Source organism: Epargyreus clarus, unplaced genomic scaffold (genome assembly GCF_041222505.1).
Source record: "Epargyreus clarus isolate Ecla_fem2 unplaced genomic scaffold, WU_Ecla_fem_2.2 ptg000026l, whole genome shotgun sequence".
Lineage (NCBI taxonomy): Eukaryota > Metazoa > Arthropoda > Insecta > Lepidoptera > Hesperiidae > Epargyreus > Epargyreus clarus.
Window position 1 is genome coordinate 10,314,381 of NW_027332233.1, and position 144,179 is coordinate 10,458,559.

The 144,179-nt window shown below is 37.5% G+C and overlaps 2 protein-coding genes across 5 annotated transcripts; one reads left to right on the top strand and one right to left on the bottom strand.

Moving 5' to 3' along the window:
- The first annotated feature begins 928 nt into the window (after nucleotides 1-928).
- On the top strand, nucleotides 929-79,344 carry Ser-4 (serotonin receptor 4). Its single transcript, XM_073088176.1, has 5 exons — nucleotides 929-1,296; nucleotides 74,015-74,116; nucleotides 76,601-76,860; nucleotides 77,705-77,948; nucleotides 78,308-79,344. The coding sequence occupies exons 3-5, from the start codon at nucleotides 76,629-76,631 to the stop codon at nucleotides 79,170-79,172; spliced, it is 1,341 nt and encodes a 446-aa protein (XP_072944277.1). The 5' UTR covers nucleotides 929-1,296; nucleotides 74,015-74,116; nucleotides 76,601-76,628; the 3' UTR covers nucleotides 79,173-79,344.
- Nucleotides 79,345-118,715: 39,371 nt separating this feature from the next.
- Nucleotides 118,716-124,867, bottom strand: LOC140753405 (uncharacterized). 4 transcript variants are annotated; one of them, XM_073087979.1, is made up of 3 exons: nucleotides 123,822-124,867; nucleotides 122,763-122,825; nucleotides 118,716-119,181 (listed from the first exon to the last, which is right to left on the bottom strand). In XM_073087979.1, exons 1-3 carry the CDS (start codon nucleotides 124,171-124,173, stop codon nucleotides 119,153-119,155), a joined length of 444 nt encoding a protein of 147 aa, XP_072944080.1. In that variant the 5' UTR covers nucleotides 124,174-124,867; the 3' UTR covers nucleotides 118,716-119,152. The 4 variants fall into 4 exon arrangements, 2 of the variants coding, with proteins under 2 accessions (XP_072944080.1, XP_072944081.1); XM_073087980.1 differs by lacking the exon at nucleotides 118,716-119,181 and adding an exon at nucleotides 119,468-119,592; XR_012103563.1 differs by lacking the exon at nucleotides 122,763-122,825.
- Between the last annotated feature and the right edge of the window lie 19,312 nt (nucleotides 124,868-144,179).

Genomic DNA, 144,179 nt, shown 5'->3' on the forward strand with positions numbered 1-144,179 from the left:
AGCCACATTATACTGGTACATATGAGTGGAAGTAGCATTTTCGATGATAGTGGTAACACGACTTGGTACAGATCGTCGCTCTCAGACTACAAACTCTCAAGTGGATTAAATGTCTGACAAAAGCAGTTTATTGCGCATAGTGACTCGGCGGCGCCGTCACGGACACTCTCCTTTTAAATTCTCAGTTGCTATTGTTTGTCCCCAACATACTTTTGAAATCCTAAGTGCCCTTCTACGTATTTTTAGACCCTGCTCACAGTCATTCTTTATTGCTTAACTACATTGAGATTAAACGTTTTTGTCGGGACAAACAAGCTTAAATTGGATCATGTCGCTCACTTTGTCTACAAAGATTCATTTAAAATAACAGAAAAACAGCTCAGAAGGAAATAAAGTAACAAGTATGTCAGCTATGTAGGCTCTACATTTTCATAGTAGGCGGCGGCTAAATTTATTTATATAGTTTGTCTTATTTTTTTAAAATACTTTTAAGTATAATGTGACTACAATATACCTATTACATTGTAATTTGACCCAAACTTAATTTCCTTTTCTCGGCTAGATTTTTTTATAATATTTAAATAACTTTAATGTAATCTAAGTATATTATTGGTATATAGAAATTTATTTCTTATACTTTTCATTATCTATAATTATTCCTTTATTTCTAAGTAAAGCTTATTATTTCAATACACTTTTTAAAATAATCAACATTATCCACATTTTAAAAATCGAGAATGCAATATGAACGTGACAAAGAAGATAGGAAAATATCACATGTCATGCGACAGAGCTTGAGAGGACCAACTGGAGTCGATGCAATACAATAATCACCCGTGAGAATTTTAGGAGGTTTTCAGCGGTGACGTCAGAATCAGAAGAGCGGCGAGGGTCGCGGGGGGCGGCGTGCTAGCAGCGCGCGCCGGCGGCACCCCGGCATGCCCGGCCGCGCGACTCGCCCGCTCCGCCCGCGCCGAGTACCCGACGTCGTATCTGTTGATCTGTTGCGCGCCGAGCGCGGTGGTCGCGACTCGCGCCACGACGCGCCGCCCGCCCTCGCGCACTGTTCGTAAACAAAACACTACGCATCCGGCCTTTGGCCACCTTCCGCGATCGTGTGCAATGCCTGCTCGCACCCGCTGCGGTATTATCAGTGAAACCAGCTGTTAACCGGTGCAGACGTACACGCAGCCGTCGGGGTAAACGGCCCGTCAGCCGCCCACGGTCCGTAGTAACTATCGCCGTAGTAAATTCCACAGCCAGAGTGGTCCACCGATGCACTGGATTTTTTCATAGGTATGGACTATGTGTTTATTTAACATATTATAAGTTCGGTTACATATTTTTTTCTATTAGGTTCGTCATTTATTACTGCTTTATTTATTGTGCCTAATGTGAGCCATACAACGTTGTTAGACGTACAAAGCGGATAAAAAACATGCGTAAAATAATAAGCGATTTATAGATTTTATAATTTCTCCATGGTTAGGAATAAAATCCTTTCTTTAAGTATTTTAAAGAAACAATGTGCATTATAAATGCTTTTATAAGAATTCAGACCGAAGCATAAAAAATATTTACGAAATAATTGTTTAACGAACAGGTGAAGATTTATACGGTTAACACAGTACTAATACAATTTCTCGATCGAAAACCTGCACAGCCTAAGGAGTGCCTGCCTAGGTGTAGCTTAGGATTTGAAGGACTTAATTACAGAGTTAAATGCTCTATTTGACTTACATTATCAACGCGTAAATTTGACACTTCATATCTTAAAGCATATATTTAGAAGAATAGAAATCCTTTTTAGATAAATAGGCGCTAGATGTAATGTATAAACCTTTTGTTAAATTCAATTTTCAATTCTAAAGAGTGTAAAATCGGACGCAAAACCTAAATGGTTCGTCTGAAAATATGGTCGTTTATTATTACGCTCGAAAAAAGTAAGGATAAGGTGGCCTTAAAGAATATTGAAAGATCAGCTGACCTTTATATAAAAGAGCTTTATAGCTTTTTTAATCTATATTAAGTACATAAAGTACAGTATTGTGAAGGTTACGGATGATCCTAATAGCTCCAGAAAGCAGATTATTTTCTCTTTTCATCACGTTTTTATTAGCTTAACTTTTAACTAGCGGTTGTGCCTAATCACATCTTGATTATTAACCCTACCTCTATTTTTTGTATTAAAATGAAATTTTGTATGCATATGTTGTGTGGATGACAACTCTAATTGGGATCTCGGAGCTGTTTTGTAATTGAGCTAGGAATAAGATAATGGACATTTTCAATGGCTACTAATAAACCCCGATTAAGGGCTCATATGATTGTTTTGACGTTTTGACGAGTCCAATAGACACGGCGTGTTGTTACGTTTGAACTACCTATTTATTGTATTCCTATTTCTCAAATACTTGACAAAGTGCACAAATAGACAACCTGGAGAATTCAGTTTCAACAAAGACTAACACGTCTTTGAATCAGATATTAAGGGAGCTTACCGTGCACTTGGCCGAGGCGTGCACTGCGGATTGCATAGTCCGCATCTGTGGTCAGCATACGACGCGGGAAATGGCCAATGAATCGAACCACAAGTCGCCGCGTGTTCTTGTTGTACACAATGAAGGAGTGTAAAATGATTTGTCTACACAAACGTGCCTTGTTATGAGTGTGAGATTACGTAACAGTAATAAAAATATGCATAATTTACATAAAATATGCTTGTTTGTCTGCAACTCTAGGTCTATAGCCACCCTCTGAATATATTTGTTCGTAATATAGCTATTTGTTTAAGAAGCAAATAAATTTAGACATCTTAAAACGGAGTGTTAGAACTTATTTGTTTTAGGTTATACACAAACGTGAGTTTTATGGTTTCAAAATTGAAATTTTAAAATGAAACTTATGAAACATATTCCACGGGGGTCCTAGACTGAACACATATCTACTTATTAATATAAAATAAAAATTCAGCATTTTATATTCCATTTTCTGTGTGATTTTTGTAGTCTGTGTTATTCTTTATATCTCTTATGTACAACATGTACAAGTCATCCTTTTATCTACATCATTTTTCTCATAACTCATATCATAAGTCATGCATGATACCAAATACTGGTAACAATATGTCTACCCTAAAATAAACATACGAGTATGAAATGGGCGTTAACGTTAAGTGAAACTCCATCAATAACTCGAGAAATACATCGTAACATGAATTTTTACTTACCTCCTGCGTTAAGATTCCATTTTATCTAGAACGTTAAGGTGGGTAGAACGTTAATGGTGACATCAAACACCCTAATATTCTACGAAAAAAGGGTGGTTTAATAAACTTGGTTATTTTTGAAGAATTTCGTTTAAAATATTAACTCTTGATGTTTGCTATTCATATATTTATTCAGAAATGGAAACACGATAAAATATAACAGTTATCAATATAGTTCCAATGAAATAGTCGTTATTGAGGGACAGAAAAATGATCATAACAATTTAATTGGTATCAAAATGATCCTACCTATTCAAAACAAAAATTTAAGTAACATTTTTATTTAAAAATACGTAAGAATATTTACAAAGATGTTAGTTGCGAATTCATTAAGTGACGCAGCCGCTATCAGCACGTATTCAGGAAATATTTTCACTTGTGTCAGGAGATACATTTATTTCCCACTACTTTTAGTATTTTAGGCACCCCTTGAGTATATTGACTGTCTTGGTATTATTACATGGATCTCACAACGTTTTACGGTAGAAGAACTGAGTTCTCTCTCTATGAGGCTCGGATTTTTTACAAGTTTTGTTTTTGATGGCATACATTTACTTCCCACTTCTTTTAATATTTTAGGTATGTACTCCAACTATTCGCGTTATTTTTAAGGAATTTAAAACAAATGTTATATGTTCAGATGAAGTATTTCAGGCTCTGATATAGCCAAGCCGGAGCCTGTTATAGCCAAGTGGTATGTAATTTTGGCTTTTCAATCTTTAATTAAAACTAAATGGTAATGCATTGCTGTGTTAGGACATAATATACATAATAATTAAGAAACTTTAGACCCCCACTCGATCGTGGGGTCCGAGATTCAAATCTCAGACACGCACCTCTGATTTTTCAAATTATGTGCGTATTAGAAATTAATTATCACTTGCTTAAACGGTGAAGGACAACATAGTGAGGAAACCTGCATACCTAAGAGATTTAAATAAAAAAATCTCAATGGTATGTGAAGTCTACCAATACGCACTAATCCTTTTCATTCTGAGAGGAGACCCAGCAGTGGGACAACAATGGGTTGATGATGATACATAATAATTAATAAAATATTTCTATGGCGTAGAACCAAGAGATTAAGTTTAATATACTAATACTTTATTTAGTTACTAGTACTTTAATATACTATCTATAGAGCTACAGCGGGGGTATTGTCAAGATTTTTCATTCCGTTGCCAGGTGCCACATCCGATTGATTCAGTTGAAATGATTATAATACAGATCAACTTACTACCAATTGGTAATAACTCGTTGCCACTTTCTCGTCTCATTTATGATTAATTAGTACTTTATATTTATACTTGAATAGCTTTGGTTACAACCGACAAGCTAGCAACAGTGTTGGTATTAAAGTTTGAGGATGATTCTAAATTACAGAATGGGTATTGACTGCTGTTTGGCTTTTGGGTTCGTACACAAAACTGCGATGCGACGTCGCATCGCAAAAATCTGCGAGCTCCCTCGACGCATCGCAAGAACTTGCGAATTGATTCGCATCGCACAGTGGTTGTTGTTGTTGGTCACCCTGAGAGACGCTACGCCGCACGATATCGCATCGCAGCAATTCGCATCGCAATTTTCTGCGTTGCGAATTCGCATCGCGTCGCATCGCAGTTTTGTGTTCGAGCCCTTTGACATGGCGGCTGCAATATCTAGTTAATGGTAAGAGACATGTGACCTGCATTGACCTACAAACTTTAATAATAAATAACGATATGTAGGTAGATAACAAGCTAATCTCGTAAACCATTAGTTAGATATTGATTATAAGTTGGATCAATTTAATAGGTATAACATCGTACTTCTAGTAATAATTTTTTTGTTTATAATAGAAAAGAATCAAGCACTTACCAAATTAAAAATGATAAAACGATAAATTAAAAATTGCAAGTTTACACATTTTATTCGCAAACGCAAAAGATGACAACATCGCGCGACATTTGTTTTTTCTTGCGTTCTTTATTCAAATAAATTTATTTTTTTCTTTTACTAAATACTAGTAGTAATAAAAGCGACAGTATTAAATAATAATAAAAAAGTAAAAAATATATAATTATATATAATATTTTAATTAGTGTGTAATGTAATATTAACTGTTATGCTTAAAATAATTGCCAATTATTGCACTCGTAAATAAGTATGAAATAAAATAATAATTGTAAATAATAAATTGCGTCGCCTGCGCGGAGGAACGTAATATTTTTTATTTACTTTTGCAAAAATTAAATATACTGCTATGCATCTAATTATAATTAATACTTAATCATTTAAATTAACGATATTTTAAGATTATCAGAGCTAAATTTCCACTCACATTATATTTATGACCGGTATGCCTTTATAAAGCCAGTAGATCTGTATTACGTTTTTAAAATTAAAAATAGCCCCTACGCCAGGGCGACAATCGATAGGTTTTTTTTCATTTGCCACACATACAAAATAAAGCGGCTTGTTGTACCTACAAAAATTCAATCATCAATTCTTTAATTTTACCATTTATATTACAAAGTTCTTTCAAATCATTTATTTTATTTCGGTAATCTTCACAGGAAAAATATAATAAAATAAATAATACAGAAAAATAACATAAAGGTAATATAGTGTAAATAATCTTCTGTCGACAATTCACTTCGATCTTGGAATTTTTTTAATCATAAGCTTTTTAAATTCGACAAAATATCAAAAAAAATCCAATACGAATGAAGTCTAAATCTCGCGTTTGACCTTATTTCTTATTATTACTGGCCAGCAACTTTTAGCCGTTGTTTTATTCTATCACAGAGAGAATTGAACGTTTATCGATGCAAATCTCAAAGTATTCGCATGGAAAAGGCTGTCGACTATGGTTTTCGAAATGGTTAATTCATGATTGCATACATTTCGGAGCGACTTTCAGCTTTAGAACACTTTGACCTAATTTTACGTTAGACTTTATCTGGAAGTAGGACTTCTACCGCAGAGCCTGTTATAGCCAAGTGGTATGAAATTTGGTTTTTCAATCTTAGAGTCCAAGGTTCAAATCTCAGATTTGCGAAATTATGTGTGTATTAGAAATAAATTATCACCTGCTTAACTGTGACAAAAAATACCGTGAGGAAACTTACACACCTAAGAGGTCTTACAAAAAATGTTCTCGCTTACATACAAATCCACATGGGGACACCACGTGGATAAGCGAGAACATTTTTTTATGACACCCTTGTCTATGGTACACCTCTATCACTCTGAGAGGAGGCTCGTGCAGCAGAACGACTGCGATCGGGATAGGGATCTGATATCGATTAATTGGAGAATCGTTCTTTTTACCAAAACAATCGATTATTTTAATCACATCACATCACATCACATCATCAACCCATTACTGTCCCACTGCTGGGCACGGGTCTCCTCAGAATGAGAAGGATTAGGCCATTGTCCACCGCGCTGGCCAAGTGCGTATTGGTAGACTTCACATACCTTTTACCCAGAGATTTTTTTTTCTATATCTCTTAGGTATGCAGGTTTCCTCACGATGTTTTCCTTCACCGTTTAGCAAGTGATAATTAATTTCGAATACGCACACAACTTTGAAATAATCAGACGTGCGTGCCTGGGATTTGAACCTCGGACGCCTCGATCGAGAGGCCGCGTTTCTTAACCACTAGGCTATCACTGCTTTTTATTTTAATCGACCTCCAGTAATCGATCGATTCGGTGAATCGATCTTTCAACCAGAAAATCGAAATTAGATTTTTTCGTAGTTCATTCAGCATAAACAATTAAAGGTATAAAAAAAATTACTGACGTATTTTAGTGGTCATTTGGTCTAAGTTTTCGGTATCGAAGATTGATTATTTGTACCTCAATTTTTTTGTGGATCGATTTATCACACTTCGATTCGCATCGATTCAACAATCGATCTTTTTCGGAAAGAATCGCCATCCCTGAGAAGGAATAATGGGGTAAGGATTGCGGGTACTAGGGAACGAAGCTAGTACGACCAGTTATGTTTGAATGTGGATATAAATTAGTTATCAGACGTTATCGGGTACTTTATCTATTTGTTTTAGGCTTCATATTCAGATACTTAGTATCTCAAAATGGAACCCATCTTTAGTAATTTATTGATTCAGGTTATGGCATTGTTGTATTTGGTGTTATTTTATTGAAGTTTCACTATATTTTCAATTTCACAGCGATAAATGATATAATTACAAGCTTATCTACATTTATATAAACAGGCTTAATAACAGTAAGACAAAAGGGTTAAAAACATATTTCTCTTTCGTTTTACAAGCAGTTTTCTTTGTTATTAATTAAATATCATCAAGCTTTTTTAAAAGTTAGAAAGATAGTTACATAAAATTCAAGTAGCGTAAGTAGCGTCAGTTAAAATCATCCGCAGCATCCGCTTCGAAGGGCTACGGACTTCCGTTGTGTGTGGTAAGGGAGACAGGCAGGAGTTTTCGAGGTATTCCAGCTTAGTACTCAGCGGCGCATCAATTGACTTTGGGTAGGAATCTAATCTTATCTAGGGTCGATTACGGATATTCATGTGCGGCCACTTACTATTCGGTGGACTACATCCTCATCTGCTTCTATATAAAAAAGCTCTATCTGTATATCTATATATCTGCTATATAAAAAAGGTTTTGCAATAAACCCGCTGCATGCGAACGCGTCGTGTGCCCGCCGCACGTCGTGCGTGCAAAATCCCGTCGCATAAAAAATAATATTAAATATATGAAGGTGGTAGAAACCTTTGTGGTTCGACTCCGGCGGCACCACCGCCACACCTATTTCTGACACATAATCCAGCGTTCCAGCTCCCAGCCAGCGGAAAAGTCTGTCTCCCTTACCACACCCTTCACACCCGAACACAGCAGCGCCTAACACTGCTGTTATTAGGTAGAAATAGGTGTGGCGGTGGTGCAGCCGGAATCGAACCACAAAGGGTTCTACCACCTTTATAATATATGTATTACTAGCTGACCCGGCAAACGTTGTGTTGCCATATAAATAAAAAAAATGTTAAGGGTGAACAACCCTTAATAGTTACGGGTTTGAAAAATAGATAGAATATTTGAAACTGCGATGGTAGCAAAGTCTGTCGAATCCAATGTGAAACATTCCAAAATCAACAACTACTTACGAATTAAAAAAAAAACCTTTTCCCACGGACTAAATTGTGAATCTAAACCATTCTCAAGTCCCCTTGAACACACACAACAAATTTCATCAAAATCAGTCCAGTCGTTTAGGAGGAGTTCAGTGACATACACAGGCACATAAGAAATATATATATATATATATATAGATATATATATATATATATATATAAAGATAAAGATATACGGACATAGTATAAAACAACGAGTATAATCAGAACTCCGTGGTGGCGGAAAGCTCGGTAACAGAAAACATTGTTCAAAACATGCACACTCACATAATTTATTAACTTGCAGCGTGAACTGGAGCGGGTAATAAGAATTTTCCTCATTTTCGTGCTAAGGAAGTTTATGTATATGAAAGATCAATTAAGCGGCTAATTCTTTGTTCCGAGGAAGTTATCTATTAACTACCTACCCACCTAAATAATCTTTAATGAATGAAATAATCAGTTAATTAAAAACGGTCGATTAGTTATAGCGACAAGTGAATAAACACTGTTGGAATCTAACAGCAAGATTTGTTTTTAAATTTTGCCAATGTGGAAGCTATTATTAACATTGGAAACATGTTTGCATAATGCGAAGTTGATGAAAAGTGTAACTAACAGCCGCTGATATTTTTAAAAGGCAAAACATTAATATGTAGACGAAAAAAGTGAAGAAACATCGTAATGTTTCTTGAGGGCTCCCCTCCCATTAATATTAGATTTACGGTTATCTCTCACGGAATAACGGAAGGAGATGCGATGGAGAACATATTATTATGTTATGTCCCAATATTTCAACCGATTGATGCTTATGTGCAGAGAAAACATTTTTTCTTGTGCCATATAAATGAAGTGTGGGTGCTAAATAAAAAATCTGTATGTACCTATCAAGCATGGAAATTATTATACCACATAGGTATAATGTTTATGTTTTTAATTTAAAGAAATAATAAGTACTTGTTTAATATATATTTTTTTAATGTAGACCGTTAAACAAAAAGCTTAACATCTTATAATCAACAAATATAAATATACCTATTACCTATAAACAAAGAGTAACAATAACATAACAATACATTTTTCTCCAAACAAAACTAAGTGTAGTTTGCAAAGAACGAATAAACTTCTACCGATACTTGTCCCATTTATGTTGAAGATTAAAAGCCTCTGATATTTATATTCTGTGATAGATGTAGATAGTTTTCTTAGTGATATCACTTCGTGGGCGCTTCGCATTAATATTGGATTAAGAGTGATTCTGTTCACGGTAATACCTTTTATCACTACTTCCCTCATTTGTGTCTGGAGATAAAAGGGAAGTGAGGATAAAGTGATTGGAGCGAAGTGTAGCAAGATCGCTCCTTTTTAAGTTGACCTTTAAGATTAACAGACTATTCACATGTACCACAATCACACTGCACCAAAACAAATGCGTAGTCAGCCGCAAATTTGTATGAGGATGCCTCAAACAAACTCCTCACACGGAATGTGGTACTGTCCAAATCAACAATGTGAACGATACTGATCACAGCTAACTATAACGCAACCAAAAGCGACGCGGCACATAATATTGCAAATTATTATATAAATCGCAAATCATCGTTTTTGTTGTTACTAACGCTAGAAAAAAGCGATACTTTTCACTGTTTGCCGACATTTTGTCGCTGCCGTATGATATGCAGTTATGGTAACTACGTGTGAATGCACACTAAGAGAATCTCTAAAGATTCACGAGTATCTTCATATAAATAACTCAAACAAATACACTCATATGCCAGCTATTCAGACAGTAGGAGTACCTACATGCGTTGTCATAAAGATTTACTATCAAATAAATGTCTCAAACAATTAATGCACTCATGCCAGCAGTCCATCACTCGGTGTGTCGTAGTGCCATAAATACCACCATACCTACAAATAAACTCATAAATGATCACGCTCAAAAAGTATACTGAACCTGAACAGCAGTGTTAAGCGCTGCGGTGTTCTGGTTTCAATATTGTGGTAAGGGATACATGTTTTTTCGCGGCTTTCCAGCATAGTCCTCAGGCTATCCCTAGGGCCGACTGTAGCCTACCTCAGGTAGGAATATCTTATCTGGGATTTATTACAGAAGTCCATGGGCGGTAGTAGCCGCTTCCCTTAGAACCTCGAAAGGTTCTATGACCAAAACCCTCAACGTTTATTGGAAAATACTTACTTATGTATTTGTATTTCATATCAATTAATTATATTCCACAGATAATACATCCTTCCATTAGTGATATCATCTTAAGGGCTCTACTAATTAATACCGGATTAAGAAAGGAGCAATCGACTTAGTCCACTATCCGCTGATTTCCTCATCCGCTGCAGATAAATAATTAGTTACAGTTACATTAATAATGTTTACATATTAGTATATTTAAAATTAATATTTGTAAGACAAATAAACCTCATCACTTGAACATAGACTACTTTAAACTACTAAGAATACTTACTATTTTTAACGTTTTCAAAGTTTTTTTACCTTTTTTTTTTTTTTTTTTTTTTTTGTTTACGAGGGGGGAAACCTTCAAAAAGGTACCCGGTGCCGTGGGAGCGACACAGGGTTATGTGGGATTTTTACCGCACTAAAACCCCCCCGGTGGCCTTCCTCTACGTTGCCAAGAGGACTCCGGGATCTCCTACGGAACGCAACCGGAGTCCTCTGAACGCGTCGCCCCTTCGGGCTCCACCCAGGTAAGCTCCAGGACTCGCCACACCGTCTGGTGTTTACGACGGTATGCGACCACACACACCGCCGTCCTTCCCGGAGTTGCTTACCGGGCGGCTCGACCTCCCAATCTTGCCACCCGCAACCCCGGAAGCCCCCTTTTAGTCGCCTCTTACGACAGGCAGGGGATACCGTAGCCCTATTCTAGTCCCGGGACTACAGGGACACCGCGCCGGGAGGCGCTATCTGCGCCTTCGGCGCCTCCTTCTCCGCGCGGGATCGGCGCGCTCCCTGGCCCGTTCGGCGTCCTCCTTGGTGAGCATAACGCGCTCGCAGAATGCAACCACGCTATCCCACGCCTCGCCAGAACGGACCATTGCCGCGACGACAGCCTCCGGGGAGAGGTCTGGTCCTATCCGTTGCACCAGGATCCGCCGCTCGGACTGCCACGCTGGACAGTGCTCGAGCGTGTGCTGCGCGGAATCCTGGGCATGCCCGCAGTGGTGGCACTGCGCTGTCGCTTCCCTGCCTATTCTATGCAGATACTCACCGAAGCAGCCATGTCCGGTGAGCATCTGTGTCAGCCGGTAGGTGACGCATTTCCTCCTTTTGAGCCATGCTCGGAAGTTGGGCAGTACTGCACGGACTACACGTTGGCGTGCGCCCCGTGGCTCCTGTAGCCGCTCACGCCAGCGTCTTAACGCGCGCCAGCTGGCTCTCGTCCGAAGCATTTTAACCGTCTGAGGATCAGCCCTCTGGCGGAGACCGCGGATCTTAAAGAAGATCTCTGCGGTCATATCCGCCAGAATGTCCAGGGGCGGGAACCGCCCCAGGAGTGTAGCCGCCTCGTACGATATTGTACGGTACCCACGCGCGACTCTGATCGCGATCAAACGCTGCGCGGCATTCAATTTGGCCGCGCGGCGCCGGCAGCCCGACAGTCTTTGCGACCATACGGGTGCACCGTAGAGCGCGACAGAGTGCACGACACCTGCGTAGAGGCGACGGACTTCCTCCTTCGGTCCCCCGAGATTAGGCAGCAGTCTATGCAACGCACCCGCTACCTTATGAATCCGGGGGACGAGACGGCTAAAATGCTCGTCGAAATTCCAGCGGCTATCCAACACTAGCCCGAGATACTTTAAGTATCTGCCCACTTCAATGACTGCGTCACCTACCCGCACTGACATGCAGGGTGGTCTCACATTCGGCCTTAGGCCGTGGAACCATAGCGCCTCGGTCTTGCTCGATGCTATGCGAAGACCCAAGGCGTTTATTTGGTCAACAACGCGTGCCACTCCCAGTTCGGCTAACCTCGCCGTCCTTTCATAGGACTCTCCCTCCGCCAGGACCAAGGTGTCGTCTGCGTAGCAAACGATGGTGACTCCTACAGGAAGCGCTGTGCGCAGCACTATATCGTATGCGAGGTTCCAAAGCAGTGGCCCTAATACTGACCCCTGCGGAACTCCGCACACGACGCCCCTTTCATGGACTCTTCCGTATCGGCCCGGATAGATGACGTTCCTGTCCGACAGATAGGCCGCCAAAACGTTTCGCAAATAGGGAGGCACCTGATGATGTACGAGGGCCTCCCTTATCGCTTTCCAGGGCAGAGAGTTAAAGGCATTAACTATGTCAAGACTTATTGCCAAGACTACTCTGCCTCTGGAAAAAGCCCTCTCCGTGAGCGCTCGGACGCGAAGAACGGCGTCTATTGTCGAGCGCCCAACGCGGAAACCGAACTGATTGTCGGACAGGTCCGGGCCAATGCACGATAGATGTCTGCTGACGCGAACGGCAATTATCCGCTCGAAGATCTTTCCTGCCTCATTCAGCAGACATATCGGCCTGTAGGACGCTGGTGAGTCCATGGGGCGACCCGCCTTGTGTAGGAGCACCATCTTCGCTACCCTCCATTGCGCAGGGAACTTCCCAAAACGAAGGCAGTTGGTAAAGAGGCGCCGCAATCTTTCCCCCAACACGGGCAACGCAACTACCCAAGCCTGACCTGGGATTCCGTCTGGGCCTGGGGCAGTGTTTTTCGCGGCCAGCCGTTTTACCGCCCACTCCAGCTCAGCCTCGGTAACATTGTGCGTCTCTGACCACACAGACGGGACCAATACTCCGTTCACGGCATCAGGGCCATCCGAAGGGCAAGGAAACAGGTTTTCCATGACTTCTGCGACAAAGTCGGGATCGAGGGTCTCTGTCAACGGCGGAACCCGTGGGCGCAGCTTGCCTAACACCATTCTATACGGGCGTCCCCACGGGTCCCTGTCCAGACCATCCAATAGTCCCGACCAACTTCGAGACTTGCTGTCCGAGATAGCAGCCTGAAGTGCCACAGTCGAGTCACGGTACTCCCTGTACCTTTGCTCCTTCTCTTCGGCACTAGTGGTCCGACGCCTGCGGGCGCGGGTATACCTGCGTCTGGCTCGCAGGCAAGCCGTACGCAGCTGCACAATATGTTCGGACCACCAGTATACCGGCGCCCTTTTGCCGGATCGAATCCGCGGCATGGCAGCGTCGCAAATCGAGGCCATGTCCGCCTGGAGTCGGGCAGCTTGTTGCTCGAGGTCTGCATCTTCGACGGCAGTTCCGGACCAGTCCACGACGTGGGCAGCGGCGACGAGCATGTCTCGGTCCAGCCGCTTTAAAGCCCATCGTCGCGGGAGTCCTTCGCCCTGACGGCCAGTGTGAACCGGGAGCCTTAAAGTCACGTCGAACAGGATGTGGCGGTGGTCTGACAGTGTTACTATTTCCTCCGCCACTCTCCAGCCCGCTGCCAAGCGCTCGGCAGAGGCAGTCGCCCACGAAAGGTCCACGATCGACTCCCCCTGCCAACGCACGCACGTGCTGACCGAGCCCCGGTTCAATAGGCGTAGGTCCAGTCCCGCCGCCCAATTTAGTACAGCCTCACCTCTAGCGTTATCGCTGCCACAACCCCAAGCCCTGGAGTGGGCGTTAAAATCTCCCAAGAGAAACACGGGTCGCGGCAAGCAGCCACGAACACACCTCTCCACTCGACCCAGGTACGACTCGTACTCTGTCAAGCTACAGTTGGGAGATATGTAACACCCCAGTACGGACAAGGGACCCCACTCCACTGCGACCAGACCCCGCTCTGCGTGGACTTTGGAGCATGGAGGGTCTCCTTCGCCGCCTGCCCAGTATATCGCAACAGAGTGCGAGTCGTCCCGGAACCACCGAGGATGATCAGGAACGTTATAGGGCTCCGCCACCACTGCCAAAGAAACTGAACACTCCACAAGGCATTGCTGGAACAAGTCCTGCGCCCTGCGGCAGTGGTTCAGGTTCCCCTGCAGTATTTTAAGTGACGGAGACCTATACATTATGTGTCCATCACTTCCTCTGGTGGGCAATGGGACGAAGCGCTGGCATGCGCAGGCCCATCTGCCCGTGTCGAAGTGGCAATCGTGGCCACTTTCTGGTTTCCGCCGCTGCCCCGTGTTCTCCTTTTCGGAGGCTTGCAGTTCCTGCTGCCGAGACGATGGTCCGATGGACGACCCAGGTCAGCACACAATGCGCACTTTGGCGCCCGTGCCCCGCATTGGCTCGCCTTGTGATTAGGCTCACCACATGCGTAGCACAGAGCGCTCCTGTCCGTAGCGCTAGTGCACTGGTGCCTGGCGTGTCCCATCTCGAAGCAGCGGTAACACTGCAGCTGCCTGAGAGGCAGCACCTCCACTCTGGCCGAGACCCAGCCTACAAGAATCCGCTTCGCAGTGGCCAGCTTGCGGACGGCCGTAAGTGGGCAACGCACCCATGCCGTCCCCAAAGCCGTAGGCCTCCTGCGGATTTCGCCGACTTTGATGTCGCTAGCGAGGCAACCGCACATTGCAGCGATGGCGTTAGCGACATCTTGTTGGGTGACGGAATCGTCTAGATCCATCACCCTGGCCTCGCCTTGCTTGCTGGGTCTCGCCACTTTGGCGCCCATTTCTGAAACGGCCTCCTGCAGCCTGCTTGCAAGGGCATCGGCTTTTTCAGCGCATCTTTCCCCAGCCACTTCCAAGAGTAAGCCACCGTTTAAGGCTCTCTTCTGTCTGATTTCGGCAATTCCCAAATCAGGCAGGTTTATCCGGCTCTTCGCCGTCGACATCACCTGTGCATAAGTGATGACTGAGCCCTCGGGAACTGTTACCGTGACTGCCGCTGATTTTGGCAGTCTCGGGAGCCTCTGCTTTTTAGCTGCTTTCTTTTTCGTCCCTGTCCGAGCTGGTTCGGGCGTCTTAACGGCCAACACTGCAGGTTGCCGGTGAGCGGCACGTTTGGTACGCTCCTGGCTTGGCGATTGCCTCCGCACTGTCTCAATCTGAGGAGAGATGCGTGCCTTAGATCTGGCCTTCCGCCCCACAACTTTGGACCAGGCAGGCTCAGTCGAGGTCGACGCGGCCGGCGGCGGCATCGAAATTGTGGCCGACTCTATACGCCTTGTTGCATCGGGCGTGGCTTTCTTCCCTAGGGGAGGCCTAATGGCTCTGTCTGGGAAAAGTTCATCCCTAAAGGACGCTAGTTTTTTGTCAATCATGGACCCAATCTTATCCATGAGAGCATCCTCTCCGATCCCAGCCCTCCTCGCATCAACTCGGGGCGGCGCCTGGTTTTTGCGTAGCTGGTTCAGCTCTGCCGTAAGGGCCTCCACCCTACCATTTAGGCCAGCTAGCTGAGAGCGCAGCGTGGCATTCTCTTTCTCAAGGTGTGCAGTGGCAGCCCGCTGCACAACCTCGGTTGACGCCGCCTGAATTTTGCGCACAGCGACACGGATGGCGCGCACCATGTCCCCTTTTAGGTTGCGGGACTTATCCGCGACCTTTTCTATGATCTCTAGGTTCTCTATTATTCGAGAACCTAGGACGTCGGTGTGCTGTTCTACCATTTCCCGGCTCAGTTCCTCAGTACTAGGGAGAGAGGCTTTCGACCTAGTTTTCGCCACTGGAACCAGGGGATCCAAGAAGTCGTCATCTTTGCCTGAACGGGGCTTTACAGACTTCTTCTTGGGCCGCTCGCCTTCGCTATTACTTGTCGGCAGCGCCCTCTTCCGTGCGGTGCTCACCGACGTAGCTTCTGACTGTCCCGACACAGTCGACATTATTGAGCAGTCTGACAGCTCATCAGCGTCACATGATAAAGCTGATTTAGGTGGGGCTACTGCCTTCCTCCTAACCGGCCGAGCCTTCCTCGCCGCCGTTTCTACAGCGGGCCTTTTGTCCATTTCACTTAGCGTCTCGGTGTCCGTTAAACGTTTGCTGTGGTCGAGTTCACGAAGATCGACGGATTGCCGACCTACGAGGCAATTGCTGCCCCCCCCAGAGTACGAGGGGCTGCCCTCCGCCGTGGCAGAGGGGTGGGATTCTCCCTTGCGGGTACCCACCTGGGGACTACATTGACAATTGACCTTATCCATATTGCGTCTTTTTTAAGGGGTGAGCTCCCCTGGGTCGCTCTTAGTCTGGTCCTTCACCCTTTGCCTTCCGGTATGAGTAACTCTACCGTATAGCCTCAGGGATCATAAGGACACGCAAGCCCCCCCACCACGACAAGGTGGCAACCCATTGGGGGGGAAAGTTTTTTTACCTTAGGCTTGCGTTTGGCTGCAACCTTATGTTAAGTAAACCAGCTTAAAAAAAACACGCTTGCCAAGTAGCCTATTCACCCTTGGCTTGAACAATCTTAAACGTAACGTTAAGAAGGCGCTTTTCTTGTCGCGCGGACGCAAGGTCACATGCACACTTAGGAATAGGTACCTATACAGGTAGGTATAGGATATATCCTATGCATGTCTGCTGGAGAGACACGCGTGCAAGAGAACACACGCACAGCTGGAAAGGCGCCCAAATGTTATTATCGAGTTTTATGTTTGATAATAAGCTTTTATAATCAGGATAATAAGAATTAATTATATTTTATCCCACAAAAAATATAAAGTTTGCTATATTGGTATAACTTACAACTAAAGTACACCTCAAAATTAATATTATTGAAAACACTAACAAAAGCTCGAGAGTTGTTGAAAATTTTGAAAAGAACTTTTCAAGGTTTATCTGATAATCCGCAACTAATTAAACTTTGTCGATAGTTAATCGACACAATTGCAATTGAGCGAAGTAATTAAGATTCTATGGGCTAAACGATAGAGTAACTTTTTCGAGGATCTAATCGCTCAGGCACTTAATGAGAGTTAAGTGTCTTATCTATATTATTGTAAAGCTTATGTTTGTTAAACCATGTTATGTAACTAAACTTATAGCGGCTAAAAATATAAACAAAATTTTATACAATTTAACATAATAACAATGTGTACTAGTTAGACTTTAAAATAACTGAAATGTGGATTCCTTATATTGTATGATTAATAGTTGAATGAGAATGATTAGAAATCACACAATTAATTAATAATAGAGCAAGAAAGAAATTATATCTCATATACTGAAGATATATTAAGACTAATAATATTATTCGTATCATATCTAATTTAAAACGCAACAGAACCGCAAAAGTATAAAAATGTGAAACGAAATCTTTACGTCTAAAACTTAACGTCGTTCGCCGAAATCTTAACGATCAATACTACTGACATCTTGTAACCTTAATTTTCTATATGCCCTAACGTCCTTGCAGACGGTATCTGTAATATTCTTTTTCTTTTTTTTTAAATATGAGAGTAGCAGACGAGCATGCATTCCACGTGATGGTAAGTGACAGCTGCCGCCCCAGATAATATTAGATATTTCTACCTGAGGTCGACCACAGATGCGACGCTACTCCTGAGGACTAAGCTGGAGCTCCTCGGAAAAGTATGTCTCCCTTACCACACTGCTTAACATTGCTGTTGTTCGGCAGAAATAGGTGTGGCAGTGCCCGCCGGAGTCGCACCACAAACGGTTCTACCACCTTTAAATCTTTTTATGAATTTAAGGAAAAACCATTAAAGTTCGAGTTTTCATAGATAAAATCTGTAGCTAATTAAACTTTCCATATACTAAATAAGACGATTGCAGCTGAACGAACTAATTAAGAAGGTTCTACGGGATAAACGATGCAATAAGATTATTTTGGGTTCCCGACGGCTTAGAAGCTTAGCATTAAACAGGTTTTCAAAACACTCTATCCCTACCCTCCATAAAAGACCTAAGTTTTCTGAAAACTCATTCAAATTAAGCACCTAATGTATTACAAGTAATCTGATTGAAATAATGGAAGAACTTCACCGAAAGCCACCACCAAAAGTACCCACCTAAAGTATATTATGTAACGCAATACCTGTAGATTGGATGAGTGACTCCTGTGATAAACGTTTTCCTGCGTATCAGAAAGCATGTAAGGATTCATTGAGTGTTTACGACGGTCCGAGGTTCAAAGTCCAGCAATAATCAAAGTAATGTGTGTTTTGTTAATAGATGCTCATTTTCTTTAACGGCAAAGGAAAACCAAAGTCTGAAGGTGGTAGAACCCTTTGATTTTATTAGGTAGAAATAAGAGTGGCGGTGGTTCGACTCCGGCGGCACCACCGCCACTCTAATTTCTACCTAATAACAGCAGTGTTAGGCGCTGCTGTGTTCGGGTTTGAAGGGTGTGGTAAGGGGGACAGACTTTTCCGAGGCGTTCCAGCTTAGTCCTCAGGGGTAGCGGCGCATCTGTGGCCGACCTCAGGTAGGATTATCTAATCCTACCTGGGATTGATTACAGATGTCCATGGGCGGCAGTAGCCACTTACCATTAAGTGGACTGCATGCTCGTCTGCTAATCCTATATTTAAAAAAATATGAGGAAACCGCACAAAAATAATCTCAGACCAGTGCCCAGCATTGGGTTGATGATGATGGTATACAACTCGGTGGCTATATTCTCTATTTCCTGTCCATTGTGTATCCACATATAAAAGAGAATTTATACCTGATTGAAAATAAAGCTTAAAATATTTTTCAATAGCGTGCCGAAATTGAATCGAGTGCGATATGTCCAAATTGAGTTAAATCCAAATGAAACTTCATTCATTTGTTCGTTGTAATCTGTTAATAGCTTTAAATAAGAGCGTTTTAAAAATATCCGTTGTTGTGATCAGCATCAATAACAGCTTATTAATATTTCCCACTATTTATGAGTATTGTTTACTCACAACATAATGGTCATTTCAATTCATATTTCGTATACACGCTTTCATTCCGTTCTGTATTTTTTCTTTTTGCTTTATTATTTTCTCTTCGTCTCTGTTTGCTTGCTTTTTATTACGCCTCTTTACCCTTTAATTTTGGGGTCTTATACCTTTTTGCTACAACTTGGCTTGTTTCTCAGGAAGTACCTACATTGTATTGTAATCTAGTTTTATAATAAGGCATTTGTTTAAGCAAATGCTTTTTGTAATTGTAAGATAATAAAACGTTTTCATAGACTTTTAAGAACCTGATTGAGAATCACTTTTGCTGTCCCGAAGATCCAGGAATAAGCTTAAGACCGTACGGATCAAAGTTTTCCAGCTGCACTTTGTTTAAGCAGATTGTAGTAGAACGGATGCTTAAAGAACTTTAGAATTACTTTCTTGTGCTATTGACACACTTGTAGATCTGTGACTTAAGTTTTTTGATGCATGATGCCCAATGGATAAATAGCATTAGGAAGGATTATTTTTATTTATTTTAAATATTGCAAATAACGTATTTAAGTTCAGAATTAATGTTCTTTTCGGGCTTAATACAAATGAACGTCCATACCTCTGAGGGAATTTCATGCCAAAAGAAAAAGGCAAGTCATACTTTAGTAATATTACTTTTACTTTCTCATAACCGTGTTAATTAATCCAACGAGTAACCAATTCTAATAATGTCGTCTACGGAGGCGAGAGTGATTTATGATTGGGCTTGTTTGTTTCGGTTGGCGAGGATGTCATCAAATTATAACATCGAGTCTAAAGATTTAAGTTGTATCTTAGTGCAGCTTTGCTATGGTACAATTTTATCAATAAAATTGGCTTACTATCTCTCGTAAGCCATTACTGTCCCACTGCTGGGCATGAGTCTGCTTTCAGAATGCGGAGGGATCGGGGTAGTCCACTTGCGACATTGAACGCGCTCATGGATCGTTATCCGAACTGTGATGTGCCTGCTGATGACTGGAGGCTGATCATGTCTGTATGCTTGTAGTTCTGTGAGTTGTCTGTATGTTAGATCTGTCTAGTTAGTGTAAGGGGCCTCGGCCGTTCTACTTAGATCAATAAAATAAATAAACACACTCATGAAGTGCGGATTGGTAGACTTGACACTTCTTTAAGAACTATTATTTGGAGAACTCGCAGGCAGGTAGATTTCCTGACGATGTTTTGTTTTACCATTAAAGTTAGTGAAAATTAAAATATATTAACATAAAAAATCAAAAGCTAGTACCTGGGACTCGAAGCACAGACCCGAAAATTAAGAAGCTCATTTAAAACCACTAGGTTATCACTGCTTCAGATCATAATATTTTTGGAAGCAGAACTGACGTTTCTATGTGGGAAGAATTACATATCCAGTTTCACACATAATTAGCATGTATTCATTATAACACGTCTACGAAATAAATATGTCGTCGTGTTTATTTAGGTGTACGAACAATTTGAGAAAATCAAAAAGAAACAGACTCATGTTACATTTTATTTTCAATCATTATGAAAGAGAACATTTATTTAATGATGCGATTTCAATGAAAGGAAAATATTTGTGACACGTATATGTACGACGTCAAGTGTAGAAATTTAACATTATATTAAATTATATTTAATCACGTCAATCAAGAAAAAATATTAAAGGTTGGATAAATAAAAAATAAAACATAGATGTTGGCTGAATGCATACCTAAATTTCATTAAGTATAACATATTACTAAAATTCTCTTTGATTTTTTAGTGTTACAGTGATAAAATCACTTAAAGGGCTCCCCTTTAAGTCGATAACCATATGTATTACCTACAGTGTCAAAAAAATCCTTTAAATAATGGCATTATACAGCTGCCATTTTTTTTGTTTCTAATGTTACCTTGGCACGAACACTCTAATCTAACCACATCGTTTAAAATTAAAGAATCTATTTAGCGACGCGATTTGAAGACACAAAAGCATAACCGTTCAGTGCAGGCTTCCGTGCAGGCTAAAATATTGCCATAGATATTTGGCTAAAGAATAAGTCTACGATTCAAATGTATGTGGTTCAAATGATACTATTATTTTTGCGACTAGGAGACATCTTCAGCCCTAAAATACGGCGTTCGTGATAGATGATTTGGATTATAGAAGCGTACACTCATTCGAGTTCATATTTTACTGTGAGAGGTTTTTTGACAAGATCGATCGATTGTATTGTGGCCGTTTCTATTTATACTTTCCTTGTATTCTATAAGATATTGCTTGAATATATACCGTAGGTAGTAATTAACATATGAAAACAATTTATTGCTATCATGCAAGCTTCAATTAGAAGTTATTTGTTTGAAAATATATGTAAAATAAAGTAAAGTACATTGAGTTAACTTTAAGAAATGTGATTTTTTTGACTTCGCCCTGATTTTGGAAATAGCCCTCTCATTTTGTTAATTTGCGACATAGTCTGTGAAATTCACTATTTTGATATTCATTATTTGATATCATCAATAGTAGTATTTTAAGTAAGCAATAATATAAAACTGTCTATTCCTGAAATAGTGTTAAACTAAGGATATATTTCATTATGGTATCAATCTTCATGCTGTCGAATTTAATATAATGTCAATCAATTCTATAGTAAGCTTTGATAAATCAAAATGATTCAATCAGTAATAAGTAATGCTTTATTTATCGATGTCATCCCACGGCACGGCATCTAAGACCTCTTAATAATGTAAACAATTTCCGTAATATTTCTATAAATATCTGTGTTTAATTAGATATTCCACCTACACTTCAAGAGTAAATTAAATTAGTCTATTACACGCCCATTTCGCTTCTGTATCTAATGTCAAATATTATGAGTTTTTCTTATGATTTCGCGAGATCACTTCGGAGCTGGCGCTGACGAGAAGTTTAGACTTTTGTAATTGTTTTTATTGGTTGTGGCCATGATGAAAATGTTAATGCACATATATTAATTTTCACGGCGTAATTTAGACATGGTGTCGTTAATTTACATGTACAGTTATAAAGCATGTCAGACAAACAAAAAATGTATGGTCCTTTTGTATAAACGTATTTATTATATCTACTGTGACACATGCGTGCGTACATGGACCGTGTCTTAAAATATTCTAGATCACCGTTTAAAAATATCAAAAAAATATAATGTGAAGGTTGGTGTTGCTTTTTTGCAACTAAATCAGGGATATTCCGGTTGATGTTGCTACTCGTACTAAGCTGTAATCTCAACTCAGATTCTACTTGTAATCTGTTCCTGTATTTGTTTTTTGTATAACAAGAGTAGAGAATGCCTTTTCACATAGGTATGTGGTTGAAAAAAGCAGTAAAGCGGCCCTTTTGCATTTAATGAGCGATTGGTATGGTATGTATGGTCCTAAGATGACACCGGGGACCCCCCGGTGTCATCTTAGGACATACAGTATATACATATACTCGCGGACCCCCAGAGGTCCGCGGACCACAGGTTGGGAAACGCGGTTCTAGATAAATTTGACATTGTCTGCTACGACCCGTGTCTGACACGTTCAATGTCTGTAGCTATGAACGAACGCAGCGTGAAGCGTGTCATCGCTACCAATATCAATGTAAAATGATGAGTTTGGTTTTCATATAAATAACGTATAATACTCGTATGTTATACGATACATCCTATCCGCTCCGGCTACCGGTTTGGATAACAACTTGCTATTGATCTGTTAGCCTCTAATAAAAGTATACTGACAACAGTATACAAACAATTGTATTGAGAAAAAAGGCATAAAGATAAATAAAAGATAAGATATAAATTGCTGCTTGGTTTTGAAATAACTTGGTAGTATGTGGTTGTACATGGAACTAATGATCCTAATGAAATCTTTCGAATTCACCTGACATAAACGGTAACTGGCTTTTTAATTATAATTGTTTTTTTTTTATATTAAGGTATACAGATAGTTTCCGCTTTTCCTAAATACGGTTCCATATATGTATACATTATAATAATATGTGTTACCATAAATATATAAATACATACGGTAATAAACATTGTATATTAGAACAAGCTTTTGCCCGCGGCTTCGCTCGCGTTACGAAGTAATATTTTCATCCCCTATTGTACCCCCTTGGGGATAGAATTGATCAAAATCCTTTCTTAGCGGATGCCTACGTCATAACATCTACCTGCATGCCAAATTTCAGCCCGATCCGTCCAGTGGTTTGGGCTGTGCGTTGATAGATCACTATGTCCGTCAGTCACCTTTGAGTTATATATATTTACATACTTTTGTCTGCTACGGCACGCGTCTCACACGCTCTCACGCACGCGGGACGTAAGTTACGGGAAGCATAAACGCGTTTTCGTCTAGAGATTTATTATATAGGGTGTAACACTATGAATAGTCTCTAGAATCATGTCTCGAGGAGTAGCCGAATAAAATCCTGTAGTTTTAATATAATTTGTAGGAAAACCACGAGTATCCTTTTCTAATCACGTCAAAGGTATTGTTAGTTTTTTCTTTTTAAATATGGATTATCATGAGATTTAAAAATGATCGATTGACGTAAAAATATCATACAAATTGAGCATAAAAAAATAGTAAATCTAATAAAATTCGTGTTTCATCATCATCAATCATAATTAACATAATTAGATAACCTTCGGATGCACCTTAGCGCAAAGCTTTTCGACTGCATTTACAAGTATCTGATTACTATACTTATATATAATGTGACAGTGAAATCAAGAAGATTAAACACATAATACATTATACTTTATTTCTGGACATAAAATAGAAGGTGAACATAAGACGACAAAGCTAACATTTCCAAGATTTTCATACAATGATCCCGATTCACACCATAGATTAGTAAAGATACTTCGCCGCCTTGAAATTGAATGAAGCCACAAACGGCTTATTAGTAAGTTCTTTTTTTGAATTCTTGACAAATAGAAACATTTTTAAAGAAAATTTACGAATAAATATCTAATACTGCGTAATTTACATAATACGAGTAAATAAATAATTATTTCAAATATTTTAGGGACATTTTAGCACGGAGACGTGGCAAAACTTCAATTCTCAAACTTTCTATTCTCAAAACTGGGTACATTTTCTTGTTAGGAGTGAGTAATCTTTACTTATCTATGATTCACACACGGTTGACGTTTAAAATATATACCTATATCAGACCAATTGGTCCGCTCTTACTATCCCTATGTAAGGTCCTGCATAGGATAGAATATATTAAGAGATAAAACTATATTAATTTTAGGGTGAGCTATTTATCATTATGTTATTTGTCGACAGCTAACGCAAACATAATCTCTCATACGCCATTTCAAGTGACCGGATTTCTCCCGCCATTGATGTCGGTGACTGTCGTTTTTCAACATCGAAGGAAATTTATAAATATACTTTTCTGTTTGAAGAAAACCGACCGTCCGGCGATTCCAAGTATCGAACTATCAGTTAAAGTAAAATACAGGGAAAGGGAAATGTGTAGTAATGATTATATTTATTGTTCGTTAGTGATTTTTATGCTAATAAATAATAAAGGAAGTATTTTGTAACACATTATTGCTTACAACATACTTCCTTGGACAAATTGTTATATTGCAACACATATTATAAAATTATCTTTACTGCTGAAAACCTTTGCAAGTACCTTCCACTGTGTGGCACGAGTCTCACTCCACAATTAGTGGAGGCTTAGAACGCATTCCACCATGCTGTTCCAATGCATATTGGTGAACATGGTACAGGTTAGTCAGATGTTTTCAAACCATCCATGAGACCTCCCATGCTTAACGACTTCCACCCTATGATAACAACCGGGACTGACGACTTAATATGCTCTCAGAAGCTCGGAAGCGCGCATCAAAGTTTACCACTAACGGTCACCCATCAAACTCCCGACCGTGCTCAACGTTGCTTAACTTTGTAAATCATTTAAAATCTATACACTCTGCGAGCTATGCGCGCTTCTTATTTGTTATTAATAGGTATTTCCCTTCAATTTCAGTTCTAATTTCCAATCTCACAATTAAGGGGTATAGTCAGCTTGTTCTAAAATCCAACATTGTTTTCCTTACTTAATAGGCAGAGAGACTTTCAATCATTCAACGTGGCCAAAGTTTTAATTTGATTATAACACCCACTGATTTTGAAACATTCGAAATATTTCTTTGATTTATAATAAAACATTTACCTGTCTGAATTGTGTCTTAAAACTTTTACGATAATTCGAGAGCCGACGTTTTGTTGTGTATAATTCAGCGTAATTTTTTATAGTAAGTAATAAGTTACTGTAAGTATTAATTTCTAAAATATATCCGAAAAACGCTAGGTCGATTTCTTTAATGAAACTGTATTAATTTTAGTTATTGAAACGCGGCCTCAATCAGGGACCCGAGTTGCGAATCCCAGGAGAGAACCCATGATACTGTGATATGAGAAAACTTATAGGCTTGAAGGTTATTCAAAAAAGTTCTCAAAGGCGCTTGAGGTCTACCAATTCGCACTTGGCCAGCGGTGGACCAACCTCCCATTTTACTCTAGAAGCGACCCATGTCCTTCAATAAGACAATAATGGATTGACGACGTATTATTTTTAAAAACATTTCCATAAGGTGTTACAATGAGAAGAAATTATTGTGTAATACAGCGTCAATTCTGAGTCAGTGTTGAGGAGGTGTGAGGTATTTTATCTTTCATGTAGACAAGATAAAGTGGCGTTATAAACACGTGGGTGTTACTTCTTGTCTCACATCAGATATGTATTTCTACTACCATTGCGTAGTTCCATACCGTAGTTCCGGAATGCAAAACAAGATAAAGCCTACACAGAAAAGCTTGAAAGGTTAGCTAAGCCTCACACGACAATGCATGGTTTCGCACATACGATATTCTTCTCATAATTGCCAAGCTACCCTTGAGATATAAGGAGCAATTTTTTGAAGGTGGTAGAACCCTTTGTGGTTCGACTCAGGCGGCACCACCGCCACACCTATTTCTACCTAATAACAGCAGTGTTAGGCGCTGCTGTGTTCCGGTTTGAAGGGTGTGGTAAGGAAGACAGACTTTTCCGAGGCGTTCCAGCTTAGTCCACAGGGGTAGCGGCGCATCTGTGACCGACCTTAGGTGGGAATATCTAATCCTATCTGGGGTTGATTACAGATGTCCATGGGCGGTAGTAGCCACTTACCATCAGGTGGACTGTATGCTCGTCTGCTACACCTGTATTATAAAAAAAAAAAAGCAAGTCTTCAATTTTCGAAAACACAATGCAAGAAATGTAAAACCTTATTGTTCTGACGATGTCTTTTTTTATTATTTTTAGTAGCAGCCGAGCATGCATGCATGGCTACTGTCACCCATGAACATTTGTAATCAACCCCAGATAAGATAAGATATTCCGCTAGATATTCAGTTGCATCGCTACTGCTGAGGACTAAGCTGGAACGCCTCGGAAAAGTATGTCTCCCTTACCACACCCTCCAAACCAGAACACGGCAACGCTTAACACTGCTGTTATGAGGTAGAAATAGGTGTGTACAAGGTGTTCCGACGATATCCGTATCACCTTGTGATGGGAACAGTCTCGGAGGAAAGTACATCGCTGGAAGCCCTTAAAACTTACTTCCCGTTATGACACTTGGCCAAGTGACAATTGTATATTTATAACAATTCGCACTGGGGCACAGTATTTCGTGAGTTTTGCTTTAATGTCAAAAGTTATATCAATAATTTATCGACAAATGGCGACGTGAATGCGATAATAACGGTTTCCACTTTGTAATCGTACCGAAGCCCGTTGCGCATTTTGATTCTGAATGATTTATTGAAGTAATACGTTTCAATATTATCTGACTGAGATTATATACAGTTTTAACTGTTCCTAGAATCATATGTAACTAAATAGGTACATATAAAATGTACATACGTGTATAATACGTGCAATATCTTATATATAAAATTCTCGTGTCACAATGTTAGTTACCGTACTCCTCCGAAACGGCTTTACCGATTTTCACCAATTTTTATATGCATATTCAGTAGGTCTGAGAATTGGCTACTATCTATTTTTAATACCCCTAAGTGATAAGGGTTATTCACCCTTAACATTTTTTTATATGGCAACACAACGTTTGCCGGGTCAGCTAGTACATCCATAATACAATATCTGCTGGTTGACTTACATAATTATGTACAAGGTGACCATCTTATTTTTAGCAGTAGTATCTGTGATCTGCAGGATAACAGATGCGTGATCACAGATGAGTGATAGGAGGTGTGATCTTCAGGTTCAAGTTTGTTTTATTATGAATTTAGTTTAGTGTAATAAGGGCCACATCTGTGGCCAACCTCATATAGGAGTCTAATCCTATCTGGGGTTAATTACCAATGTACATGGGCGGTAGTAGCCACTTGAAATCAAGTAAACTGCATGCGCGTCTGCTACTCTTATATTATAAAAAAGTTACAGATGTACATGTGCAACTGCGATACGTGCAGTCCACCTGATGGTAAGTGGCCACTGCTGCCTATGGACATCTGCAATGAACACTAAATAGGATTAAAGTTCTATTTGAGCTCGGCAGTGCTATTAAGAATTAAGTTGGACGTTGAAGAGTCGCCTTCAAAAGAATCTTTAACGCACACACGTTCATATACTCGTATATCTTTTAAACGAATATATAGATAGTTTTAAAATTATGGAAATGTTTCTAGGTCTTTATGTATCGTTAACAGTAGCAATCTAACACGGGTTGCGATTTATTAAAATAGTCCATATGTATCGCATTGGATCGTGAAAATACAAATTGGGGTACTCCCATTTTATTATTTTCGTATTCCGCTAAGTCTGGGAAAACGTGAGATATGAGCTGTATGAAATTTATGATCGGTCGGTCACAGACGGATAACTGCGAAAAGCCCTAGTTTCGAATCATTTGGGGTATTCATTTCTTGTAACAGATGCTCGTAACGGTTATGTAATATAACTTTGACTCAGAATAGGATCTTTTTAATGCATCTTATTATTAGCTAGTAGTAAATTTGAAGGTGGTAGAACCGTTTGTGGTTCGACTCCGGCGGCACCACCGCCACACCTATTTCTGCCTAATAAGAGCAGTGTTAGGCGCTGCTGGGTTCCGTTTTGAAGGGTGTGGTAAGGGAGATATACTTTTCCGAGGCATTCCAGCTTAGTCCTCAGGGAAGTCATGTAGGAATATCTAATCCTATCTGGGGTTGATTACAGATGTCCATGGGCTGAAGTAGCCACTTACTATCAGGTGGACTGCATGTTCATCTGCTATTGCTATATTATAAAAAAAGTAACAACAAGTAATAACAAGTAATAACCAGTTATAGCTCGTGAATTAATTTGCTCTCGCAATCTGAAGGTCCGAGGATCGAATCCCAGGCGCGCTTTCCTCATTATCCGAAGTTATGCGCATTGTGCGTTTTGTACATTAATTATGTATCACTTTATTTATCACTTCTTTAAAGGTGAAGAATAGCATCGTAAGGTAAAGTTAGTTGTGTGAAGTCTTCCAATCTACACTTAGCCAGCGTGGTGGAACTGTAGCGGAGATCTCAGTCTGAGAGGAAACGCATCTCAAACTCAGACAGTAATTCGTGAACGAAGAAGAATTAACCATAGATGAGTAAAAATTACTCGCTCCTAACAAGAAAATATAACCTTTTGACAATTGTCACTGTCAATTATGTTCGTGTTTGAAAAATATTAAAAATGTAGTTTTTATATCGTTTACGAATGAAACGATATTTCTTCGCACTTTTTCTTCGATTTCGTGTCTTAACTGCGCATGTCGGCATTATTCTGCGTAAATAACACCATGACATCCATTAAATGGCTGATAGAGTTGTCAGCAGTTTAAGTCATTTACTGGCTTCCTTCAGTTACAAGGCGGTGAGATATCTATACTTATCTATGGAATGAACTAACAATTTTAGTGCGGTTAGTACTAGCTTCCTTTAACTGGATTGTAACGTAACTATTGACTTTGAGATAGTTATTGTAGCTACGATTGTGGTGGTGTAGGGTTTCATTCTGCGGTCGAGGGGCCGGGGATCACGATCACCCGTTTCTACTCGAGTGCGCGGTGGCGCAGCCGTGCGTGTTCCCGTCACGGTACGAGTGGCAGAAAAGTGAGGTAAGGCCTTCATAAATGATGCGTTCAACCTCGCTCTTGACGGACTTGAGTTATGTGTGCAATCTATAATATCATAAAACGAGATTATCGTTCTGTTTTTACAACATTTTTTTTTATTTAATATAGGAGTAGAAGACGAGCATGCAGTCCGCCTGTTGGTAAGTGACTACTGCCGCCCATGGACATTAATCAACCTCAGGTAAGATTAGATATTCCTGTCTAAGGTCGGCCACAGATGCGCCGCTACCCATGAGGACTAAGCTGGAACGCCTCGGAAATGTATGTCTCCCTTACCACGCCCTTCAACCCAGAACACAGCAGCGCTTAAGTTACTGTTATGAGGCAGAAATAGGTGTGGCGGTGGTACAATAACTATCGTCATCATCATCTATCTTTTATTGTTGTTAGACAGTAATTCGCCTGGTGAAATGCGAATTGGCAGACTCTATGTACCTTTCAGAACTTTTTTTAAAGTACTCTCAGTTTCCTAACATGCTTTCTTCGTCTTTAAAGCAAATGATAATAATTCATGTCTTTTTAACACGCTTTTATTAGCTTGGGTTGTATGTATGTATATACATAATTCAATAACATACGTATGTATGTAAGTAACAAATAACGGAATCTTTGAACCCGATTTCTGTCCACTTTTAACGTTCAGTTTAATTCAAAATTTTGAAGAATTATCAAAAACCGATGACAACACACGATTTTAATAATTTTGTACCATTGTTCTTATCAACATCGTCAGGATTAACGATTTTCGAGGCGAGATTGTTCATGCGCCTTAGAGAAAGTTCATCGCAAGTTACTATTGTAGATTGCAAATAATTTATACAATAGCCAAGTTTCAACCACTAGACGATCACACCTTACGATATAATCGATCTTTTAAAAAAAATTCGTAGAATTCTCGTAAAATTACGGTAAGATTGATAATAATGGATTATTTCATATTTTTTACTGCACCACTGTTTGATAAGGCTATCTGTCTAGAAAGAGAATGTTATAAATTGGGTACCTTTATATACCTTTGAATTTTATAGAAACCCTTCAAACATGTTGGTATTTCATCTATAAGCAAATTGCTTTTTTCTCTCAATCCATCCACTCCCTGATCGATATACAGTTCAGTCTTATGGAAATCATGGCACATATTGCCAATTCACATGCGACGTGGGAAAATTATATTTTGCAGATGATCGAGTATCACATTGCAGAATTAGCACTTATCGGATTCTGTGATCATTCCGTGTAGGAATACTTTATGTTAAAGGTAAATTCGTAATTATTACATGATATAGGTATTGTACATTAATTGATATTTTATCTTGCTATATTATCTTATGTCTAATACGTGCCCAACCGCCCATTTACAAAACGCGTTAAACAATATTTGTTACATGGGCGCCCGAAACTTTGGTTCACGCTGAAAATACATTATCTGTATTTATACTTACGCCAAAAGATTTATAACTCACTACTCAATGAAAAAACTAATTAAAAATAAAAGTAGCACTATAAATCCTTAGTTCCTTTCGCAACTCACTCTTTAAAGCGTCTGTCTAAGTTTACATATTTATTCCGCTGAAAAGTATCCATCTTAAACTGTAGGTACTGTCTGGAAACTTCCCTCTGTGTTCGACTAACCGTAATGTGCTTAAAGAAAGTCCGCTTGGCGTCCGCTTGGTGTTGATAAAACGCAAGTTACGAAGTTAAATTGTGTTCTTCAAAGTTGTTACATCAAATAGTCTGCGATTTGAGATGTTTTTACTTGTATAAAACTGTGGAGATGCGTCACAGTCCTGCAATCCACGTACTGTGATTGCCTATCTTTGATTTGTTTAAAATAACACGTGACGTTAATAATTGCTTATAGAGAACTACGAGCACTTACTCACTGCTGTGGACGAGTCCCTTACTGAATGTGGGTTCTGGCCGTAATCTTCACTTTATTTTGCTTTGGTAGTTAATAAATCTATAAATTATTATGGAAAATATTCAGTCCGTTTATCCAGTGATATCTTCGTTCACGATTTCGATGAAAGGGTATAAATACCGGCTATTTTGTATGTAAACAACCATTTTAGTTATTGAGAGGGCAAAGCGATTTTTGAGAAATTTGATTACAGATGTCTATGACCAGCAGCGTTCAGTTACCATCAGGTGGACTGGATACTCCTTTGTTACTTCAATCCTATGTATAAGAGAAATAACTTCAACCCACCCCACTTCAGCTGCGCTACCATCCATACGGTTACGTTGAATTATTTCTAATATCAATTCTAGTTTTTCCAAGATATTCCGAGTAAAAACATCGACAGACAATGGTATCATAGGACCCGTTTTTCAATTCCCTTCCAGAACACTAGTAAGTGAAGTTGCCGAGTTATTTTTCTCAGAAGCTACGTCCGTAATATGTTTCAGTGGCTTTCAGTAAAAACGGACGCGCACTTAGCCGGCCCAAGTTGTTCCATTTGTTTCAAGTTACAGGACTCGTATTTCTTAGATAGTGGGATAAACTATGTCCCACTTTATTCTACAATATATTTTAACTTGAAACATAGTCTTAAATGGATATAGGAAGCTTTTGTCTAACAGTTTTACTTTAGAACGCGGTATAGGGCTACAAATGGCATAAATATTACCTATTAATATTATTTACGACAATATTACTAAAGTGTAACTTTTCGTAAATTTATTACAATTAATAAGTGGCACCAAGCGATGTCTTGACATTTCGATGTCTTGAAAAATATTGTGACTGACGATTTGGAAATAAAATAAAAATATTAGACATTTTTTAAATCAACGTAAAGGAGATGTTTCATTTTCGGCCATCTCATGTACACTATATCTAAAAAACACGAATATTTTGTATAATTGAAGAAAAATACACATATATTTTGATAACCTAAAGTATTCCTGTTTAAAAATATTTAAAATAAGCATTCCTCATTGAAATATTAAATATGGCGGAATACTGTCAATGTCAAGTTTTCAAAACTGTCGATGTCGGTCAGTTAACCTATGTGTACCCCCACGTCGGTAATTCTGTATTTCGCTGTTTTTGTCGTAAAGTTATTGTTACCCTAAGTACTTTACAACCTGGCTTTTGTTTTAGGTATCCCGTCATTATTTCTGAATTTATTTTTGAAGTTATAATTATTTATAATAATTATAACAAAACCACCTTTTAAATAGTATCTGGTTTTATAGATGTAAGTGACATGTCAAATTAAAAAAGAAGAAGTTGTCAATTTCATATATGTAAAAGTGATATATACATATTATATAATAATAGTGGAATCCAATGTAAACGTTGAATAAATATGTACTGATGAGAAGATTCCATTTCAATCCTGAATATGTTTCTAGTTCTACTCTGTGCTGCTTACGATGTTGGATTGATTCTACCTTACTTATAGCTATAGCTTATTTACCCAGCTTATGTTTTATGGACTCTTGAGATTTTCGTGCGATCGTTGTGGATTGTGTTGACAAGGATTCAATATCATCAGGTAAAATATACATCAGTTATTTATATTATTTATTATATTAATGGTGAAATAATCGTTAATAATTTTAAACTAGAGAAGTTAATCTTTTTACATTTGTCTTTTTTTAGATAATTACAATAGCAAGACAAGGACATTCTTGGGATGACAAAATAATCAGTTATTATTGCAACTGCATCGCTGGGCAACGAACCGTACTCGTAGCTAGCTGCGGTCACATTATGACCATTGTTTGATGTTTGGGCTGAGCTCGTCACAGGATATTATAGAACCTGCTACATGATTAGATGAAAATATTGATAAGGGAACATATTGAAAATGAATAAATAATATATCTAAGTGAAGAATAAATAAAATATTATCTAAATGTGTACTTGAAGTTGTTTTATTTACACACTTAAATGTTTTAACTAAAATAAATTGGTATAGAAGTACATATTTTGGTATGTTTGTTTTAAGTCAAGATTTATGAAAGTAAATTTAATTTATATTTATCAAATATAGGTATTGTTTTTCAATCCATACAATACAATATTTATATATCTACGCCCATTCGCGTAAAAATATATTAAAAAGTATATAATGTATATAGTAAGTTAAAATAAAATGACAGATGACATTATTACGGTAATCACTATCGCCATGATGTTTTTCCACTGTTGTGTTGCAAGTTTAAGTGTAAATAATTGTTTTTAAACAATTAAACGAACATGATTTGAAGAAAATGAAGCCCTACGAATTGTTCTTTGTATGTTTTCTTAGTTTTTAATATAGTGTACAAAAGGTGGCCGGGAGCCCATACATTTTGAAACATCTCCTTTGAAACTTTAAAATTCTATAATACATTCTGGCATTGATTATAGATTAGTGGTTCGAGGCAGATGGTGTCCTGTCAGATGATTCACTACATCAGCTAGCAGGTCCAAAAAGTAATTTTTCTAATTGGATCTCTTGCAGGATTAATTTACTATGTCAAAAACCATCGCAGAAGTGTAGGTAGGTACTCAACAATTTCATAAAGATTCATGGCGATCGGTGAATACCTAATGCCGAAAGGACAAATCGGCAAACACACATTATTTTTATACATATCAAGCTATAAATAGCCTTTTATCTAACACGTGCAAAGATAAATTAGCAAAACACGGGCACCGATAAATTGAGTTGGATTAAACATATTTTTATTCGTTTATTCATTCATCCGCTCGGTTCATGAAATAAAACATTATTTTATCTTGACTGACAGCTAAAATGCAAGTAGATACGGATCACTTTAAGTGTTCAGATCTGGCGTAGTGAGACGGATAGTGCAGTGCTGATAAACTCGTCTGAAGTCGCAATACTTTATAATTAATTCCGATTATTTTTATTAATATATTCAAGAAATATAATCGAGTGACTTAGTGCCAAGTTATTGTATGCATTGTGGTTGTAAATTGAAATTATGTAAATTAATCGTAATATTTTTTTGTATTTTTACAATTATATTTACTTTATGTGGTGCAATGGAAAGCAATTCTTTTATAACGATAATGTATTCACAGGTTTCTAAGCAATGAATGAATGAATGATAGCGTTTCCTAATACACGATTCCTAAATATAAGAATGAGCACTTAGCTATTGAATATACCTACTTTAATTATTATGAACGTTAAAGAATTTTTATACACTTAAAAGTTTAACTTATTCAAACTTTGTCTACATCTATAGAATATCTAGATGACATAAATAAGACATAAATAAGGTCTTTATATGACTAGATTCAATGCTATAATTGCATTAGAACAATTATTATTTTCTATGTTGCAGTGTAATATATTTTTTCTATTTTGATCGAAAGCGGAACTCAACATGGTTTTGTATTCATCGAACAACAATGATTCATAAAAATAAATTTATGTCTCCATAGTTAAATGCTTCATTATCTTGGTAATGAATGCAATTATTAGTTAATTGCGACTAATGTGAAGTAAACGTTATAAGACTCGTACACTTGAGGGTACTAGAAATTGAAGGTGCTAGAACTCCTTTGTGGTTCGACTCCGGCGGTACCACCACCACAGCAGCAGTGTTAAGCGATTCTGTGTTCTGGTTTTAAGGGTGTGATAAGGGAGACATACTTGTCTTCAGGGGTGGCAGCGTATCTGTGGTCGACCTCAGGTAGTCTCTTCTGTTGTACAAAGTGAGCAACTTAGATAAAATAAATAATGTAGGTTATATCTATACGATATATAAGCAAATTTTCCGTAGGTATTTGCATTCTGCTACGTAAAATGTAGCGAAAATACAATATTTCGCTGTCTACGGATGCAGATAGGAGTATGAAAAATGATATTGCAAACAAAAATTTATGGCATTTTTAGTTTTCTGCTAGTTATTTTGAATACGATTGATATTAAGATAACTTTTCTAATACTATCGTTCAGTTAAATCTGGACAAAATATAAAAATGTTGAAGCTACTTTACACCGTCGATTTGGAAATTTGGAGATTACAAGTTGAAAATCATTAATACGAGTATTAAATATAATAATACTTCTAATTATATGTTGTTATTTTTTTTTTCGAAATATAAATACCTACTTTAGTCGAAGTGTTTTAACTCGAAAATATTTCTATTGTAGACATATTAAGATCTCAGAGTTTAGTACGGACTGACAAACAAATAGATAGTGATTTCAAAAATAGTCGATCATGCTTATTATCCGACAACAGTTTGCACTGTTACTGCATGACTATGAGCTTATTCAGAGATTGCTCCCAGATGTTATTAATATACTCGTTGGAAATAGATTTGCTGAAGTTTTTATGAGTATGCCTTTTGTGAATCGTTTTGTGTTTCCAAGCACGTGCAAAACTCTACATATGTATATAAAAACTATGTATGTCTCTTTGTCCGTAATTGGTACACCATTTATCCTATCGCCATGAAACTTCAGGAAGTTGTCGAGTACACGCTTACGAAGGTTTCTGGTACAATGCATCTACCTTACGATGCGTGAGACGTGTGTGATACACATACAAATAATTCAAATTACTGAAATAAATGGAATAAATTATGTTAGAAGTTTTGAAATTTCAGTTTTGAATACAAATTATTGAATATTTTTAAATTAATGTATATCATAACTTAATAAAATTTTGTGTGTGTGTGAAAATTTTTTCTTCGATTCGTCTCCAAAACAACTTCTAAATAACATATCTCTTATACAAGCAATAGGATATGAAAGTATTGGGACCTTTGTTGGTTATATCCCGAAGTAACCACCGCCACACCTATTTTTATCTTTTACCGAAAGTGTGAAACGCTGCTATACTCAAGAAAAACTAGTCCTATCTGGGGTTAATTAAAGCTCGTGAGCACCCCATGAACCACATGATCGTTTGCTACATTTATTTTATACAAAAGGTACACATATTATTAATATGAAAGGTGAAATCTAAATAATGAGGCATCATTGTTTGATATTAGGCGCTGGTTCGAGGGCCCTGTCATCATAGCGAATAGTTCATCTATTGTGTGTAATGAGGTTTACATACACGATGAGGTGGTTCATTTAGTGCTCTAATGTAGCGACGTTTCTAGTGCTGAATTCGTAACCAATTTGTAGTTTGAGTCTATCGTCAGTTATTTGGGCAAACATTATTTTACATTGCAGACTAGATATAATAGGCATACTAATAAGCTCGTGTACTGAATCTATTAGGTTGGCAACTAGGTGCCCACCATTTTGAAATTGTAATATTCCGAATATTACTAAAATATTAGTGTAGAATAATATTTATGCTCATTGGAAATAGAATCTTTTGTTCTACGAGAATCGAATTTTTACCAACTTTCCAAATAAAAGTCGTTATTGATTTTTTTTGTATTATTTCAATAAAAACTAAATATCATCAACGTCACTTCTATCAGTAGAATGTTTAATGCGAGGCAAGTTTTCTTAATTACTATAATGTTCTCAAAGGTGTGTGACGTCTTTCATCACCAGTGAGATAATATGAAGAAGTAAGTAATTATGAAGTTTGCGAATTCAAAATGTACTTAACGTCAAATATATAGTATCCCGCAGAATTATGCTCTGACTCTGACTCAAGACTCTACATTTTTGTGCCTAATTAAGAAATCGACGATTATTTTATTTTTGTTGTCGTACCTATATTACGTTGCCAAATACAATTATCCCACGGCTGGGCTGGTCCATCTTTTCTCAGTCGGAGAGAGGTCTAGGTCATAGGCCACCTGGCCACCACGCTAGCAACTGAGGATTGAAATCACTTCAACTATCAAAAATAAAACTTAACCGCATAAGCTTCATCATGACGTCTCCGGAATAGTTAAAGCAAGTTATGATTAATTTTAAGATCTGAATTAGTCCATGATTTGAACCTCGGACATTCAATTTGAGAGGCACCACTGCTGTCCACTGTATTGTTGCTTACTTTAAGAATACCTAAGGAATTTATGTTATATCTCTACTTAATTCTAGTTAATCCTATCGTGGATTGCTGTTAACAGTAAACTTTAGTTAACATTTCCGTGCTTTAGAACGCATGTTGAGTAATTAGTTCCGGCTGTTATCATTAGACTGCAGTCATTAAACTTTACTAGGCCCATTGGGTGATTAGAAACTTTCCGAAAGTTTACCAACCCACACTAGGAAATCACGGTGGATTACGTTTCAAACTTTCCCTATTTCTCCTATTCCAACAGTGGAATAGCTAGTTTTATATGTGTGTTATCTATTGACGCTGGGGTACGAAGTAGTCATGTGCTATGAAGACAAACGGCATGACGCTCTCATATGCCTTCATGCGCTCTCTCCACCACCACTGTTTTGTGTCTACTTTCTTATGAGTGTGTAACTCATATGTTACTTCCTTTTTCGCTTCTCCTTGTGTGTGTACGGCTAGTTTTAATCAACGGAACTGTATTGTTGTTTATTTTACACCCATTTTTTTATTACTATTGGCGCTGGGGTACGAAGTAGTCATATGCTATGAAGACAAACGGCATGACGCTCTCATATGCCTTCATGCGCTCTCTCCACCACCACTGTTTTGTGTTTACTTTCTTATGAGTGTGTAACTCATATGTTACTTACTTTTTCGCTTCTCCTTGTGTGTGTACGGCGAGTTTTAATCAACGGAACTGTATTGTTGTTTATTTTACACCCATTTTTTTTATTACTATTGGCGCTGGGGTACGAAGTAGTCATACGCTGTGATGAGAAACGGCATGACGCTCTCATATGCCTTCATGCGCTCTCTCCACCACCACTGTTTAGTATCTACTTTCTTATGTGTGTGTAGCTCATATACTACTTACTTTTTCGCTTCTCGTGTGTGTACGGCGAGTTTTAATCAACGAAACTGTATTGTTGTTTATTTTACTCCCATTTTTTTTTTACATATTTTTTTCATCAAGATATTTTACATCCGCTGGGCGACCCCCAACAGTCACATTTTTTACAATTTAATGAATATATCTTTTACATAACATTTAATACCTACCAATAAATGAATTATAACGTACGAGTAGATGTCAGTGTCACGGCCTGTCTAGTCAAACAGTATGGTATGTAATCAATACACAGAATAAGGTCAAATGAGGTCTTGTGAAGGAGAGATACCTTATTACATATTAATGTCACCTAAATTCGCACAATCTCCGCACATTAGGAAAGGCAAAGCTTCACTTTACGTTGACATCACTTACTTAACGGTAATGGTATGTTAAGTAATCGGTAAAGCTTTATACGGCAAAAGCTGGGATGTAAATGTATTTTAAATTGAAATCATCTTTAACCTTTCTCAGAACGAGAAAGACAAGACTTTACTCCACGACGATAGAAAACGACTTAAGACTAGCTAAGAAAACTATGACTTAGTTTTCTTAGTTACTAAGTTTAAGCAGCAGTGATAGCTTAGTGGTTAAGAAATTCGGCCTCTCGATCGATCGATCGGTCCAAGGTTCAAATCCCCACGCACCTCTGATTTTTCAAAGTTATGTGCATATTAGAAATTAATTATCACTTGCTAAACGGTGAAGGAAAACATCGTGAGGAAACCTGCATACTTGAGAGATTTATAAAAAAAAATCTCAAAGGTATGTGAAGTCTACCAATACGCACTTGGTCAGCGCGGTGGACTATGGCCTAATCCTTCTCTTTATGAGAGGAGACCCGTGCCCAGCAGTGGGACAGTAATGGGTTGTTGATGAAGTTTAGGCAAGAACATTTTTATATCTTGCTTGTATATATGCTACAACATTGAACTAAGAATCGGCGCTAAGGATTTTTCTTCATTTCCGATTATTGTTATTTCTTCTGGTTGAGACGGAAATATATGTACATTGTACATATAATGTTCTCCTTTATTAATTAGCACCCGCGGCTTCGCTCGTGGTTGTTTAATGATATTATAAATTGTCACAATCAAAAGGGGAAACGTACGGCAATTACATAGTTTATATTCTCTCCTACTGAAATGTAGTTAAAAAAAAAAAAACGCTTTCTACACTCACAGCCCCACACTAGGATTCCCTGTATCGTGGGTGCTATGGACACACACATAGACAAATACATAAACACCCAGACCCAGAAACAGAAATCTAAATTCATCATTTAAAAATCTGTCTGGCCGGGGATCGAACCCGGGACCCTCTGCGCGTCAGACCGACATGGTGACCGCTCCGCCACGCGGGTCGCAAAGATTACTATTGTAATATAGATATATAATTAATATAACATAGCTTTACTTATTTATAAGGCCGAAGTAGCAAACTAGAATGCAATTGCTAACGCCTATGAATATCAATCTTTACTATCTGGTAATTAACCCCAAATAAGATAAGATTCCTACCTGAAGTCGGCCACAAATGTGCTAATTTTGGGAACTAAGTTGTTATTTAGGTAGAAATGGTGTGACAGTGGTGCCAATACATATGGGTGGTGATTACGGAGTCGAACCTAGCAGCGATGACCTTAAAAGTGTACCTACTTAGAGAATTCTTAAAAGTTATAATATATACTTATATAAATCTCAAGGGCGCATTTTAGCAATATGAAGATATAAAACGTATAGCATTGGTATTTTGTGCTAAACTTAATTTAAATATGTCTAGACAATCGGCGTAGTGGCACATAAACATTCAAATAAAAGAACATCGTAAAAAATCTCACAGGAACCTTTTACCGGGATAAAAGAATCATATGCTGATCCAGGTCATGGGCTCCCAGTTTTATGGAGTAGTTTAGCGTGATTGCGTAACAAATACAAATTGCCACATTTATAATATTCGCAATATAAAAAAATCTAGAAGACAGTTTGACAACGCGAGAAAAGGAACAGCACTCCTGTGCAATATAAAAGGGATACGCTTCTATCAGTTATTTACTATACAGTTATCCTAAAATTATTAAGGATTCAAATTATCTTCGTACTGTGCATTAGTACCTATATAACAAATATTTCTCGATTTTTTGCTAAAACCCTTTTTGTCTCGCACTTTCTGACTATATACAATGTAGCTGCTAAATAGGCTGTTTATGTAAGGATTTATTTTGTTTTTAATTGTATCTATAAGACCGATTTTACTGCAAAATCACACCCCATAACATAATACGTAGATATAAGCACCTTCATTTACTTGAATTTATTATGTCGGAAATGATTTTTGCTTTAAAAACCGATAAGTGTTCAATTCGTTTTTTGGTTGTATTTTTCGAGTTTATTTTTACTTTAAACACGACAAATAAGTTAAGTATCAATATCATAAACATGTATCGGGGAACACCGATATAACTAATATGAAAGGAAATATAAACTAGTTGGTTTCCGTTGCTTCGAGACACCGGACGTTTTCGCGTCACTAACTTTATTCATATTCGATATAGACTGAACAAACAACTGTTAGTTGGTGCTACAGAGTTTAGTGTCCACATAGAAACATACGACACGATGTCGCATCGTAATAGTTTGAATGATATCGTGTTATAAAATGTACGATGTGCATTGAAAGCTACGATACGATGAAATATAGATACTAATATAGCGATGTAATTGGAATACGATATTGTATCATAAAAAGCATCTGCATTGAACGGAATACTGCATGATGTCGAATTATGGAATATCGAATCATGATTACGAAAGCATACAAGGTACAACCTTTTCAATACGATGTTGTTGAAATTTGAAGAAAAATGATGACATTTTTATTAAATATGGATTTGGATTAAATCGTATCGCGACACGACGTTGCAACATGTCACGACTCACGACACGACATCGTATTATGTACCTATAAGTTTTGGCCCCAACCAACGGATGTATAACAGAACACGTGAATATTAATAACAAGAGTAACTTCCACACTAATTCCAACTTTGCCCTTTGTTTGTGATAAATGTCATGGGACATTGAAGGCGTTTACGAGATGTAATATCACATAACTCTGTCGCAATTAATCGAGCGGAGACACGACTGTGACATTGTGTATGTACCTAATCATGTCAGATTTGACTTGATGATATTACGAAGCTAATGACCCCTAGGGCGGAAAATGGAGAGGAAAAACGTTTTGTTAATACAAATAGGCAGTATTTACGATAAGCGGAGAGTAGATGTGGGAATAACCGTGTTTTGTTGGTTATTTACAAAACGAAAGGTTAAAGAACTGTATGGTTCAATTAGGAAGGTACCACCGCTACACTTGTAGTGTGAAGCATTGCGTTTCGTCAAAGGATGTGGATACCAGTAGACTGATATGTAATATGACGCGATTATCATAGTCGACATACATCTATGGTCGACAGCGGCTATGTGCAGTGACCACAGATCTAAAATACATGTCCGTGGCAGTGACACTGTACCCATCTGAAATCAACTTTAGTTAGAACCTTTATTCGATATGATGTTGGTTACACATGTTCATGGGCGGTAGTGATAGCAGCAGGTGAAGTGCATGATTGTTTGCTACTTTTATTTTGAAAAAAAATGTGATATTTGTTAAAGCGTGCTTTCTTAAGTGAATCTGATTATGATTATCTTGATTTAACCTACACTTCAACACAAAAGATTCTTATGGACCCACAAAACTATCTCCCAATATACTTAGCGTATAAAGGACCGAGATCCTTTTTATCTCCGTTCGCGATAAACTTCAAAGTTTCCGAATCGATTTGAAAATCTTCACGACAAAGCAAGTTTGGGGACGTTAGATATAAAGGATACGTTGTCACATCTACTTGTAAGTTTGACAAAGCTTAAGAAACAGTTACGAACTCTAAAATGTAATTTCGTCTTAAACTCTTTAAAGTTACTCATATAAATTAATTTTAATGATGTCTATTTAGAAATACGTTTTGCTTTCAGATAGTAAAGTTATTTATAAATGATGTTTTGAGTTCCAAATAAGTGTCGTTTTGTATGTAAATATGGCACTTGAGAGAGACATGTTTTAATTATGTCAAGTAGGTCTATATTATACTTAGATCATTATAACTTTAGAGGCGCGTTAGTGTTTTTCAAACATACCGCTGGTATTCGCAATTTAGGGGGTAACTAAATAGTAGTTATTAGATTTTCATATAATGGTACTAAGTAAAATGTATTCGACAGTTTTTAAAATTACTTTTATTTATTCGTTTTATGGTCTGTAAATCTATGGATTTATGCTCAGACAGCGGATGACCACGGATAGCTAAGGACCGTACTTATGAACTTTCAACGGTCTTAGATGTGACGTTATATCGTTAGTCCAAAATGAAAACTGAAGAAGAGATACAAAGTGAGATATGATATGAGATATCACTACATACCGTTGAAGTTGCCGATTCCTGGTGGACCCGATGTACTTCTCCGGGCTTGTCCACACCATAGACGACGCTCTTTCCACTTTGGACCGCATCCTTCTGTAATAGAATGCACTGATTCAGCATAAGGCAGTCTAATATACCTACAACATCACGACATTACACATTAGAATATCCTGTATTTTACATGCTAAACAAAGACAATTACAGAAACATTCCACGCCACACAGGAACTAATTTTATCTTTTATAGGTAGATATCTGCGTAACCTAGAACCCGTAACCCTCTGCACTGTCGGTTTGATTCGATTAAAATAGTGTCCTACTGGTCGTTGTATTTATATTAGTGTACAATATATTTTTCTTTTTTTTTATAATATAACTGTAGCAGACGAGCAAGCAGTCCTGAGGTCCGCCACAGATGCGCCGCTACCCCTGATTACTAAGCTGCAACGTCTCGCAAAAGTGTCTTACGACACTTTTCAAACCAGAACACAGCAATGCTTATCACTGCTATTATTAGGCAGACATAGGCGTGGCGGTGGTCCCGCCAGAGTCGAACCACAAAGAGTTTTACCTCTTTCAAAATCTTACAGACCACGTAATATTAAATCGCCTTTATAGTTTATAGACACATAAAATACAGCCTTACTGCACTAAATCATGATACAGCTGGGTGGCTTGTTGAGAATTTTCTGGGTAAAGTCGAAATCTGCAAGACACGCAGTCTCCTGCGTAGCGGCGTAGAGGCGTAGAGTGTGAAGTCAAATAATGTTGGAAATGCATTGCAGATGTTTTTGATTTTTCGCAACTCAGTCGTATTCAAAAATTTTCTAATTCCAATGAAACACTGCACAGGAAATATGCTACAAAAAAGCCATAAACTTTCAAAACTAGTTGTTTTCTAAAATGTTCTGATGGCAATGAAACATTGCGCAAAAAATGTGCTACAAAAAAGCCATATAATAAAATAAATTCTTTAATCGAGGATTCTATATAATTACAATTATAATCACAATTACTAAAAAATTAAAAGCCACTACAAAATGTAATTTAATTAATGACACTAATGATATCCCCAAGTTGTATATATTTATAAAACGTACTAATTTTTCCTACTTTAGAAAATTTGAAACAGCTACGTTCGTAAAATATATAACGGCTTCAAATCACCAACTTTATTGGATTCAGGAAATCAGAAAATGTTATTTCAACTTTTGTATTGGACTTTATAACTGTGAGTCTGCGTTGAATAGCTCTATTTCTTGTATACATTTTATATTATAAACATATAAACGCTTTCTACACTCACAGCCCCACACTAGGATTCCCTGTGTCGTGGGTGCCATGGACACACACATAGACGAATACACAACACCAAGACCCAGAAACAGAATTCTAAATTCATCATTTAGATATCTGTCTGGCCGGGGATCGAACTCGGGATCCTTTGCGCGTCAGACCGGTATAGTGACTGCTCCGCCACGCGGGTCGTCATCTTTATATTATCTCTGTTGCAAACAGGTATTCAATCCAAGTTTAATTAAATTAATGGCCACTTACGCCAACAGGGAACTGTAATCAAGTCTATATTGATCAATCGTTGAACTGGTCGAGCACAGGTGTATTCTACCTTCGAGGGCTAAGACAAAGCTTACATAAGTAAGCTTCGCCGCTTCGTATGACCACACGCTGCTGCTTTTAAGCAGAAATCATTAAATTTCGAAATAAGGTGTCTATTCTACTTATGAGTCTTAGTTCTTATGGTGACTTTGTTAAAACTATCTTTTTTTTATAATTATTTTCAATACCTTTTCAATTAGTTTCCTTCCATTTTCATTAAGTCATTATATAGTTGTTCGTGTAAACTTGATGACTATATACAAAAGATTTTATAATCTGATATGAATCCATCACATATTCATTTTATATGAAATATAGACTAGTGAAAAATTGCCGAGCTCGCGATAGATTTATTATTTACAACCAAAGTATAAGTATGAGTAAAATCGAGCTTTGACAAAACTATAAATATGCCTACAGTATGAATTCTATGAGTTACGGCAATATTTTGAAAGGTGGTAAAACTAATATGATTTGATCACGGAGGTCCCACGGACATAAATATTTCTAGCATAGGTACTCGTAAAGCAGTTCTTGTGTTTCCATGGAAGGTGTGGGTGACGTATGAGGTGAACATCAACAACCCATTACTGTCTCACTGCTGGGCACGGGTCTCCTCTCATAATGAGAAGGATTAGGCCATAGTCCACCGCGCTGGCCAAGTCAAAAAAAGACTCTGCGTTTGAACGCCAGACCGAGCAGCCCCGCCTGCTCGCGCTCTAGTGTTTCCTAACCCAGAATTTTCTCTGGCCTTTCGGCCGGTTCTCGCCTACTCGATATTATCGATAGCGGTCCGTGCTTTGTTTATTGCCAATTTATTGGGAATAAACAAAACTCACGTCCCGACGCGTTTGAGTTGGTGGATACCTAACGGTGCCAACGAAACCAGCTAGCGTTGACCCGGTGCGCTTCTCAGACCTCTCGGCCTGAGAGAAACCGGCAGACCCGATCCCACTGCACTTGGGCTATCCCAAGGGTGACGGTAGCAGTTACTTTCCCTTAGGGGTAATTGCATTTCCCTCCCCCTCCCCGTCAGCTCCCTGCCTCGGCAGGGAGGCATCCCAGGTTACCATGGCCTACATGGTAACAGATAGGTTTTTCGAGGCTCTGTCCTCCCTCTTGAGCAAGGAGCTCAATCGCCCATTTGACTCAGTCAAACTCCGCTCCCTTTGCGAGCCCTTGAAATCCGTAACGGATCCCCTGTCCGTTACTGATTCACCCGCATCCCCTGATGCCACCCCGAGACACGAGATGGACTTCGATGCCATCTCGCTCAAACGCCCCGCCTCCTCCGACGAATCGTCGGAGCACACCCTCATCACCGCCCCCTCCTCCGACGACGACCAGGGTTTCACCCCTGTCAAGTCGAGGAAGACCAAGAAACGACCGGTGAAACGCGTCGCTAAGGCGACAAGTGAAACCTCTTCCGAGGCCTCTTTCGAAGCCACCCCAGCCCCAGCGGCCCCCGCTCTGGCCCCCGTGCCAAAAGCCTCCACTCTGGCCCCCGTGCCAAAAACCTCCACCGAGCCCCAGAGCTCAACCCCCGCGGCTAAGCCCGCCAAGCCAGCCACGCGCTGCGAACCGGCACTTGCCAAGTGCAAACCGCCCCCACACATTTTCTTCAGAGATAAGTCGAAATGGTCCGACTTCTCTAAAACCCTAGTGGAAAAACAGATCCACTACACCAAGGCACGTAACCTTCGCGACTCTATTCGCGTTTCATGCCCCACCACCGAGGACTTCAGGAGCCTCATTAGGCTCCTAACTCACCTTCAACTCCCGTACCACACGTACGCTTTAGAAGAGGACCGCAAAATCAAAGCGGTCCTTAGGGGTCTCCCCTACGAGCTTCCCACCGACGAAATCCAAACGGATCTAGTCAACCAAGGGTTCCCCGTGGAAGGTGTACACAAGTTGTACAACCGCAACGGGGTCAAATACCCTCTAGCCCTGGCCATTCTAGCCAAGACCCCGTCCTCCAAGGACATTTTCAAGGAGAAGGAGCTCACAATCTGTGGCCTTTCTGAGATCAAGGTGGAACCACCTAACAAGCGTGGCTACCCTGCCCAGTGCCACCGCTGCCAGCTTTACGGCCATGCAGCGGCGAACTGCACTGCCCCCCCAAGGTGCGTCAAGTGCCTAGAACCCCACGCCACACGTGAGTGCAAGAGAACTCGTGAAGACGAGTCCCCTCCTGCCTGCGTGCTATGCACCACTTCAGGGCACCCGGCTAACTACCGTGGCTGCCCTAAAGCCCCCCGTCCCGCTCAAAAGAAGGTTGCTAAAAAGCAGCCCTCGAAAGCAGGCCCACCTCCGGTCAATTCGACCAATTTCCCGCGGCTAGGGGCCTCCAAAACCCCAACCGCTCCCATGAGTTGGAGGAAAGTCGCACCCGCGACCGCCCCACCAACCCCGGCCCCTAAGGCCACTCCCACTCCCCGTCCCACCCAAGACGCATCGGTAAGGGAACATATCATGTTCCTTAAGGACTGCGTTAAGGGCGTGAACCTCGACGAGATCATACTCGTCTCGCAAAAGATGCGTAACGCCAGCCAGGCGGAGCGCATCGCAATCTACTCTGAACACCTAGCGTTGTTCAAGTCCATTCAATGAGTAACGTTCATACTCAACCCCTTCATCCCGGTCGTCAAAAACCTAAAGGCGTCTCGCTTATCTCCTTCAATGCACGAGGTCTTAAGCCTTGCATTCCCGAACTCAAAGAGTTCGTCCGCAACAGGGATATCGACCTGTTGCTTGTTCAGGAAACTTTCCTCAAGCCCTCCCTTAAAGGCGTAAGTCTCCCCTCTTACGCGCTTGTACGTAATGACAGAGCCGACGACCGTCGTGGCGGAGGCACTGCCATCTACTACAAGAGATCCTTCCATTGCACCCCTCTGGAAACACCCAAGCTCACCAATATGGAAGCCACCATATGCAAATTAGGCATGACAGGACACCCGTCCCTGATCATAGCCTCAATTTACCTCCCCGCCAATAAAGCCCCTCTCCAAAGCGACTTGGAGGCCCTCCTCTCGCTCGGAGACTCTGTCGTACTATTTGGAGATTTCAATTGCAAACATACCGTTTGGAACAGTCGTCTGACTAACACCAACGGTAAGAAACTCTTAACCATTTCCCGCGCACTGGACTTTGATATCTTCTCTCCAACAGCGCCAACCCACTACCCCGATCGGGAAGACCAAGAACCCGACGTGCTGGATTTCGCCCTCCTTAAAGGCGTCGCGCTCAATACAAGAGCGATCGAAACACTGGACGATCTGGGCTCAGACCATCGTCCAGTCTCTCTACAGTTAGGTCCCTATGATCCAACCCCCCATACCTCCTCGAAAACCTTCACTAATTGGGAAGGGTACGAGAAATCTCTCACCTCGGCCATAGAGGCCCCCGATTCACCGTATACTATTCCCCCAGACTACCTTGTTAGCTCGGAGAAAATAGACAGTACGGTGAACTCACTCACCCAGCTAGTTCAGACTTCGCTTCATGACAACGCGAAGGTGGTAGAGGTCCCGAACCGCAAACTACCTCGCGAGGTCAGGAAGCTAATCCAATCTAAAAACGCAGCCCTCAGATGGGCCGCCAAGTATCCCACCCCTGTCCTTAGGAGGCGCGCTAACGCCCTCCAAAGGAAAGTCAGATCCCGGCTAGCCGAAATGAGGGACTCCAACTGGAACTCTCTCATGGAGGATATCCAACCTTCTCATAAGGCATTCTACAAAGTCGCTAGACGATTTCGTACCGAAGCCTTCTCAAGCACTCCCCCTCTCACGCGTCCCGACGGCAGCATAGCCTTCGAAGACGCTGAGAAGGCCGAATGCTTCGCAGATAGCATCGCTGCGCAGTGCTCCCCCAGCACTCAACCGTGCGACCCTATCCACATTCACAAGGTGGAGGAGGAGGTCCTTAAAAAGATCTCTCTCCCTGTCACCTCTGCTCCCATTAAAATCACTACAGACGAGGTCCGGACCGTCATCCGCGGTTTGAAACCTCGTAAAGCCCCAGGTCCGGATGGTATCTCCAACCTGGCGCTCAAACACTTCCCCGAGCAGGCACTGACCCTTCTGGTCATTATCTTCAATGCCTGCCTCGATCTCAGCTTCTTTCCAACAGCCTGGAAGACAGCAACAGTTATCGGTATTCCCAAGCCTGGGAAACCGAAACATATTCCCTCCAACCACCGCCCCATTAGCCTCCTCAATGCAATGGGCAAGGTTTTCGAACGGGTGATCCTCGTCCACATAAGAGGGCACCTCTTCCCAATAGATGCTCCCCCACTCATCATTCCTCACCAATTTGGCTTTCGCCTCCAGCACTCGTGCCCCCAACAAGTCCACCGCATTGTCGAGTACATCACAAGCGGGTTTTATCCAAGACGTAACAAGACACTAGCAGTCTTCTTCGACGTCGCCAAGGCTTTTGACAAAGTCTGGCATGGAGGACTGGTATACAAGCTATACCATTCTGGTCTTCCTGATCGCCTAGTCCGCATCGTGGCTTCCTACCTTCAGGACAGAACCTTCCGCTACAGGCACGAAGGTATCCTCTCTCCCCCACGCCCCGTAACAGCCGGAGTCCCTCAAGGCTCAGTGCTCGCTCCTACATTATTCATATCGTACTCCAACGATATTCCTATCCCCAAAAATGGGGTGCAGCTCTCACTCTTCGCCGATGACACCGCCCTTTACATCCAAGGGCAAAAGGAGTCATCTGTCCTCGCCAAACTCCAACGCTCGGTCAACGAGTTAGGAGATTGGTTTAGGAAATGGCGCATCGAAGTCAATGCGGAGAAAAGCTCCGCAATGCGCTTCGACCACAAACGCAGGCGCTTAAACAACCTGCCCTCCGTCAAATTACTTGGGGCCCCCATTCCATGGAGGCCCACAGTAAAATACCTAGGAGTTACCCTTGACCCGGGCCTCACCTTTAGACCCCACGTCTCTAAGGTCACCCATACCGCCCGCTCATGAGCCGCCTCAACGCCATGATTGGCAGACACAGCAAGTTGTCAGCCAGGAATAAGCGAACGCTGTATAAGGTTTGCATTCGACCGGTGTTAACATACGCCTCTCCAGTCTTCGCTCACGCGAATCCCACCATCCTAGACAAACTCCAGGTCATACAAAATCTCTTTTGTCGTCGGGCACTTAATGCCCCCTGGTATGTCAGAAACGCTGACCTCCACCGCGACCTGGAGCTCGCTCCAATACAACAAGTCCTCAGACAATTCTCTGAAGCGTTCTTCGACCGCTCAGAAAACCATTCCAACCCCTTAATCAAGGGTGCAGCGGACTATGCTGCCCCTCTTCCTACCCGTTACAATTGCCGTCGGCCAAGAAATATCTTGACCGACGCTCCTAACAAACTCTCCACCGATGTGGAGAATCTTCTGGCCGCCCACAGGGGCGTACAACTCTCCATAGAGAATCGTCTTCCCGACGATTCTAATCTTATTCATGATACGTTGACACCTTCAGTGTCATCTATCCAGCGGTAGCTCTCTAGGGAGCGCCGCTAGCGCCTCTCGCTCCGCAAACGAGAGGTCGCTATCCGATGTCGGCTGTACGGTCCCCTTGGACGAATGCCTTAAAGGAGTTTTTAGTGGGATGGTCCTCCCTTCAGGAGGACCTTTCAGTCAGCCCCACACGACGCAGGCACCGGCCGTCGCGGCCTGTAAGTGCTTGGACGCATTTTTTGCTCCTCCCTCTCCGTAGAGGGTCAGCCCTTTTTCCACCTACATCTGGGCGCCAAAAAAAAAAAAAAAAAAAAAAAAAAAGCTGGCCAAGTGCGTATTGGCAGACTTCACATACCTTTGAGATTTTTTTTATAAATCTCTCAGGTATGTAGGTTTCCTCACGATATTTTCCTTCACCGTTTAGCAAGTGATAATTAATTTATAATACGCACATAACTTTGAAAAATTAGAGATGCGTGCCTGGGATTTTAACTTTCTTAACCACTAGGCTATCACTACTGGTGGATATGAGGTGAACATCTTAGTATTAGTCCTCAGGAGCGGCAACGGATAGAGATTCCTTGCCACTCCCGAGATGTAGTCCGATCAAAGGATCTAATGCAGTTAAAACCCCTGTTGTATATTATGGAGTTATCCGTGGATGGCAATGACTACTTACTTTGACGTGGACCACATGCTCATTTTCTACTTCAGTCTTTAAAGAAATAAATACAAAGCAATATTCCCTGACTTTTGAACTTTAAAACATAGTAAGTTTCCTCATTGTTAGAGACCTTAACTTCGGCATATCCTCCGGCTATTTGCTTTATAACTCTTAACAAATTAATTTAAGCGAATTTAAAAATACTGTGCTCTGTAGTAATTTAACATTTTTAATTATAAATAGGCTTTATAAATATAAAAGTAGGTCAATTACAGTAACTTAGGAGTTTTAATTATTGAAATAAGATAATTATGAGGTTTTATGAGATATTAACGAATTTTAGAGCAAAATAAGTATGTAAGTACCTATAGGGCTCTGGTGGCTCGCGGCGTCCTGAAGGGTAAAGGCTTGTCGAACTTTTCAAGGGTTTTAAATTATATTTGGGAAGTTGAGAGAAAAACATTCTTTTATTTTACGGAGTCAGAAGTGTCATGTAATATATTTCTTTTATAAATACAAAAATAGTATAAAAAGGTAAAAATATATAAAACCTATCCCTATTGTCAGTCAGCAGCCTGCATCGCCAACAGTACCTTCTTTGCAAATGTAGGTACTTAGACAACTTTCTGAAACACTTCATACTCCTTTTGACGCGTTTGGGAAAAAGTGTATTTTTATCGTGGGACTAATCTTTGCGCGCCCATATAATACATAATTTATTACAATGATTATGTTCGTTTTTGTCTTAAGGTACCCAAGGTATGTTGTAAACTGCTAAAAAAATAATCGTCACTGCATTTGAGTATAAAACCGTTATGTATATATGTATATGTATATTTTTACTCGAATATCTTTATTTTAAACTTTTATTTAGGACTAGCTGTGCCCCGCGGTTTCACCCGCATTAAAAAGAAACAGGGGCACAGCTAGTTCTAAAATATAAGTAGCCTAAGTTACTCCTTATAACACTATCTATCTGCCAATAAAACTCCCGTCAAAATCGGCCCAGCCATTTCAGAGATTAGCCAGAACAAACAGACAGACAGACAGACAAAAATTTGTTATTTTGGTGTATGTACCGTATGTATATTCATATGCATGTTGTAAAAACGGTTATATCAATATTAAAAACAGACACTCCAATTTTATTTATATGTATAGATTTACACTTTCACATATGATTATTAGATCAGTTAATTTTATTAATTGTGCCAACTAAGTACCCGCAGGCTTTTGATATACTTTTGTCTATTTGCCTTTTGTAAATAGTAAAAGTGCCCGATAACAAAATATGGTTCTGTGGCCCGACAAACGCAAAATTTATAGCATTGAGTAAATGTAAATTCCGTGCTCTCTTATCACTATGAAGTACCTTTATCCATATAAATAGACGGTAGCTTTGATCTATTTATATAATTTTAGTTTGGCTATTTTTAGTTATGAAATACATACCATAAATATGTGGGGGTTATTGTTATCCACGAAAACCCCTCCGGTGGCCGTTCTCGGCGCCCCGTGGAAGACTTCGGTTTCTCCAAAGAACGCAACCGAAGTCCTCTGAACGATTATTTCCAGGGCCCTACAGTGTAAAACTATAATAGTGATGAACACTATCAAACTTCAAGCGCTCTGTGCTATCAATAGCAGCCGTAACCTTTGTTAAATCCATACTTCATACGAAGCCATGAGTACTGCAACTTTGCTGACATTAATACGAATCTAGTGACATATCAACTTCTCGGAAGCCTTAGAAGCTGAATAAGGCCTATTGAAAGCGCGACGTACGGGATCCCGGCCTTGCCCCGAGCATGTTAGGTATAGCCAGGGACTCGTGTAAATCCTACTTTGTAAAATGCATGATTTTCGTAGTTCCTGTGCCTGATAAGGGTAAAGGTTAGCCTTTTAGTTGTTTTAATTTAATTACGTATAAGTCATATTTTATTTTGACTTTCACTAAAACTAAATTTCTCTGTGGTTTGAGTCTACGGGCGCTACTGCCAAACCTTATTCTTGCCTTATAACAACAGTGTTAATCGTTGAGTGCCGTGTTTTAGTATAGAAGGCATTCTGATTTATTCCTTGGGGATAGCGACGCAACTGCGGCCGACCTCAGTTAGTACTTAAATCCTATCTAGTGTTGATAAAGGATGTCCAAGCTCGTTTTGCTCATTTTACAAAATGAAAAAAAGTTTATCGAAAACTGAAAATATTTACAAAATATAAAGCGCGGTGTTTTTCTTCGCAGACCATATGTATCTATGTATATGTATATATTTATAATTAGTAAATAATATTGCCTGAACAACGATACTTGAATCGAAAAGATTAAGGATTTTTCCAATATTGATGGTAGTATAATATTTCGCGCTACTCTATTAAAAATAATGAGATTGTGAAGAAAATGATTGAGCCGAGATTCAGTAAATATATCTACACAGATTTTAGCATTTACGGGCGTTACCTGAGCCGATGACAGGAGATCAATGTGTTCAATTTCCTCTCCAATCCAATTTTGTAACAATAATAGCGCGATTCTTTCATAAATTTTTGTATTTTTATCTGATACTCTTTTATAAAGAGAATCGTTTGTGGAAATTATAATCGAAAATGAGAGCCTGTTTCGAGTATAATAATGTTTCAGTAAACTTAAAATGAAAAGGTAAAAGTAAATTGCTTTAATGAGGTGACATTTTTTCGATGAGTTTCCCTGTTGCTTAGTCAGTGGTATTTCGGTTTACACAACATTAATTTTATGGGAGTAATAAAGGTGTCTACTTACAGAAATTTTGCTGCGAGAATGTACAAATATAATTAATTATATATCTACAGACAAAACTTGTAAACGAAGTATGAAAACTTATAAATGTTTAATTAAGTCATACATATTACGCGAACAGCGTGCCTATATTTTCTTATATAACATTCCGGAGGTTTCGAAAACATCAACAACATAACTATAAACACAGATAAATAAAATTGAAACGTTTTTAAGTATCTTGTATTATAATAATATTTAAAAAAATAAACATGTCAAAGGTAGTAGAACCCTTTGTGTTTCGACTCCGGCGGCACCACCACCGCACATATTTCTGCCTAATAATGGCAGTGTTAGGCGCTGCTGTGTTCCGTTTTGAAGGGTGTGGTAAGGGAGACATACTTTTCCGTGGCGTTCCAGCTTATTCCTCAAGGGTAGCCGCGCATCTGTGGTCGACCTCAGGTAGGAATATCTAATCCTATCTGGGGTTGATTACAGATGTCCATGGGCGGCAGTAGCCACTTACCATCAGGTGGACTGCATGCTCGTCTGCTACTCCTATATTATAACAAAAAAGTTTCTTAAACCGCACCACTCACTATATAATTCGCCACTCTTCAAGCAAGAACAGCTGGTAATCGATGTGTACGAGTTGGGTTGACCACTTAACGTCGGCTACACTTACAGCACTTAATGAACGCTGCTGTTAAGTGGTCAATGTAACCCACGGACACAACCAAGCCCATTTAAGAGGGAAATTATACCTAAATTAGTTCATGGTTAGGATATCTAGGGTACAAAAATATTGCGTCTGTAAAATTTTTGTAAACTTCTTACAATAATGTTCCTTATTTTCTTTCTATTGGCCTTATTTGCCTAGAAACCAAGTATTTACCGACAAAATTTCATTGGAAATAATAAAATGTGAATTTATACAATAAAAATTAACTATTGAAATAAGAAAATAATATTAAAAAAATATTGTTAAATTGGGGAAACTATTCGCTTTCAATACAGTATTTAATGACATACGGTTTTTAATCTGTAGTGCTTTTTGCTTTCATATTTCAGCAATCAATTTGTTTTTAAAAACTATTCGTATTTGTTACTCGTCGTCACCGGTAAAGCAAGTGATAATTAATTTGTAAAACGCACATAACTTTAAAAATCCAACCTGGGGTTCGAACATTAGACCCTTCGATCAAAAGGCTGAGTCTCAACCACTGGGCTATGACTGCCGATTTTATGATTAAATCCAAGTTATTCACGTTATAATACTGTAATCTGACGTCATTAAGCATCGTCACGACAGGCGGCGTTTTGAACAAACAGCTACACTGCCTTACCGCATCCTTCAGATATATGTACCAGATCTACAGGCTCACCACATACTTTGCTATTCTTTTAATTCATCCCCTCTTTAACTCTTCATCCTAAGGTTGCCTGGAAGAAATCGCCGTTTTAGCAATAAGGTCGCCTTTTGTATCGTTCTAAATTATACGTTTTTATTTTGTGTTCTCATGGGCACGATAAAGAATAGTATTATTATTATCATTTGCTATACATGTACTTATTTGTACTTAAAAGGACGCAGTGTTGGTCCACGTGGTAGAACTACAAAGAGTGCTTTCCATAAAATAAATAACAAATACTTCTAACTTGTAGAATATCAAACGTTATTGTAACAGGCCGTGTACGAACGTTGATTGATCGTTCTGAATTTGATTAGTATACAGTTTTTTTAGTTAATCCACAACAAAGAACCGAATTATAGAAACAGGTGTTAATGACGTTTGTTACCTCCACGCTCGCGTTGTTAACGGACATTACGGGCTCGCCATGTTGAAATAATGGTGAGCGAATAAAAGACTTATGATGAATAACACCTAACAGACATTTTGTTTACCAGAAGTCTCCAACGCACTAATTACGTAAAAGACAACAAGTTAATCTAAGTTAAAGATAAAATAATGTAGATTTTTAAGCTATTGCATAGCTTTTATCGCGGGCTTTGAGCGCGGCGACCGAATCGAGAAATTCCGTAACGAAAATAAGTAACACCTTTCAACAACTCGGTTGCCTGGAGACTTGATATCCAACTATCAAGTCTCCAGGCAACCGAGTTGTTGACTGTCAATAGAAAAATATGGATATAATTGAATAAAGTATTATTTTACATTCCTTATTATTTTATTTGATATTAGCGACGAGATGTCGAATGAACTAAAAAACAATAAGGAAATACGAGCCACATTACGTGGGTTAAAGAAACGAACCGAAAATTACATTTCGGGAATAGAAAAAATTGACATTGAAGAAATAAATATACGACTGAATTCTTTACAAGAAAATTTGAACAAATTCTACGCGATTCAAGAAAAAATTGAATGGCTTACAGAAGAAGAAAATTTAGAAGAGGAAATAAAATACAGGTACGAATTTGAAGAAATATATACAAAGCTAAAATTTAAATTTTTGAATGTACAAAAAGAAAATAATCGGCTAATACCTGAATGTTCTTTTATATCAGCAAGAGCGGAAGTTTATTTGATAAACTGTTAACTGTCAAGGCACGCTTGAGACGTACACCTAATACAAAAGAGTTATCACCTTATCAGTTAATGTTCGGCAGAGAGGTAAGAACCTATATGCATGCCTTACTTAAGAAATCCGCCCCACTATCCAGATTACATTACAATGCACCGCCAACGCAGGAGTTCGGACAAGGTGATAAGGTACAAGTCCACAGTTACACCAACCCAAGAGTTAAATGGGAGTTCGGAGTCGTCATCCGAAGATTAGGTAGACTCCAATATGAAGTCAGAACTGAAAATGGCATACTGGTGCGCCGTCACCTTGACCAAATGCTGCCGGCGCCCCTGGTGGTGTAAGTGAAAATAGCGGTGGAGGACTGTTGGATATCAAGTCTCCAGGCAACCGAGTTGTTGACTGTCAATAGAAAAATATGGATATAATTGAATAAAGTATTATTTTACATTCCTTATTATTTTATTTGATAACCTTAATTCGTCAACTTGAACACAGATGGCAGTAATACACATTTTTTTATAATCCGTGCAGAAATCTTAAAATTGCGTGAAGTATATTTTATATTCCCATTATAAAATTCAAAATTATATTACCATATTATCAAAATAATATGTTTTATCAGCATAAGCTATGTTGAATTCTGGATTGATAGAATAACGTAAAAGAGTGTTTGTTATTTTTAAACGTACAATTACAACTGACAGACTTGACAGCACAAAATCAAAACGCCATTATGATTTATGGTACAAATAATTTGTGTACAAAGTGTTTTAAATATGAATAAACAAAGTGCATTTATTAATGAAAAATGCGATGTACCTGTAACATTCGGCCAAATGTCACAGGCACATCGCATTGATCCATTTATATTGCTGGTTGTTAATACTTTACGTCACTTATTAAATACTTTTCTATTTTATATTTTAGAATGTTCAGTCTTGCTTGGAGTTATGAAATGTCAGCTGATATTTGCAATGTCTTATATAATGGAGATATGATAAAATAGTGGATAAAGATGTATTAATGTAAATGTTGATGATTATGGAAGAATATTTTGTATTTCTGGAATTCCTTCTGAGCGTTTTCATAGCATAAAAAATGCTATGCAATAGCTTTACCGCGGCAGTCTCCGAGTGCCACACGTATTTTTTTTTTTGAATTTTTTGAATAACAAATTTCAATCACCTACAGGTTACGTAGTACTAATTATAGGTACTAGTTGACACTGTCCCTGTAGTTCCGGGATCACAATAGGGCTACGGTATTTCCTGCTACGGTCGTAAGAGACGACTAAAAGGGGCTTTCTTTTAATTCATCCCATCCTGCTAAAAGGTCCCATCGACTAAAAGGGGCTATTGGGGTTGCGGGCGGCAAGACTGGGAGCTGAACCGCCCGGCCAGCTTCCCAGGGAAGAACGGCGGTCGTGTACAACAAACGGTGTCGCGAATGACATGCTCACCTGGGCGGTGCCCGACGGGGCAACGCGCTAAGGGGACTCCGGACTCCTCTGGAGATCCCGGAGTCCTTTACGCAGCACCTAGGACGGCCACCGGGAGGGTTTTAGTGCGGTAAGAATCCCACATAACTCTGTATCGCTCCCACGGCACCGGGTACCTTTCGAAGGTTTCCCCCTCAAAAAAAAAGGTTCTAGTTGATACACAAATTAAATAAAATTATTAAAACATTTCCATGGTCACGTATAGAAAATAATAAGGAAGCTAAAAATACTTTTATGTTGTACTGCATCAGACCATTTAGTATTTAGTACGAATAGTATCTAATGATCAGAAACCACGGAGCTAACAGACCGAAGATCTTTAATTGACCTAAAAGGGAAGGAAATTCGAAAACTATTCTTATGTTCCTACAGTACCTAAGTAATATATCAAATGTACTTTAACTAACATTGTCTAACTCATATTTAATTTATTGCTAACTCATATCTTAAACATACAAACGTTTTAAAAAGTAGGAATTTTGTAACTAAACCATTGCCAAAATAAATGTTTAATGGTAGTAGAAATATGTTCCGGAAATATGGTGAAAAAGGAAACACAATTCGCTATTAAAATAACATTATACAACAGAACTGAAACTCAATTCACGTTGATGTACTAACAAAAATAAAGCTCAATTCTACATCAAAGGAACATTACGTAGCTACGCTATCAGTGTTTGTTCCACGATGAAACGAAACTACGCCTGTGTTATTTCCTGCAAGGAAATTTGGGTAGGGTAGAAGGAAATCTGGGATTAACCACGATCAGAGGCGCTGCCGGTGTCGTGTATCGAGGTTATTTCCTTTGCAGTAAGGCTTTGTATTCACTATGCATAAGATTTGTTTAAACTCCAAAACAAAAAATAACTTTAACTTCTTATTGTAATAAAATAGTGTGCTAATTCAATTGCTTAAATAAATCTCATTTGCATTGTTACTTCCACTAGTTTTACGTAAAAAACTTGTTAATATAGTAAAAAAATGGTATACTATTTTCTATTGCATACAAATGTGCAGTTGCAGAATTACTTCTACTTATAAGTATTTAATTTAACAAAACCAGTGTGTTACTTATATTACGTAGAATTTTCTCATTTGCAGCATTAGTTTCACTTTCAACACGTTAAACATTTGTTAATGTTATAAAAGTTTAATACTTCCATTACATAAAAAATCTCATTTGGAGTATTAGTTCCACTTGTCGTAAAGTTGTTAAGTTATTAAATTCAAGTGTTATCTATGTCCATGGATAGATTATGGACTTCCGTAACAACTTCAAAATAAACCGAGAGTCCGACCGAGCATCGGTCACAAATATACGAATGCCCCAGAAAATTATCCCCTACACATTGTAACTTGGTTAAGTTGCAATTCAGCCAAGTTAAGACACATTTCCTAAAAAAGTAATCTTCAGAGAATTCTATTGTCGATTATTATTGCCCCATTTTCTTGACTGCATTACCCCAGGGAAAACAAAATAAGAAAGATACAACAAAGAAGAAAGATGCCGAATGGCCGAATAAGATATGCCCTTTGGCCGAATAAGAAATGGATGATACAAAATCTGAATGACGACTGGACAGTGTAGATCGATCCTAAGTGTACCCAGCTTATATGATTACCTCGTTGCCCTATAGTTCGTACCATTAAGGACCGTACCTTAATGGTTTCGAGTCTAATTGGATTCTTAAGTAGAATACAACATAAGGGTGTATTCTCCAATACTCAATCGCTATGATTTCGAATACGCGACTTTGAGACAAATAAATTGTTAAAAATATTGCTATGAAAATCTTTGTATGAATTCGAGCTACCAATAATAATAGATTTGGTCAAAATTGACATTATAAGTAGGTCACACAAAATTTATCGTACGTTTTAAGGACCTATAATATACCATTTAAGGACCTATTACATAAGCGACAGTTAATTTCAGGACTGTCATCAATTGTCGTCGCCTACAACCGACTACGGTCGCTGGAGACAACCAGCGGTGTTTGACAACAGTCTTCGAGGGTCGCTGTCAACAGCTGCGTCATCGATGTGTCGCTCGTATGTTACCGCCCTAATTCGTAAACGTTTAACCGTTAATGGATGAAAATACATAACATTTATGTTCTAGCAACTCGTCCCCAACGGATCAAAGAAATTGTGAAGCTTGTGGAATCACTCTTTAATCTAAAAAATATAACTCTAGGAAAACCCTAACGGCCGGCGATTACGTTTGTCAGTAGTAGATTGAATTAATCGATTCTTCTCCGCCGACGCATGTTTTGAAAAACAGATTAAGACTGTTGCAACTGTTAATGGCTGGAATGTTGTAATGGCGGACGCAGGAAGATAGTTTTGTGGCGTTTACACGGTTTATTTTTAGTAAAATGCGTAAAATATAGTTAGTGATAACGATAACGGTTATTTATAACGATTTTGCTGTATATTTACGGTCGTAGTAACAATCATATTAACATATATTTATAGATAAAAATATTCCGTTTCGTATTATCTGCTCTACACTATATTATAAAAATAACTTTCCATGGGTTATAGTTATATTGATACTCGTGCAGTTTTAGTCTATTTTTCACCTAATGCAAATAGACCGTGAATGCAGTTCACCTGACGTTGTAGCTGAAGTGGGTATCGCAATCCATGATAAAATATCACCAAATGTAATTTCGAAAAGTAGAGCCAATATGGCTTCTGGCGTGAAGGAACACACACTCATTCTGGCGTGAAGGTACATATAAGTTTGCACACATCCACAGTGTGCAGACTTATATATAATTATATATATATGAAGCCCTCAGGAGGACAATGTATCTGTGATTGACTTCATATCCTGTTCTGTATGGAGTTGCTCACAGATTTTCCCGGGCGGTAGTGACCACTTACCATCAGTTGTATTGCAACGTCGATTTTATTAGAGAACCGCATGTTGATGACAGATACATTGCTATACATTTTTTTTGTTTACGAGGGGAAAACCTTCAAAAGGTACCCGACGACGTGGGAGCGACGCCGGGTTATGTGGGATTTTTACTGCACTAAAACCCCCCGGTGGCCGTCCTCAGCGCTTGTTGGAGAACTCCGGGATCTCCAACGGAACACAACCGGAGTCCTCCAAGCGCGATGCCCGGGTCGGGTTCTGCCCTGGGGGAGCGTTTGCTCCTCCCACAACATCTGGTGATTACGACGGTATGCGACCACACATACCGTTGTCCTTCCCGGAGTCGCTTACTGGACGGTTCGAGCTCTTGGTGGAGAACTCCGGGATCTCCGATGGAACACAACCGGAGTCCTCCGAACAGGATGCCCCAATCGGGCTCTTCCCTGGGGGAACAGTTTACGCTCCTCCCAGAAACCTGGTGTTTACAACGGTATGAGGCCACACAAACCGTCGTCCTTCCCGGGGTTGCTGGACGGTTCGAGCTCCCACTCTTGCCGCCCGCAACCCCAGAAGCCCTCTTTTAGTCGCCTCTTACGACAGACAGGGGATACCGTAGCCCTATTCTAGTCCCGAGACTATGGGACGACATTGTTATACCTAGGACGACCTTTAAATACCCTACCTAAATCAATCAAACAAGAACACTGCAAACAAGTATATAAATATAGCGAATCAACCAATACAATAAAAATACGAAAAGCTCTAGCATATTTAAAAAATATTAGCAAAAAAGCAATTATATCATGTACAAACAAATGTAGCAATAAATGTACTGGAATCGAGAGGATTAATAGAAGCTGCGGAGCGAAATCTGTGATTAATCTGGCCGCTTTGGAAAAGTAATTTCGCGCCGCGGAAATGTTAATACAAGGTTCTCGTTCGATGTATTACTTATATCATTGCGTGATAATAATAAAACGTGAATCAATGAACTAGTAGTATAGTTAGAGAATAGAGAGTGATTCACGAGTTTTTATAGTTATATCTACGTACTTATTGTCAGCGGTCGGTATTGAAGTTTTATTTTCTTTTAGTAATACATAACAACATAACAAAAAATTCATACGTATTACTTAATCTCGGAAAGTCTAAAAAAATATTTAGGTATAGTCCTCGCCAAACTGCTAGTACGCTCTGAAGTTGTTGCGAGCAGGTGTAGTCATACAATTTGCTATGACGACACGATTCATTTCTACGAACACGACTATACCCCCTATGCAATTAACAATACAAGGTTCTAGTTCAATGTATTACTTTTAAAATTGCGTGATAATAATAAAACGTGAATCAATGAGCTAGTAGTATACTTTGGAAGTGATTCACAAGTTGTTTTATAGTTTTTATGTCTACGTACTTATTGTAAGCGGTCGGCATTGAAGTATTAATTCATACGTATTAACTAATCATGAAAAGTCTAACAAATAGGAAGAAGTCGTGTCTACTTAGTTGCGTACATACGTTAGCGATTATACTTCTTTGGTTTCTTTACTAAATAAAGCAATAACTATTTGATTTTTATTTATAAATATTACTAAACTGTCGTCATTTTTACCATACGTCCAAAAATAATTCACTCCAAAAATATATTTCATCCTATAAATATTTTATATAAAATTATCGTGTTACAATAACTAACATTGTACCGAACTCCTCCGAAACGGCTTTCCCAATTTTCACTAAATTTTATATGCATATTCAGTAGGTCTGAGAATCGGCTACTATCTATTTTTCACACCCCTAAGTGATAAGGTTTGTTCACCCTTAATTTTTTTTATTTACATGGCAACACAACGTTTGCCGGGTCAGCTAGTCTAATCTATATGATTTTTACCAAATATTATAAATAAAATAAATACAAGGGTTGTGAATTCTTATTTTATGGTATCTTTAAATGTAATTTGTAGAGACCTGATATCTCTTCGAGCACTGTCCTGGCCGAGTAGTTCCGTTGTAATCCGACTACGCGTGCCAGCTAACTCCTGCCAAGCCTGGAATTGTCTAACGTACCGTTAAACTTGGCTTCGGTCCTACAATTTCAATTGCTGCAGTTATAAAAATACTAAGAATCCTAATATATCGTCTTAAAATAAACAAATTTAAATTTCAAAAAGGTTTCCATATTTCTCTTAGTAAGCCCTTTCATTTGATATCAATATTATTAGGGTGCTTAAAAATGGTTGGTCATCTTGGGACATCCACCATATTGAATTTAAAATTAAGCGAGTAAATTTATAAGTATGCATTGTCCTCTTCATCCTCATTTTATGAGTGTAGTGAGACTAGTGAGTAAGAGAAACTTTACAAGGTATTCCAACTTAGTCATCAGGGCTAGTATTCGCGACCAACCTCGAATATAGCTCCAATTCTATCTGGGGATATCTATAAGCGGCAGTGGCCATTTGTCATCAGGTAAACTGCATGCTCGTTAGGTACTGCCATAGATTAGTAACGATTACTCACTCCTAACAAGAAAATGTACCCAATTTTGAGAATTCAAATAGTTGCGTAAAAAAGTTTTACCACGTCTCCGGGCTAAAATGTGCCTAAAATATTTCAAAATAATTATTTATTTATTATGTAAATTACGCAGTATTAGTTATTTATTGGTAAATTTTCTCTAAAAATGTTTTTATTTGTCAAGAATTCAAAAAAAGAACTCACTAATGAGCCGTTTGTGGCTTCATTCAATTTCAAGGCGGCGAAGTATCTTTACTATGTACTTAATCTATGGTTACTGCATATACATATAAAGAAAATTATTTCGCGCCTTAGCAACTACTAACATCTTGCTACGTAACTTCCCTGGTGCCTCATATTATTAGGCAATTTATTTTTCTGGGGCGCCCTGGGGATTGATTCCTGTAACTCTCAAACTTTTAGGCCTAACATAACACCAGCTAATATTAGTTAGTAGTTAATATCTCCATTTATTTCAGAATATAAAAATATATGATAGGCAGATACGTAAATCTTAGTGATTTGAAGATATAAGATAAATTATCATTGTGTTGAAGAAGCTTGTTTTGGGCAAGTAAAAGTACTACAAGTTTGGCAGGTACATAGCAATTTTTAAGTTCCTTTTTTTGTCGTGAAAATGATTGATTCTGTTTCTTCGACCTATGCTCCAACGTTACCTACGTTCACGAACGAAAGAACCGCTCGCGATAAATTTTTGCTCTAAATATATATAAAACTTAATGCGTACCAGAAACAGCTTTTCTAATTATGTCCCTAAGTTTAATCTAATTTTATCGGTATAGTGTGGAATGAACTTCCTCCCGAGGTATACCCTGAGCGCTATGATATGGGGCTCTTCTAGAAAGGTGTAAAAAGAGCTCTTCTTCAAAGCCAGCGAAACTTTAGCGACGCCTTTGGTAATATAAATGTGTATATATAGATATTTCCATCAGAAAGCTCTGCCTTACAGTATACATATAAAATATATATTCCGGTCGTTTGTAATAATGAAATATAAAATAACAATAATGATATGCCGGCACCAGTAACAAACATCATGACGTCATACAGAAAAAAATAAATACTATACTGTGTGTACTATACTGTGAATTTCTTACACTCTTTAAGTGTAATCGTCACGTAGTTCCTTACTTTAATATCTGCGCGTGTAGAATTGCGACACGTGTGCTAAAAAAGAAATGCACAGTCATTATACTGAAGGTCTTACCCTACTGTACGAGGAAGGACAGCTGGGAATTGAAAGAGATTCGTATATCGAAAATTTTATTTTATTCGTATTTCTGCCTCGTAGGAACGGCGTAGCATTATTGAGTTCTATTTTTATTACGAGCTTTTTAGTTGCTTGTTAGTTCGTATGTACGGATCAAGTATTGCAACTGAATTTTAAAATAATTACCTACCAAAACCTGTTGGATGTTACCCCTCATGTGATGTGATTTTTAGGATGTTATTAAATACTAATTGGATCAGTTTTTATCAAAATTGGCTTCATAACGCGTTTCAGAGCTTTTCGCTATAGCACATTGTTTCAGATTTCTAAGTTGACGCATACTTGTAAATTACACCCTGTATAAGTGTTTTGATTTAGTGACAGGTGATTGGCGGAGTTAATTATCTAGATAATTATAGTAAATAATTATCTAGATACATACACCGTTTTTCTTTTTTCAGTTATCACTCTTATTAAAGTATAAAAAAAAATAATAAACGACTTGTTTCCATTACATAAATATAAATACCTACGTTAAGTTTTTCAATATCATCGTAGTCTGTCAACGAATTAAAATAGCTTGATGCAGCTCGTAATTAAAAATCAGTTTTCTCATTCGCGAACACTCATTAATGAAGCCATGACGTAATAATGTCAAAATGTATGTCATGAAGCCTACCGGACTGCAAAAATGAGCACTCTGAAAAAGCAATATTCATATTCAAGCGACACTTCACACACGTATTATTACATGTATGTGATGGTGAACATGTCTTTAAGATTTATTTATATCACAAGGTGGTAGAACCCTTTGTGGTTCGACTCCGGCGGCACCATCGACACACCTATTTCTACCTAATAACAGCAGTGTTAGGCGCTGCTATGTTCCGGTTTGAAGGGTGTGGTAAGGGTGACAGACTTTTCCGAGGCGTTCCAGCTTAGTCCTCAGGGGTAGCGGCGCATCTGTGGCCGACCTCAGGTAGTAATATCTAATCCTATTTGGGGTTGATTACAGATGTCCATGGGCGGCTGTAGCCACTTACCATCAGGTGGACTGCATGCTCGTCTGCTACTCTTATATTATAAAAAGAAATCACAGACATAGAACGTGCCCATACATGGGCTTTAGAAGACGTAATCATATACCGATTAGGTACACTGTTTCGTCAGGCACAACCCGTATCTGATATACCTACACTATGTCTGTTGTTATAAATAAACCCTTATGTAAAATATCTTTTGAAAATTGAAAATCTTTGTGAAATTGATTTTTTTTAATTTATATTAATATTTTATATTTTTTGTATGAAGTTTTGCAGAAGGCCGAGATCTTAATTAAGAACGCCATATCATTTGAGATCAAAATTAAAGAGAATTTTATATTCAAAGCTTACCCAAAGTAAGTAATATTTTTAAGCCTTTTTTATTAAAGGCTTCGTGAATTCAGTTCACTTTTAACTGATTAATTACAAAAAAATCTTCTGTGGGCGAGCTTATTGATTACCTGTTAGAATTGTTACTTACTCCAAAATTTTAAGACCAATGGAGACCTTTAACCAATCCCGAATAATTCGATTAGCTTCAATTTCAAAACCAGCTTTTGTCCGTCAAATTTGTAAGGTAACTTATGATACTTAGAAATTCGCCCTGAAATTTGATTTTGAAACAAACATTTCAATGAGATTAAACTTCCAAAAAAATTTTAGTGACGGTTTACACCGAATGGCTCTTCTAAATCGCGTCTTCGTGGGATTTTTTCTCATTTTTTGTTGAAACACCATATAAAAGGTTCTAAATGTTATATAAGGCCTATATCTTTATATATATATTTCTTATGTGCGTGTGTATGTCACTGAACTCCTCCTACACGACTGGACTGATTTTGATGAAATTTGTTGTGTGTGTTCAAGGGGACTTGAGAATGGTTTAGATTCACAATTTAGTCCCTGGGAAAAGGTTTTTTTTATTAATTTTTAATTCGTAAGTAGTTATAGAATCGGAAACTATGCATTTGATCAAGTGATGATCTTTAGCAAAGTTGTTGTCCAAGAGCCCACGAGGGTTTGGGAGTTGGTAAGACCAATTTTCGACAGATCACCACCACTATCATTCCAATGCAGGTACAAATTTTCCGTTTTATGTATGTCATATTATTTCTTTAAAATGCGGGCAAAGCCGCGGGCACCACTATTCATAAGTATAAATTCTTCTATCTGGATGTAAAAATCCCTCTGATATCAGTTGAGCAATTTTCAAAATGTATTACATTTCAAACGTACATTTTGAACATGTAATAGATAATAGGCCGTTTCTTAACATAATTATGGTACGTATATTTTATATCTTAATTAAGATTGTAATACATAGTTATTAAGTAAGTTAAGAAAGTCTTTAATTCCCTTATAATTAAGTAAATACTGCTAAATATAAAAATCTAAAAAAATGAGAGAACAGCACACTTAACGTTTAATCTAACATTTATCCCTTTAGACCTTGACCATGAAGTAGGCATCTAATCGAATCACGAACTAATTGTTAAGCTTTTAGCGTAAGTAGCAAACAAAAGCTAGAAAACTCGATTATTTCCGCCAAGGACTCGCTGGGCGGGGAAGTGGGGAAGCCATTTAAGACAATAGCAATTTATTGAATAAAGTTTTTCTGTTTAAAGTGTTTCAATCGGTTATTCGTGTGAAGCGTTAAAGTGATCTTGACTTTTTATAAGATTGATGTACCAAACGAACATGTAGTTGCTATGACGTCCACTGTTTTTTTTTTGTTATCGAGGCGGAAACCTTCAAAGAGTACCCGGTTATATGGGATTCTTACCGCACTAAAATCCCCCCGGTGGCCATCATCGGCGCTGCGTGCCTCCGCGATCTCCAAAGGAACGCAACCGGGGTCTCTTAGCGCGTCGGGCTCCGCCCAGGTGAACTTGACGCTTGCCACACCGTCTGGTGCGTACGACAGTATGCGACCACACATAACATCGTCCTTCCCGGGGCCACTGGCCGGGCGATTCGAGCTCCCACTCTTGCCGCCCGCAACCCTGGAAGTCCCCTTTTAGTCACCTCTTACGACAGGCAGGGGATACTGTAGCCCTTCTCTGTTCCGGAGCTACAGGGACAGTGAACTGCCGTCCTAAGGACATTTGTATTCGAGATAGGTTTAGAGCTAAGCTGAGATCAGCCACAAAAGTGTTACTACCCCTGAGGACTAAGTTGAAAGTTGACATACCTCGTATAAATATCTCGCCCTTGCCCTTTCGACCGGAACAAAATAGCGCTTAACATAACAACAATAATAGCGCTTAACGTTAATTGCTATACAGACAGATATGGGTGGCGATGCTACCCCCAGAGTGCAAACGCGAGTCTAAGAATAAGTTCTTAAAATAAGGTGTTATTAAATTGGATCTCAATAGAATTAGTTATTAGGGAATAAAAGAGAGAAAAATATTGTATATATATTTTCACTATAAGAGAATTCTGTAGCATTCTTAAGAAATACACGAGAAAGATAACGCTAGAAAACTTTATTGTTCTTGTGATATTTCTACTACTTTACTGAAAAGGATCTTTCTACAATTCTACATGAAAATTCTTGTAATGAATGTCTATCTTACCCTATTTACTTAATTTTGCGTCTAAGTTTCATATTTGCTAAATGGGATACACAATCGCTCAGAATAGGAGGAGAATCGAATCATATATTAATCTTATGCGGCAACACAAAAGATAGAAACCGGGCAGTTGACGCCAAACTGGATTAGCGCCACCCGCTGCGCGCTCCACGAGACCCATTTACGTAGTTACGAACGTTTTTATTTTCCTTTAAAGCTAGGGACTAAACTAAAACTTTATAGTGTAATATTTGCAATATATAAATATCTAAAACTCTTTACTTAATTTCTACTTTAGCTTTCTATTCGCTAAATGGGATACACAATTGCCCGAAATAGGAGTAGAATCGAATCACATGTTAATCTCATACCATGACACAAAAGATAGAAAACGGGCAGTTGACGCCAAACTGGATTAGCGCCACCCGCTGCGCGCTCCACGAGACCCATTTAGATAGTTACGAACTTTCGAACGTTTTTCCTTTTAAGCTGGCAACTGAACTAAAATGTTTTCATGTAATATTTGCAGTGAGCGTCATACGTCATACGGCTTTTCACTATTCGGAAGTGAATCGAGTAAAAATATGTATAACAGAATTATTTTTTATTGTAGGTAATGTCTTGTAATACGCAAAATTATACGCGAAATTACATAGTCGCTCCAATCTACTCGGTATAGAGAATAATACCTACTATACCCACTGAAGAAATAAATTAAGTGTAAATTAAAGTAAGTTGTGAATTCAAATCAAATCGAATCATTTTTTTTTTTAATCAAAATAGGTTCTTTACAGAGCACTTGAATGTCAAACTACCACCACTTCACAAGGTGTTCAATTGATTCATTAAAAAGCTAGGTCTTCTAAATGTGCGTAATGTGAGCGTCACAAATATTTGTGCGCTGCATTTATGTAATTTTCTTAAGAGTGTTTTTCAAATTAGACTCAAGGACAGCTACATTTAGACCCAAGACCGACTTCAGACAGTGCCTACTCTATTTCGATCTGATTATATATAGATATGTCCGAGTAATAGACTTATTAATAAAAGTTTTAAGTTTGTTACATTAAACGATTTTTAAGAAATAAAAACTTAATAATAAGCAGTGATCTCGCGGACTTAAAACTATTTGTGATTATTTAACGAACATCATGAAACATTACTCATAATAATTTAATTCATGTGTGGTTCCTTGTTAGTTACAATGTTCCTAGAAAAATAGTAAACATCCGCTTGAATCAGATATACACAAAATTTATCTAAATCGGAAAAACGTTTCAAGTTATATTTTATTTCATTGTCAAGTGGGAGTCGAAATTAACCAATGAGAGTAATTCTTCGTAATAAAACCCAAATGAAAACAATAATTTCCCGGACAATCAGGTCAAGTTAAATCAAATGAGCACTAAAAACTGCATTAAACATTGTTCAATAGTTTTCGAGATATAGTCCGCGCCAAACTGCTAGTCCGCTCTGAAGTTGTTGCGAGCAGGTGTAGTGATATATTGTTATGGTGACGCAATTCCTTGCTATATTCAGAGCGGACTAGCAGTTTTACATATATAATACATACAACGCACATAAGTTTGACTAGCCCAGTAAAGACCACTTTAACACACCTCCTTTATGTCAAGCGCGCTCATACAAAGAACGTTGAATCTCCGTTTAAAGATAAATTATTGCCTTAAACTTTGGTCTATAAATGGCCTATCAAATACAAAAAGATTTATTCAAATGCGATCCGTACTTGCAGAGATAAGCTCACTCCTTTTCCTAAGTTTTAGTTACTACCATTCAACTTCTAAAGTAAGCGAACATTAGGAGATTTGTACAAAAACTCTATCACCTAACAAATACGTCACATCTATTAAATAACGATAATGTAACATTTTATTAATAACAAAACATTTTTGAGACAAAGAAATTTGCACACGTATGGAGTTTCTTTCGTCGCTTCTTCTCCATAGCGAAACACCTTCCGAAGCGGTGGTAAATTGCCGACGATCAAAAAGAGTTCTACATGAAACAATTTTGAATAAATGAGATTTAAATTTGAATTTAATTAAGCAGTATATAGTCCAATACACGTATTACGCGTACTTGATACCTTTGCTTTAATTTTATTGACACTGTAGTCTGCACAAATAAGATAACTGAAAGGCTTTAGCGGCATTTCGTGTTTTGAAACGAAGTGAGACGGCTCACGTACCCTTGTCACGTACGGAGACCCATTCTGAGAGAAGCGTTTGCACAAAATCGTAAGATCGATGGCGCTATTTTGAACATAATGTATATTAAGACTAAAAATAGCGGCAGGAAAAGCAGTGCTAGCCAATTGTTTGACACTCGATCTCTCAATGGGGGGCCGAGATTCAAATCCCAGTAAGTATCTCTATTTTTCAATGTTATTTGCATATTAGAAATTTACTAAGTCATAGTAACAGTAAGCTTTAACAGTGAACACCTACACATAAGAATTCCTTAAAATAAATAAAAAGTTCTCACATGTGAGTAAAGTCTACCAATTCGCAAGTGGCCAACGCGATGTATTATGGCCTCAACTCCTCACACTAAGACGACACTATGCCCAGCAGTGGCACAATAATGAGTTGAAAACAAAGGTAGCTGAACACATGCATAAGCTTTTATTTTTAAAGCAATCGATATTAATTTCCGTGCATGTTACATGTACAGAAAATATATTGATTTGCATGAATGCACGCTACCCTTTGTAGGGCACGGTTAAAAAGGGTTGTTAGGTAACACGTGGTACGAGTATGCTTGCAGCGTAGATGTAAAAAAATGCTTACAATTTTGTTACTCGACTGTAACTTTATGCACTATACAGGGCTAAGAATATACTATATCTACTACTTACTTATGAGTAATTGCCTCCTTAAATTGTTAAGCATTTACTTTTGCTTAAAACACAAAACGGTATAGGTAACAAAACACAAAATTAACATACTAACATAATGATAATCACCCTAATTGCGGAGATGTGTTCTTAGCTGTGAAACACGGGAAGCAATATCTACTTTTGCGATAGGAATAGTAAACGATTAATCAGTCCACTTGATCAAAATAAGAATAAACGAAATCTAAATAAGATAAACTACTGAAACTGATGACAAATGCTACTCTCGAAGTTGTGGTTAAAATGCCTCAAATTATTTTACAAACTAGACATTTAAATTAGGACATACCAGCGCTAGACTCCGCTACCATTACGAGTAAATGGTAGAAAAAGTGGTGTCCGCTCTCAAAATCTATACCACCTTTCTAATTCAAGCAACATCATCTCAACTTTGCAACTATGTGATGGCTGCTATCGAACTCTTTTACCGACCAATTTTAGAAACTATTTCCGAATACACCCCGCCACTACGTCATGTAGCTATTATGTGGCCCGTGATGCCAAAACACTGCTAACCGCTAGCCGAGACCATTTTAAAATCAAAAACAATGACTTATAGGACTACTATATAGCTAAAGGTGTTATAGCTATAACATATAATCGGATATACATATAAACGTCGGTATCCAAAAGTAAAGTCACTCTTCGTTGTCTTGTCTAAAACGCATTACGCACTTCAATTACCTAAAATTCGTTGTTGTTAAAATTATTTTATGGAAAGCCATTAAAATAATGACAAGGATAAACTTGATGAAGGTATTAATGATGAATTTGCAGCGGTCGCGGTCGCCACTCCATTTGCCATCCACAATAATTAATATTTAATAACCAAAGCGTGACACACCAACAGTACAAAGAGAAACATTAATAGTCACTGAATATGAGACGAGATGCTCTTTACCCAAAAAAGTACCTTTAATGTCTTTTCACGCGTACCACTGAAACGAAAAAAAATCGGAAATAAATGTTTTCTAGTTAATTGTATCAGGCGTTACTTTGCGGAAATCCATGCTATTAAGTTAAGATTAAAACTACTTCGCAACAATCCGCTACAAATATGTATGATGGTATATATTTTAATACATACTGCATGGTTTAAAATATATACCATTATACATATTTGTAGCGGATTGTTGCGAAGTAGTTTTAATCTTAACTTAAATGTTTTCTTTTTATAATACAGGAGTAGCAGACTAACATGCAGCCCACCTGATGGTAAGTGGCTACTGCCGCCCATGGACATATGTAATCAACGTCAGACAGGATTAGATATTCCTACCTGAGGTCGGCCAAAGATGCGCCGCTACCCCTGAGGACTAAGCAGGAACGCCGCGGAAAAGTATGTCTTCCTTACCACATCCTTCAAACCACAATACAGCAGTACTTAACGTTGCTGTTATGAGGCGGTGATGCCGCCGGAGTCGAACCACAAATTGTTCTACCACCCTCAAATGGTTATGTGTAACAGTTTTTCGTAGCATCATTGTAGTAACTACAAAACGCGTCTTTCCAATACTGCCCTCGTAACGAAGAACGCAGTTATCAACATTTTGGCGCAATTCAGTTTTTTGCAGAAATTGCATGAGAAAATTATGATACGAATAAAAAAATGTTTCTTAATTGGAAGTCGGTAGATTACATAATTAAACGCATTTTCTCGGAAATATAATTTTGATAATACTGTGTTCTTCATTACGACGGCAGAATAGATGTCTACTTAATTAGGATGACACGATACGGTACCGACGCCGACGGCACGACATTGGCAGCTATTTTTTCCTTTTTAATTGACACAACACGTCTGAGTTTTAACGCTTGATTTTATTTATATTATAGTTGTGATGTGGTCTGTAGCCTTACCATAAGTTTTCAAAATATCCCACAATTTTACGTTACGTTTACTCAATTCATTATTCTGTTCCGTTTGCTTCAGTAGACTGAGTAAACGTAACAATAAGTAAGTGCTCAAGTCTTTTTGTCTGCCTCACATGTTCGCAAAAAGAGAGACGAAACATGAAGCGTCATTTTGTCAATCTAGACATTTAATGTTACGTTACTGACACTATAGTTCTGATACAATCCGCTAGGGGCGCTGATTCGAATTTGTATCGGCAAATACGTAAACAAATACCAAAACACTCATATTTGTCAAAACGTAAAAACTCATGGTAAGGGTACAGTATCGATTTGGGCGGCAAAATGTGTTCTATGTGAATAAAACTATGGTTTTTCATAGACCTTTGCGCCTGCCTACATAATTGTCTTTGTGATGTAATTATACGTGTGAATAGAAAGCCATTTTCATACAAAGTGCCCGCCTACGAATTTGTCGTTTGTGGTACGTGTGAATAGAACTTCCCATGCGTAAACATCTAAAAATAAAACGCCTTTTAGCTATTTCATCTTTACTTTCGTTGCTATTTTCACATGAGTAATGTTCAGTGGTACTGTATGTATGTATGTATGTATGTATGTATGTTTGTATGTATGTATGTATGTATGTATGTATTTATGTATGTATGTATGACATTTTTTTATACTACTGAAAATTATCAAGTATTTCCTATTCTTTCTTTCTATTCTCAAAAAATAATGGAAATGAATAAAAGTGAAAGGTTACGTTTCAAAGAATCCTATCTATGTATCGTATCATAATCATAGAATTGTGAATCGTCCCAGTTTTTGATTCAATTGGATATCAATTCTCTTGTATGATTTTCAATATTTAAGGACATTTTCTAATATTTGGTAAATCAACTTGAAATAAATTAACAATTGAAATACTTACCTGACATAGGTCGACTTCTTTTTCTTCTTTTATTAATATAAAATGATTTAAATCCCCAATGGAGATTTTAACCTGTAAGAATAATATTATAGCGATAAGATTAGGCAGCATTATTTTGCACGAAATGTGTAGAACTAATTGGGATCTTGAACAGTTTTTTTTCGCGGAGAAATCCTCATGGATCCTCTCTCGCCCGGAGGAGCGGAAGGGGTATGTCGGATTCGTACCGACTAAAACTCCGCGGCGTTCCTCTGGACGCTCGGTGCCGGGTCACGAGAGGCGTTAAGCATTACTTTCGCAGCCCGGCAACGTCGGCCGGCGCTGATGTTAACGCCAGCCACTTCCCGAGAGGGAGGAGCTCCTCTCAGTTATGTCCCTTAAGAGATGAGCGTGCAGAACGCTCACACGACATCTCGAGCCTTAAAGATCAGATTTGGATTTGGGGTCTTTAACAGTGTCTTAACTGTTAATAGATCTTTACAATATAATAAACTAGAAACAAGTTTACAAACATAAGATATCAGATTTAATCTTTACTTGCACCTATTGACTATCGCTCGTTATTAATATTCAATCTATTCGATTCTTAGCTACCTAAGATCAAAATTTGACAATTTGTGTAAAATAGCGAAAGTCGATTTTTGATACGCAAAACATTGTATGGTTTGATCTTTAACAAACTATCGCGCACAGACATTAAATTAGTAGACTAAAAAGATTTTTTCTTTTCAGACTGGAAAAAGCAATAATAATTAACGAAGAACACCAACAACAAACCCGTAACAATGATGGACACGGCAATTTGTCTCGCCACTGCGAAATACAACACTAACTGTGAGTATCGACACTGATTGAGTAAAATGTGAGCACAAAGCAGAAGCGTCGGGCCAAGTTCAATATCAATCCAATTGCAACTAGTCTGTTAATAGACTAACCCATTAATCCCATTATACTAGAAATACCAGCGAATAACATCTATTTTGTAACACAGTAAGTTGTCTCGCCACTAGGAGATACAACATAAACTGTGAATATCAACACTGATTGAGTAAAATGTGAGCACAGAGCAGAAGCGTCGGGCCAAGTTCAATGTCAATCCAATTGCAACTAGTGTATTAATATATTAACGCATTTATCCCATTACCCTAGAAATACCAGCGCATAACTATGGTGCAAATCTCTTACATTTATGTTACAGGCATAACAAAAACTATCGTTAAGGCCCCGTTTAATTTGTAACCATTGTTTGTAATACAGTAATTTGTTAGGCCACAGGCATAACATAAACAACGTAAAGGAACCGCTTACAACGTTAAGGAACTACAGACAACTCATGTCAAACACTGTGGTTGACAAAATCATACTTTTCTTGCTCTTTTTGCTTGCTCGACTTGGGGGCACTACCGTGCCCCTAGATTTCTCAATACAATATTTTGTCAGATACAGCCCGTTTCTGCACAACTGTGTTTATGGTAAAAGTTTAGAAAAATACGTTCTATTTTGCATCTATGATTGCAGCTGTAAATTACCCTTATTAGAATGACACTGTCAATCTCAAATTGGCTACTAAGTTAATTGTGTTAGTTAGCCAAAAATTAAGATAAAATCTGTTTAATTGTAACAAAGGTACTAAAATCGATCGTGTGAAAAACGTTCAGTCGTCTAGAACTCAGTCTGTGGCTATGATGACAAGTAAACTAAAAAGAATATTTATTAGATTTATTTTAAAAAAGTAAAGCTTTATAAAACATTTGATATAACAACGATGTTTTTATTATACTACTACACTTTATTATGTTTTGTACGTATATATATTTTTTAATTTTACTCAATTATGTTTTTTTTTAATTTTATTTATTTAGGCTTAATAAAATAAAAAGTAATACGTGAAAATAAGTGAATATGTCACGTTTAATCGAATCGTTTACATTACATTTTGTCATAGGTGTCGCAACAAATTAAACAGCTTTTCCGAGCGGTTAAAATAACACAGTTAGAATAAACTTCAACACAACATTATCAGTGTTTACCTCGCAACGTCGCACCTCGCACTATTATTTTTAACAACAAACCTACATCCAAAGTTGTACGTACAAAATTATTTAAGTTCTATCTATTACTGCATACTCAATGGAATACTGTAATGAACATAGAACGTGTTATTATTAAAAGTAGTTTTCAATTCAGTTAATTTATGTTTATTTCAATTATTTCAAACGAATCTTGACCATGTTGTTTGTAAACACACATTTTTTACTTTAAAATACATCCGTTGTTTTACGTAAACAGTAATTTAATGTAAAATTGCCTGTAATAAAATCTATTAAAGAGGCCTCCTATCTTAAGTCGCTTTTTGGTTTAGATGGTACCAAAGACAAAATAATATTTCACTTGAACTTGCCTCCGAGAATCAAATTGGGATCACTATAACTGTGCTATAGCGTAGCAAAAGTAACTGAGTCCGCGCCACTATGCGTGAACTAACCAATTTTTTGGGTTCCAAGACCCAATATATGAATATCTACTAGACAGAAATGAAAGTGAAGAAGGTTTTGGAGATGGTAGAACCCTTTGTGGTTTGACTCCGGCAGCACCACCGCCACATCTATTTCTGCCTCATTACAGCAGTGTTAAGCACTGCTGTGTTCCGGTTTGACACAGAATGTGGTAAGGGAGACATACTTTTCCGAGGCGTACCACCTTAGTCCTCAGAGGTAGCAGCGCATCTGTGGCCGACTTCAGGTTATCCAATCCTATCTGGGGTTGATTACTATGGGCGGCAATAGCCACTTACCATCAGGTGGACTGCATGCTCGTCTGCTACTCCCATATTATTAAAACAAAACTTCAATCTTTGGCACAAATTGTTCAGATAGAACTCGTGGGTGCGGGTGCGGTGGTGACGCGGAGAAAACCGCGCGCGCGAGTTTTACGTGATTTCTTCTATATAATTTCATACGTTTAATATTTCGCACACACTCATTGGCTGACACAGCACTAAGGCTTAGAATACACGGTGCGCTATTCTGCTTCCGCGCGTGGAACGTAACCACAATAAGAATGTAGGCAAAAAAAGGCAATTATTGCCGTTTTTACGGCGCAATTGTCTGCTGATTTTGCTGCGACGGTGGACAACATATAATATATTGATTTCTATCCATCTTACGCTTTTGACATGACCACGACGACAGCGAATCACGCTTAACTGTGGTCTTGTGAGTTTTGAAACAAAACAGATATTGCTAGCCCACCGCGGAGGCGGAAGAAAAACGCTCCAAGCGTTCTCACTAACAGATGCTTTTAACTTTCAACCATCAGTAACTGACGACGTGTCTCGGTGAGAGTAATGGGGGGCGCGGACGGGAGCGATGAACTACTGGAATGGGAGGCGCTGTACCTGCGCACGCCTGAGAACTACACCTGGAACGCCACGGGGTGGGTCACCGATGGCTGGAACGTCACCGCGCCGAACGCTACCTGGTGGGAGGCGTCCGCGCCCTTCGACACAACCGCCGCTCTACTACGCGCCGCGGCCAAGGCGGTCCTCCTCGGTCTGCTGATTCTGGCGACGGTTATAGGTATGATATGCTTTTATAAATCTATAAAACCTTTAAACTTAGAAACAGCGGTTTGAAACTATGTCCAAGCACAGGCGGACTCAAGTTCGAATCGAAAGAGCACATTTCTGATTTTCAAAGTTATGTCTATCCCTATTAGAATTAATTATTAATTGCTTTAACGGTGAGAAAAACTACACGCCTGAGAGTTCTTTAAAAAAAGCTCAAAAAGAGTTTACCAATTCATACTTGGGCGGCGCGGTGGATTATGACTTATAATTCTGAGAAAACCCGTGCTTGGCAGTAGGACAGTAAAGGGTTAACTACGGTACTTTTATAACAGTATCATTATCCCTGCAAAAGATTATGAAAGCTCTACTACCATACTTACTACAGCTGCAGTAGTGTAACGAATGTAAAAAGGCTTACGTTATATGTATTAGGCTGTCAAGATTAGTGCAAGAGTCAATGTACATACACTATTGCAGCTTAATTCCAAAAAAATACTACTTGGCTCTCCAGTATCTTTTTTGTTTCCTATTATAATCTCATAATCACGTCCACCCTATTTACTCGAAATATATCAACGTATACATAACTATGTTTAATTTCCGGTATGCACGATTTTCTGAATGAATGTTAGCTAGACAGAGCAAAAACACGTTATAATAGATAGCCTCAAAATAGACTTTTCTCAGTAATTTTGGGCTTATTAAAAGCTTTAAATTGGCATGTGTACAAAGACCGCTAGTCACATGATTTCAAACAGATATGTGAATGCAGTCAGCTGTTACGTACTAACAGATCGAAAATAAAAGCTAATCGTAAATATTTGACTTATTTTCACATACACGTTTGATCGCAGGTAATGTGTTCGTGATAGCTGCTATATTGCTGGAGAGACATCTTCGCAGTGCTGCGAATCAGCTGATCTTGTCGTTAGCGGTCGCTGACCTGCTGGTGGCGTGCCTGGTGATGCCGCTGGGCGCGGTCTACGAGGTAGCCCAGCGGTGGACCTTGGGCCCTGAGCTGTGTGACATGTGGACCTCCGGAGATGTATTATGCTGCACTGCGTCTATCCTGCATTTAGTCGCTATCGCACTTGATAGGTAAGAAACCAAAATCAACTAATTTTGTAATATATTTTATGAGTTATTTAAATATCCCCATTTAATTCAGGCATAATTTTACTATCACCTATTTAGTCATTCCCCGTTACTTCAACTTTAAATTGATACGTAAAAATTTACATTAAACGTTATTAGTAGGTATTAAATAAGTACAAACCCATTGAAAAAATAAAAATAAAATAACAATGAAAGTTGTTTTAGAGTCTTCTTCAACTTTTAATTAAATTAATTTTGTATTGTTCACTCCACAATGGCCCGAAGTTGATACTTTATTTTGATTGTATAAGAATTTGATCCCAAATTCTGTGAGTTTAAAACTTGTCTTTCATTCTTCGTAGGTACTGGGCTGTGACAAACATTGACTATATACATGCTCGAACCGCACGTCGAGTAGGGTTCATGATCGCATGTGTGTGGATCGCGAGCTTCCTAGTGTGCATTGCCCCGCTGTTGGGTTGGAAAGACCCTGACTGGAACCGTCGGGTGTCTGAAGACCTGCGTTGCGTAGTCAGCCAGGACGTGGGCTACCAAATATTCGCCACCGCCTCCTCATTCTACGTTCCAGTACTGGTGATATTAATATTGTACTGGCGAATATACCAAACCGCGAGGAAAAGAATACGGCGGCGAAGAGGTGCCACGGCGAGGGGAGGAGTGGGCCCACCGCCGGTGCCATCGGGCGGGGCCCTGGTAGCGGCCGGCGGGAGCGGAGGAATCGCGGCGGCGGTCGTGGCCGTCATCGGTCGCCCACTTCCCACCATCTCAGAAACAACAACAACGGGCTTCACGAACGTATCGTCGAACAATACGAGCCCCGAGAAACAATCTTGCGCCAACGGCCTCGAGACCGATCCGCCGACGACGGGCTACGGGGCCGTGGCCGCGGCGTACTACCCGACGCTGGTACGCCGGAAGCCGAAGGAGGCCGCAGACTCCAAGCGCGAGCGAAAAGCGGCAAAGACATTAGCAATAATTACCGGCGCGTTCGTAGCGTGCTGGCTTCCCTTTTTCGTGTTAGCTATATTAGTACCGACGTGTGACTGTGAAGTGAGTCCGGTTCTGACGTCCCTGTCGCTGTGGTTGGGTTACTTCAACTCGACGCTGAACCCCGTGATCTACACGGTGTTCAGCCCGGAGTTCCGGCACGCGTTCCAACGCCTGCTGTGCGGGCGCAGGGTGCGTCGCCGCCGAGCCCCGCCGTAGCTCCGCCGTAGCGTAGCCCTTCTCGCCCCAACCCGACTGACCTCGTCTAGATCGATACACATTGTGTTACCTTGTTACATTTTCAGAGATATATTTACACCCCTTTATTTTTTGTACGTGATGAATGTGATTATGAATATCTGTCTAGCGAATAAACTACGAATTCTCTTTACCTAATTTTGTTATTCTTTTTTTATCCTTACATTTCTAGAGCCTCTACCATTTCTTAACTTTAATTTTACAAGACTTTTGTATTAAGTAAACATGAAACGTCAAGAACCAAGGACTTAAGAACTTATTTGATGTTAAATTATAAATTTTTGACGTTAATATAAATATTAACAATATTATTATCTACCTTCTGCCTATAAATTTTCATTGAAATTCGCGCTTTGTCAAAATATTCCATAAGGCGTTTGAAATAATTAAAGTCTTTGTACCGGGGTCTTTCAACTCGAATACCGTCAAAGACTTACGGCAACGTACATATTATTGTATACATAAAATATACAAGCGAGCAATTCAATTATCTTGTAAATGTAAAGCGTTCTTTCCAGTATCGTGCACTTCTATTAATTTTTGCTGTTTCTATGAGACTTATGCTTGGTTTACACGTTGCGAGCGTGCGAGTCAAGCTGTCGAGTAGCTGCAGTGCAGTAATTCCCACCGTATCTTACGAGTTACTCACGCTCGCGAATTAAATAGTAGCATCCTAGTTACTTTAACACCTTTTATGTTATCACTCGCCTTCTCGCCTGACAGCAAAACAGTAAAATGCACATGGCAGCAACTCACGTCAATCACATCGTTCGGACGCATTCGGCAGTAGCTCAGCTGTAGACGCCAGGGAGTTGTGCGTAATTGTATTTTTTTATCAAAGCATGTTGACATCGCAAGAGCTACTGACACGCGAGTACACAATGTGTGTTGTCTTCTGCCAGGTCAGCAACTGTAACGTGTAAACCAGCCATTACCAAGTCACTCGCATCAATCGTAAACACGAGAGTGTAATTTAAGAGCTAAATGTTCATATCTTTAATGCGCCATTACGCCCTTACTAGTTCTTTGTACGCCACGGCAGTAACACTTTTACGATTATTACACAGAAGATATTTTAGCAGTAATTTATTCTTATATTGCAAAATAAACGCCCATTTTTATTAGCATGCCTTTGTTATTACGTCTTGACAATTTCTAAGATGGTATCTCGCCCATTTTTATTTCTTAGTCCGGAGGAATAGAAAAGAGCTCATTTTCTAAATTGCTATAAAAATATAAATGTTAGGATAAAAATGCGGGTTAAATAAACAATACGATAGATACAGAATGGAGCCACAGGAATGACAAAAGGCAACTTTTCTCAAATCATATTAAATATAATCTCGTTAAAAGCTTTTTTCTTATCTTAACTCAAATAATATAGTACATATCCGTTACATAAAATCTAATTTGTTGTTGTAGGTTGTATTTCAAAGTACCTACTCCCCTATATTAAATTTAATATACCTATATAATAAATTACTTAAATGTTTCAAAGCTCTATCAATATAACTAAAATTAGACTAAGTTATCGTTATATACTTTAATCCTAAGCATAGGTCAAAAAACTTGAAAACATACACATAAAATGTATTTTTTTACATTGCACGAGTAAAAAAATAGAATGCAGTCCACCATCAACCATGGACATGTAATCACCTTTAGACCGGATTAATCCTAACTCTAAAGTGTTACTTGTGGTCAGCCACAAATTTGTTTGCTATCCCTGAGAACAAATCTGGAATACCTTGTATCTCTTGCCACTTGCTAAAAACCAGAACACAGCTGCGCTTAACACTTATGTTGTTAGATAGGGGTGGGTGTGTCTTCGGAAACGAACCTAAAATCTTCTATCACACAAAACACATCTTAACCAGAATAATTTCTTAGTAAGCAGTCTTAAGTGAAACATTTAATAGGAACAAATATTGAAATGCAGCAAGGATTACATATTCTGCACGTTCATATTTACATACGAAGGCTACGTCGCTAGAACTAGGTAGTGGGTACACCTACATTAACTTTGCAATGCAGCCGAGCGCTGGGAGTAAATACCCAATAAATATTAGAGTATGAACCGCTCTAACTGGAATAGTTCGAAACTATTCATAAATCGAAATATGTTCGCCGTATTCAGATATGTATTGGTGTCGACATGTACAGCCAGCTACAAAAGTATATGAACATATTCAGGTCCAAAAATACCTATACACCCAAGCGTTCATAAGCTTAACACAACTAGCACCGTAATTTGATGAACGTCATAAAGTTTTAAAAGTAGACTACAGTGTCAAAAGTGACATATCACATTACTGACGTTAGTTTTTTTGTATATACGGTGTTCGACTACTTTTGACACGTAAGTATTCATCTTAGTTTGACGCATTACGATGTTCATCTAATTATGATGCTAGGGGTGATCAGCTTGTGAACGCTTGGATGTATAGATATTTTTGAAACCTTAATCTGTTCATATACTTTTGAAGCTGACTGTTCACACTACATTCGTACGTATAGTTATATATATTAGCGCAATATTTATAGCTTTGTTCACTTTGAAGAAAGTAGTATACTTGTGTGATTGGAGACCCCTCTCCGGAACGGATTGTCTTAATTTTCACTCCAAAATTTCCACGTTCAGTACTACGGTGATACATCCGGCCGCGCACGATGATCGTGTGTTCGCATATCGGCACTCGTACTTACACACTCGTACATTAATAAAAAAAGACAAGGAAGAGAAAGTCGCACCAAATATAACGGATGTTCCTTACGTGATCATTTCAACTATTAAACTCCTGCTGTAGATCAGCTTATGATTAAAGTTATTAAGAAATTTCATTCGAAAAATCGCAGTGGGACACCAAAGATTTTTACAATTTAAGTCAAGATACGAGTAATGCGGTGACGCAATGCAGCAGTAATGTAACAACACAATTATAATTTATTGTAATGCGCTCTTAAGCTTATGTATTAAGCAATGAAGGTTAGCTCCACACATAAGGGACTAAGTTGGGATGACCAAAAATAGAACCCCACAACTCTACAATAACACCCATATGTCCCATATCTTCAGTGATTCAACACTGTACTATTTTATTTATACAACAAACATGAAGTCCACTTGATGGTAAGTGACCACTGGCGCATCTATAAATAACGACAGATTCAATTAGAATCTTGTCAGAGGTCAGCCATAGATGCGACCCGTGAGGATTAAGTTGAAACACCTCTTGTAGGTGTGTCCTTGTTAAACCGGAACACAGCATAGCTTAATTACTGTTATAACCCTGAAATAAGTGTGACGGTGGTGCCTTCGAACCCTGAAAGTTTTTACGACTAAGTATATAGAACCTAATTAAGGTGGTGGAACCCTTTGTGGTTCGACGCCGGCGGCACCGCCACGAGGATCCTTACGTTTACCACAATTTAACAAATTCCTGTTTATTAGTTCCCATGTGGAAAACCGTTCCTTTACACGAGATAAAAGAGGCAGGATACTAGAGGAATTAAATTTTAAGTTATGTGTTGGGTATTTGTTTAGTATTTTTTTTATAATATAGAAGTAGCAGACGAGCATGCAGTCCACCTGATGGTAAGTGGCTACTGCCGCCCATAGAGATCTGTTATCAACCCCAGATAGGATTAGATATTCCTACCTGAGGTCGGCCACAGATGCGCCGCTACCCCTGAGGACTAAGCTGGAACGCCTCGGAAAAGTCTGTCTCCCTTACCACACCCTTCAGACCGGAACACAGCAGCACCTAACACTGCTGTTATTAGGTAGAAATACGTGTGGCGGTGGTGCCGCCGGAGTCGAACCATAGAGGGTTCTACCACCTTCAAAGTATTAAAGTAAGTTTATCTTTTACTCGTATATTGCGTAGGGCAATAATTAAGTAATCCAAATATATTTTCAATTTTATTACTGCATAAAATTTTCAATAAGATAAATTGTGTTTTTAAACGGCGCTCCTAGTATTAAATAATGTTTTGGTTCTATAATCATTAAACTTTTTTAATATTAATTTATCCTCGCAGACATAATGTTAATTTCCGTAATTATACATAAATATATTTTACTAATAAAATTGAGAGATCTTTGTCATTTTGTGTTTCTCTACCTCAGAGTTTGGAGATCCTATGTGTTACTATAGGTATAATAATATAGAAGCGATGCAAGCGGTAGAAAAGCATGATGTCCACTGATGGTAATTGACTACTGATGCCCATGGACATTTGTAATCAACCCTAAAGTGGAACACCATTAAGGACTAAACTGGATCACCATGGATAACTACGCCTCCTTTACCACACCCTACAAAACAGAACACAACAGCGCTTAACACTGCAGTTGTTAGGCAGAAATAGCGGTGGTACCACATAGTCGAACCACAGTAGGTTCTACTGCCTTCAACAAGGACATCACGAAATCGTCCATTCGTATTTTTTTTATAATATAGGAGTAGCAGACGAGCGTGCAGTCCACCTGATGGTAAGTGGCTACTGTCGCCCATGGACATCTGTAATCAACTCCAGATATGATTAGATATTCCTACCTGAGTACGGCCACAGATGCGCCGCTACCCCTGAGGACTAAGCTGGAACGCCTGGGAAAAGTCTGTCTCCCTTGCCACACCCTTCAAACCGGAACACAGCAGCTCCTAGCACCGCTGTTATTAGGTAGAAATAGGTGTGGCGGTGGTGCCGCCGGAGTCGAACCACAAAGGGTTCTACCGCCTTCAATCGTACCAAAATGCTGGCTGAATTCTGTGTTATTTCGAGTCTAAAACACCCCATATTTTGTTAATATAAGCGACGCAGTTGGGTACATTTGTATAAAAATAACAGAATATAATAATATGTTTAAGTCTTGAATAACCTCTGACATTTACAATTGCTTTACAAATACCGTGTGAAATTACTTTGAAGGTAGGTATAGGAATGACATTAAACGTAGACGGTTACGCCACAAGAAACTTCACTTGAGGATTCTGCTTTAGAAATTAATTACATGTAAGAAATTCTAAGAATGTTTTAATTTTCTTTTCAATGTTTCTACTTATGTACCACATGTGTATTTGAAATATGTAGATGCGGTAGAGTTTACTGCGTGTAAATAATTAGTACAAACCTTCTTACAAGTCTCTTCTCTTCTGGTAAGTGATCACTACCGACGGACATCTGTAACTTCATATAGTTAGCGGTTATTACCTGAAGCCGATAAGTCACCCACTCTTTGGCCGAAACGCAATAACTTCTTAACACTACAGTTAGCTATGACGGTGGTACCTCCCTTTACTGGTTCGACCCGTGGTACTAGATCGACCAACATCGATCGTAAAATATTGATAGACTTACTATAATCCTTATCCTTACTAATATTATAAATCCGAAAGTAACTCTGTCTGTCTGTCTGTGTGTCTCTTCTTCACGCCTAAACTACTGAACCGATTTTAATGAAACTTTGTACAAAGATAGTCTGAGACCCGAGAAAGGACATAGGATAGTTTTTATCCTGGAAATCCCACGGGAACTAGGGATGGCGATTTAAGATCGATTAATCGGAGAATCAATCTTTTGGACCAAAAAGTCGATTATTTTAATCGATATTAGTAAGGGTTGAATCGTAAACTATGCATTTGATCAAGTGATGATCTTTAGCAAAGTTGTTGTCCATGAGCCCAGGAAGGTTTCAGATTTGGTACCACCAATTTTCGCCAGACGGCGCCACTGTCGTTCCAATGAAGGTACGAATTTTCAGTTTTATGTATGTTAGTATGTCATATTATTTTCTTTTAAACGCGAGCGAAGCCGCGGGCAAAAACTAGTATTCTATGGTTGAAAGTAAGAAAATGATTAAAGCATAAATTAATTTTCGAACTTTCTCGATACCGATAGCGTGAAAATGCAAAATAATGCATTAAGCATCCACGCTCGCGGCTCTGAAATATTAATGGTCTATTTGCTGTTGGCTCTAATTAAGTCTCACAGTAACGTGTATACCATAATCCAATTTAACTGCCCCGTTGAGTACCGTATGAGCGCTTTGTTATGACAAACCTATTTACGCCCGCGACTCCACTGCCCCGATAATTTTATATTTGCAAATTATATTATTTTTTATGAAAATGAAGTAGAATACGAGGACATCTCAGTGTAATACTAGATGTAGGATTCATTTTAAAATAAAAAGACAAAGAAGCATATATTCCAGAAAGGACTTTTTTTGTTAAAGGCAAGCAGGGTAGGCTATTTTGGTCCCGGTACTACATGGACATCCACTAAATGATACTTAGAGACCATATGTACATATGTATTTTACCTAATATATTTTTTAAGTCATGTGTCGTACCACTGATTTTGATCTGATATTATCGCACGTGGGAAGCTTATAGCGCTTCTATAGAGAGGCCAATGTTCTACACAGAAATTATTTCTGTAAGTGCGCGTAGGTTTAACTAAATTTAGTGTTTTTACATACATTAATTTATTGTACATGAATAGACTAGGAAGCAAATATTCTGCAAAATTATTAATAGAAACCGTCATTTTTTTAATAAAAATTTTTTTAATGTATGTATATGTTACCAATAATAGCCGTGTGCGTAGGTGGATCTAACTGAAGCGTTTTCAAATACATAGATAAAGACGAATATTGGAAAAAAAGATAGGAAATAGATCACGGATTAGAGCAGAAGTGCGCGTAGGCTTACTAGCTAAGCGCTTTCAAATAAATACAGACTTTTCCGAGGCGTTCCAGCTTAGTCCTCAGGGGTAGCGGCGCATCTGTGGCCGACCTCAGGTAGGAATATCTAATCCTATCTGGGGTTGATTACAGATGTCCATGGGCGGCAGTAGCCACTTACCATCAGGTGGACTGTATGCTCGTCTGCTACTCCTATATTATAAAAGAAAATAGCAAAAAAGACACAAAAACGACACTTGTATTATTCCTCACTATGTTTTAATGTCATGCATAAAATCCTGAGTTGCTACGCATACTATTAACTAGCTATAACAAAGCGCAGCTGATTGCAATTAAAACTAGGTATAAATTATTAATGACGACTGAAATATAGGTCTTAAAGAGAATTCGCATGCAAATTGCACTTAATTCTAGAAGTACTTTATGCGAACTAAAATCCAAGGCAGGCATAATATTTTATTATATCTACTGCATCTTATGACCTTCAGTGTTTCTATCGGCTATAATATGAAAACTATTACTTAATATACCTTACATATGAATCCATTTAGGACATTTTATAAAGTTTTTTAACCGAGTTTAAAAAGGAGGTTTTCTATTCGACCGCTATGTATTTATTTAAGGTTGTATGTCCGCGATTTGCTCAAATATTACTGACCCAATTTGGATGGCGGTTTGGTTTCTATATATGCGATAAAGCAGAGGAGCGGTTAAGATGGGAGGAAGTCACTGTCACCACATTTACATCATTTGGAAACTCGCTAACGCATTACCGATTTGAAGAAAAGCTTTTTCACCTTACTTGAATACCTTGAAAGGAAGTTGATTTCACGTTCTACGGGCTTGTACGTTCATAGCAAAAACCGGGGGCCTACCACCATCTTTTCAAAACCATCATAGTTCAGGAAAGTTTTATTTCCTTCTTAAAACAGTAAAATATTTCGTCTTACACAGTTGAACAAACTTAAACCCTTATTAATTTTTCGCTTATCTATTGTATAAAATCAACTGAAATTGTCATATTTTGCTTAAAAAGTTAAATTCCCTGCAAAAAAAGTAAAAGTATGATTAAAATAATATTGTTTTAAGAGATAGTAGAAACCCCCAGATCTGGTAATGCATTATTATATTCAAATAATTTAAATCTATTTAAACTTATCAAATAGTTCAATCTAACGCTCGTTATTAATACTCATCTACCAATCTAATGTTTGCCTATAAAAGACCGACTTTTTTTTTTTGACATACTAGAATCTCTAAAATCTTTAGTTGACAAAATTGGTATACATTGAATTATAATAATCAGGGTAAATGTGTATCAAAGGAAGATTCCAAAAGCATGTTCATATACAAAATGTATAACCAAATTAAAGGTTTATTCCGACTTGTTCGTAACAATTTCGAGTAACACAGTACCTAATGCATGGCCACGGGAAAATATTACCTAGAAATTTCAGTTAGAAAATGCAACTGAAAGGCTTCCATGAACAAAGGATATCACCAAAGGAAATACTACGTTTTATTCTGGAAATTACTAATTGGACTCAAACAAAGATATTGTGCTATATAGAGGAAATAATTTAATCATACGGTGAAAAAATGTCGTATACGAGTCAACTTAGTACCAACTGGTAATAAACTTGTATCTATTTAATCTCATTGGGATCAAACAACTTTAAAGTTTTGGTTGTACCTAACGTACTCTTAGAAGTTATAGAAATCATTAATTAAAGATTTTTATAATACAATTTCAACGACATCGATACTTCGGTAAAATTTTAGGTTCGATTTTTGTCCAGAGAGAGTAATTTATGTTCATGTTATGTTGATGTCATATTTAAAAAGAAGTGGTAACCTTTAGCGGAGTTCCTATTCTAAGCAGGCACCGCCGATTTACAAAATTATATGCTTGTAGAAATAATTAACATATGTTTTAAACGGTGAAGGAAAATATCATAAAGAACCTACCTGTCGTAGGCGACTGTCGCGGACTATCGTCGCCCGCTGTCAGCGACTGTCGCCGCTTGTCGTCGACCACCGGCAATGAGCGACGACATGAATCATCGCTCGCTGTCGCTCGTGTGTTACCTCCCTTACGTAGCATAAGTAGATGTTTTACGTAGGATATGAAACAAAAAGAAACAACATAAAACAACATCAAAATATATGATACATTTTTCTTTGAAAATAAAAATTTATTTAGTATAAAACACTAAGTAAATTGAATAATTCATAAAAGTAATTTTGAAGTAAAGCTACTACGTAATACCCATAAAGCCTATTCAGCGATCACTTACAAAATTTCGTGATCACTTACAAAGTCGACGCGGCGTAACCAGATCCTGAATAGACGACGAAACAACGAGTTCCCGGGGGTCCTGTTCAACGTTATGGATGGAGCCATCTTGGAGAGGATATCACCTAACCTTATCTGAGCTGTAAAGACCAACTCGACCTATTTACTCCTATCTCCGATTACGTGTCACGATAACAGTATTATTAATGCGATGCAATTTAAAAGTTTTCAAAATAAGAATGTATTTAGTTTTAAAGTTAGGTATACCTACTTTACGCGCTATGAGAGCTAAAAATATTATTGAAACGGAACTGGTTACACTGGAGGGTTACGGTATAATGATTATTTATTTTTTATCGATTTATCGCTACGACATACAGTATTAAATCTCTTGCGTGTATGACTTCAACGAAATATACCTTCACACGTAGGTTCAAACATAAACAAGTACCCACACACAAATATATATTTTTTTATGACGTATTTTTATGATATTAAAGGAATTACTTATTAAAACAAGTAGATTGCTCGTCTGAAAGTAAAATGTAGATAAATGAATATAAGTTGTACTTTTAATTTAAGAGTTTTTAGAGAGATGAAAATTGAGAAGATGTGAATTGGAATATATTAATATCCTAATTTTCTTATTTGTCACTTAACTATTTAAAGAACATTTCTTTGGTTTTATCTGAACCTATGATAATTGGGTAAGGTATTTACCAACACAAATAAATCAAATTATGCAATGCAAAAGACATATTTTAGAAAATTAAATAGTAAGAGTATTTTAAAATCACACATACACTTCAGATTTTGGATTTATTTCAAGTCTAGACAACTTTATATAAGTAAAACGTCACAAAACTACCTCTTATTCAGGGATAAGTAAACTCTACGTGAGGTCCCGAGGAAAAAGGTTCAACGTCACAACTATGGAGTTTTCACGGAGGAAAATCTTATCTAAGTTAGCGTTTATCTGACACAGAGACTCGACCTATTTACTGGCAATGTCGTTCTACGATAACATTCATGCAATCACAATGCAGTTTTGTATAGGTAGTATCGCGTTAAGATAGCCAATTAACTGTAGTTTCAAAAACTTAAATTAATTTTCATTTCCACGAAAAAATGCATTTTTCTACTTTTGCATAGTTACTGGAAATTACTTTTAACATTTATATAAGTACTTATTTACCGAGAATTATAATATTTCTATATTGAAATGTTGATCATTCACAAAACCGAGTTTTTATATTTATCTAAACAATGAAATAGTATAAAACAAAAACCCATCTGCATAAAATGGGTTGAAGTTTTTTGTATTCTATTTTATTTCCCTCTATTTCCCTATTAACGTGAGCGAATAGCTGCCACGTCACATTAGATATAAAGTGACATTTACTGATATTATGTGCAAACCTTTATTATATTCAAGGTAAAAATACTTTAAATGTTATTGGCATAGTGACTACTTATTTTTTAGTTTAAACAACTACAGTGTAGTAGGGCTTTTAAATTATATTTTAATTGCACCCAGCGGGGCCCCAAATTATGTTTGAGGGCCCAATATTCCCCAAGATGACCGTATCGCGTTAGTATATAATGGGCTCTGTTGACATTTATACAAACGACGCCGTGGTACGTCTTAAAGGCTTACTCCAGATCTAATGCGGCTCTGCTTCCACCTACATCCGCTTGTGTAATTGTATCATCCAGGAGCTTACGAACATGAATCTCGGAAACGTGCAGCGCGTGTATAGGAAAATGTTATTTCATTAGAATTTATTTATGGCGGTTATGATGAAAACATACCACAACAATATGAGTACCTATTTGATATATTATTCAATAATTGCATTAATATTGAAGAATCAATGCAACATGATTAGCCATGGAACGTTAAAATGTTATCAATTACCTACTTTATTATATTTAAACCTATATTACAGGCTACTCTTTTAATTTATTTTCTTTTCGATGCCTATTTTATTACAACGAAATTTTGAACTATTTGTTGGTGTAAAATTTTGTAAAAATGTTCAAAAAAGAATTATGATTTACTTAATAACTAAAAACGGCAGGTACTTAGTTGCCGACCTGGTAAAAGATTAAATTTAAAAATCCTTAATATGATTCAAAACTGAAATAAAAGGAAAAATCGTAGACGCTTATACTTCTTATTGCTCTTTGTTATCAAAACATTAACATATTAATTTTTAATACCAAAGAAAACCCACATTTAGTATAAAAGATAAAATACCGGAAACCCCAAACGAATTTATCCATTAAACTTGCAGAGTTATACCATCGGACTTAATCAAACCGCAATCCGAGATAGGTAGCAAGGTGGCTCGCAATAAATTAGATGTCTGGCATTCTTGTATCATTTGGCATCCTGGAAATGTAACTGGCATTGCTACGTTATCGAATAAATGCCGGACCGTATCCCGGAATGCGAGGACCAGAGCTCCAGTAAAGATTGCAAAACACGAAGTAACTGAATGATTAAAACGCAATCGAAATTGCAGTGAAAATAATGCTGCTACAATAGCTATCATTTTAGCGGGAGGAAGTTTAATAAGTGAGAATGTATTTTACGGTGGACTCATTGCACAAAGTGGCCTACTTCATAAATATACTGTGTGCTTAGGGAGACGTCATCATCATCATATTACTTTCCCACTGCTGGGCACGGGTCTCCTCTCAGATTGAGAAGGATTAGGCCGTAGTCTACCTCGCTGGCCAAGTGCGTATTGGTAGACTTCACATACCTTTGAGTTTTTTTTTAATCTCTCAGGTATGCAGGTTTCCTCACGAATCACGATGTTTTCCTTCACCGTTTAGCAAGTGATAATTAATTTCTAATACGCACATAACTTTGAAAAATCAGTGGTGTCTGGGATTTGAACCTCGGACCCCTCGATCGAGAGGCCGAGTTTCTTAACCACTAGGCTATCACTGCCAAGGAGGAGACGTACTTTTACATAAATTAAACAACCCTAGATACATTTCATTCGTACCTAATGTCCACCATAGATGCGCAAATACCCGTGACGACTAAGTTGGAACGCGTCGGATAAGTATGTCTCCCTTATCGCACCCTTCCAACCAGAGAAACACCTTCAATTTCGTATTGAAGTTTTTTCTTAACAATTCTACCAGTCGGGAAAACTGAGGAATATGGAAAATAGAATAGAGAAAATGTATACGGAAAATAAGCATCATCCATTTAATTACAGTTAATTGTCAAATTTACGAATTTATCTTTGAAAACCGTTTGCTAATGATGTTTCAGATATTTATTTTCATCGTTACTATAATTAACATTTACAGCTAGGTACAATCTCATTCCGAAATTGAGTTACCTTATATTTATTATTTACATTAGATGGGAATAAAGTCGAACGGATCCGGTGGTGGCAATGATTAGGAACATTTATTATACGACGAGACAATGAAGGCGCAGGAGCTTGAACTAAATCAATTATTCATATTGGAACAATGAAAGTCAAACTAAGCATTAATTTAAGTTCATCTGAATTTCTGAAACTCCCAAAAAGCGATCGACGTAGAACGTGCCAGATAGGAAATCAAAAGATTCAAGAGAAAATTTCTAATGAACCCTTAATAGGCATGACGCATTACCAATCCTTACACCAATATTTTCTTTTCATTTAATAATCATTTTGCGTGCTTATATAAAATAAATATTGCTTTAATACAAGTAAATTGAACTAACGCCACTTATCAATTATTTATCAATCTATCCAAATTTAACTTATTAGAGATCGAAAATTCACAGTGTCCAGTAAAAACAAATTGTCAAAAGTCGATCTTTGGCAGGAACATGAATAAATCTTATTAATGTACTTAATCGATAAAATGGACTATGTCAATGGTTCCCCTGTCGATTATTCTAGAATTACATCATTTTTACACATACTTGCATAAATTATATTATTTAGTTACTAAGTTAAGGATTAAGACAATTCATTCTAAAGAAAATATGTCGACGGAATCATTCCGTGAATGTTCATTTCTCTTCTTTAGGTAGGTAAAAGTAATTAATTTTCCGTTCACATCTGTTACAAGCGCTAATACATCATGACCTAAATATTTTGCAGAACGTTCACTGAATTTCAATTCAAAGAATACATCAACTACTATTGTTTGCAAAATTGATTCAACAATTTTGATTAGCAGCTTCCGAAATATTTCACTCGCGTTAGCTATTAGTCAATGGATTTAGGTAATACATTAATAGTACATATCACAATATTTTGGTTCGTTTAGTTCGAATGGTGAACCCCTGCCTGATTAAAACTGGCGTATCGGGGATTTGGACGACAAGAGTGGAAATTTAGACCGTCCTACCAGGGCCACCGGGAAGATAGATGTTGTGTGTTTTGTGTCATGTGTGCTGACGTACACACACGAAAATGCGGTACGAAATTAAATCCCATTCATATTAGCTTAGCCCAAAAGATTCGCCGTGCTAGTAGGACTCCGGTACGTTCTGTTGGACATCTCGGAGTCCTTCATGGCACTTATGTCTGCCTACTAACAGGGACGTTAGGCGCTGTATTCCGTTTTAAAGGGTGTGGAAAAGAAGACATTCTTATCTGAGAGTCGTTTCAACTTAGTCCACAGATGTAGCATTCGAGATCGCAACTGTGGTCGAGGCAGAGTAATAACTTTATCTGGGGCTATTTATAGGCCATGGGTGGCAGTGGAACCTTTGCATTAGGTGGGCTGCATGCTCGCTTGCCACTTTCATATTTGTAAAATATTGATGAGGTAGGCTTTCACATTACCCGGTGTCTCTCTCAAGTTACCGTGATACCTTTCAAAGGTTCCCTTCAACAAAAAAAGGTCATAACATTCCGAATACCTTTACGAGAGTTATTCGCTATGCCCATTCTCAATATTTATCTTTCGTCCGTATTGACTTAATCCTATCACACCGACTAAGCGCATATCTACGAAGGGATTACGAAATAAGACCGTCAAAAAGACTTCACAAATTATGTTTATAAAGACAAAATGAAGCTATTTATTTTGATTAAAACTCAACAGCACTTACAGGCTTGTTATTTGGCAGAAATACGTGTGATGCTTGCGGAGTGGAAGAATGAAGTGTTCTACCAAGATACAGGGTTAAAATGTGGAAGGAATGTTTTCTGTGGTTGTCTGTAATTGTATATCTATGTTATTACAATTACTGCCTGATATCTAATTGATAACACTAAGAATTCTCAACATAGCGTTTTAATGTTCGTTAGGCAAAAATGGCATTGTCGTAAGAGGCGACTAAAAACTTAAACTTAACTTCCGGGGTTGCGGGTGGCAAGATTGGGAGGTCGAGCCGCCCGGTAAGCAACTCCGGGAAGGACGGCGGTGTGTGTGGTCGCATACCGTCGTAAACACCAGACGGTGTGGCGAGTCCTGGAGCTTACCTGGGTGGAGCCCGAAGGGGCGACGCGTTCAGAGGACTCCGGTTGCGTTCCGTAGGAGATCCCGGAGTCCTCTTGGCAACGTAGAGGAAGGCCACCGGGGGGGTTTTAGTGCGGTAAAAATCCCACATAACCCTGTGTCGCTCCCACGGCACCGGGTACCTTTTGAAGGTTTCCCCCTCGTAAACAAAAAAAAAAAAGGCAAAAATGGCATTGTCGTAAGAGGCGACTAAAAGGGGGCTTCCGGGGTTGCGGCCGGCAAGATTGGGAGGTCGAGCCGTCCGGCAAGCAACCCCGGGAAGGATGGCGGTGTGTGTGGTCGCATACCGTCGTAAATACCAGACGGTGTGGCGAGTCCTGAAGCTCACCTGGGCGGAGCCCGAAGGGGCAACGCGTTCAGAGGACTCCGGTTGCGTTCTGTTGGAGATCCCGGAGTCCTCTTGGCAACGCCAAGGTCGGCCACCGGGGTGGGTTTTAGTGCGGTAAGAATCCCACATAACCCTGTGTCGCTCCCACGGTCCGGGGTACCTTTTAAAGGTTTCCCCCTCGAAAACAAAAAAAATGATAATAAGGCAAAAATGGCATAATTCCAAGTTGTGGCATAATAAAGAGAGGCTAATCTCTATCTAGTATGACTAGGCAAATGCTAGCGACTGTATAATGCCTTTTCAATAGCCTTAGTTAGCAGCAACAGGTTGAATGATTGATCGAAATGGTACAATGATGTAAAATTCATTAATCATTCCCCTCCGTCCAATCTGAAGCGACAGTCCCATGTCACAGATGTGATAAGGTCAGGAAATTATTCAGTGCGAATAACGTACGTACAAATGTAGACCGGCTAGCAATTTAACATTTATCGAGAACTTTGTGATAATTTTAATAACTTAAACCTCATAACAGCAGTGTTAAGTGCTGCTGAGTTCTGGTTTGAAGGGTGCGGTAAGGGAGACATACTTTTCCGAGGCGTTCCGGCTTAGTCCTTAGGGAAGCGTCGCATCTGTGGCAGACCTCAAGTAAGAAAATCTAATCCTATCTGAGATTACAAATGTCCATGGGAGCAGTAGTCACTTACCATCAGGTGGACTGCATGCTCGTCTGTTACTCCTATATTATAAAAAATACTAGTATAGTTAAGCATTGATTAGGAGATGGATGGACAGGCCAGCTGAAAATTTCATGTGCGCTTTCATGCTTTGGAAAGCTTAAACTATCAGTTCTCAAATTATCATTGAAAAACCGCCATCAAACCCTGTCGCGGCCCTTATGAGCGGTTAAAAACATTCACGGGTTTGTCTCTAATCCAAACTTTACTGGATATATGAATTTACGTTGAAACAGCATGGTGGAGTACCTATGCTTCACGTGTCACACTTGTGCAAAAAACAAATGACTAACAAATAGGACTTCAAAAGTTGAAGCGGTATGACTTAAACAGTGTTAGTATTACAACACAGAAATAGCTTTTGTTGTTTCGTGAATGACAATATATATACCTCCATATGTTACCCCAGGGTCAAGAGTCATGAAAATAACGCATAATACTTTGTTTTACTCTATTCTTGTTATGTTTTTCTATAACAATTCACCATAACATAATGGATCTTGAATATGCTGTGGATTACACGGCACGTAACTCGATTGTGTATGTAAAACAGCTCATGAGCCCATACCCGCATTATTTGTATTTCAGTTCCATATGGATTACATAATAAAGGCGAACGAAAGACATGTCTCACTGCCAAAGAGAAAGCTACAAGGAAAATATAAAAAGGTTAAATTTCATTATATTTTAGGGGTTTATTACAAAATAATTCGTAGGTCGACTTCAACGGCACAACAACCTTACGCTGTTTGTCCACCGCCACCGTCACCGAGCCGATACCGATAATTAATGACGGCGCCGAAGTAACGTACATACGAGTACATTTACTATAGCCATACACTGCCGTCACACGCGTTACAGCTGGAACAAAATAAACCGCCGATATCGGTCGCGGTGGACAAACTGTCCCCGTCACGACATATTAAAAATAATTTTAGCAAAGAAATACAACCGACTTTTATGTCACTACAAAGTAAAAAATAATTGAAATAAATGTTGGTTTAGTAAATATTTCTGAAGTCGGAGCTCATATTAATAACCACCTCCTTTTTGAAGTCGGTTAAAAATCGGCCCGAAATAATCTCGTTCTCGGTATCGTCTCGGTGTCGGTGCGCTGGACAAACGAACTTATACTGCCTAAATAGTAGAAAACCAGTATGCTATCACTTGAATGACTGGAAACTTTAGCGAATAAGTTATCCTTAACGAGACTGATCTTATCCGTCGCTGAAAAACTAATTTGAACGCCTGAACGACAAAAATGGCAGCCTATTTCTGCCTAATTAAAACAGTGTTAAGCGTTACTGTTTCTTATTTCTTTTTATTGTGACATGTATGAGACATCCTTTTCTGTAGCATTCCAGCTTAGTAGTCAGGGTAGCGGCACATCTGTGACCTGTCTAACTATTATCGTTTAATCGTTGCTCGGTACTCGCCGGCGATGCAACCACATCCTTCTGGGAGCGATTAAATCGGCTCGCGGCGAATAATGGCGCCGATTACAATACCCGCCGTCAATCGCCCATAACGCATTACACACACCCGATCGGCTTTTGGTAACTCAGCCTTTAAATTTCTTTGGTATCATTGAACAATTTGTTACAAGACATTTATATTTATTTCATCTGTTCAAGTTTTATTTTTAGTCTGCTTTTTCTAGTCTTAAAAATCCAATGTTTGCTTGTAGGACATTTCTTTTATCGTTCTTAGGTTATTTGGATGGTTTTCAAATAATGTCTTTTCAGTTTCTGCGTTTTCTTTCCCGCTTTAATGATTGATCAATGTTGTCATCGAAGATATATGACCGAAAAATTTCAGCTCAATTGGACATCGGAAAGTGGGTGAAATATTGATTACAAGCTTTGACCCACTCAGACTAAGCGAGATAAATAAAAACTTATGAAAACGTTGACAAAACTATGTCATGTAGGCACTATACACGTAAACGAAGATCCTATGTGTTTCGTTGAAGCTGAACGCTGCTTTGCTTTGTTTCAGTCTTAGATGTTACAGAAAACCGGAATCAATGAACACTTTGAGCTTTGAACTTGAAGTACATTTATAAATGTCTTTTCGTTTGTTCACTTTTTACAAATTTAGTCAAACAAATTTAGTCAAAACGTAGTTATAGCGAAGTAGTTTGAAATGCGATTCCTCAGCTGAGGTTTGAATCTCAGGCACAGCCCTTCGATTTTTTGATTTATTTTAATTGCAAAAAAACATCGTGAGAAAACCTACATGCCTATTTCGCACAGATCTTTTAATAAATGCCTTGGAGGTATGTGAAGTCTACCGTAACACCAATATTGACCTGCGTGGTAGTGTGTGGCCTAACTCACCTCTCATACGGAGTGTGCTAAGCGGTAAGACAGTAATCGGTTGATGACTAAAACTAATTTTGTTAAATTTATAAAACAACGCAAGCCTCCTCATGAATGAAGGTATACTGAATATTTGATTAAATTAGCATAGTCCTTGTATAAAAATATATTCTTCAGGCGTACACATTTGATAACATTGCTCTAGTAGTCACGGCTAGGGAAAATTTAAGCTGTTGAAAGAAATTGGCGTGAGAAATAGGCTATTCTATGGCGGAGCTCTATATTTTTTGTATTTACTTTTTAAACCTATACATCTTTTACGTATAATTTTTAAAGTCTTGTGCATACACGTCATTTGAAAAAAAACGGTAAAGTTACACGTACTTTACCGTTTTTTTTCATCATCATTTCATCATTTGTATTTGTTTTTTTCATCATTTGTATCATAATACAAGGTAGTCGTGACGTATTGTAACACAAGTACGACTAAATATTTTCGGTCAACCAAAATATTAAGTTAGTCAGCAATTTACGACCAGTGAAAATTTCTAAACCGAATCTAACTTAACCTGACCAAATGTTAAATTTTGCTGACCAAGTTACATTTCCAGCTTTTAATAACGGAGCAATAAATTGCTGTTCAAAATAAATATTTTTTACAAGGTCTAGTCGTTAACGTAATTGTAAACTTGTTTTGATTTTTGTAATTTAATGACAAGCAATTTCAAGCTGAGCTTTAATGGCCTGTGGATGTGCTTATTACAAGCTGTCAATCTCATGCTCCAGCAAGTTCACTTTCAGCGGAATTGGGGCGTGTCGAGTGCCTCCTCAGGAGCTGAGGGGTCCGATCGAGTTTGTCTTCGTGCTCCTGATTTATGCAACAAACCCTTGGCAGTTCTATTATGAACCAATTAAAATTTTATAGCGACGTGTACAAAAAATCAATCTTAATAATTATACTTCGACTTATAATGGTTAAGTTTAATTTATTATAGATTAAAACTAAAAACTTTTAGCAAAATATTATTTAGCGATGTCATAGTAGGCGATGTTAATATGTTAATTTAATTAAGCATTATTAAGAAACCTTTATATAAAACTAGCTGACCCGGCAAACGTTGTGTTGCCATATAAATAAAAAATTGTTAAGGGTGAACAACCCTTATCACTTAGGGGTATGAAAAATAGATAGTAGACGATTCTCAGACATACTGAATATACATATAAAATTTGGTGAAAATCAGTGAAGCCGTTTCGGAGGAGTACGGTCTAACTAACATTGTGACACGAGAATTTTATATATAAGATGACCTTCTTTAAAATACTCTTTCTAATCTCGCAGTCACGTACAAAAAGACGATTACACAAATACTCAGATCCAAAACATATAATATATTCAAATTCATCATACAGATGTCAAAGCGGTACTTTTCTTATTTTCGGAAGCAATTTCAGTTTTAATTAAATTAATATTATACCTGTATCTACCCATTAAAAAATCTTCCATCCAGCCATTTATGTCACTCGATATTCGCTTGAAAAAGTTGGGTGGAGATAAGAGGGGCACATCTACATTTATTTACCGACCTAGACACCTGGCCATTACGGGGGCGGTGGGACTAATTACACCTATTAAATATCCAGAGGTTCGTTCAAACTGTCTGTTATACATGTATCGGGTAATGCCAGCAAGGTTTCACGTTTTCAAGTGTCACTATGCCGCACTCCTGCCAATATTCCCTTAGCAGTTTATTTTGTTACCCTCAGTACGCTTCTGCACATTGATTTTAGGGGAAAGTGTAAGCACAAAACATCCCTCCTGACTACGACTATAACGTTCACGGTCGATTGCTTAAGATGTAGGGGTGTGAAACCCCATTCCCGAAAACCGTATGTCGCAGTAACCACTCAAAATCACACAACTTGCATGTCCGTTTACTACTTTTTTACAATATAGGAGTAGCAGCCGAGCATGCAGTGCATCTGATAGTAAGTGGCTACTGCCGCTCATGGACATCTGTAAAACTCCAGATAGAATTAGATATTCCTACCCGAGGTTGGTCACATATGCACCGCTACCCCTGAGGACTAAGCTGAAACGCCTCTGAAAAGTATGTCTCCCTTACCACACCCTTCAAACCAGAACACAGCAGCGCTTAACGTTGCTGTTATGGGGCAGAAATAGGTGAGCCGGTGGTGCCGCCGATGTCGACCACAAAGGGTTCTACCATCTTCAACTTATTTTGATAACATGAAAACACGCACGACATGCTGAATACTGGCGACCATCGCTTATACAGTGGTAATACGAAGTTCTTTGTTAATGCCCGTGACGGCCTTACGGCAACAAAGGACTTCTAAATGGCGACTTAGTTGTTAAGCTGTTGTAGTCTTCTATTATATTTAGAACACTAACATATTAGATGAAATTAAACACAATGGATCTCGGTTGAGTAATCTTGACGACCGAATGACCCAAAGAAGACTTTGAGGGTTTATGTCGTATTTGCACTTCTGTAAATAGCGGTTTTAAGCTCGTACTCAGAAAGGGCAAAGCCAGTGTGGTTAACTGGGTAGCAGCACCCATACCCATTTCTACCAAAAATATTTCTGCGTTCCGATGGAAGGGCCATCTTAATCCTCAGGACTAACAACGTACCTGTAATCGATATCAGGGAGAACCTGGTCCTCATGTACTTGATTATCAATGTCCATAGGCGGCAATGACAACATAACATCAAGTGAACTGTAAGCTCATTCGCTTTTTCAACCTCATAAAGCTACAAACTCAGTGTCAGTATATACCCCAGCTGACAGTAAGCACATGCGGAGCGTAGGCAGTTTTTGGGAGTTAAGGATGCACTTCTGACTAATAGATTAAACTACTAAAATAAATATAAATATACATAGATTTAACTACTAAAAATACAACCATACAATTTAAACTAATTTTATGAAGAAGACTGTCATTAACGAAGACATTTGCTACTTCAATCTCATAAAGCTACAAACTCAGTGTCAGCATATAACCCGGCTGGTAGTTTCATAATACCTGTGCTTACTTCACATGCGGAGCGCGGGCAGTGTTTGCTGAGCGGCGATACGACGCCATTAGTTAATGGACGCGACGGGCTAATGGCGGCGAAGGGCACTCCGCATGGCTACTTCGCTTCACACTCGCTCTCTTTCAAGATAACAATTAACCTAAATATATTTCTGAGAATTTCTATCTAGATATGATTTAAACTGCTCATTTTAAGTGTCATAACTAAATTAATTGCGACTGTTTAAAAATAGAAAATACACAAGGATATAAGTAAGTTCAATCTACCACTACTGTTAACAGTTAGTGAAATATAATGTATTACGAAACTACCAGGGCTGTCCCTGTTCGTTCGCCATTTATGCATCAATACATATAACAGCGAAAGGATACTCACTTCTGACTAATCATAGCCTAAACTACTAAAAGTACAACCACACAATTTAAACAATAAGCTAATTTTATGATGTCGACACTCAGTAACAAAGACATTTGCTATTTCAATCTTATAAAGCTACAAACTTAGTCAGCATATAACCCAGCTGACAGAGCGCACATGCGGAGCGCGGGCAGTGTTTGCTGAGCGGCGATACGACGCCATTAGTTAATGGACGCGACGGGCTAATGGCGGCGAAGGGCACTCCGCATGGCCACTTCGCTTGACACTCGCTCTCTTTCAAGATAACAATTAACCTAAATATATTTCTAAGAAGGATTTATATGTAGATATGATTTAAACTGCTCATTTTTAAGCGTCATTGAAAAATTTATTTCGACTGTTTAAAAATATAAAATACACAAAGATATAGGTAAGTTCAGTCTATCACAACTGTAAACAGTAAGTAAAATAAAAGCACCAGGTCTGTCACTGCTTATTCCTTCCTTTCACATCTATACATATAACAGCGAAAGGATACTCACTTCTGACTAATCATAGCTTAACTACTTAAAGTGCAACCACACAATTTAAACAATAAGCTAATTTTATGATGTAGACACTCAGTAACAAAGAAATTTGCTACTTAAATCTTATAAAGCTACAAACTCAGTGTCAGCATATAACCCGGCTGACAGTAAGCACATGCGGAGCGCGGGCAGTGTTTGCTGAGCAGCGATACAACGCCATTAGTTAATGGACACGACAGGCTAATGGCGGCGAAGGACACTCCGCATGGCTACTTCGCTTCACACTCGCTCTCTTTCAAGATAACAATTAACCTAAATATATTTCTGAGAATTTCTATCTAGATATGATTTAAACTGCTCATTTTAAGTGTCGTCGCTAAATTAAATGCGACCGTTTGCGCAGAAACCTCTGTTTAAACTCAGAAATACACAAACGTATGGGAAAGTTCAGTCTACTTTTATTATTGAGGACTGTTGTTTAAATAAAAAAGTTATGGAAGTTATGAAATACCTATAATAACACTGACAAACACTATGTTAAAAGTTATTATTTTAACAATATTTGTAAACAAATTGAGTGTATGTCTGTCTGTTGGTCTGTTTGTCCTGTAGCTTTGCGTAACTATTTCCTACACCATTTATACGATCGCTATAAAACTTTACTTTACTATACTGAACTTAGTATACTACGTCCGCGAAAAAAATATATAAATCATTAAATATTGTGACTTCAGTGTAAGGCTTCAGTTAGAAAGATCGGTTACGTTCGGACCCAATAGGTGGCGCTAAATTCTAAACGTATTTTTGTAGCAGGACTAAATAGGGCTACTATATTTTGAAAAACATGAAAGCTACGTAGCATAATCTTATTCGCTTATTCGCGCGGTGCTCATTATGAATGCTCTCATTTAGTTTTTTGCCCACGTCTTGATTACATAAACTCGTATACCCCTTTACACCCGAGATGATATGAGCGTGAGTTTCACTTTAAAAAAATTCCCACGTGATAGCTTCTTATTTTTCGAAACGCAACCGATGCCGATCGATCGTGAGGAGAGTATCGCACGTGCTACCGGCTAAGTGAGCGGGGTGCAGGCGGTCAGTTGTGCTAGGGACTCGTCCAAAGATGGCAGATTTTTTCGACCCGCACACTGTCACAGGTATATAATTATTTTTGGTATTAAATGTTTAGTATCTATTATTAATTATAGCTAATTTGAAAGCTAAAAGAACACTAAATACGTGGAATTTAGTAGTTTATTCGATTAACTTGCAATTTAGATACAATTAGGTTGCAAACTTCAACTGTAACGATCGTGTGCCTACGGTTGTTGGTGCAGAATAACGTTTGATGAAAATGCTTTTATTGCTATTACCAGTTATGTAAGTTTCGTCAATATCAATTTTGTTTGTTTCAATTTTAGGGGTACATTTAAATGACGATCAGATTTTGCCAGTGCGGGGTGAGGAGAAATGTATCGGACATTGAAGATCTTCATGAAAGTGAAGAGCTTCAACCAAATAGATTAGAAGAGTTTCAATTTGAAGAATTGTGCCCTGAAACAGATCCAGAAGCACATGCAGACCCTCAAATAGAAACTGACCTAGAATTGGATCTGGAACTTGAGCCTGAACCTCAACCATCTACTTTAAAATCATCCCTAGAAATTTCTCGCCACCGAGCATCTTCACGTCCAACACATCGAAAAATAGCTTGGAAAAGAATACGTTTTCTGTCTTGAAAAGGTCTACACATCCCTACCAACATCTCCAGTAAAGTTTCCAAAGAAATATTTTTCTTAATATTTTAATTGTGAGGCTCTTGATATGTATCCAAATGCACAAATTTATATTATCTAAGAAGAACCGGTCGAAAACTTAATTTAATTGTAATAGATATGGCTAAAGTTTTCTCCATCTGCATTATCATTGGATGTATTCCCTAGCCAAGAATACCTACGCCTTGGAGACCTGGATTTAAGACGGAGGCAATAACGGAAGAAAGAAGAATGTTGATTTTCATAGAATTACGTAGTTTAGGTTTCATTGCCAAGACAGATTTTTTATAAAGACTAATGAAAATAAAGACAGTGATGTTAAATATCTCCAAATTGTTTTAATTTTCTAATATTTTTTGATAAAAAACTAATTTTTTTTGCAATTTTCACGATCGTGAGTGTGACAGTTCCCACCGGAGACTCACGATCGTGCGGGTCGATTTCTGGATTACGTATAAACTCTGGATTTTTTTTCGTATTTTTTGTGGATCCCTTAAGCTATATAAAAAGCCGTAATAAACGTTTTGAATCGGAAATTGTGAAAAAAAATCTTCGGGTGTAAAGGGATACATTGTGTCAACAAATTACTTCAACAAAGCTCGCATCTTTAACATTCATTATAAATAGCGTCATTTATTCGCCAACAAAGAATAAGTATTCAAATGAGACCTTCAAAACTAATCTTCATCCAGACCCGGATAAAACAACAAAATGCCAGACTAAAATTATCGCGGAATTGAGACATTTTATTATGTAACGGGTACTCACGATATGCGTTATGCGATATGGAAACTCCGGAGTTTCGCCGTGACCACGATCCGTGCAACTGGGTCGAAATATCGGCAATAAAAAACGCATATCGTGAGTACCCGTTACATAATAAAATGCAACAAAATTCCGTCTGTACACTACTATATTCATAAAACGCTTTCATTCCTATTTTTGCATTACAACTGCAGTTGTATGAACTACTATGTCCTACCTTGTAGTAAGGGAGAAGCATAAGTTGTCCCAACTTAGTCCGCGAGGATATCAACAATCAATCACCATATAGGACTCCAAATACATCAGGAGTTGATTATAGATGTCCATGGGCGGCAGTGGCTACAATTACATGAACTGATGCAACTTCTACTATCAGCAAAAGCCAAACAATATTACAATAGCTCCATATCAAAATAACTCTCCTTTTGGCAAAACTTTCTGCGTACTTTATAAAGTCGTATCGCTAAATCCAACTTTGTAGGGATAAAGTGTTAGAAAAGTTAAACCACAACAAACGATATTTAGGAATTTGTCTTCCCATTTTCGTTCGATTTGCCGCACAGAAAACTTTGTAAGGTAACAATGTTTTCGTTGCGATACAACTGGATATTATTTTTTGCTTTAACTCAACTATACTTGAAGGTTGAACCTTTTGTGGTTCGACTCCGACGAAACCACCGCCACACCTATTTACCTAATAACAGTAGTGTTAGGCGCTGCTGTGTTCCGGTTTGAAGGGTGTGGTAAGGGAGACAAAATTTTCCGAGGCGTTCCAGCTTAGTCCTCAGGGGTAGCGGCGCATCGGTGGCCGACCTCAGGTAGGAATATCTAATCCTATCTGGGGTTGATTACAGATGTCCTTGGGCGGTAGTAGCCACTTAACATCAGGTGGACTGCGTGCTCGTCTGCTACTCCTATATTATTAAAAAAAAACTATAACACGTAAGTTACTTAATAGTTAGTTTTAGGTGGAAAAGTTTTAATTCAGTGCCTTAGAAGAATGATAATTGTGATAGCGTGATAATCCTATTTATATAATAACCATTTGTATCTACAAGACAGCAGATAGTCTTTAACTTCAGTTAAAGCTTACATAACAAGCTAGAGAAGTCAGTTTTTAACTTCAATGAGTATTTCAAGGTCCTACAATGAATAAACCAACTAATGTAACGACGTGTAAAACTTATTCCTGTAATGTAAAGGTTACATCAAATCAAATCAAATCAATACTCTTTATTGTACCCAATAAAAGAAGATACATATAAAAAAAATAAACAACTAATTTAAAAGACAATACAAAAGGCGGTCTTATCGCTAACCAGCGATCTCTTCCAGACAACCTTTAGGTAAGGAGTTATAGTAGGGATGAATAGAAAAATAGGTAGGGTTCAAATAATAATAATAAATATAATTATAGGACTAAGATAGCATAAACATGTTGGAATAAATAAAATATAGCATACACTAAGCACCAGTAAAAGAAGGAGACTAAAATAGAATGGGAGAGATGATTAAAAAATAAAATAGCTAAGGAAAATAATAATAATAATATTAAAAAATAAAAATAAACAAAATTAAGAAGAAGTAATTATTAAAACCAGAGTTATAGTTGTAAGTAATGAGACTTAACCAGATTTTTAAATGAGTATAAGGATTTAGCAGTACGTATGGAAACAGGAAGGGAGTTCCAAAGACGGATGGCCACTACCGTGAAGGATTTCTTGTAGAAGGAAGTAGAGTGGGAAGGAGTACAGAGAGCAAGGTTTTCAGAAGAGCGAAGGGATCGATCATGGGATGAGTGAAGAAATTGAAAGCGCTGCTTGAGGTAAGGAGGGGTATTCGGATTAAATAAAACGCCATAAAGAAGAGATAGAATGTGGGCATTCCGGCGAAGGCGAATTGGGAGCCACTTGAGTTTCGCGCGATATTCAGAAACATGGTCATATTTGCGTAGTCCAAATATGAATCGTATACACAAATTTTGGAGACGCTCAAGCTTATTTAATTGCTCCTCGGTAATGTCAGGATAACACACATCAGCATAGTCAAGTATTGGGAGAAGAAGAGACTGCGCAAGCGTTATTTTAGTGGGAATAGGTAAAACATTTTTCAACCTTCGAAGGAAGCTGACGGCAGCAAACAGCTTCTTGCTGACTTCAGTAATCTGCGGTATCCATGATAAATGTTGGTCTATGCAGACACCGAGATTTTTAACCTTGTTACTGTAATGAATAGTAACATTGTCTAGTTTAATAGGAGGTAACTTTTGCCAATCAATTTTAGACATCAGCCGCGAACTTCCTATGACTATCGCCTGGGACTTAGCAGCATTCAGTTTGAGGCCAAAATTTTTGCTCCAAATCGAAATAGAAGTCAGATACGTGTTGGTTATGTTTATAGCATTGGCTAAATCATTCAGGCTAGTTTGGTTGTAAATTTGCAAATCGTCTGCATAAAGATGGTAGAGAGAGGTGAGGTTTAGATTAATAGAATTTATGAAAATAGTAAAGAGGAGTGGAGACAACACGCCACCTTGTGGAACGCCGGCAGTGGTACTGGACCAGTTGGAGAATTTGTCATCAATTTGAATACGTTGCCGACGCCCACACAAGTAACTATGAAACCAATCAATTGCCGTCGGAGATATGTAGAGTGAACGCAAAACTCCAAGGAGGACATCAAAGTCAACAGTGTTAAACGCATTGCTGAAATCCAGCAGCGTCAGCACCGTCAGCTGCTGATTGTCCATCCCCATGCGAATGTCGTCTGTGATTTTTAGCAACGCAGTAGCCGCACTATGACCAGGACGGAAACCGGATTGCAATGGATTTAGCAGAGCATGAGCAGAAAGAAAGGAGCTAAGCTGTTGGTGGATGAGGCGTTCCAGGACTTTAGAAAAGAAAGGGAGTATGGATATAGGTCTAAAATCAGCAAAGTCAGATGAATTGGATTTTTTAGGCAAAGGGATCACATGGGCGTCTTTCCAGGAGGAAGGGAAGTAATTTTTACTGATGGAGCTGTTTAGGATGAACGTCAAAGAAGGTAGGAGTATGTCAAGAAGAGGGATGATCATTTTACGGCTAATGCAGTCGCTACCAACCGCATTAGATGGTATTGAAAGTAGCGCTCTCTCGACATCACGATCCGAAAATTGACTAAAAGAAAATAGTGAATAATTTGGATTGGGAATATGAGAAAGGTGATTAAGAGTATTTTCTCTTGTTTTGCCATCTATGCAAGAAGTGACGGAAAAATGACAATTTAAATTGTTTAAATCAAGAAGGTTACATTTGTTGCTAATGGCTCTTTCTTTTAAAATAATTTAACATGCAATGACAATTTGTATGTTCGATATTACCGGCACTAATTTACATGCCCGATATGTATGCCGCTACTCCTGAGGACTAAGCTAGAGCGCCTCGGAAAAGTATGTCTTCCTTACCACGCCGCCGGAGTCGAACCACAAATATATATATATATATATATATATATATATACTTATGTGCGTGTGTATGTCACTTTAGGAGGCTAAACGACTGGACTGATTTTGATGAAATTTGTTGTGTGTGTTCAAGGGGACTTGAGAATGGTTTAGATTCACAATTTAGTCCGTGGGAAAAGGTTTTTTTAATTAATTTTTAATTCGTAAGTAGTTGTTGATTTTGGAATGTTTCACATTGGATTCGACAGCTATTTTTCGTACCCCTAAGTGATAAGGGTTGTTCACCCTTAACATTTTTTTATTTATATGGCAATACAATGTTTGCCGGGTCAGCTAGTATTACCTAAATTTAAATAGTATAAAAACAACAGCCTCTCAAGCGTAGCTAATAAATTTACACAAGAAGTTCGTTTCCGTGTAAATATGTACCGGCTACACGTGCCATTTGACTAGCACTGGGCTGTGTGGGCGGCGTCGGAGTGAATCATGTGGTCTACACCGACCACCACTCGCTACGCTGCATGCTTTTAATTGCCCCATGATTTAAATTTAAACCGCACTGACCAGCTTTATGGCAACACTGAAATATTAATAGAATGTTGTATTTTGGTATCAAAATTAGGAACTATAATTTGCCTTCACATCGTTTTTAGGATTCCGTACTAAAGCGGTAAAATGGGATTCTGTTATGTAAGACTCCGCTGTCTGCCCATCTGTCTGTCACAAAGACGTATTTCTTGAATCGCAAAGGTAGAATGTTTAATTTTCACAATGCATGCACTAAAAATGAAAAATATATATCATGGTACGGGACCCTCCACGTGCGAGTTCCGCTCGCACTTGGCCGTCTTTCTTTTAAACCGTATTAAATATGATAACGAATTCTGCTGCCACATTGGGTGCAGTCCTTATAATATGTCATATATATTATATATTCTTCTATATTATCATTATAGATGTATTTTTTATACAGAGATGAAATATTTTTCTTAACATTTACTATCAAATTATTTTCAAGCTTCCTTACGAAAAATCATAAAACGGAACCCTTACAGGATCCCTCGTGCGTATGCCACAGCCCAATATGCTCCGAAACTACTGGACAAAATGAGTTGAAATTCAGTACTTATTTATTACGAGCTTTTGCCCGCGGCTTTGCTCGCGTTACGAAGTAATATGTTCATTCCCTATTTTATCCCCTTGGGGGTAGAATTGATCAAAATCCTTTCTTAGCGGATGCCTACGTCATAACATCTACCTGCATGTCAAATTTCAGCCCGATCCGTCCAGTGGTTTTTGTTGTGCGTTGATACGAGTAGATCACTATGTCAGTCAGTCACCTTTGAGTTATATATATTTAGAAGATTGTGTCGTAAAGCAACTTTACAATCATCATATTTACGACGAACTTATTAAAATAATTAAGTCCAACTTTCTCTCAAGTGCTCATAATGAAATCTGAAAGTTAATAATGGGTTTTCCCGCAGATGGTAACTTCGAGACGCACTAACAAGATTTACGACCGTATCAATTTATATCGCTATTGAAATAGTTTAAGAAACTTAATTTAATCATAATATCTATAGTCGTCACAATTTAATAGGCCCATTTTGACACATGCCATCCCAATGTCATTAATGTCTTAAACTAACTTTTTATTAGGGAAATTACGACCACGTGACGGTTAGACCTTGCAGCTTCAAAGCATTCGGAAGAAACCATAATCGAATAACTTTCAAATAATCGAAACTTAGAATTAGCAATAACTAATTATTTATCCCATTTTCATTATAACAACAATAAAATAATCAAAACTTTGTTTCTTAGTGAATGATAAAACGAAAAAAAAAATACAGTTTACGAGCGATTCTTTATTTAATCTTCTAAAAAGGATTAAATTTTTAAATTACACTAGAATTTACTTTCTTTTTAGATTTAGAAAAATATAGAATAAATATTCTGTTTACAAAATATTAAGTATTTTATACAATATCGTAGTGTGGTTGTAATCGATTTGTCGTAAAAATTGGTTTCTTTGGTTATCGATTTGTATGTCACATGCTTAGAGCCTAGCGATGGCATGTGTCAAAATAAAATTGTGACGACTATACACAATAAAATTATTGGTATGCACCAATAATTTTATTTAAACATTTTTGAAGTTATATTCCTTCCTATAACGTGAAAAAATGTATTAGTGCAACGATTTTTGTAACAGAAAAGGTTTAGTTGAAGCGTTTCGTTATAATAATTAAATATTATGATCGATTTATAGATATGACCTATCATATCTATTAATCGATCATCCTAATACCGTACGATACAATATGATATGATTCGTAAATAGAATCATTTCGGTTTTTTTTTCGTTTTGTAATTGTTTTCCATCACATAGTACAAATTGATAAACGCAGTTTTTTATAAAAAAAATACGTGTGGCACTCGGAGACTGCCGCGGTAAAGCTATTGCATAGCATTTTTTATGCTATGAAAACGCTCAGAAGGAATTCCAGAAATACAATATATTCTTCCATAATCATCAACATTTACGTTAATACATCTTTATCCACTATTTTATCATATCTCCATTATATAAGACATTGCAAATATCAGCTGACATTTCATAACTCCAAGCAAGACTGAACATTCTAAAATATAAAATAGAAAAGTATTTAATAAGTGACATAAAGTATTAACAACCAGCAATATAAATGGATCAATGCGATGTGCCTGTGACATTTGGCCGAATGTTACAGGTACATCGCATTTTTCATTAATAAATGCACTTTGTTTATTCATATTTAAAACACTTTGTACACAAATTATTTGTACCATAAATCATATTGGCGTTTTGATTTTGTGCTGTCAAGTCTGTCAGTTGTAATTGTACGTTTAAAAATAACAAACACTCTTTTACGTTATTTTATCAATCCAGAATTCAACATAGCTTATGTTGATAAAACATATTATTTGGATAATATGGTAATATAATTTTGAATTTTATAATGGGAATATAAAATATACTTCACGCAATTTTAAGATTTCTGCACGGATTATAAAAAAATGTGTATTACTGCCATCTGTGTTCAAGTTGACGAATTAAGGTTATCAAATAAAATAATAAGGAATGTAAAATAATACTTTATTAATAATTATATCCATATTTTTCTATTGACAGTCAACAACTCGGTTGCCTGGAGACTTGATAGTTGGATATCAAGTCTCCAGGCAACCGAGTTGTTGAAAGGTGTTACTTATTTTCGTTACGGAATTTCTCGATTCGGTCGCCGCGCTCAAAGCCCGCGATAAAAGCTATGCAATAGCTTAAAAAAGTGCTTCTAAGAATTCGTTCGAGTGGCTACTGCCGTACATGGAGTACGGCAGTAGCCACTCACTATCAGGTGGGCTGTATGCTCGTTCGCTACTCCAATATTATAAAAAAAGGTTAAGGACCCCTGATCCAGAACAAGTATATAAATGGCTAAATCACGCAGCTACGACTGCAGGACTTTGCTGTAGCTGACTACCGCCCTTCGCATAACTTACTAAGAACTTTGTTAAAGTTAGAATAGCTATAAAGCTACATAATGATTTATTTACGCTACCATCATTTAATTAACATAAGATACTATATTTTTATTTATTTTTCTTATAATTGGCATAAATATATGATTAAAATTATAATAAGAACTAAAACCTTACGAATCTAAAAACCCCATATGTTAAAATCGTCAACAGATAATGAAATTAATGTATCAGAAAGAGATATACATGGTGAATTTTACAAATGGGCCTTAAGGGCCAAATCTGAATCTATATGGATTAGCTAAACTCGTTCGAGTCCCGGCTAGATTTTGAAAAAAACAATGATGCAGTTTCAGTTTTTGTCAAAATGGCCGATTTCGTAGTTCCTTTCAGCATTTTTCGCTTATTTTCATAGTTTCGGATTTAGCCCTTAAGGTCCATTTGAAAAATTCACCCTGTATATCTCTATATATACACTAGAACAACATTACCCTCAGCAGGTAACAAAAGCCTTTGAACTCATTATTGAAGCGCGTAGAAGGTCAAAGTTATTTACTTATTATGGGTAATGAGGAATTGATGGATTTAAAGAATGGTTGGTGATTTACATTAGGTACAAAGACTTGTAAGGAAATATTACAACTATAATAATGTAATATATATGTATATAGTAACAAATATAATAACCCTTTCTTCAGGGTACATACAGTTTAGAAAAGTAATTTTGAGACCTCATACTAAAAATCATACTTCATTCTTTTCCGATGCGTTCCAGCTTAGTCCTCAGGAGTAGCGACGCGTCTGTGGCCGACCTCAGGTAGGAATATCTAATCCTATCTGGGCTTGATTGCAGATGTCCATAGGCGGCTGTAGCCACTTACCATCAGGTGGACAGCATGCTCGTCTGCTACTCCTATATTATAAAAAAAACATCTATACCAAGTTGATATTGAAGAAGAAGTGTCGGTATTTACTGGTCTTGGGGTACCTGGGGTCGCCCACAGATGCGCCGCTTTCCCTGAGGAACACCTCGGAAAAGTATGTCTCCCTTACTACACCCTTCAAAATGGAACACAGCAGCGCCTAACACTGCTGTTATTAGGCACAAATAGAGGTGTGGCGGTGGTGCCGCCGGAGTCGACTTAAAGGGTTCTACCACCTGTAAAATTGTGACAGATATAGCATTGAATACAAGTATCGATACTGAATCGATATCGTTTCATCCGTGGGAGTTAACAGCAGGGTCACAGACACCGGGTAATTGATAGGTACGTACAAAACTATGTTGCCAGGGCGGTTATTGTCGCTAAGTGACATCATCGATGTCTAGTTATTCATTATTTAAATTGTTAACAAGTTTGTTCAGGCTTTCGTCTACTATTACTATGTTATATCTAGTCACCAGCAACACTTGAAACTAGTTGAATTTATGTACCTACATATCGATACCTTAATTCGAAATCAGCCAACTCCACTTTTTGTCAAAATTTATCTTGATAGTAAATGGCGTTGAACGAAATCAAAATAAATAAAAAAAAAACATTTTGACAAAAAGTAAGTTGGCTGATTTGCGAATTAAGGTATCGATATACAAAAAGTAATATAATATACATATATAGTAAAGTAACACAAGCAACGCAAATATAAATCGACCATTTAAAAAACAAGTTTAAGTTATGGTGGATTAGAAGTTATAAATTTGATAAAATAGCATATAAACTTCAGTTTTATAATAAGAACCAAGAGTTAAATAAAGATTTGAATTATCTAGGACATCTCTAATCGAATTACCTGATTAGCGCTCATTCACAATAAGCACAACGTTCACAATAGTTATTCGCATCAATTGCCAACAAACTGTTACAAGGACCTGACAAAGCGTTTTATCTATTATTCAACTCGTTAAGGGTGAGTGCATCGAAAGCTCGTTTAAAGGTAAATATAACAGTAACTTAGTGTCATGATTTTGGATTTAATTAATTATTTAATTTACGTACTTATGTAATTACGTAATTTTGTATTAAAAAGTGTATGAGGCTATTCGACTGAAAAGACCTGATCGACATGGTCAAACCATACTCCTTTATGACAAAGACATTACCATCTTTTCCGCTGTCTGCCATATGAAGTGTGTTACCTTCGATAACAAGGAGGTCCTTAACAACGGGGTCAACAACTTCTTTGACACCAGACCAGGCGATTTTTGACAGAACGGCATCAACAAATTGGTCGAGAGGGAAGAGGTTGCAAACAGCAACGGCGACATAATTGATTAACTTATTGATATAATTTACGTTTTTTGTTTGCTTAAATAAAAGTCTTCGGCAAAAACGCTACAAACTTGACGGCCCGCGTGACGGAGCGGCCACCATACCGGTCTGAAGCGCAAAGGGTCCCGGGTTCGATCCCCGGCCAGACAGATATCTAAATGATGATTTTAGATTTCTGTTTCTGGGTCTGGGTGTTTGTGTATTTGTCTTTGTGTGTGTCCATGGCACCCACGACACAGGGAATCCTAGTGTGGGGCTGTGAGTGTAGAAAGCGTTTATTTATTTTAACTTATTCCCCAACCCAATAACTTCAACCTTAATCGAAATGGTGCAACTAATGTTTTTTGTAACCATAGATTTGTCTGTTGGTTATGCTTTTGTAGACATTAAGGTTACATGATGAAACCCACCCTAAGTTAATCATGTTTCCGCTAGCTTAGCAAAGAATCTGACAGAACACGTTCTGTAACTTTCTGTGCAAATTTATTAACACGAAGCACGTAGGTGTCTACCAACTTAAGTACTTACTAACTTGATTAATTCTCACCACTGACGGAGCATTAACTACATTAATATGTAAACTTTTAAACGAAAGGTAATTACACTTGTATTAAACGTTTCTGTAATAAGTTTGCAATATTTTCTTACGCTACATATTCAGCTGTTAACATTTTTTAAATATGTATCTAATATAGGTGTAGCAGACGAGCACGCAGTCCACCTGATGGTAAGTGTCTCTGGCGCCCGTGGACACATGTAATCAACCCAGGATAGGATTAGACATCCCTACCTGAGATCGACCATAGATACGTCGCTACCCCTAGGACTGAGCTGGATCGCCTCGGAAAAGTAAGTCTCCCTTACCACACCCTCCAAACTAGAACAGCAGCGCTTGACACTACAACAACATTAATAAAAAGATAGAAATAGGTGTGGCAGTGGTACCGCCGGAGTTGAACCACAAAGGGTTTTACCTTCATACTTTGTCATTTCTCACTAATTTGGGCTGTAACCACGCTTGGGAATATCCAAGTTTAAACAAAGTTAACGCCCTACATCACTCTCGCTGATTTAGATGAACGTATGTAATTAAATAAGGTCCGGCTATCCCCAAAACGCCGCAGATGTTTATGTAAATTTACGCAAAGCAAGACATCTGCAAGTCAGTTGTGTCGTTGTTGGAATAAACAGCCAAATAACCTTCACCAGCCAGATCGACCTTCAAAGCCCTTGAGTAACCTAACTAAATCTATTTAAAATTATGTAAGTCCATAGAAAAAATATTAACGCAACCTTTCTTGTACTTAATTAATAGTATAATATAATATATATGTAATATATATGTACATTTTGTAAATAAGTTTCTATTAGTATATAATTTGTTTTTTTTTTTTTGTTTAATTAGTATTTAATTTTATTGTTTCAAATATTGTATATACCTAACCTTATTATTATCCAATAAATTATTTCATACAAAAAAAAAACAAAAAAATAATAATAATAGCAGATTTTACGTGATTATATTTTATTTTTAGCTTCCTTCGCCGACGAAGTGAGTGGCCTCCCCTATTGCTTATATTAACTAGTAAGTTCGAACTGATTCCATCGTATTCACAATAAATGCTCATAAAACAAACATTTTGTGCTTGTTACCATGAAATAAGTATTACTAACATATTATGCTTGTTTTTTTTATCCAAAATTGAGATTGTTGCTGTAACGTCTTTTTAACAAAGTTTCCTAGCGGTTCATTTAAAAGCCACAACCAACTATGGATATCTTAAGCGATGAAAACAAAGGCATCAATCTGCATGACCAGACACGCGATCCATCACGCCGGACAGGAGTAGTTCTATCCACATTCCTCAGTGGAACGTATGAGTTCCAACAGGCAATAAACGTGATTCACTGGGAACATGATGGCCAATTAAATCGAGGAGTGACTGTAGGGGAGGGGAAGGATAGCAGCATATCCACTGCGCTGAAAATTTGAATATAAATTTGAAAGCTATCGCTGTGAAAACACGATGGAAAGTCTTTGAAAGTCAATAACTATCTCGAAAACGAATAAGGGAAGAGTGGAAAGAGAAAAGTTCCGAGCTCTCTCATTTTCACATCCTTTGACAAATTGTTCAGCGAATTGTGATACCACGGATATTGTATTGTCAGCTGAAATGCAAGTTAAATAGAAAGTAGATTAGTAGTACTAATAGTGCGTGTAAAAGTACATAAAGAAAGTAGGTTAATTATAAAAATCAGTGTAATTAAAAAGGTTCTAGTCGAGTTACTTTAGTTAATATATTATGGAAAGGCTAAGCGTTAAACAGTTCGCAGTGCGCTTTTTAGAACATGCCATGTTTTCGAGTAAAATATTGCGCTAAACTCAGTGCAGTTAATTAACCTTAAGTGACTTCTAATAACATTAAATAACTTCTTTTTACGTGACAAGCTTTAAAAAGAATGAAGAAACCCCGATCTATACTTACTTAATTTTCGTGGTGCAAATAAATTTGATTTAAGGAGAATCATGATAAATATTTGAACCTTCATAAAGATAACGATTTCATTGGAAGAGGAGATTCTACGGTAAATTGAATTTCGGTTAGCCAGTCTCATCACGTTTGAAAGCGAGAGGCAAATACTGTTGACCCCTGGAGCAAATATCAAGGAGGATTCACATAAGGTGGTTTATAAATACCTACTAGTTTCATTGGTCGGATATTCACCAAGATCATTGTGAAATTTGAGGAGGATTTTGTATTCACATACTTCTATTTTTTTAATTCACACCTTATTACTCATCAATAACTTTCAAGGAAAGAAAAGAATCGTTTTCTGACAAACCAAAGAGCAAAAGTTTATTTATTTAAAAGTTATTTATTAAAAAGTAGTACAGAGGTAGATACGAGTAGGAAACTACATTCCAGTATAGAAGTAAAAAAAATGTTTGTTAATCTAAAGAGTTCTTAGGCTTCGTTAACAACTCTACAGACAATGAGCGTTCCAAGCACGGCGGTGACAGACAAAAAGGTATAAAATGTGTATTGACGTATATGTGTCTACCATAATACAGGCGCGCGTTCACGGAGCATCCCTTTCAAAATAAGATCTTGTCTGCCACGGTCCGTGTCTGATACGTTTAATGTCTGTAGATATAATTGGAAACTTAACTGTTTTATCAAAACCTAATTATATAAAGATTCTGATACGTTTAATGTCTGTAGATATAATCGGAAACTTAACTATTTTATCACAACCTAATTATATAAAGATTATGTATCTATGCAAGGGGCATCACGGTTAAGTGAGATCGCAGTTCGAGATATCAAGACACATATCCTGGTAGGCATAGATTGAAGAGACTGTAAACAGCCGACATAACATATTCCTGGAAGTAAATATTTGCCGTTTCCTCGACTCCATTTCACGTGAGCCTTCAATATTATGTAGATGTTATAGTCAAAGTCCGATACACAGTCTCTTCGCGGAAGGACTGGTTTATCCTAGGTTTGGCCAAAGCCATCAGGCAATCCCCGAAATACATTTCAATTTCGCCCTTTGCCTGAAGTATTTTTAGTCAAACCCAGGAGCTCCTAACTTTTCAGTCAAACGTCGAAAGTAAATTATTCTGTTTCGGTTTTGGCCTAGTCAATCCTAGAAGCGACTGCAAAACTCGGTCAAACGTTGATCTGAACATGTTTAAACAGGTTCATAATGTCTCTCGCGGTGTTCCGACCGATTGTTTTGTCATTTCATGTTCGTTCATTGAGCGTGCGGGCGTGTAATTGTGTAAAATTGAAGATGAGTGAGGTTAGGTTAGGTTAGGTTAGGTTTTTTTAAATTATTAAAACAATAAACATCAAAATTTTAAAATGTTATTTTTTTATACCTAATCTTACAAACTAACCTCCGTATATTCCAAAGCATTTATTTATTTATTTTATACTTTATTGCACATCGTACAAAAGGTGGGCCTAATGCCACACGGCATTCTCTCAAAGCATCTCAAATATAAAAGTGAAAATCACGTAAGCTGACCAATCAGGTGTCAGAACTGGCAGAGTTAAGCGGTTCTTAAGACTTGAAAGCTGCTTAAATGATAAAATGCTTCCAAATATACGAAGATAAGACACTTCATACCTATATCGGAGTTTGACTCGTCAAACCCCGATTTAATAAAATTGTGTTTTGACGTTTGCCTGACCAAATTAGTCTCTCCCAGGTTTGACGAAAATTGTTTAGTCAAAGGCCGAAAATTTACATTTGTTTGGGCTTTGACTAAGTCATTCAGTCTGACCTGAGGATTGACCAGTCCAACCTAGGAGCGCCGGAGCTTCGGAGTTTGCCTATAACATAGATACACGTAAATTTCGCACCTAAAATGTATGCAATGTATGCAAGCAACATGCTTGTTTCAATGCAAAGATGTGACATGGAATATATACACAAAAGATATTTTATTTATTAAAGTTCTCGTTTATAAATTTATCTTTTTGTAATTCCGCGCTACATTCAGTCACAGGTCTGTGATTAGAACATTGTATACAATCAACCTGTAATCTGTAAAGCGTAGATTTTGTTACCTAGACTCATAGATAAGTAAAGATATCTCACCGCCTTGTAATTGACGAAGCCAAAAAAAAATCAAACAGCTTACGGGTTTCATGCATGTACACGAAATTACGCACACACTCACGTAAAACAGTTTACGGTTTTTCCCATAACGTTTCCGACCGTCGTGGTGTAATTTACGCGGAAAAATGCCGACATGTGCAGTTAAATGGTGCAAACACAGCACGGAATCTAAGAAAAAGCGCGGAGAAGTATCATTTCATTCGTAAATGGTCTAAAAACTACATATTTTTAATATTTCACAAACACATTATTGTGAATTACTTTATATGTGGGATATAACTTGCAAGTAAAATTAGATATTGATTATGTATTTTATTTAAATTTAACAGAAATAATAGCTACGTACGAGTAACATTAAATTGAAATATTATAATATTATTAAATTATGATTAAATTTTTGAAAAATATTTTTTTCAATTGCATCGTTTGATTATGTACTCATATTGCGTAGATAGTGCATAATATTATTATTTATCTTTCTGTCCAATGTGGTTATTTTAGGTTTCCAAAAAATATATTGCTACATGATAAATGGGAGGCATACAACTAAGTCATAATGATCCTCACTGGCAAGCAACTTCTTGGAGTGTAGTTTGTTCAGATCATTTTGGTGAGACTGATTTATACGTAACAAAATGTGGAGTGAATCGACTAACTAGAAGCGCATATCCAAGAAAGGTATGCACTTTAAACCAGAATGCAGCAGCGCTCAACACTGCTGTTATGAGGCAGAAATATTTATGGCGGTGGTGCCGCCAGAGTCGAATCATAAGGGGTAAATAATAATAATAATCACCTTCAAAATATTCATACGTAAATATCGACGTAACTTTTGCGTCACTTTACTTTTGGAAGGAATACATTGTCTCTTTCTTGTCAGTAACTTAATCATGGCGGACCAAACACGAAAAATAATGAAACAATAATATCTCATCATTTACTTGTGATTTGTGATTCCATGAAGCTTGTTTATTTATTTATTTTTTTGTTTAATTTGTACATTTACGGATTTAGTCAATCGTTGTTATAGCAATTGTATATTTTATGTTTGTTGTTGTCACTGTCATATATTTTCTTCTGTATATTTTTTGTTAATTTTTAATATATTTTACTTCTATTAGTTATGGTGTGCGTTGAGTATATTTCATAAATAAACATTACTTTCGTAATACACATTTAATTTAATCTCTTTTCCCTTGCTACTCTAAGCGCCTACTAAATTATACTACTAAGAAAACAATTCGTAATGTGGTGTTCGGGAGCAAGTTGGCTTCTCGTCGTGCAGCAATAAAATACGGTTTCGGTAAGAGCGATATAATGGTTCGTAATAAAAATCGATACAAAATATGGAACGGTCGAGCGTGCGTCTGCGCCGAGGTTTGTTCGCGCACTGGCCCCCGCCCGCCGGTGAGGTCAATGCCCCCGGTGCGCGGTCGTTGGCCGCAGTCCCCGCGCTCCGCTCTCCTCGACCCGCTACTTGCGTAGACAAACTGCCCGGGTTGAAGTGCATGCTTCAATGGGAAGAGGACAGATGTTGTTGAAGGCGCGCCGCAGTGTCCCCTTTCGCGTCCTGATGTCCGCGACACGCACGACACCGTCGCTGCCCGGGTGGATCTTCTCCACGCGCCCCAGTAGCCAAAGCAATGGTGGCAGGGCCTTGTCCTTCACTAGGACTAGCGAGCCCTGCTGTAGATCACCAGACGCTGCAGCCCATTTTGTTTTCTGTTGAAGCAGCGAAACATATTCTTGGTTAAAGCGTGACCAAAAATGTTGCTTCAACAGCTCCACCCGCTTGTAGCGCTCCAGACATGTGATGGATTTGTCAGAGACATGCGGATGTGGAACTGACAAAAGCGGTCGTCCAATCAGAAAATGGGAAGGAGTAAGGGCGGTAAGATCGGAGGGATCGTTGGATAGAGGTGTCAAAGGACGAGAATTTAAAATGCTTTCTATTTGAGTTAGTAGCGTTGCCATTTCCTCATATGTTAAGTTTGTTAATTTGAGCAACCTCTTTAAATGATGTTTTGCCGATCGGACAGCAGCCTCTGCAATACCGTTAAAATGTGGAGAGTAGGCCGGCGTAAAGGAGAATTCGATGCCTTCCTGAGAAATTTCAGACACGATGTTTGACTCCTGTAAAAGTTTGTACAGCTCGTTAGAGGCCCCAATAAAATTAGTGCCGTTATCGGACAAGATAGATCGTGGCTTTCCACGACGAGCCACGAATCGATTAAGTGCGGCCATATAAGCCTCTTTACTCAGGTCTGTAACGAGCTCCAGATGCACGGCTTTAATTGACAAACAGACAAAAATACATAAGTAGCTCTTAATGAGTTTGCATCCTCGACCTTTACGGTCGGCTATCAATATTGGCCCTGCATAATCGACGCTACAATTTAAAAATGGAAATTCGAGTGCACTTCTACACGCCGGTAATTGACCCATTATAGGCTGTATACTATTGGCCTTTTGCCTGAAACATTGAATACATTTATTGACTGTGTTTTTAGATAAATTCCTACCTCCAAGAGGCCAATAATTTTGTTTAATAGACGCTAGAAGTGATTGAGGTCCAGCGTGTAAAAGTTTCTCATGTTGACATCTAAAGAGAGTTTTTGTCAAAGGATGTTTGCTACATAATATTATCGGATGCTTCGTATTGAAGTCGTAATGTGAGTTATTAAGCCTCCCGCCTACACGTATAAGATTATTGGAATCTAAAAAAGGGCTTAATGAAATTAATTTATTTTTACGCGGTAGAGCTTTCCCAGCTTTTAAAATAAAATATTCTTCCGGAAACATTTCCCTTTGTGCTACATGTAAAATTAAATTTAAAGAATTTTGAAGTTCTTTGTAGGAAAGAAAACCCGTGATTTTATTAGTTATGTTTTTTAAATTGTATATAAATCTTTGTATATAAACAACAATTCTTTGTAAATAATTAAAATTTGAATACTTATGAATTAAGTTTTTAATGATTGTGTAATTATTATGATCTTTTAAATTAGTAGGATCGGATGCAAAATCATTTGAATTAATTATGGAAAAGCTTGAAACTATTTCTGGTAGATCCTGTTTCAATGAGGCGTTGGGTAAAACAGGCCAATGGGTTTGATCGGATAATAAAAATGTTGGACCAGTCCACCATAATTTAGAACCGCTGATCTGATCAGCCTTCAGGCCTCGAGAAACGAGATCCGCCGGGTTGTCTTTAGACGGTACGTAGTTCCATGTGTTACCTGCAGTAGTCTCCTGTATTTCGTTCACACGATTGCGCACAAACTTCTTGAGCTGACTAACAGATGTACTTAGCCAACCAAGGACAATCGTGGAATCACACCAAAAGTGACATGATTGTATAGGTAAAGTGAGAGACTCCTTTACCTTAGTACACAGTCTTGCTCCTAAAAGCGCCCCGCAAAGTTCTAGTCGCGGAACGGTGGTGGGCTTAATTGGTGCTATACGACTTTTGGAAATAAGCAAGCGTACCGTAATATTACCACTGCTATCGGTAGAGCGTACGTAAATGCAAGCACCGTACGCCTTTTCTGATGCGTCGGTGAAGGTATGGATTTCGTGTACGATGGAGTCTTGGCATAGAATCCAACGTGGTATTTTTAAATTATTTAAATAAGGCAATGTGCTTGAAAAGGCTAACCATAACTCTTTAATTTCTGTAGAAACTACATCGTCCCATTCACACTTTGCAATCCATAGTTTTTGCATAATTAATTTTGCTTCAATAATACATGGCGTGACTAATCCTAAAGGGTCGAAAATTTGACTGATAACTGAAAGAATATGACGTTTTGTAATTTTTTCTAATGGTTCAATATTAATAGAAAATGAAAGTATATCAGAGTCACATAACCAGTAAATGCCCAATGTTTTTGATGAAATATTATTTTTATAATTACAAAGATTTAAATGATTGTTTGAAGTTTCATTTTTAGGCGCAATTTGTTTTAAAAGTTCTAAATTATTAGATTGAAATTTTCTTAAGTTGAATTTTGCAGACGACAATATAGATATGACTTCCTTAGTCATTTGTACCGCACCAGATATCGAATTGGAACCAGAAAGGAAATCGTCAACATAAAAGTCACGACGTATTGCATTTTTAGCTTCGATACTTTGAGCCGAGTCTGCTAAACTTACAAGACATTTAGTAGCTAAATAAGGTGCGGATGCAGTGCCGTACGTGACCGTATTTAGAGTATACGTTTTTAGAGGCTTTGATGGATCTGCACGAAAAATGACGCGTTGTAAAGAACGTTGCTCGAGAGTTATCGCAATCGCTCTATACATTTTTTCAATGTCTCCCGAGACTACGTACCTATGTTGACGGAAACGTAATAAAATAGACAGGAGATCATCTTGGACAGTGGGACCTACCATCATGATGTCGTTTAGTGACACACCAGAGGTAGTTTTAGCTGACGCATCGAACACCGTGCGTAGCTTTGTCGTCGAACTAGACTCGCGCATAACACCATGATGGGGTAAAAAATAATTGTATTCACCTAAATTAGAGGTACCCGTATCGCGTGTCATATGACCTAAACATTCATATTCGCGCATGAAGTCTATATACCTAGATTTGAAAAGTGGGTCTCTTTGAAATCGTCTTTCTAGAGATAAGAAACGACGTTTTGCCATTACAAATGAATCGCCTAATTTGTCGGGATTCGCTTTTAGTGGCATGGTAACAACAAACCGACCGTCATTGTCACGAAACGTGTGAGATTTGAAACTCTCCTCACAAGCACGTTCCTCGGCCGATAGTGTATGTTTAGAAGAGACTGAATCAAGTTCCCAGAATTTTGTTAAATCGGGATTTGCTTGCATGGAACTAAAATTACAAAAGTGTGAATGGGCCGATCGTGGTTTTACAGATAAAGAACCAGATACTATCCAGCCAAGCTTACTTTCACACAAAATAGGCTGTTTCCTACCTAAATCTATATGATTGCTACCTACCACCTCCCAGAAAATTTCTGCCCCCACCAAAATGTCTATAGCAGACGGAATATTGAAAGTAGGGTCGGCTAATTGGACGCCAGAGGGAATAGGTATATGCATAGAATTTATAGATGTAGGTGGTAAATTTTTAGTAATTACAGGTAATATTAGGCAATTTATTCGATTAGAATAGCTCCCGTTAATCGACTCAAAATTGAGGTAACAAGACTGTGTACTATTACTAATTAAATTGTTGATACCTGTAACCATGGAACTCGTACTACGCCTGGACAACCTCAGCTTATCGCATAGACGCTCGGTTATAAAATTTGCTGTACTACCATTGTCGAGTAGCATGCGCGCTTCGTGCTTCTCACCGTCGGAGCTCACCACTCTTACCATAGCTGTGGACAGTAAAACAATAGACCGCGTAGTAGGCTGTTTTACACTTGTTGAAGCACTCGTTGAAAGGGTTATATTCTCAGATGGGCCCGGCATTGGATTCACGAATGAAGTTTGAGATTGATCTAAATGTAATAGCGTATTATGCTTACGTTTACAATACTTGCAATGAGCCAACTTGCAATATTTTTCAAAATGTCCGGGCCGCAAACAATTTTTACAAAGATTAAGCTCTTGTACCTTTTTAATACGTGATTCTATAGACAGACTTTTAAACGTTTCACATAAATATAATAAGTGTGCTTTACTACATAAGGGACATTTAGATGTAATTTGATTTGATTGATGATTATTGTTTGTTTGATTATTTACTTTATTTGTTATTAAAAAATTTTTAGATTTGTAATTATTTTCTTGTTTATTATTTTTGTTTTGTTCTTCTAAAGTTTCCAAAAGATCCGCTTTATTACTTATAAATGTACAAAATTGAGCAAGAGTAGGTGATGAATTAAGTGTGTTGCGATTTTCCTCCCAATTTCTTAATGTTATGGGATCCAACTTAGTAGACATCATATGGATAATGAGAGTATCCCAATGTTCAGTGGGCTCATTCATCATTTTTAATGCTCTAAGATTTTTATTTGTAATGTCAATTAAACGACGTAGTAAAATACTGGACTCTTTTTGAAGTCGTTCGACATTAAATAATGCTTGAACATGAAAATTAATTAATAAACGATTGTTGTTAAACCTCTCACACAATAAATCCCACGCAATGTTATAATTATCTTTTTTAAAAATTATATTTTTTATTATTTCTGCTGCTGAACCCTTTAGACTAGCCCGTAAGTAATGAAATTTATTTATTGTATCTATTCCATCATTATCGTGAATTAGTGACAAAAATGTATCTCTAAATTCGAGCCAAGATTGATAACCACCGTCAAAGTGAGGCAAATCTATTTTTGGTAAACGAATAAAATTGTTGTTATGCCTACCCGATACAGAATCCTCGGAGCCCGTTACAAACCCAGCTGACTCGCGAATGCCCTCCGCGGTGGCAGCGTCCGCCAGCATGCCCCGCGCTCGCGCAGCCAGGGAATGGTACAGCTCCTCGAACTGGGTTCGCGCCGAGTATGCCTCGTCCGTCTCGTCCGATAATAGCTCGATCTCAGTCTGTAATTCATCGAAAACTTCGTATAAGGCATCAAATTTACTATACCGGCCTTCAAGCTCTATACGCTGTAATTTGGATAAAGAGTTGGTTTTAGAAAGATTGTCTAAATAATTATTAAAATTTGTTAACTTTGCTTTCATTGAGCTACGCTTCTTAATAAGCTTTTCAGCCATTATTAAAGGCAAGTGCAAAAAAATTAAGAAAGAAAAAAGTAATAAGAGAAAGCAGCAAAGGCACGGAGAGTTTGAAATCAATTAATAACGAACAAAAGTATGACTAAGCACAACGCGCGCAGGGCGCACGTAACGGTTTATAACCGGTCGAACGGGTCGAAGCTTATGCAGTACTATGATAAAAAAAAATACTAACGAAGATTATAGCGCGATAATGCAAAGCATAAAATAATTACATTAAAGTCTGCTAATAAATTCAAATAGTTGCACAAATTTAAGTATTTTGAAAGCGGAAAAAAAAATGTGGGATAATAGAAAAGAAAGGAATAATGATTGAAACGATCTCACGAATGTCAGCCCTTATCCTGAATCCAGTCTTCGTTCTCAATTCCTTCTTCAATTGAATAGGCGTGGCGCGCTTCTCGAATGAAAAAATTCCCACGGGGTCAAAGTCCGGACACGTAGCTCAGAAGTTGTAGTCGACTTCAATCCACGGCCAGCTGATTTCTTTTTCGTCGAAGGACCAATGTTCGGGAGCAAGTTGGCTTCTCGTCGTGCAGCAATAAAATACGGTTTCGGTAAGAGCGATATAATGGTTCGTAATAAAAATCGATACAAAATATGGAACGGTCGAGCGTGCGTCTGCGCCGAGGTTTGTTCGCGCACTGGCCCCCGCCCGCCGGTGAGGTCAATGCCCCCGGTGCGCGGTCGTTGGCCGCAGTCCCCGCGCTCCGCTCTCCTCGACCCGCTACTTGCGTAGACAGTGGTGTAGATACAGACGACGGGATTAGTCATTTTATTGTTTGAATTCTTGACAAATAGAACCTTTTTAGAGAAAGTTTACGTACAAATAACGAATACTACGTAATTTACATAATAAATAAATACGTATTTCAAACATTTTAGGGAGACTAGAACGGAGACGTGGCAACACTTTATTATTACGCACACAATTCCAACTGTCAAAACTGGCTTCATTTACTTGTAGGGAGCGAGTTATCTTTACTAATCTATGCCTAGACTTTGCTACGTAGACTTTTATACCTAGCAAAATATCTAATTATCTACCTAATTTCATTGACATTATCTTTAAGTGATTATTTGGTGGAAAATGTTTTAATACATGCAAAGTAAATCGTTCATTGCAACATTTTTTTTTATTTTAAGACATTAGATTAATATAATTAACTAGCTGACCCAGCAAACGTTGTATTGCCATATAGATAAAAAAATCTTAAGGGTGAACAACCCTTATCACTTAGGGGGATGAAAAATAGATGTTGGCTGATTCTCATAGATACCGGAAAAGCACAAAAAATTTCATCAAAATCGGTCAAGCAGTTTCGGAGGAGTATGGCAACGAAAACGGTGACACGAGAATTTTATATATTAGATTACGCACACACACGCATGTACATACACCTGACACACACAATAATTAAGTCAATCACAACCATTAACTTGTTATTTGTTTATTAATTGTTTATTGTACCTACTTGTAATTTTAATTTCTCATAGTTATTATTTAGTGTAATCCATTTTTGGCCATATTATATGTAACAAATTGTTATCTTCTTTTATCGATGTGTAACGCTGTTGGATTGCCAAATAAATGAATAAATAAATAAATAAACAATTAATCATAATTAATCAAAATTCATGCACTTTATATGTAACGGGTACTCACGTTTCACGATTTTGATTTCTTCACTGCCGATATTTCGACCCAGTTGCATGGTCCTGATGGATCGTGGTCACGCTGAAACTGCGGTGGCGGAGAGAAACCGTTGACAACTAATGGAAGATTAATCTGTCTACCCTACGTCTATTTTATATTTGTATTTTAATTTATTCTAAAAACCGTGTGTCATGAAGACCTGATACACAATTTTTGAAGAGACAACTTCTTTAGCGGCGTTTTGTACATTTTATAATAGGTAAAAAATGTTAAACTCGCGTCCGGACACGTAACTTCAATAGAAAATTCGTAAGACGTTTTGAATGATAAACTTTTTAAAGTAAAGTAATTGTAATAGTTCTAAAGTATTATAAATTATCGTGTTTGTGTACGATAGCGAAATAAATAAATATTATATTTCACATAAATAATAGTACTTTTATACTGATCATTAAAGCAATATGTGCAAAATTATTCCCTTACCATTCCAAAATATCAAAAATGCACAACATTATATCAGAAAAACTCCAATTCGCAGCACATTAAATACTTTTATTCCATTTTTAACACTTTTATCAGCCAACTAGCATAGTTTCCACTAAACAACTTATCACCTTGATGGTTAACGTACGACTCCCAAACTGACTACTCGAGCCGACGTTATCACAGACTTTTATAGGGATTTTAGGTGCATACTACCCACAATAAAAGTTTATTTTAATATCAAACTACCTATTTTAATATTAATTTTTCAATCATTGCTGTTAAGACTACAACAAAATAATAATTAAATTCGGAAATCATAACATTACTACCCACAATACAAGTTTATTTTAATATCAAACTACCTATTTTAATATTATTTTTTCAATCATTGCTGTTAAGACTACAACAAAAAAATTATTAAATTCGGAAATCATGACAATTAATATTCAAGTTTTCACATCCGGCACTCCCGGAGTGCAACCCGTTGCTTTTTTGTTATATTTTAAACTTAACTTTTGTTATATTTTAACTTGAATTTTATACCTACGTACGCCTTTACATCCATAAAATTTATTCTTTGGCCAGATCTCTGAAAGCATTACGTTATTATTTTTATTGAACTAGGAGTTGAGTAAGAACAAAGAGCAAAAGTAAAGGATCTCAAACATTATATTTAAGGTTAAGTAGGTACGAGTAAATTCTTTATAAGAGTTTCCGTTTGTTGTATATTAAAGGGCAAAGTCTAATATATTTTTATCAAATGAACAACTTTCAGCCTGTTCTGGTTATGTTATATATTTTCCTTGAATTAGTATTTTTCGGATTTCTATGGAATAAGGCACAATTTGGTTTTCTTACTAGTTTTTTTTTTTTAATTCATATTGTATACTAGCGTAAATTTTTCAACTGAATTTTAAACCAGTTAACCGCAACCGATTGAGCTAAAAATATCAATACACATTTGCTTTGATTAAGAATGCATGATTATCTTAATGTGGTAACCATCTTATATGGCCGACGTCCCAAAATGACAGACCAATTACATATTGTTATGCAATCCATGACAATATTTTCTGACAAGAATACGAAATAAGTTACTAAAAGCTTGGTTTTAATAACTTTAATAAAAAAATAATAATATACAAATAAAAGAATTCATAGATCATGATATTTCAATGTTGCGAGTATCGTAGATTTCATTTATAGATAATATTATTTTACATTTTTTAGGAATAGTTAGCTATTCCCAAAAATTCTAAAATAATATTAATCTTTACAAAAGTGACTCAGAAATAATAATCTTAAGCGGTTTCTTACGTAGCTCTTCGAATAAAGTGAACGGGGCAACTCAGTTCTCAATTTATATACAGTAAAATCAAAGCTTTTCTATGTTTGACCGATTTTTATAGAAACCCAACCCCTTTCACTTAATATCCCTGTAGAGGGAAAGTTGGAACTGATCTACAAGGAAAATCCATTTGGGTACCTTTTGTTTGTCGGTCAGACTCGGTGCATACTAGGTACTTCCTTTGAAAGATACCTAATGGAATTCCTCTACCAATGCAAAACTTGAAGTGCAAAAAGATAATGGTACCTATACTTCTTCAACTACTAAAATCGAGATGTACTAGTACCTACAATAGATTTCAGTTTGAATAGATTTTAGATTTATTATCGAGTTATTTTATAATTACATGCTTTACTATTACGAAAAACATCGTGAGGAAACCTCCCATTCTTTTACACCAAATTCTTAAAAAAACTTCTCAAAGTCGAGAAATCTACCATTCCGAACTAGACCGATATAGAACACTATGGTCTAACCCCTCACTTTAGAGGCGACCCGTGACCAGCAATGGCAAAGAAATAAATAATTGAAGACAATGATGGACTACAAAAACGTCTTTATACTTGTAGGAGTGCATTATTAATAACTTAATATATAAAGGATACTAACGATACCAGTTTTTTTATTTTTATATTGCCGATATTTCGACTCAGATCGATATCACGACTTCCATATCATAACACACAAAACTAACTAACTATATAATGCACCGAACTTTGCATTATTTGTAAACCACTGGATTATTGATTTGAACATAAAAAAATAAGCCGATTACATATTAAAATGTCTCAATCCCGTGAAAATATTACTCTTAAATCGTATAGTCAATATAAGTGAGTTGACGCCTCTCGCTTAGACAGAACAAGGGAACAGTGTCAAAGGCTGATAGTACGTAATTGAAGGCTAGGCTTCCCCACGAGACCTTTCGTTACAATTACAAACCTGCCAATTTGAGACCTTCTCTAATTATATCTTGAGACGTGAATATGTAAGACATTATTTAAGGTGAATGAATTGACCGTCTGCCTATTTCACACATACCACATTCAAACCACAAGGATGCGTTGTAAAGAATGAAAATGTTTAGTTTTATTCATATGAACCACAACGTTAATAGCGTTGCTAAGTATGGAAACATACATACAATAAATACATAATTTTATTCCTACGAACCACATATTGCCGGCTACATTAACAATGTGGTCGATATTGACCACTGACATTAACCAGAACATATTACTAGCGAAACCGCGCATCAGACCGGCCTATATCACTGACACAGTTTTGTGGTTACCACATATTAGTGTTGCCACTGCTTGTCGCTTTTTGTTGCTGTGATGTGGCGTGATGTTGTACTTGTGAGTGGATACTTTCTCGGGACGAATAACACTTTGCATAGGTAAATAAATATAGCTAATGAATTCTACCGATAAATTGATTTGCTTGTCGTCCGTACCGAAACGTGTTGTATAAACAAGCTGAAATATTGACACAGATATTTAACAATGGTAACATATAGTATATTTCGACGGTCCCTACGTACAAAGCGACATGTCGAAAACGCAGGTTTACAGGAGAGCGTAATTACGGTTCAAACCACTCTAGAAATAATTCTCTACACAATTCTAAGAATATTTTTTTTATAATGTTGTTATAGCTTTCGAAAGTTTGTACTAGTATTTTTAAATATTGATATTTTTTTATATATCTACCAGAAAAACAGACAGATGACTGTTTCTACGTGAAAACGCAAATAAAAGCATGCCAGACAAGTCTGAGATACAACTTTATACGTGGAAACATGAAAACGGTATTGATATCTTACTCAGATTTTACATTAATGTCTTACTTTTGTAGGTTAAAAAAACAATAACATTTTTTTGTGTACTTACTTATTATTTAAATCGGAAGATATGCTTTTTAGACGTGATGTTAAGTTAGACATGACCGCGTTCATGCCGAGTGGCGCTTTTTAAGACATCGTACAAAGCGATAAGTAGGAGATATCCGTATGTACGACACCTATTTCCTGTAATTGTTATACTTGTTCTCTTATACGAATGGTAAATCTAGTAAAATACATCATATTTAAAGAAAAATCTTATATAGGCATAAGCGTATGGACAATCTAAAGCCGAATATGCAATAAAAAAAAATTGCAATTTTGGACATGTCGCTTTATACGTAGGGACCGTCGATTTGTAATGAAATAGCATAGCCAATAAGTCTGCATCACTAATATCTGTAACGAACGGAAATTGGAGTCGAACTGTCAAGGGTTCTACCACCTATGGTTTTTGTAAATTAAGTTGAAACGACCTGTATATTCTCCTACTTTTGTGCACTCATTCAATTGAGACAGTAGCAAGAGCACTATAATGGGACTAATAGTGCAGTCGAATAAAAAGTAAATTATCTTAAAGTCCTTATAGAATAATCTAGACAATACTAGAAAGATCTTAACATTTAAAAGAAATATCAACACTTGTTGTTGTATTGTACATAATAAAATGAAATCTCTACTGAATAAAGTATCAAGAATAGTAAGGGCAAAGGTCAAAGCCATTATAATCATACCACTGGCTTCCTCTTGTAGGGCTTACGGAGCATGTTCAACTGTACTCAGTGATAACGAATCTTTTCACAAAGTTTCGAGATACGTTGCTTCGCTACAGTCTGCTTCGCTACGCGTTGTCTTTTTATAAGACTGGAGTAGCAAATGAGCTTGCAATCTAACTCCATACAGAACAGTTTCTTGAAGTTTCGAGAAACGCTGCTTCGCTACAGTCTGCTTCGCTACGCGTTGTCTTTTTATAAGACTGGAGTAGCAAACGAGCTTGCAATCTAACTCCATACAGAACAGTTTCTTGAAGTTTCGAGAAACGCTGCTTCGCTACAGTCCGCTTCGCTACGCGTTGTCTTTTTATAAGACTGGAGTAGCAAGCGAGCTTGCAATCACAACTCCATACAGAACAGTTTCTTGAAGTTTCGAGAAACGCTGCTTCGCTACAGTCTGCTTCGCTACGCGTTGTCTTTTTATAAGACTGGAGTAGCAAACGAGCTTGCAATCACAAGTCCTTACAGAACAGTTTCTTGAAGCCAGTGGCGAACTCACGTCGTCGAAGGCCCGGGGTGAAAAGTTGAATGGAGGCCACTAGTCTAAAAAGTTGATTTGATTTTACAAAATTACAAATGTGACATAGAACTATTCGCCTGTGATTCGGTGACCTTTTTTTTTCGTTCACTGATACACATTTCATAGATTATTTGGTTGTGACGACCATTTTTTTAGGAACTATTGGAGGCCTCCTAGGTATGAAAGCCCGGAGCGGAACTATCCTTCCGCAAATTAGCCGCTACAGCTAGAACCCACTCAGATGTAGTCACTTCACGTGGTGGTGGTGATCTACAAGGTCAAACAAAACTGGTCTACCACCTTTAAGAATGTAGTTGATCTATATGGTAGATTGGTGGTGTACATTTTATTTTGCATAAGCGTGCATCCTATGTGAGGGGAAGGGTTATACATAATGCATGGTTTAAAATATGCTTACACAATCTCCATCATACATATTGATAGTGGACTGTAGCGAGGTAGTATATATCCTCATTTTATAACCAGAATATCCGGAAAATAACGCCTGATATTAAGTTAATTTAGTTTTACGGAATTCAAAAGGCACCAAAGACAAGGCACTCTTAATACCAAGTTCCATTAAATTTTTAATTTCGGTAATCCAACGCTATTCGCCTGGGTCTAGTTTTCAGGATGAATTTTGTCGCAGTGATATTGTTACAATGCTGTATAATATTGCAGTTTCATGTTTGTCGCATGTATAGTAGCGACCCAGTCCAAAATGAAACGATGCTGTTATTTAATTAGTTTTTTTTTATAAAAGTAGCAGACTATCAGTAGTCCACTTTATAAGTGGTCATTTACGCCCATGGATTTCTAGCTCTATATAAAACAGGCTTTTTTTCCTAGTAGTGTATCATAGGTACATTGCCATTTTTGAGGCCTGCGATAATTGTCTCATATATAAGTTAACCAGGCTCCTTACCCTTCCACCGCAAAGCAAGAAACGTTTCATACTAGAAACCTTTACAATTACCATAGTCTTAATAGTCCACCACGTCTCCATCAGACACTCATCAACAACCACTTCTGTCTCACTGCTGGGCACGGGCTTATTTTTTATAAATCTCTCAGGTATGCAGGTTTCCTCACGATGTTTTCCTTCACCGTTTAGCAAGTGATAATTAATTTCTAATATGAGTATTAGAGATTAATTATCACTTATAATATTTATTATATATATACATAACTTTGAAAAATCAGAGGTGTATGTGCCTGGGATTTGAACCTCGGACCCCTCAATCGAGAGGCCGAGTTTCTTAACCACTAGGCTATCACTGCTTTTATCAGACACTCCTAACTCCAATACTCGCAGAGAAATTTTCTACATTAACTTGAAAATCTAAACGTGTTTAACTGCGATTTCCCCGGATATAAGAGCACTGCAAAGAATTATAATCCCACTTCATAACAGAAATTCCAAATATGCTTTGTTTTATTTTATCTTCATTATATTCGGCTTAGTCGAGAACAAGTCTGCAAGGAGAGCGTTATCTGACTTTTGATATGAAAAGTACGAGAAGGTCCGGAGATGAGGGCTAAAGATAAATAAATCCTCAACTTAAAGCTTACAAGGGACAACTAAGACACACATTCAGGAGTTCGTTATCTGTAATGAGAATAATCCATCCTTAAAGGGATTACAGAAAATCCTGTTAGAAGTCGATTTCCATTGTTTTGTGCAGATATAAAGATATCGTATAAGTATAGTCATTTGTGAATTGTATGAATTATGAATTGGTATATATTAAATAAACCACTTAACTTTTACACATAATATTTTATGCTTATTACTACTATTATAATAAATTGAGTAATTTGGACATGAAATTTGAATTTTAAATCTTAGAGTATTAGTGTTATTGTTTTAATTCCTAAATTTATTATTATTGTTCCTATCGTATTCTATTTTTTTTTTTAATTGTCAATCATTTTATTTAATGTTTGGTACGTAGTTGCTTTCAGGATGTAGTTTACACCGTAATTGAGGTGACACTTAGATTTAAGTTCAATGTGATATGTCTAGACAATGTATGTATAAGTGTTCACTTTGTTGGTGTAACCTAATGATAAATAAATAAATAAATAAAATTTAGAGCCCCAGCAAACTACAGACTTTTTATCGGGTGATAGTTATTATATATCATTTTCTCGTATATAATTTTATCGTCGGATTAGTTGGCTTGGGCACACTAGTACAACTAAACAGTCAGATTGGTAGTAAATACGCACATACATTAAATAACACTGGGTTGAGTGATTTAAGGACTTTTTCCTTGGCATGCAGTTTTTAAGAGAGTGTCTTATATAACGAGTTTACACATCATTGCTTAGAAGTCGACGGGCCAAACATTCAGCAAGTATGCGCTCGTGACAAGAACGGCATAGTTAAACCCTACTAAACTATCAAATTTAAAATTAGAAAAAAACAGTGATATCCGAGGCCTCTTGATCGAGGCAAATCCCAGGCAAACACCTCTGATTTTTTAAAGTTATGTGCGTATTACAAAGCGAGAGGAAACCCATGCCCAGCAGTGGGACAGTAATGAGTTGATGATGATAATGATTATGAAACTATTGCATTGTATGTATTTTTTTTTAATTCCATGCATAGCAGGAACCACAAAAAGAGCTGCCGCTCTTTTTGTTGTTCAAGCAAATAATAGTCTTAACCACACCTGTGTTCTGGTTGGAAGGGTGTCCTAAGGGTCTGACACGTAACGAAGCATCTGTGGTCGACCTCATGTAGTAACTATATCTTTTTTTTAACTAGGGGGAAACCTTCAAAAGGTACCCGGCGCCGTGGGAGCGACACAAGGTTATGTGAGATTTTTACCGCACTAAAACCCCCCCGGGATCTCCAACTGAACGCAACCGGAGTCCACTTGGCGCGTTGCCCCGTCCGGCTCCGCCCAGGTGAGCTTGAAACTCACCACACCATCTGTGTTCACGACAGTATGCGACCACACATACCGCCGTCCATCCCGGGGTTCCTGGCCAGGCGGTTCGAGCTCCCACTCTTCCCGTCCGCAACCCCGGAAGCCCCCTTTTAGTTAAAAATAGTTACTTCAAATAACGTTTACTCCTTATTTTTGTACTAAAATGTAGTTCGATAATTTAATGTCCCAAGTTGGCGTTCTCCAAATATTTATTACAGAACTATAAGCCTTTCATTTGTACTTTACTAAATAATAAATAAGGGTCGTAACACATCTCACCCACAGTATCATAGTTGCTTATAGGAATAACTATAACTATTTATATAAAACATAGACACTTCCGTGCCAGATGCGCCCATAACATTGGTATTATACGAGGACACATGAATGATATCGCAATATTGCTACAGTGTAGGGTAGAAGCCAATATTTCCTGAACGTTCATCTATTATAACGAATACTTTTATCTCGCTTCTGTTTTATTTGTAAGGCTCTATTTATGAAGCCACGTTATGGCGTGGTATATTACTATTGATCGAAGCTTCTGTTCTAACAAAACTGAACTAACTTAATGATAAGAAAAACATATTTTAAAAGTAAGACCCACTATATAAATGAAATAAGATTGTACGATGTTAGGTTGCTGGTTTTATCCGATATGTAATTTTGTACTATTGTGTACTGGTGATAATTATACAAGTGAATAAACTAAATAAATACCGTTGAGTGGTGCCGTCTGCTTCCCTTGGCGACCGGTCAACCGTAATGCAACACACACACGTGGTAAGTGTAATGTAAGTGTGGTAAGGGAGACAGACTTTTCCGAGGCGTTCCAGCTTAGTCCTCAGGGGTAGCGGCGCATCTGTGGCCGACCTCAGGTAGGAATATCTAATCCTATCTGAGTTGACTACAGATGTCCATGGGCGGCAGTAGCCACTTACCATCAGGTGGACTGCATGCTCGTCTGCTACTCTTATATAGGTACATGTACCTCCGAATAGGTAGTCCCGGGCCCTCCGTTAATAAATAATACTTATAAATATAAAGCTTGCCCCGTGACGAGTTTCGAGTAGGTAATGGCTGTATGTTTTCCGTGTATAATGAACGAAACGTCAACATAATATCAAATTTTGAATTTATTCTTTATTTTATATTAGTATTTTGACCAGTCCAAAATACTAAATAAGGATGTTAAAAAGCTCATGGCAAACCGACACTTAATCCATTAGCTATAGATCATGAGTATTCGATACGAAAAGTAAGTAATGGTCTTCCGTAGAATAATAAAGATCAATGAAGTTAGTTTCAACGGTATAGTAAAAGTAAGTAAGATACACTTTTATGAAACGTTCTAATTTAGTCCTCAAGCAATTTAGGTAAGATTCTTATCCTACCTGAGGTTGATGATAGATATGCATGGGCAGCAGTTGCCACTCAGTCAGAGGTACTGCATGCTCATTTGCTTCCTTTATAACATTAAAGAAACTATATAGAAATAAGTATTATCAAAACACAAGCCTTATAGTATAATTTACACGAAAATTATAATTCACTCATACTTCAAGATTGTATCAAGTATTTTATAGCTATTTTATTAGTCTAATGTATCGTTACTTGCGTAAAAACTTCAATATCTTTACCTGTATGAGAAGCACGAACCCGATATAAAATCGCCTAAAATTAGACGCTTCTCTAGACTATAGTTCAACGCTTGGGTCTTATTTACGATATACATATAATATTCAATTCGCGTCGGCAATCTCTTTTACGAGCAAGACTCTCAGTAACGGAATTTTAATGTTACTCTAGAATCCACGCTGAAAACATTGAGTGCAGTAATAAATACCTGAGATACAATAGCAACGTTGTGAGAGCTCGAGCGCTGCATCTCTTATTATGACTTAAAATAATTATTACCTTGATAGTAAGACTGGCGTAATACCGAAAAACTGAGAAATTATTTTATACTTAAGATTCAAAAGATGTTTTTGAGAAGTAATATTCATTAAATATGTCATGTACATTGATGAGTCAAATTAATTTTGTACCCTGTAGGTGGCAGGTATGTATCTACAGTCATGTGTAAATAATCGATGTTACCGAATGAATTATGAAAAAAATGTTTGGTTGGGGAATTTTCTTCGCCAAAAATCAGGTTGCACAATTTTATTTACGATCACAATTGAAACTTAATTATAGAAATTAACGTTTGTCATAGTAATCGCGTGGTCGATACGTGCGCGTACGCCTGTGCGCGTGCGCTAACAATGTTGCGTTTATATGATAATACAATAATTGGCACAACATCCACACAAAAAATAATGGAATATTCATTTCAGCATTACCTAAGTATTAACAATACATAATGAACTAACACTTAAACATAATTATACAAGTATTTTCAGTACTTCAGCTACACAATGGGCACTCCAGGCAACCGTATGGATGGGCGTACGATAATTTTAAGCGTCTTTTTTCTTCAAATTACAAAACGGCCCACAATGTAAGTGTAGTGGCTAACAAGGCTCAATATGAAATGATAAGGGTAAAGAAAATGTCAAACGTCTATCGACGTCGAATACAAGAAAAGCTTTGGAAATGCGTGTCATGTAACAACCCTCGTTAACAATATGATGGATGGTGTTCGTACAGCGCCATCTTACCGGCTGTCATGGCGCCGAAATTGGCCAATCATACGCTTGTTTACATTTGCTCCTAAATGTATTTCGAGAGAAAATTCGGTAATTGAACTCTGTGCCTACAATGACGTTAGGAAATAGGTATAAAAAATAAGATGCTATTTTCAACAATTGTGACTTGATTAACCCACACGATATTATGTAAGTACAAGCTACTTTGTTCGATTTCAAAAACGATGTAATATAAAATGCTCGACGGTTCTCCAAAATCTTTTCAAAAGAACAAAAATCCCAAGAAATTCAATTCATAGATCCATTCTCAGCAGTGGAACAACAATGGGTCAACATTTCAAAGCTGTTCCACCTTATCTCGGCGCAACTAAAAAAAGATAGCAGTTTTATTTTATTTGTTACAGTCCTAAGATCTCCTTTATATAATACGAGTGAAAAAGTTACGGAAAGTAGATGTGACGTAACGTCACCGCAAACAATTGATATAAAACTAAAGATAAGTCACTAGGGGACAAAACTTGAAACATGCAAAGTACACCAATTGTTTGTCGACTATAGTAATACACTGTACATGTTAAACGTCATTATTTTATTCTTTTAAGCCTCAAATTGTCTTCTTGTACAATGTGTAAACGTACAAATTATCAAAAAAAAAACAAGCTTCTAGGAATTATATATCACAAATAAATGAGTAGAAATTATTATACTTTGATTATTTTTCCTATTTAGTCTACCATGATTACGTGAGTAACTGACAAGAAAGAGACAACGTATTATTAAAAATGTGCATATGTGTGTCAATACGCTCGCGGTTCGCTCACTTTTTTGTGTTGATTAGTGGGCAAGTAACATATCTATAGTTTAATATATCATTGCGCAAACACAAGACAGTTGACATGACTTGACATCCGCCAAGGACAAAGTCCTGATATATAGAGCAATAATAAACGAACAATATATTTTATTGTACCGAACAAAAAGGTTGAATAAACTCGAAAGAATAACATATGAAATATAAAAAGGATTGGAGACAAGTAATGCAAGTAATGAACGAGGGTGAATGATATCTCGGAATACTTTATTAAGAAAGTAGAAAAAGCTTGATAAAGGTTTTCTAATGGTACTCAATGGTCTGTACCATTGAGTAGAGGTACCTCTTAGGGATTGTAGGGGTACAAATACAAAAAAATATTTCTGTAAATATTTAAATACTATTGTACCCTTAAAATTCTTAAAAGGATTTGTTTTTGCTCAACGTCGTAATAAAAAGAGAAATCACTGCGCAAGAATTATTGAATTGGTAGATATTATTACTTTATTCCATTCATTTTATATTTAAATTATACACCCAAGAGGGAGTCTCATGTTTGTTCACAGTTTTTAAATTTGTCCCCAGAAACCCTAACATATTTAAACACATTTCATGTTCAGTAAAATATTAAAATAAGAATAGGTATCTTTCGGTGAAGTTTTGGCCACAACAGTGTCAATTCCATTATTAGACCATGCAGGCAGAGAAACTTTTATACCGAATGTTGACAGGTAGCCGATATCGTGAAAATTCTAAATTACCTATTCTCTTCCCAGTTCCAATTTTGTTTCAGATTATTATCCAATGTCAACGTCGGGCTCTGAACTTGACACCGGCCAAAGCAAGTCGATAGTGAAAACCAAGGCCGAGGGCTCAAATTTACTCGTAATTTATTTATCGGCCTTCCCATATCAGGCAAGGTGAGGCTCTAAGCGGAAATAATAGCAAAACACACGCAACCCCTACATTACATTTCTCCCTGAGCTCCGATTTATCAGTCCATCTGAAATGTTTTCACATTATTCTTAATAGAGAGCATCAAAATAGAACATCACGAACGTAATAGATTAACTACAAAAGATTGCAAAATAAAAAGATATTTTAAATTATTATGACTAATTTATTAAACAAAAGTTGTCTTACACATTAAAACAAAACGAAGATTTCAATATAATTAAATTAAATTTACCATTGAAATTAAGTAAACATGAAATATCAGTATTTAAGAGCAAAACTAAGATTTTAATTATAATATAATGAATTTACCATTAAAATTAAGACAATATACATTAACAGTATCGTACCTGAGTTTAATTATCCTGTTGTTATTTAAATTATTGTATATTATATTTTCGTACTGCGTATTTGCCCAAAGAAAAGATGTGTCGTCCTTCGAACAACGCAAAAAAAGAAAACAGAAGAAAATAACCGCACTTGTTTTTCCAGCCAGTTAAATAATATTAAATTTAATACTTACATAAATTAATATTTTAATGCTTTGTTAATTTAGTATATTATATTCAAATCATAAAATTGTAATATAATTAAAAAATATACATTTCTTAAAATTTGCATCATAAAGAAAATATAATCCTTATTATAGCGTAACGCTGGCTCGTAAGTACTGTTTATAAACAATAATGTGTCTGAACAATACACTTCCAGTACTGATGACTTATTATTTGGAGGATAAATATTAAACAAGATAAATATAGCTTTACATCATACTTTAACATTATTGAAAAATAATTTCCTAAATTACAAGAAACAGCTATTTCAGTTATTTCATAAATAATTTTAAAATAAGACTAGTACTAAATTGTAATTCTGACACGGCCATACTGACATATACTTCGTTCTCGAAGTACCCAAAATGAAATACATATAAACACAAAAATAGGCCTCAAACAAATTAAAAGTGACATTCTCTTACTTATGTATAATACAAAATACATTTAAGTCTCAAATCATAGATCTCATTTACTAACATTTAGTTATCTTTCCTTTGATATCAATATTTCATTATAATTTTTCTCTTTCTACTTTTTTATGTATTACCGGTTACCTCGACATGCTTATCCCCTCTACCCGTTGCTTGTAGGCTAGATAAGCACCAAGTAAACGGTCGACCAACGGAATACATATAGTTTCTTACATTTTTTTTCACGTATTACCGGTTACCTAGACATGCTTATCCCATCTACCCGTTGCTTGTAGGCTAGATAAGCACCAAGTAAACGGTCGTCCAACGGAATACGTTTATTTTCTTACATTTTTTTTTACGTATTACCGGTTACCTAGACATGCTTATCCCATCTACCCGTTGCTTGTAGGCTAGATAAGCACCAAGTAAACGGTCGTCCAACGGAATACGTTTATTTTCTTACATTTTTTCACATATTACCGGTTACCTAGACATGCTTATCCCATCTACCCGTTGCTTGTAGGCTAGATAAGCACCAAGTAAGCGGTCGACCAACGGAATATGTGTTATTTTCATGATTAATTGCATAGACATACTAGCTCCCTCCACCCGCTGCCAGTGGGATAAACTAGTACCAAACAATTAACCGACCAGCGGATTCACACAATAAACATATATAATTAAGAACAATAATAAATGAAAAATAGTGATTAATTAAGTAAGTAAAAAATATATATAAATCACTGACAATAAATTTCTAATTAACACATTGTAACTAGTCAATAAAACTTACGATTTAGGTTAGGACATTTTCAACAGCAATGTTTTCAAGAAGTTGTTCTCTTTCAGAGCAAAGCGATCATTAGGAAGAAAAACTTAGGCTTTAATTTATTATTCCGGCGAATATTCACAAATACTAAAACCCCTATTGAAAAAATATTTTCAGCTGCTTGTGTCAATCTCTGGTTTGCTAATTGACTATGTGCCAGCCTGTGTGTTGATTAAAGGCACCATATTATAATTATTATCAAGAACATCTACCTATCAACAAACGTATAGGAGAGAATATACTTGATTTCTGTACTGTAGTGTTTATAGATTGTTGAAGTCTCTACAGTTTGTTTGGTCATTCTGACATCTCATTACAGACTGTACTAATCATATCTGTAACTGTAGAAATATACCGTAACACTTGCCCTTTACTTCTAGAGTGCCTGTAGATATTAAATGATAGTAAATTTCGAGCGTTTTAAACAATTTTCTAATTAACTAAAGCTACAATTTGTACTTCTATCGGTGATAACTTACTTAGGGGTACCAAAAGTAGTCATGGTATCTCTTATAGGAACCAACTCTTGAGTACTCAGACTTCTTAAAGGCTTGAGTATACAAAACTTATAAGTAAGATGTGTTTATACCCTTGTTCCGATTGGGTAAATAGTCCTGTACAGTGGAGATGCAATGTATGAAAGGCTATTGATAACTTTTTTATGGGGTGTAAAAAACTTTGTTTAGGACCATGATACCCTTTTTTATATACATACAGTACATACTAAACAATAACTTAAATATTTTTTATACAAATAAAGACATCCCCGGGAATCAAAAATGTTCACTGATTTTCTGATATCGTATCAAATCCAACATGACAATTCTCATCATGAAATATTTTCAAAACAATTAAACGAGTATCTTTCGGTATATATAATTTTAGTTCACTACTTATACTTGATTTATACTGTACCAAAATTTGCAATAAATATTCGGAAATAACTAGCAATACCCATGCAGTGACGCACTTTTCTAACATTGGAGGGAACAGGTGAGTTGAGTTGGTGGTGGAACTAATGCTGAACTTAGGCTTTACTTGGCTTTACTCTCTCTTGTGGATTTTTTTCTACCTAAATATTCAATACTTTAAACAAAAAAGTGTTTTTTTTTTAGATTAATAGAAAATCCACAAATAGTTAACTCTAGATATTGTAGGCCTTTTGTGTCTATCAGAAGTATTTTTTTACTAAAAGAACTGGGCTGGCAAAAGAAGAGACACTTTCTCGAATGATATTGGTATTTAAAAGGTTTTACTTTGTCTAAACACCTATTGTACTATACCCTAAAAATTAACCGTAGGACTATTTACAGGTTTTTCATTGTGCTTTGTGAAAACATATAGCTTCATCATGCCCTATTTTTATACAAAATGAGCAAAATTTAATAAGTCATTTTTTTTGTTCAACTACATCATTTTTATTCATGACACATGGTATTTAAAATTATCTTGTTTAAAACACTTAATTCTATACTGTTGCTATTATTTAAAGTGCTGTTGCTCTAAAGATTTTTACTTTTGTTTTACATATGTAGAAAATAATTAAATTAACTCTGAAGTTGTCTTCACATTGCTGTTAAAAAATGCCATTTTTACATTTACATCAACTATACTACCACAAATAAGTTCTACTAGCTGTACTCCAGTATAAAAAATATTTGTGCCGCAAAGCAATTTTATTTTCTCCCTTGCGTATTCGCAGTATGATTCTGTAGTTTCTGAAGTATATACAGTTGCTTTTGTCAACTTTTCCGTTACTTAGCCAGCCGTAAGGTATTTTTGGAATATATACCATGAACGACCCGCAGATGGACTCCAGGACTCATACCACAATAATGCTGAGCCCTTAAGGGCCTTACCCGCCTTAGCGACGCTGGCCACGGTACTCCACTGAAATTGATTGGCAAGCGTCTCTACATGATGGCACCACCCAGCCGCTCGGTTGTCGCTCGTCGCTGAGTCAAACACAGGCAGCGCAACGTCTTCGTCTGTATGGCGTTGACCTGAGACGCCATCCCGAATAGCCCCAAGGAGGCCCTCTAAAACGGCTGGATCCATTTTGTATTGTCTGAATAAATCTGAAACTTGTAGGAAAAGGTGTCAGAATACACACTTTCGATCCCACTTCTGATAATAGATTAACTACAAAAGATTGCAAAATAAAAAGATATTTTAAATTATTATGACTAATTTATTAAACAAAAGTTGTCTTACACATTAAAACAAAACGAAGATTTCAATATAATTAAATTAAATTTACCATTGAAATTAAGTAAACATGAAATATCAGTATTTAAGAGCAAAACTAAGATTTTAATTATAATATAATGAATTTACCATTAAAATTAAGACAATATACATTAACAGTATCGTACCTGAGTTTAATTATCCTGTTGTTATTTAAATTATTGTATATTATATTTTCGTACTGCGTATTTGCCCAAAGAAAAGATGTGTCGTCCTTCGAACAACGCAAAAAAAGAAAACAGAAGAAAATAACCGCACTTGTTTTTCCAGCCAGTTAAATAATATTAAATTTAATACTTACATAAATTAATATTTTAATGCTTTGTTAATTTAGTATATTATATTCAAATCATAAAATTGTAATATAATTAAAAAATATACATTTCTTAAAATTTGCATCATAAAGAAAATATAATCCTTATTATAGCGTAACGCTGGCTCGTAAGTACTGTTTATAAACAATAATGTGTCTGAACAATACACTTCCAGTACTGATGACTTATTATTTGGAGGATAAATATTAAACAAGATAAATATAGCTTTACATCTTACTTTAACATTATTGAAAAATAATTTCCTAAATTACAAGAAACAGCTATTTCAGTTATTTCATAAATAATTTTAAAATAAGACTAGTACTAAATTGTAATTCTGACAAACGCATCACATAGTCGTTAGATTTATGAAGAAACGAATATCAATATTACAAATTAAAAAGAGTGATATATTATCTATACTAATATTATAAAGAGGAAAACTTTGTTTGTTTGATTGTAATGAATAGGCTCAAAAACTACTGGACCGATTTTAAAAACTCTTTCACCATTCGAAAGCTAGATTATCCACGAGTAACATAGGCTATATTTTATATGAAATATATTTGATAAATAGATTTTGAGGCGGTACAAAGTTTTCCGGGTCAGCTAGTCATTTTGTGTTTGTGTGAAATAAATAAATAAATAAATTTTATAAAAAAATAAAGTCTTTGTCTTAATACTTTTGTACAAATTGAACGCTGTAACCGCAACGGATCAAAGAAATTTCATCTCATTTTCGTTTGCTAAGTTTTTAATTAAACATTTTCTAGATTACTTCATGCGTTTCTTGAATGCTCTGCGCAGCAAATATCTGATAATTAAAATTATAACGATACGAAAGGGTTTGTCCTCGAATTAAATTTTTGATTAATGCATTTGAATGATGTAGGTACAAGAAAACAAATATGTAGTCATCCTTTTCATTGCTATACTTTTAACTTTTGAACAAGCTGTAACAATGCGCTCATTTTTGAAGCTAAAACGCTCTACTTTAGGAATGTAGGTATATTAGCATGTAGTAGTACGTTGAAATCATACACTGCATAATTCATAGATACAAAAGCCTTCACTTTTGGTAATTGGACTCTAGATTAGTTAGTAATTGCCCGCTTCGTTTTATCACAAACATCGCATATCATTGCCGCAATGAAATGCGATAATTGCGATGCAATTTAAGGGTCTGCTTTGCATATAAATTGACGCATATAGAGCTTATTTGTTTGCAAAATAAATGAATTAGACGTCAATTTATTTCTTTTAACAATAGTCGCGGCGGTTCTAGTCAAAGTTCATACAAATTTCAATATATATATTCACTATTGTTCACACGAAATTACCTTTAGAAATAAAACAGTTTACCATATTTTCCCATGTTCTCCCATCTTTTCCCAAGTCTTAAAACATGTCATACAAAAGCTGAATTACAGAACTTTATATTAAGGACAACCACCTTCAACACATACATACATAAATATCAAGAGGGGAAAAAAGCAGACGGCTTTGAATAGAATAAGATGACTATCTGACACCCTCTTGACGGTCCGAAAACCGCTATGGGGATGATCGATATGCGCGGCGGACAAAATATTCGCGAACAGTACCCTTAATATGAGTTTTTACGTAAAAACGTAAAAACTCAT

What these genes read in the sequence shown, in the direction of transcription:
- LOC140753405 (XM_073087979.1), bottom strand. Translation starts at nt 124,173, where the DNA reads ATGGCTGAAAAGCTTATTAAGAAGCGTAGCTCAATGAAAGCAAAGTTA. An exon ending in CTCCGAGGATTCTGTATCGG is followed by an intron (nt 122,826 to 123,821) that starts GTAGGCATAACA and finishes TACTGTCCACAG; the next exon opens with CTATGGTAAGAGTGGTGAGC. An exon ending in GCGCATGCTACTCGACAATG is followed by an intron (nt 119,182 to 122,762) that starts GTAGTACAGCAA and finishes CTGCTTCAACAG; the next exon opens with AAAACAAAATGGGCTGCAGC.
- Ser-4 (XM_073088176.1), top strand. Translation starts at nt 76,629, where the DNA reads ATGGGGGGCGCGGACGGGAGCGATGAACTACTGGAATGGGAGGCGCTG. An exon ending in GATTCTGGCGACGGTTATAG is followed by an intron (nt 76,861 to 77,704) that starts GTATGATATGCT and finishes GTTTGATCGCAG; the next exon opens with GTAATGTGTTCGTGATAGCT. An exon ending in GTCGCTATCGCACTTGATAG is followed by an intron (nt 77,949 to 78,307) that starts GTAAGAAACCAA and finishes CATTCTTCGTAG; the next exon opens with GTACTGGGCTGTGACAAACA.